The following is a 121,896-nucleotide window of genomic DNA, read 5'->3' as shown; positions in this document are numbered from 1 at the left end:
TGTAATCGCGCTTTGGAAATGAAAGTAAATTTTCTATGTTCACGTTTCTAGCATCTAGTCAAGGTTCCACCCTAGGAGAAATGATCTATAGACAGTCTATAGACTTATTATAGACTATATTGCCTTCCTATAAACATTTACCTTTGTCTATTCATAGTCTATAGATTGTCTTTAGACAAAAGTCTACTAAAAGTGCATGTCCATAAATCTGTAGATAGCCTGTAGACTGTCTATAGGATTTGTATTGCGTATAGACTGTTCTCTAGAATTCGTGTATAGAGAGTCTGTAGGCTTTATAGACAAAAGTCTATGAACAGTCTATAGACTGTCTAAAGAAGTTTTTGTAAGGGCAAGGTGAGGAAGCCATGCGGACGCCATCGTGGGCAGCACTCGCAAAGCCATACTGCTCGGCCCACTGCCACAGCGACGAATGAGAAGGAGCCGTTGGTGCTCGTCGCTTAAACAGAAATAAAATGCAGGTCTTTATTGAAACAGCAGAGACGACTGCACTACATATGCAACACCCCCTGCACGATACACATTCCGGGATGCGCAGAGGCTCTACGTACACAAACGACTGTACAGAGCAAGTCTATAGAAAGAAAGCATGCAGCAATTACGCCTACGTACATAGAACTCTTGAGGACACGGTGCCAGTCGCAGCCGGCGCAGAGACCATTCGAAACAGACGACGCTCGAGAGGCGACGCGACACCAACACACACACAGATAAGAGGCGCGTTCGGCGTCGAGTCGTCCCATGAATATACATCGGCACGAGAGAATTTGGTCGATTTCCTGCATAAGTGAATTCATTTTCTTGCACACAACGCAAAAAAAAACAGCTAGACGTTTCTTGAGAGTAATACGGGGACGGGGTTGTAAAGCACGAGCATAGTAACGTCTGAGCAGATCTACAACACCCCTTTGCCTTTCCGAGATGAAAAAAACAACACAAAAACGCATCTGTAAACCACTGTGGCTCATTTGATCTTAAATAGCGATGACGCTAAGCATGTGTTATGCTGACGTGCATCCGTCCAGCGATTCCTTGACCTGGAAATGTCTTCCGGGATGATAACTGAAGATGGAATTGTAGATAACAAATAAATAATTGATACGAAAGCAACGTATAGATAAAAAAAGACCTCTATGTTATACCCAAAGTCGAACAATAAAAGAGATGAACATTATGGCGGACTCTTTCGTTTGTGTTGAAATAGGAGAAAGGGGGCAAGGACGCAGACGTAGGAAGAAGACAAATACGGGTGCTGTGTCCCTGTTCAGTCTTTCTTCAAGTCTGCGTCTTGGCGCTGGTTTTATTTTGGGCAATGAAAGCGTGTATAATGTTCAACAAAGACGACACGACGAGGCGAAAGCTGTGAGGACAGATTAAAATAGCTGCCCGAAAATGAAAGGCGATTTGATAAGTTGATATCTTTCTTTAAATTACTGAAATATGGTCATGAATATGATGGACGCAGAAGCACCAATGGGGTACGTGTAGCGAAACTTTCTTGTGAGAATGAGGTTTTAGTGGTGAATAAAAATCATTTCAGGGCTCATTTATTGCTAATTACTACGGGAGCATTGCCTAAAACAAACGAACAGCACATTTCATATTTGGTATCAATGTAAGAGAAAGCAGCAACCACTGAATTCAGTTCACAACAACCGGATAAAACACAAGAAGACTTGTGAAATAAGTGACACAGGTAACGACGCTGTGACGAAGGATTTACACCCGCAAACATAAAGCCAAAATAAGCACGGACCAATATGTCCTCCACATTTCCCAGAAGGTTCAATCTTTGAGACGCTTCAACAAATGGCGCCTCAGTATTCTTCAGCCCTTTGGCACATCACAACAGTTCATATAGAAACGAGGACACAGAGTTATTCGCTCTATGCATTTGTAGTCAACGTGGTATTGTCAAAGAACATTTCTCGCCTTAACAACTTGTATATATGCTAGCGCGTTCCACACGACTGCGCATGTCAACAACGTGCTTTCAACACAAGCAGAATATTTTCATCTCGTCGCACCAACAGCCAGTAATTAGTAGCAGCCGTTATATATATTTTTTTGTCGTCTGTCAACTGACTCAGCAGGCAATATCTAGAGAAGCCCTTATTCATCAGAGCCTGTGTTCTCGTTTAGAAGCGCCCAACATATAAAAGAAAATTTCCGTCGCTCAAATATACTCCGTTTGTCATCTGAATATTGCTAGGCATCCCAAATGGCACGCAAAAAGCGTGATGTGTTCCCTGCGAGCCCACAAAAGCACAACTGACAGCGGCGTCTTGTACAGACATCGAAGATCTCCACACAGTCTCTTGTCCTGTGTCAACACCGACTGCGAAGAACGGGGACAAGTTATTTTTATTTTTCGTTTTTTTCTTACACTTTTCTAGTTCGAGTTGATTTACGGCTTATTTTTAATCTAGCACACGTGCTCAGAGCTTACGTCGTGCGAGAGCAAAACACGCAAGTGCTCGAGCAACAACCACGATCTTTTGCGCTCATCTAGAAGTACTGACCCACAGTTCACGTTCTGCCTTTCTCTGCACTAGAACGTTTTCTCTTTCGCCCAACGCAAGCTTGAAAACAATGCGGCAACGTTGTTATCACAATTCAACTGTAGAGTGGGGAGCTGCTTCGGCGCGTCCCGACCGAAGGTACAGGAGCCAGTTGTACACATTCGGATATAAACAGTATTTCTCCACAAAAGGCGGGATTTCGATACTCGTATAGAAGAGACGGCTACAACAATGACGAGCCTCTCCGCTTTGCGGCAGCAGAGAGGAACAAGAAAAAATATCTGCAAGCTATAACTCTAGGAACGCAACGAAGGAACGTACATTGCCTAAACGCACAGCTTGCAAACTCGCGCTACTTCGACTGTTCTCGGGAGGCGAGAAGAGACAAAAGAGGAGAAGAAGGGTTGGCGGTTGGGAGGAGAACGGCGCGAGCGCCTCAGCGCCCGGGCCCAAAGGGATCGTTGGCCAGCTTGAGTCCTAACCGAGCCTTGGCGGCCTTGGCACCGGACGCTCCTCGCGTCATGCCAAAGTCCAGCATGCCCCGGGACCTCTTCGGCATCACGTCGAAGTTGCTGAGAGAGAGGGAAGGAAGGAGAATTTCATTAACAAAGGAAGTCACAGAGGCCGGCCTACACCCAGAAAGAATAAAAAAAAATAATTCTGCCAAAGCTCCGAATGGCACGAAAAATTGTCGTTGAAGTGGTGCTTCCAAACAGCACCATAACAACAACAACAATAATAATAATAATAACAATAATAATAATAATTGGTTTTGGGAGAAAGGAAATGGCGCAGTATCTGTCTCAGATATCGTTGGACACCTGAACTACGCCGTAAGGGAAGGGATAAAGGAGGGAGTGAAAGAAGAAAGGAAGAAAGAGGTGCCATAGGGGAGGGCTCCGGAATAATTTCGACCACCGGAGGATCTTTAACGTGCACTGACATCGCACAGCACACGGGCGCCTTGGCATTTTGCCTCCACAAAAACGCAGCCGCCGTGGTCGGGTTCGAACCCGGGAACTCCGGATCAGTAGTCGAGCGCCCTAACCACTGAGCCACCGCGGCGGGGGCACCATAACAACAAAATCACTTATGTTCTTAGTGGAACTGTACAGAAACCTCCTACAGGAAAACGTATACTGTCCTTGCTATTATCTTCCGCACAGTAACAGAAAAAAAACGTATTACTAATAGCGATTTTGTTGACAATTTGTCGGCATGCTCGCATTCAGCCCCCCTGAGCAGGTACCATCAAACAGCACACTTAGCTTCCCCGAGTCGAAGCTGGCGCGCTTTTAGTGGGTCAGCTTCATTTTTCTTGTGAAGGACTAGCTGGGTAGGGACAACTCGAGAGCTGCTTCAGACAGCTAACTTCTTGAAAGCACCAGCTGATGGGCGAGTTGGTTTTGCATGACGGTTAAGAAACAGCGCAATGAAACAGGGCCAAAGAAGAGAGCGGAGGAAATAGAGAAAGGGGCACAGCAATAGAGTTGTGTTGTGTCCCATTCATTTGTTGTGTCCTTTCTACTCTTCCCTACGCTCTTTTCTTGGTCTTGTGTCATTGCGCTGTTTCGTAGCCACCAAGCTAACTTTTCCTAAGTGATGCTGCCCATGACCCATCATACAGGGGCAATCACGGGTGTTGGCGAACTGCTCTTCCCACAGCATGCGAGTATTGCTTAACTCCAGCGTAAGGGCCCGCTAAATAATAATAATAATTGGTTTTGGGGGGAAAGGAAATGGCGCAGTATCTGTCTCATATATCGTTGGACACCTGAACCGCGCCGTAAGGAAAGGGTAAATGGGGGAGTGAAAGAAGAAATGGTTTAATATTGGACGACGAAAGCGTGTCACTTCCAAAAAAAAAACACATCCAAGACGTTCTGAAGAGATGCCTGCGAGGAATGCCGAAATATGCAAAGCGTTCTGACAGGGGCGTCACGTGAAGTGCTTTGGTTTCCGTTGGTTTATCAGACAAAGACGTCACCCTACTTAAGAAACCTTCCTTACAACTGTGCAAAAGTCATCTCCCCTTTCCATGATTACGGGGCAGTTCTTACCTGGACCGGCTCCTTAGCAAGCTGAGAAGGTAATCTTCGTCGGGGGTCAGTGATGAGTCGTAAACCGAGTTCTGGCGGTCCCGATCTCGGTCCCTGCAGAAGGCATAGGAAGGTGGGCGCGCGCGGAACATTAGACACTCGTTATGAATGGCGGCGGACGAGTCGCGCACGCTTAAAGCTCATTTGTATGTGACACAGAATGCCCTCTCGTATTTCCAGATTTAATATAAGACGGGACAGACTGCACCAAGACATAACACGCTACGTAGTGTGCGTGTTACCGTATACGCTTGAAACGCCGTTCGGAAATAATTCTTGCGCTCCCACGCGGGCTACCGAGCTAACATTTATATTACGCAATCATCTTCAGGTCACACTGTGTGTCCTTTCCTCCTCTGGTCGTTCGTTTTTAATCTGGGATTATATATGACCGATTCTTTGTTTATGGCTTGAACAAAGATCATATGTGCAACCTTCACCGCATAGCTGTAAGAAATATATATTGCTGTCACTTTGAATAAATGCTTCGCAGTTATGTAATATCTAAACTATACGTTTAAACAAAATATGTCAGGTGGTATTAACGAACTTGAAGTGCTTAGGCACGTTCTCAAGGCTATCATTTCTGTAAGCGTCAGGGTTAAATCACAAAAAATATGGCTTTGCTCACTTACAACAACACCAAATATAATAGCACCTTTTAAAGCACCCGACAGGGTAAGTTTTCTGCTGGCTTTGCCGAAAAATAAAACTTGAAATACAGGAATGAGTTCGTAATTTTCCAACCACATCCTTGAAGTGATTTGATGTGTACCCCTTTAAGAGTGCGCAAAAACAGCTATTTCGGCTACAAGTTGTTTTCGGCAACTAAATTATTGCTTAGAAGTTAGTAAGCCTCAGATAATTACGTAGCACGCAGAACGCGTTCTTAGTCAAAGCGAACGCGGTGTAATATCGATGTGGTGTTCAGAAATTGCATGCAGTCCCACGCCCTGCCCGAAAGATGCGATGTATGTGAGTAAGTACAATGCGAATATATCGCAGAACTAGTTTCGCCATGCGTTGTACACAAAGGGCCCTTCATTTCCAGTTATATTTTTTATGAAATTCGGCGCATAAAAATTGGGCGATATATTTTGAGCTCAAATTCTAGTCCAAATCGCGTTATTCGACAAAACGTTTCATAATTCGGGTTTTCTCCGGTCATTATCTGCAGCAAAAGGCAGTTTGCTATTATCGCTCATTTTTTAGCGGGACTTAAAATGCTGCACTGTTTTTTCTAAATTTTTATTGAAAATATGCAAATGACAAGTTGAGCCAAAGAACGGCTTCATAAATCAGGTATTTCTTCTATTTGCAACTTATTTCTCATTTGTAACAATTATTTCGTCGCGTACGTTTTCACCTCTATGGCAGCACATCCGTGGCCGAGCAAGACCTGTCTGCATTTGTACGCAATGCGGAAGCATTCATTCCACATCGCAGCGAGTCTTCAGCGCGAAAGAACCTCGGAGCCGGACGCAGTGAGGGTAACACTAACACAATGATGCCACTAAGTCACCGCGTCGCATCCGAAAGGTGCGAGGTTCGATCCCCAGTGCCGCCGGGTACCCACCGGAGATACAATGGATACAAGCTTTCCCCTGCCTGGTGCTCAGCCTCTTTAGGGTGAAATGCTTCCGAAATGGGTCGTTGACCTCTCCTTGAGTAAAACAAAAACCTTGCGCGATGGCGCTCTTCGGCCACAGATGCCCTTGCGCCACAAAAATTCATCATCATCAAGACGCCTGGTTTGAATCTGGCTTCTACAATGTGCCCTTTTAAACGGGCGGCATTGTCTTAAACAGCGCCATAAATAACAAGCTTCAAAAGAGCTTTAAAATGATCAGTTACGTGAAAACACCCCTTGAGATTAAGCACAAAATATGTGCTAATTTTAATACGATGTTTTCAATTTTGTGCACTGCAGAACTACGTCCCCTATGAAGCTTATAATCTTGCATAAGCCAGGTTTCAGTTGCTTTTCAAAAAGTCGCGTAAAATCGAGCGCATCTCTAGAATGAAGAGCCCTATGTATACTTTATGGACTGAAAACTGCACTTTCAGAGCATTATTAGCTTGGCATCGTAGTAACGTAAAGCAGCAGTGTTAGTGTAGTGTTAAGAACTCTTAGTTAATCGGTCAGCACGAATACAGGACGTCTGCGATTGAATGCAACATTCTTACCTCACTACCCTCCACACGCCCACACTACACCCAATGACAACACATGCCAGCGAACCACTTCCCAAATACGCGAGCAGCCGTGCAAACTTTTAATGAGTACGTTATAGCTACTCATACATGAAAGTGTTGCGCTTTTGTTTGAATGCTCGTGTTTCTTATGGATTAGTGTGTGCAGCATCATAATTCTTCGCAAAGTCGTATTTATTTCCTTTGTACGGTTACATGCTACAATTATCATAGTACATCATGTTCACCGCTGTTCAGTTAGAAAGGCATGACAGCAACAGCAGCCAGGGTTAGCGGGAAAAAGACTCCGTTTTGCACAAAGGTTTTGCTGCCTCAGATATTGAGCGAGTTTTCACAGCAAAGCAGCCACAAAATACTGGTGTGCTCGACGTACCAGGACTCGGTCTCGAAGGTGCCGGTCGGAGCAGATGCGGACGCCTCGGCGAGCAGCACCACGCCCACCACAACAAGGATGCAGGCACTCACGGGTCGCACCATGGCACGCCGCAGCAGAGGCCGCTGTGAGGGAGGAAAAAAAGGAGATGGCGCTGCTTCACTGGCTCCAACTGAACGAGCTTCGAGGGCGCAGCTTGAGACCCCAACACAATGCCTTTAGAAAAACACTGAGCTGCCTTCAAGGTTGCGAGGACGTGAGTCAGGTGGGAAAACCACCACTCGCATGCGCTGGGCCACCGCTCGCCATCCTGTTTCGTGCTGCGTAAAAGCTTTTCCCACACTGCATGGAAGGCTGTACGCCGCGTGCGTTGTTTCCTTTGTAAACACGAGACAGGCATTTGTTACGTATGGCCGAGAAACTGGTGGCATCACGTCTGATGTTTCCTCTCACACACAGAGCCTTCGTGTCGTTTATCTGCAGGTAAATAGAGCAGTGATTACAACCCGATAAGAAATTTAACACGGTGCTTTCCCTGCAGTGAAATGTTAAAAATACACTGCAGGTGGAGAGGAGGAATATTTCGTGAAACGTTCATAAACGACTGGGCCTGAAAATAGAATGCCGCCCATTCTATGTGAGAGGCTTCATAAACGAGGTTCTTCGAAAGGAGCCATTACGTCTCTAACCGTCTTCTTGAAAGTTAATTATTCCGTATGCATGATTTCAGATCCTTTGGTTGTTCGTAATATGCTCGTTGACTTTCATTTCTACGACAAGGCATTTCCTTAGCCTTTCACGCAATTTATTGTTACATATAGAGATTTCATAACTGTCGAAGAATGAAGTAATGCATTGAAGTCCATTGGTCCAATGGACTTTGAGTGAAGGAATTAATGCACCAGCTGTATCTGTATGCTAAGCCCGGAAAATGAGAAACTGCTTCAGTGATGTCAAAGTATCATGCAATACACGAATAATGCAGGACGGAAGGGTACAGTTATCAAGCAGACAGGATCCTGACACCTGTCGGTACTTACACCTGATCCTCTGTCGAAACTGCATATGGACTGTTTAGATAGCCACTCAGTGAGTGTTTCATAACTGACCTTTCCCGTAATCTTCCCCGCTCGCAGTTGCCCCCTACGCCAGCGGTCACAATTCAATGCTCGCATCAAACTGGTGCAATGTCTGTGCGGCTCCTAAATTCCCCGAAACTGCCCCGTCCAGTTTCTGCGGAGAAAGCCGACGTCCCCCGTCTTCAAAGCCTAAAGCCTCCAAACTCGCGCTCTGATCGGCGGATGAGGCGACGACGGGCCAATTAGAACGCCGATCCCGCACTGGAGAGGAGAGGCCGGCCAGTCTTCGCGTCGGCCCTCGTGGAAACGGAAAACGCCTTAAGTCGGCTTTCATAACCCTACACGACGTCTTCTGCCCAGCGAAGCGCACGTGCGGCACAGCACTGCAGGCAGGCCTTTTCCTAAGCCTTCCTGCCCTCCTTCCGCTTCCGGCGGTAATCCGCTCTCGTTCCGGCCAAGCAACGAAGGCTCCGACGCGCGTCATGGCGCACGCCAGGCACGGTGGTTCCTTTCCCTCCCTCTCCCTCACGCATAGCCAGCTAGCCGGGAACGAGGGAGAGAGGGACACACGCACGACAGCGAAGGCGGCGGCGAAGGCGCACCTGTCGTGGTCTGCGCGAATATCGACTGACCACCGGCGCTGCCGACACGCAGCTCCGAGGAAAACCGGCGCCGATACCCGGGGCCCATTTCCCCTTAATTTTCCGCCTGGCTTCACCGGAACACACCTATTAAACCGCGCACCTTCGTCGCTTACCCCATTTCCACTGCCTGCAGGCTCCTCGCCCTTTCCCTCTACCTCTCTCGCCGCACGAAACGAAAAAGCCAACGTTGCTGAAGTGAATTGGTCTCTCACTTCTTTCTGCCCCAACCATTACCAAAACCGTATAACCTGACGTGTACCCGCTTCGCTGAAACCCGATCCTCGGTTTAACGGTACCTAAGAGGAACCCCGAGTCACTGGGAGAGGGAAAACGGTAAAAATAGAAAGAAAAAATAGAAAGCATTGGAAGAGAGAGTCGAAAGCTGAGAGAACGAAGAGTGATTGTGAACTTTTCTATCGTCTCGAACGACGTCCACGTCCCAAGCCGGCCAGCAAGCGCCATTAGCCTTCAGTCGCCAAAGCTTACGCAACGGTGACCGCGATCGGTGATGACGTAAGGAAAACATTTTGCGCACAGTGCAGACGCTGCCCGCTCTCTGACGTTCCGCTCAGATGCACGGGGAAGCGGAGTGTCTTGAGACGGCTGCGCTGTCCTCCACCACCGCAATAGTTTCTTCGCAATCGTTCGAAAAGATATAAACCATGAAGCAGGGTAATACCTAAACTCATTTCGGCTGTCATCGCTTCCGAGTTTGTAGATACAGCGCTTAAGCTGCTCTTAATACACCGGTGTAATGAAAAGTGACGGCTAAGAAATTAGTTTCTAATCTCGTACCTTCTTGGAAACCTTCGCGACAGACCAGAGCGAAGATCCAGTTTAGGCAGGCTCTTTTTTTTATTTTCTAGTTTGGAATATGCTTTTCTTAGATTTGGAGATAGGGCTTGCGCCCGTGTAGGCGTTCGCGTGTGGTTACTTTGTATATTTTTCACGGCGCTGTGTTTTCTTTAGTGAAGGGAGCAAGTGCGTATACTTGTGCATGTGCGCACGTCAGAAAAAATGCTATCTCCACTCGTAGCAAGTTTCATGGTTCGGAAATCTCACAACATTGCCTTTGTGGGCTGGCTCAGCAAAGCGTTAAAAAGTTAAAAATGAGCCTAAATTTTCACTGCGTTTTCTTTCTCACAGAAAAGTGCTTAGCACTGCTTCTTATAGTATATCACAACGGCCCTATCTATTGAAGGCGAACGCTAAACTTGAAAAGCATTTATTTTTTGCAACGTCGTCTTCGCATCTCAATTTTACAAAGCTATACACAAAGAGGCCACAGTGTGTCATCAAATAGCATATGTAAGAACGTAATGATGCTTCCACTCTTTTGTGGCGCAACAGCACCATCCGAAAAAAAAAAACTCAGCGTTAACAATGGCAGTTATCTACAATCCCAGTTTCTCCGGCCTGAAATATTTCGACTATGTGATTGTAGTAGCTGTAGGCGGTGGTACGGCGCGCCCAACAATGAGAATGGTAGTGGTGCTGAACGAATTCACAGACAGATGCGAATCTTTTATATAGCTCCGCATACGCCTCATCCCTAGCAAAAAAAAAAAAAGAAGACGAGCGTCAGAAACAAACATCCATAAGTACAGCGGAAATGACGTAAAACTCGCGACGCTTCACGCCGGCGTCAAAAAAAAATAATAAATACGCGCCGCTTTCTACGACAGTAGCCAAAGAGACCGTACACTGCCTAGTTGGAAATCTTAGCTTAAATCATAGTCTAGCATTACTTTCCGCAGCAACCGCGTAAAATACATCGCGTACGTGCCACCAACTTGGCAGAGATGCTGTTTGACATGCGGTCATGGCACCTACAGATTTCCGTGCGTCTTGGTCTCTTTTACATTATTTTACCTCACTCAACCCAAGTTCCCGAGACCACAAATCAAAGAGCTGGGCAGACTGCAAATGTGCTAAATTCGTACGCTTATTTAACGGAGGTATAATGCAACTATGCTTTAAAGTTTAAGCACGCATGCCGTATCAGAATATTCGATGGCTTAAGGGCTGGAGAGAAGAAATGTCGACGAACAGCTTCGTTTTTTTGCGTATTTTCCTTTGTCGCGTTAATCATGGGTCATTATTCACCGACGAGGTTTGCGGACAGGCGCAAGCTCATCTTGTCAGCCTATTGAAGCCATCGTTTATCATCTGCCCCTAAATAAAATGGCGCTTTATCATCTGCCCCAAAATAAAATCGCGCACTGCGCTTCACTTGACATCTAAACGGCGACAGGCTTTTCTCTCTACCAGGATTTTCAGGGAAGCCCGCTACTAATTTCGAAAATGGGGCGCTTCAGGTGCTTTTTGCGGCACAGTAATACCACTGTTGGCGAACGTCAGAAAACAGGCCAATCGTATTTTCGAGTAAATTGATTACTTAAATTGTAACTGTTCACTCATTAGCTACTCTCGAAAGGCGCCCGATTTCAATTAGTGATTTGTAGCCGCTATTAGTAATATCCACACCAGCTTTCGAATTGCGAAAACGCGATTGCTGTTGGCGCTGGGACTCAACAAATTTGGGCCATTTCTCGCGCCATGCAAAAACCACGCGCCAGCGGCAATAATACAGTCGGCAAGTAAAATGTTACGAACAATTGTGAACAGCAAATCAATGTGAGGTAACGAAGGCAAATTCCTTAGGTCACAAGGCATTACAGAGTTATGTATTATTCATGAACGGCATTTTATCATTTGCCTGGAAAACTGATCGTTCGCAAAGGCTGGCAATCTCGCATTTTGCGTTGAGGTAGCCTGGAGTTTGTTTTAACAAGCCACCGATCTATTGAAGCTGCCGCATTTACAAGAGTTGTCCGGAAAAAATCAGGTGGCTCGTAGCTTTGATGAATTACGAAGGTCATGGACATGGACGTCTATCCGACGTCTCGTACAAGCTATTTGCCGCACGACTTAGAGATTTGGTCAACCACATCCGTAGTAGTTTCCGTGGTTTAACGTCTAGAAGCTAGAGACCTGAGGGTTTCGGTGAATGATCACCATTTTTGTATCCTTCCTACTAAAATTCAGGCCGCATTCCATTGTGTAAGAAAGGTTGGAACCGCAATGGGGGCAGCGTATACCCGCAGCTTGTCCCATGCGTGGTCTATAGAGGTCCAAGTCAATGAGTTAAATGTTCTGTTGGCGAATCTAGCAGTCTCATATGCTATCTGCAGCTCGGGATCTGAACGTAAGTTGTGGCGCATCCTCTCATTCATGTGCGCTTTTCCACATGAGGAGTGGAAGCCTGTCTTCGACTTGCCCATTGTCGCAATGTATAGTCGCTTGTGTCTTTGTTGCGAAATGTCTGGTACGAGTGCGTACCCAAGTCGACGGCGCTGAAGAGTGATTCCCTCCTTTTCCTTCAGGCAAGGCAGAACTGGAGCGGAGAAGTGTGGGTTCAGAGCGCGTGCATACGGTCGTTCTCGCTCCCGCCGCTGTTCAAGTGAAATCGATCGGTTTGTCTCCTCCAACTTGATGCTGCGTCGTGCCGTGCTGCTGCCTTGTCTGTTGAGCGGTTTGCAATGCTGTCCTCTCGTTTGCTGCCTTGAGCTCCGATGTGGGCTGGTACACATTCTCTCCGAACGCAAGTGTTCTTGTTTGCAACTTTTCGAGCGACGCTGTCTACCCGCCTCCTTATATTACGGGTTCTTGCAGCTATTTCAGATGAACCACAGCCTCGTAGGGTCCTTATGTACGCATATGCGTAGATGGCCGTCAGGCTAGGTTTCACTCAACGTTCCAGGTGCGTCAAACATTGCGTGAGGTTCTACAATTGACTTAGTGTCGTTTAGTTCCTCGGTGCGCCTGCGTGAGCCATTTCTTTCTCCGGCTGAGTTACAGCAAGCTGCGCTGTTGACACCAGCTGCCAGGCCGGATTCATACGGGAACTATCACAAGTGGCGTTTTTTCAAGAATGTAGCGCGACCGTGCAACCGGTGGTTTAATGTACACTTAGTCGGAACCTTTCAAGTAGAAACATGAACCTGTGTAGTTGCTTGCTACATCTGAACGTAACAAGGGCGCAAAATTGTGCTCTCTCTGCACGTCGTGTTCTTTGATTCCAACCTGATAGCATATGTAGAGCGTCAGTGAAGATACAGGCAGCGTGCTCGCGTTTTATTTCACGTTAGAATTTCGGGGCTGCTCATGTTTCATCCTCCAGCTCTCTGCACCGGGTAGTATTGTTAGCATGTTGCATGTCCACAGTGGGTCTACGACCAGCTACTCTCTCCTGCCCACTTGGCTGCGTGGCGTCAATGCTGTGACGAAGTCGACTGCCTTTCTTGGTTTGCTGCTGTCGGCGGCATCCATTGCGCGAACGTTAACGTGTCGCCTCTTCAGGAATGTTCGCAGAGATCTTACTCCTGCATTGTTAACATTATTCAGTGACCCTGTACGCTATATTTCGGTGCTCTGTAAGCACACAGCATTTCCCGGTGTGTAACGATCTTTATGTAACCATCCATATCTTAAGAGTGGACGCAGCGGGTAGGCTTCGCATGCACGCTTGAGTGGGAGCTCACGTTCGCCTCATCAAACTCGGACCAGCTTTTAAACTCAAGCTTTCATCCAATGGACGATGAGCTACAACTCCGTCTTGTTACTTGTCTACCTTCACGTGAAGCCACTTTGCTGAGGCGCCTGTGTGTCGGCGTTGCTTTCACAAGCCACAACTACTCTTGACTGATTTGGTCCACAGCCCAACCTTTTACACCCGCAGCTGTGATGACACTGCAGAACATGTTCGCTGTCAACATCTTGTGCTTAGCGTTGTAAAATATATCCGGTGCACTGTAATAGACTGCTCTGATCCTCACACGCTCACTGAAAGCCCAAACCTCAGGCACTGGCTACGTCAATCGTCAGCCCCCAAGGTGTTCTAGGCACTGCCTAACCTCCTGATGCCGATGTGCTTGCGTGACAGGTTGTGACTGTGCCTCAAGACCGTCTTTCAATGACGTCCTTCATCCTTAATTCACCTCCTTCTCTCCTCTTTATATCCCTCTCTCTTCCCCCACAACAGGGCAGACAACCCGAACATTCTTCTTGCTAACCTCCCAACATCTGCCATTTATCTCGCCCCCTCCATCGTTAAAGCCAGAAACAAAAAGAAAGACATACTAGACTTCTATTAAACAAAGATGACATACCGTGCCCGCTTCTATCTTCCACGGGTGCCGCCCTTTTTCAGGCGTCCATTGATCACGTGACTGCAAACCGGACATGCTCGAGGGTACTCGAACCGCCGCCCACATATCTATTCTGGATAACAGCCGCCCGATGTTAGTTATCCTTAGACCAATGGATGAACGCCAAAGTTTGCGGTCACAGTGTGTGATGCACAATATGATTGCCAAAACCGCTTATCTTGGGGAAAGTCACTCACATAGCTGTCATGAAGTAGCAAAATGAACGTTTTAAGAGTATCACGGACGCAAGCGTGGGTGCATAAGAAGCCCCGTTCGCACCGCAACGCATCGCGCCCACAGTGACAAACTCTTTGGAAACAGATAAAAATGAAAAAGCCTATCATTTACCACTTCGTAAAAAAGTTCACATGAAGAAAAAAAAACGACAAATGCGAGTCAAGATACGGATAGAACTAGCTCCTTTCTTATTTTTTTTTTGTCTTGACGACCGAAAAAAAATATGCAAGCAAACAGGCGTTAGATGTGATGCAGAAGAGGAAAATAGTGGGAAAAGGGTGAGGTCTTTACTTGGGTAAAATAGTGCTGGCTTAAAGTGAGCCTCACGTCTACTACGAAGAGCGCAATCTGCGCCAGAGACAGCCTTCTAGGTACTGCGCCCGAAGAAATTGGGTCCCCCGGTCGCGTGATGAAAGTTCGCCTTTAGGGAACCGCGAGCGACGTGCTGTCACAAGAAGGGATGTCTCCATCCGGAAATTGCCGTTTGATCCGGCACTTTAGACTCCAGCGCCCCCTTCGGAAGAAGAGAAGCACTTGGCTGCGACGATGACGACAAGCCCTGCTTTAACTACGCAGCTGATAGGTGCGAAACCCGAGTTTTGCTACAAGCACACAAATTGTGGCCACCAACTGAGCAAACATGCCACGTTCAATGGTTCTTCAACACCGACGCGGCTGACCCAGGAATAATAGTGAAAGCTTGAAAGATAATTTGGATTTCGTGAGAAATAAACAAAGTTTAAAGGGTACTGTACTTGTGAACGAAATTAAACTTTTATTGTGTTTCATTGTTGACCTAAATTATTAAAAATTTTGAAATCTTGACATGGGCCTCTAAGGAGGAGGAGGAGGTTCTTACCAGCAGCTTTGAGAAATATGATTGTTGACAACATCATATTCCTATGCAACTGACAGAGGGACTAAAGATTTCCAGACAGGAGTTCAAGTTTTCGATCAGTACTTTCGACTTGAGAGCCCAGCGCGAGGAGCTTCTAGTGAGGCCGCTCGGGAAATCATCGGTTTGTTTTTCCGCCTCCTTTCCTTTCTCTGGCGTTTCTGCAAGTCCCGGCGAACCCTATTCTGCAAATTAAAACTCAGCTTTGCTTTCGGCAATCGCCGCTTTAAAGCACGTGTTCGGGATGAAGACCTAGTGTCTGCAACAAGCGTCAAGTTCTGTTACTGCGGTAGTAATTGCATGAGCTGTTTAGTTTCGGCATTTCTGACACGGGCGCCAGTTGCCACCGCGACCAGCAATCTGCATCCGTGGACTTATCGTACAACGTAATTGGAAAGCTAACCTAACTTTAACTAATCTTACCAGCCAGTGCAACCAGGCACTGCACTTTACGTAGACGCCATCATTAGGGACGGACACGCTAGAACGTCGACAGCGGTGAGCGAGACTCTTGACACACTGCTGGCGACCACAGAACTCCCGGGCGACATCCCGACGGGGGCAGAGGCAAGAGCAGTCGCACGAGCAATACTCTCCATCGCCACCTTGCCTTTATCCAAAGAGGTGCACATCCTCACGGACACGTAAGCGCCGCGCCGGCCTAATAGCCAAAACGAGCTACCGACCTCCACGACGTCACTTCTATAAAAGAATACAAGTTTAAAAAAAAACACCAGTTGCTAACACTGGGCTACGGTCTGCGGCACCCTGTATTACTCCGCTAGCCAATCACTGCAGTAAACAAAATAGGCTTTTTAATGTTTTACTTTAGTAAACGATCCAGACATAAAAAATCTAGAGGTTCTAATTTTTTCTTGTGATTAGTTTTCTGTTTAGGTAACGAGAAAAGTTTTAACAATGGACTACTTTTCTGTCACGGAGGAATTCTGTGCGGTGGTCTTGATTGTGGGCGGAGCTTGACTGCAGGCTTAAAGTTGTATCCGACTATAGGCGACTACCTCTTCTAAAAGCAGCACTGCTTGAAACTCCATTGCGCAGGCTCACGAACGCACTCGAGGCGAATCATACCGGGACGCCATAAACACCGTAGACCAGTCACGGAAAGAGACTTTCTTTTCTGGGCAGCTCGCCATCTCTACGCATCACCTCATCGCACACTGACGGGAGAGTGCTGTATGGTACACGCTTGAAACCAGTTCATAGCCCACCCTACTCTTTTCCTCATCAATCCACGCGTCACTTACACCCCTACAGTGTCCGCACTCTGAAGCCCTACCCACCCTTTAACACATGGTATGACATGCCACACCATTCCTAACCTCCAGTCCATCTCAGGCCCGACCAAAGTATCCTGGGAAGAGCGACTTATCGACGCCACCGCCAAGGGCCTGTGATACCTGTTCCAGCCAGCAGAAACAGCTCAGCCGCCTATGAGGCCCTAGGCTACGGGCACCACCCGGCAATGCATAGTAAATTCCTATTCTAAGAATAAACGTTCTTACCACCGCCACCAAGCGAAGAGAATCGGCAAATGGCGGCACAAACTCGTGCCATGTTGCATATGAGTCAATATGTGTGTGCTCATTACGTCATTATACCATTATATAATGACACATCATCATATACTAACGATACATCAATTAGCCTTGACTATATATGAATTAAATGATTATAGGAAGTCATTATGTCATTAGCAAATAGCGCGGCACGTGTGCAGACTTATGTGACGCCTTTTGAGGAAAGTCATTCGTCCTTGTGTTTAGAACTTTTGTCTGTGATCAGTAGACATACGTCACATCGCGCTCAAGGTTGACCGACGCGAAAAAAAAAAGCACAAACAACCATCAGGATTGTAAAAGCTGAAAAAACCTGTTTTTCATAGTAGTAGTAGCAGTAGTGGTGGTGGTGGTGATGGTGGTGGCAGTAGTAGTAGTAGTAGTAGTAGTAGTAGTAGTAGTAGTAGTAGTAGTAGTAGTAGTAGTAGTAGAAGTAGTAGTAGTAACTGTTTATTGAACAATAATAAAAATTGAAGTTAAAAGATTTTTGCTAACCCCGGCATCTGCCATCACTGTGGCGGCGGCACCTGAGCTGGGGAAGCGCAAATAAAGGATAGCAGGCAGTTTGAAGAAGTGAAATGAAAGAGGTGAGGGGACAGCAAGAAAGGACATAGGGAGACTCATAAAAGCATACCTGAACATGATAAAGCGCGTTTGGCATTCCAGCCATCCTTTTGAATTTGTGCGGCACTGTTTGATATCTTATCACAAAGGTAGCTTTTCGTTATTAGAATGAGTGGAATTGAACTTGTCAGGAATTAAGACCAAGCATCTTTGGGCACCTGATTACCTCGTTTATTTGGTTACGCGTTCGTTAGAATTGGCGACGATCAATGCATAGAGCAGAACTGAGGCGGCCTTGATAGGACAAGCAGTCAGATAAGCTAAAGTGACAGCTGCTCAAGAAAACCTAGCAACAAGGCGCATTTAACATCCCACCCAGCAGTTGCGAGAACAATTAAGTTTTAATTTTTTTTCTTGGCAGTTTTGCTGCAGCACTACATAGTCGTACCGAGTTCATAAGCATGCTCTCAAATTTTACAGCAATATCTTGACGCACGACTGTTAAAACAGAGATGTGTAATCCTTAATGCTCAGTCCCATCTCTCATCAAGCCTTGCTATTTACTTCGCATCCTACGTGTGTCACGAGCCATTTACGGACGGTTTAAGCTTTAAGCACACCTATGAATGCTTTAGTTAAGTGAATAAAAAAGGCATAATCCAAGTAACCTTAAGTACCTGAAATACTTCTTCAATTACATTTCTCAGCACACTGCCTCTCCTCCACCTAAGATACAGACGAGTAACTTTGAACAAAAGTACCAGCCTCATTTGACGTGTGTCTAATTCCGCAAAAATTTTGTCTCATTAATATGCTCAAAAATCTCTAGCGATCAATGCAGTAAAAATAATTTCGCGCAGATCGAAACAAAAAGATAAATCATTCCAACGTCCCCGCGTTTCCTTATTTTTGTCTCTGCCGAGTTCACGAAAAAAACTCATGTAAATAACAAATATAATTCCCGTTCTTTTATAGTTCAAGAATACTTTTGTTTCCCAGTCGTTCCAAGTTTCAATTTAGGGTAAAATATCTGTTTTAAGCAATCAACGCGTAAATCTCATCCTTTGGTTAACGTAGCCCTGGAAAGGTAAAAAAAAAAGATGGCTCATGACGACAGAAGGAGGCTAAAAATGTCGGATAGTCTTCAGACGAACGACATCTAGCAAAATTCGTGTGCAAAGGCGTTTGTGCATAAGTCCTAAATTCCTCAGTCGGGAAGCCGTAAATGGCGCCCGACTATGTGAACCTATATATAACATAAAGCCCTGATGAAATCAACTGTACAGTTCTTCGATGACATAACTGCAGTCTAAAGCCATTAGGATGCGGTTCCGCTTACCTTCCCTTGCACGTCTTGGAGCCACGAAATAGCCAACAGCAAGTCAGCCCCCCCCCCACCCCCCACCCACCCCCCTTTGAAAAAACAAACCAGCTGTTGCGGTTGTGATTACCGTCAACCCTCGCCTCAGCTATATCAAACGAGAACCATGCTCAGCCTGTGATGAAAAGACGTTCGGTGACACAAGGGGAAACCGTGGGTTTTCGATTCCTCTATTATGGCTCCTCCATCCGCGCAGTTTAATCTTTCTTTTTTTGTCTACCTAAGTATCTTAATACTGCTGCTCTCAGCTCGCTGTTCTCCTACATCTCTTCCTTCATTAATTCCCCGCAGAGTAAACAACACAGCCGATCCTCAGAAGTAGTTAAGGCGAAGCAAAAGTGGTGGCTCCTTTACTCGTCCCGAAACGCGCTCAGTGGTTAAACGAAAGCACGCCCGAGCGGCGACTCGAATCCATCGTGTCACTTGATGAATGCGCGCTCAGCCCCGTATCTGTCCCCAACATTAATTACACCCCCGCGCCAGCAGACGTGCGAATCCCAAGGCAGGTGTGGGCCGGGCTCAGATTCATGGCACACCTGCCCCGTTGAGCGCCCCCCGTAAGTACCACGACGGACGATGATGACAGCCGTCTTCCGTGACAAGCACAGGCGGCCGCATTTCAAAACTCTCGCCAAGTCTTCGCCGCCTCGGTAGGCAAGGCCAAGAAGCTGCGAGTAACCGGATTCCTCCGCGTCGTAAGCTCCCACGACGAAGCTCTCGCACTTAGGCGCGTCGACACTTTCGAGGAGGTGGTATGACGAGGAACGGAATGGAGGCGGCCCACTAATTGCGGTTCCGGTGAGAACCCCCCCCTCCCCCCCGCTTCTCCTTGCCTAGGCGCTACGCTAGGAGGCACGCCACCACATTCTTCGCGCTCTCGGCACGTGCTCGCGGTTTAGTTTGCGGCCAGTGTGGTCCGTGAGATTTGTGTTTCATGGTGAAGAGCGGCACCGCGATGAACAGAGGCGGGGGAGGGGGGGGGGGGGGGGGGGGTATGCCATGCCGGTATACTATAGTCTTGAAGAGGATCCTTCCTCCCACACTAGGCTCTTTATAAAGCCTACCTGGAACAGCGACATCCATGTCCGCATTGTTGTAAAAAAGGAATCTGCTCTCCTTTACTAACTCGTCATCTTGAGGCACTCACGAGAACCTGGGCAGAAAACTTATCTCACAGCGAAAGAGTGTTCGGAACTTGGCCAAACATAGGTAGTAAGTTATACTGTCGATAATGACCGGGCGACTCGTGTTTCGACTAAAAGCACATCCCAAACCGTGTGTCAGCGTTTCACTGCCTTCGTCCTACCGCGCACTCAGAGCAAGCCTGTCTTAACCGTGTCAGGCTGCCAGCCACGAAAAGCCCTTTTCCGAACGAGCTGTTGTATCGAAGGACAATGTGAACCTTGCAAATTCTAAATTCTTTTACACACTGAAATGATGCGTTCATTATTTATTTAGCTCACCTTTTGCGTAAGGAGTGTTCTGTCTAGCTCTTCCCGTCCCAAGCCAGCTTATTACTCGATCCTTGCCTTCGAATGTCTTAGCTTCGTCCTGAACTCAGTACAAAGCTTTCTTCGCGTCTCTTGCCATAAAAACGCATTCCCAGGACAGGCTTACGTTTCCGTTCAGTAATGCATGTGAAGCCATTGAGAAGCAATTCTAAACCATGTCACGCGTATGGCTTGCAACTGCGTTCTGGTGATTCTCCTTCCCCTTTAATTTTTTTATCCCCCCCCCCTCCTCCGTGTATGGTAGCAAACCGATTATTCTTCCGCTTAACCTCCCTGCCTTTCCTCTTCTCCTGGTATGTCCTTTTTTTTACAGCATCCATCTCATTTTACAGTAGCAAAAAAAAAAAAAAAACTTTCACAAAAGTGATGAGCACAAACCAATGCTGGACGTGTTGCATTCTGGTTTCTTACAAGAAAATCTACTAGGTAGCCTAGTTGCCCACTCTAGTGTGTATTAACGCACATTAAAACTTTGTTGGACAGAGACGTGCCTTGCAGCAGAGTAAACCTTTCTTGTTTACTCAGCAGATTGTATTAACTGGAATGCAAATGAGTTTCTAAATGCCCGCACCCTTAGCACTTAGGCATAACAGCGTCGCCAATGGTGAAAGTTACAGCCGAGAGGGTGGTATTCGACAAATACAAGCTAAAAATGAAGCTTAAAGCCTCGGCAGTGCTGGTGTTTTTTTTTTTCTTAACGGAGTTTATGCCGTTTTAAAATTTCTGGAGAACGGTGAACACCGGGTCGCAGGTTTTATTTACAACTGCAAACAAATGCGTAGACTCCAAAGGAGTTTTGTACGTGCGCCAGCATATTACGAACTAATTAAATTTTTTCGCTAAAAACAAACTTATCCTCGCTGCAAAGAAACATGCGAGAACGTAGCCACCGCCGTTCAGAAATAGCGAACCCAACACCGCTCTAGCTGGGCTTTGTTGCTCTTAGAGATTCAGGCCATAAATTTGAAAATTTGAAGTTGGGAAGAGTGTTTGGGAGCCTTGTTTGAACTGTCGCTATAGGCACACAATTTGCAAGTACCCCGCGGGAGAGCGTACCAGTTTTATTAAGCGAGCGGAGGTCGTGCTTGTGTACAGAGATTGAGGTAAAATCTTTTCTACCGAACACACGGTAGAGAAATAAATTGTTCGGCGAGGAAATGGATTCTCAATAAATTGTACTCTGTTGCCGGCAGCTTCGATCCAGTGTCTCAGCGCCCAAGTGTCTCGTTTTCTGTCCAGTTTGTTCCGGCTTTTTCTTTTTCTACTTCTTGTTTCTGTTTATTCTCGAGTGCGCAAGAAAAACGGAAGAATAACAGCGACCGGGGCGGAAAGAGAGCTACACTCCCTCGCAGCCAGACCCTAAATATGAAACCGGTCTACCACCGAGCACACGACCAGCTAGCGGAAAGGAAAAGTAATAACTTTAAATATGGAGAAAAAAAAACACTAACATTGAACCGCAACACGCGCCTGAGTTAAACGACTGTCCGGAGAGAGAACAAGCGGCCCAAAAGGGGTCCACATCCGCAAACAGGATTCCCAGAGATTGCCTCTCCGTACGCCTCCCGCCCTTTGTTTTTCTTTCTTTGTCTGCACTTCTTTCGCGGTAAGCCTACTGCTGCCGTTGCCACCCGCTTTCGAATGGAGCGAAAAAAAAAGCGCGTTTACGCATGCATGGAGAGAGCTTTTCGTCTGCGGAGCGCAAGAAGTGAACACCGTGCGGTGCGCCGCCCAGCGACGGGTCAGCCTGTAGCCTAACACTCTTTCTCGTAGAGGCGTGTGCTCTTGCAGTTTCAGATGAGTTGCACACGCTGCGAGCGTAAGGGAGACAAAAAATAACACTAAACAGGGGAGTTTTTTCGACACTCCTGGGTGAAGATTCGTTATTCCTGGGGCGCCCTACGGTGTGGCTATTCTGGCCAGCTTGAGAGGCGACACGCGAGGTAACGAGGCGGTGCTCAGGGGCATTCACAATTGTTCTCGCTCCAAAAGCGAGTGCAGCGCCACCCTGCTCATTTTGTGAGTGTACCAAGGGGAACAGCTGCGAGTACAATACCGCTGAGAACTCGCCAGCCTGACTCGCTGCGTCACGCTAGGCAATCATCCGGCCGCGTCAACGTTCCTTACGCAACTTTGCGAACAAGGCAATTCTTTCCGGAAACGGCAGAGCAGGGCGCTTTCGTGTTCTCTCTTGTAGTGTCCCCTTGTTACATTTTGCAATAAGGCGTACCTGTTAAGGTAACATTTTAAGGACAACTCGTTACAATTGGCCAAAGCGTATGTTGAAGGTCGTTTTGGATATGCGGGCAAGGTCAGTCACTGCCGCTAGCCACGACCCGGAAGCACAATGTGCTAGCAGTGTAAAAGAAATAAAATATTTCGACGGATTTAAACAATTTGTACATCTTCATAGTTTTGTGTCTGATATGTTTCGTCTCTAAAAAGTGTTTTTCGCCCCTTCCCACTATTTTTAATAGGTGTTTAGGATTCAAAACTTTCGTTGGGCATTTCTTACCCAGGAGGTCAGTTGAAAAGGTTTGTGCACTCCAGACATAGACTGCCACTCCATCCAACATCCCGCATACAACCTCGTGAGCGACTGAAGTGCTCAGCCCGCAGCATCACTACCGAAATTGTCTTTTACGCCGGTTTTATACTGCAGCAGAATGACAGTAAGGTGAGAAGTATACCTTCCATGATGCTCTCCTACTAGACGTGCTTTTTTTTCGTTACGAGGCTACACACGCGGTATGTGCTTCGCAGACTTACGCAAAGTGCTACGGCAAACCACTGCGCTCATTCAAACGAGCGAGGAAAACGCAAGCACGTGATTGAGCCTGAAATGAACTTTTGCCTGCGAAGGATACCTCTGGAATGTAGCGGCCAGGTGGTGGCGCGAGCACCTTATCAGCGAGGTGGGCTGTCCGGCGTACTACAGCTTACGCTAGCTGAATGAGACGCTGGATCACCTGCATGGCATACGCGTGAGCGCTGGGGACGCTGATGTCCTGCGTAGAAAAAATGGGTGACTGTCTACTATCCCAGCGCGCGTTATTCCGGAGCTTTCACTACCCTTACGTGCGCAATAAGGGTGTCAGTCTGGCAGTCTGGTCTTTTTTTATTACTGTGAATTCGTGCGTGGTAACTGGAGGCTTTTTCGGCATATGGCACTTCATCGGTTTTGTTTTTTTTGTTCTTTTTTTTTGGGGGGGGGGGGGGGGGCGGTGGTTCATGGCGGCTCTTTTGGCTCTGATATAGTGCGAAGTAGCTGGTTAGTGGATGATGGCTTGAGTAGCCGCTATTCTCTGTCACTGCTGTCGTAAATTCGCCGGAGAAGAAACCTCAGTTGAGTACTCCGACCTTAGTGCGTTTCCAAGACACGACACGCCGGACCAAGATGGTCCGTCTGCGTCCCTGAGATTAGGCTTAGCTGAATATCAGAAACGTGGTGTCGTTCTAAAGCACGCCGCTAGTTCCGCCACAGGGCGGCGACGTCTGACGAGTGGCGGAGAGGTGCTCTTTCTTATTGATTTTGCAATTCTCCTGAAGCAATTGGTTGCAGTTTCGCCTGCACTGAACTGCGAAATTCGAAGAAATATGGTGCTTGTAACGCATGGCTCGCTTCAAGTTTCGAATATAAAGAGGTGACTTGGAAATATTAATTATAAAGTCGGTCATTCAGTTCTTGTTACCCACTAACCAAGCAGCAGCTTTGTTAGCGCCAAGCAAAGTTCTTTCCCCATCCGCACGATCAGTCTGCAAGAGCGTTATCTTAATTGCTTTTATACCTCCTAACCTCCCGGCAAAATACCGCTACAGTTTAAAAAAAATGGCTGGCGCTTTAGCATCACTAAGCACGAGATATTGTGCGAAAGCATAGTTTTTTGCGGTGCACACCACCGCCTGAAAGCGCGGTTGAGGTGTCCACTGACCCAGGAAGCCAGTTATGCGTGCCTTCGACTTTTTCATCGTCAGTCTCAATTTACCCAATGTACGCCGGCGGCCTATGCTCCAGTGCCGCGTTTCTGCAGGAGTGTTGTCAACGCCAACGCTTTCAGCTCTTGCGCCTTGTTTCTGCCACAACGTTGTCCCCATCAACGCACGCAGCGCACATCTCTCCGTCACTACCGCCACATAGCTCAAAGTGCGATAGTTTGATAGTAGTATTAGTTGATGAAGAAGACGATGTGCAAATACACAGGTTGAGAGTGTAAATCCAGGCTGTGTCAGGTAACAATGACGCGGTTGCAGTGCAGGATTCCAAGTTTGAATTTATATGTGACGCATGTGGGAAAGTTGAATCTTTAGACCATTTTCTCCTCTACTGTCCAAAGTTCGCACTTCAGAGAAATATTTACCTGGAGGTCCCTCTCTCGAGATTAGGGCTCCCTTTATCTTTGCCAGTATTATTATCGTTTGGTGCGGACGCCAAGGGATTTGCATTGGGTTCTATTTGTGGGTTTCTCCACGATTACATAATTGCAACTGGTAGGTTGATGTGCTAATTCTTTTAAACTTCTACGAAATCTTCTTTTTTCACCAAAATGCTGTCTGTTATTTAACTGTCAATATTGTTCTGTTGTTTTTATTCATTGATTTTTCAAAACTCACCATTGGTGCTACAATTTTGTCGTCATCTTCCATGGAAACTTCTTTGTTTATTCAACTACACCTTGGCCAATCCCCCCGCGTGGGTATGTGCCATATAATGGGGTGAAGAAGAAGAAGAAGAAGAAGAAGAAGAAGAAGAAGAAGAAGAAGAAGAAGAAGAAGAAGAAGAAGAAGAAGAAGAAGAAGAAGAAGAAGAAGAAGAAGAAGAAGAAGAAGAAGAAGAAGAAGAAGAAGAAGAAGAAGAAGAAGAAGAAGAAGAAGAAGAAGAAGAAGAAGAAGAAGAAGAAGAAGAAGAAGAAGAAGAAGAAGAAGAAGAAGAAGAAGAAGAAGAAGAAGAAGAAGAAGAAGAAGAAGAAGAAGAAGAAGAAGAAGAAGAAGAAGAAGAAGAAGAAGAAGAAGAAGAAGAAGAAGAAGAAGAAGAAGAAGAAGAAGAAGAAGAAGAAGAAGAAGAAGAAGAAGAAGGTTGAGAGTGCATTGCAGTTTAACACTAGGCGTGTACGGCTAGTGCTCTCGAGCAGTGGCCAGCGAAGCTGATCTGTTCGCGCCGTCGCGGGTTCGAATCCCAGTCGCGGATATTTGTTTTAGTCTTTTTTTATTTCTTCATATCACTTGGCACAAATCCACAAACATCCCAAGATCTTGCTCGGGGATTACCCATCGCAACAGAGCTTTCGCACCAAAAAGGCACCGAGGGCTCGAAGACCCGGTGTTCAGAAAGTGCGCACAAGGAGGCAATGCGCTTGCACTGCCTCGAAGTTGTTGTTTTTTTTCGCGCTGTGTCTATCTGTGCCCACGAGCTGTGTTTACGCTGAGCAACCTCTTTGCATCCCCCTTTCTCCCCAAAACAGGCGCAGTGGAAGCAGCGCTTCCAAGCGATCTATTCATTGAGAGCAAACCAGAAATTTTCGCCGGCTCCTTGTTGAATATGAATCGGCTGAGACATGGCAGTGGCGTTTTTTAGACCGCTCAATGGGAATCGCAGATAGATGAACTTGATTCCTCGCTATTCGCGGAGGCAGTTTGGGGCGTCGACCCATCTCCGCCTTCCGTTTGGTCATCAAAAGCTCATTACCGCTGTGTGTCAGGCGTCGAAACCTCCCGCACTCAAAGGAACCTTACTCTTGATACGCGAGAGTCATTATCTTTCATGTCGCCTTGAACGCTAAGTCCGTGAGAGGAAAGAGAGCTTTTCTAGCGCGTGGACCGCATTAAAAGGGAAGAGGACGATTAGGCGATGTCTTTGGATTCGACGCCATCAGCGATTTAGTTTTGGATTTCCGCGCCGACAAAGGCAAATCCATGCGCTCGATTAACCCATTCGTGCCTACACTGCTAGTAATAGTAAAAAACGCGGAACTTAGTTCAACATGCATTAGATAACACTTCCTCTGGCCGCTGAGCAAGGGGCTTCATATCTCGTATCTTTCTAAAGTGGAGCCCATTTTCGGACGCGAATTTTGTTTCCAGCCGTATCGCTGAAGCCAACGGTCGTTGTCATTCGGCACGTGTGACCATACTCGTCACGAAGAGAAGATAGCGCATCCTTCATTTTTAATCAGTTTCGTGGCTCATCGATCGCCTTTATTGGCTTTTCTCTGAACTCTGAATTACGTCGCGCCATGGTCTCTCGCTGTGATTGTGCGCTAATATTTAATTAGGCAATGTCGTTAGAAATGCGGCTGGCGAGTTTCAACAATTACCAAGAATTAGGAGAAGTCCTTTCCAACCTCCCCACCTTTTTTTTTCATTAAATTACTTTATCTCTCTCTCCTTTTTCTTTGGTTCACTGAAGTTCTTCTCGTTCATTACGCTTTTACGAGACACAAAAGAAAAATTGCATTTTGCTCTGGTCGTTAAGGGTGACTTCAAACGCTCGTAAACGACATTGAAATCTAGTGGTTGGCTTCCATCAGGTGCAGCTGTTACGGTTATGGGTTTAATACTTCGTACTTTATTAGCGGCTAGAATTAGTATTTAGTTAAAGACAGTTTTCACTCATGCCTCTCCCACAGAAATAGGTATGCTACGTCTTAACCAACTCATGCGACTTAATTTAAATTATTGAAAATTTTCCAAAATTACGCTCACAGCTCGCCTGTTTCAGATTGAGATTTGGAGCAGCCTAGTTGAAACAGCAGTATCCAGACTACGCCTGCGCACGACGTACACAAGATGTTTATTGTGCAATTAAGCAAGCGACTATTGTAACAACGTGTTCCCAGAAGGAGCAAGTGACAGACAACCAACAACTTCTGTCACCGTTGCTAAAACGCCATGCTCGACGGCAAGAAACATTAGATATGTGCTCTGTAGATGGCCATACTCTGCAATGTAAATCCTTGATAGCTTGATAACTTGGATACGCCATTTATTGCAGGAGCATACTGCGCCAAGTAATGAAGTCATCTTTAGTCATTATCAAGTGTGAGTGCAGCGCGAAAAGAGTGAGTAAAGCTGCTTGTGTCTTGAAGAGTTGAACAAAGAGAACTGAATTTAAAGGTATCATAGTTTGCATAGTTTGTGGTTTAAGAGGGGTAACGTAGGTGAGACTAGGGAAGTATTCAGCGCCTAAGTTCTGGTGTACTAATGTCTCTTCTATCTCTCTAGGTGAGGCATGAAACTAGAGGCTAATTGGCTGCTTTCTCGCCCTCCAATCTGCTTCTGTCTTGGCTGCTTCTGTCTTGGCAGCTCAGGGGACGCTTTATTCATTCATCTGCGTCCTCTCTGCATGCGTTAGGGCAAAAATCAATTTCCGAAGTATTACAGGAACGGTTTCCCCCTCCGCTCGTGACCAAAAGTGTTAAGGCAGCGGACATGCCTTCGAACCTGTCCAGTGTCAACAAATTTGGCGCGTTAATATTTCAAGATAACTTTTGACGGTAATTTTTGAAGAGCTTCGTGAGAAGCGCGCAAGAGTCAACTCTAAGATAGTTCTAGCCAAAAGCTTCGCCCGCACGATACAGCACAACACGTGCCACGTGTGCGGAGAGCACGCCTACTATACAGGTGTTGCCATAAGTGCTCAGCCCTAGAGACATGTTTTCGAAAGCTATAACGCATGACGCGACGTGTAGCACGTCTTTCGCCTAGGCAAGCCCGTGCCATCAGGGGAGATTTCAAAGGACAGCTACGGCAGTCCTTTTAACGCTTCTCTTTTTTTTTGTAACGAAGCCAAACGCTGAAAAAGTCCGTCCCGCTCACCGCAAGCTCCAGGCGCAGTCTTCTACCTGCCCAGCGGTAAATACCTGGTGCTAGAATGGTTGGTTCTGGTCTAATTGTTTGCAAAAATTATTTAAACAAGCATGGACAGTTTATTTTGTCGTTGTTAACCTCGGAAGGAAACTGGGTCATGCCAGATGTGAGGCATCGGTCAGAAATCGGACACTCCACAGCATAATGCTAAATCAACTGTGCTTTTTTTTAAAATAATGATGCATTAAGATATAAATCCAATATTGTGGAAAATACTTAAGCCACGCCTAACCGATCCTGTCTTGTTCGCAGAAAATTTAAATCCGTTATGTTTGCAATAAGACCTCGTCGCATATTTTTGGCACAAAACGTCGCAATAATTACGAATAACGAATTAAGTCCAGTAAGCGAATACAAGAAGATAGCGCGTTTGAGGTTAGACAAAAGAGCTGTATCCACGACTGGCGAACTCGCGAGGAAAGTCGTCCTAGTGTTTTTTCTAAAGAGCGGCTTGGTATGCAACGGTGCATTACAATAAGACTCAAAAACAAAGCAAGTACGTCCTTGCATGCCGGTGCAGCCTGCGAGTTTCGCCCCTCTACACGTGCCGACAAGGACGCTCAGCCAGGACGAAAAGCATAACTTTGAGAACTCAGTTCACGCACTCAGACGTCATGTACCACGCGTCTCGGTACCACCGCCAAAATGAAAAAAAAAGAAGGCTAAATTGCGGAGCATTATGCCGAGGGAGGCCGACTTGTCTCGCAGTAATGAGGTTCTAACTACTTAAAAAGAAATTCTCGCCACCTAGCCACGAACTTTACTAAACTATAACATTACTAAGGCGTGTCGTATTTTTTCCGCTTTCCGGCCCGCACGCGCCTTCCGAAGTGCCCAACCAAGAAAGATAACGAACAATCAAAAGCAAGATATTAAGGCAAACAAAGATTTAGGAAGGAACACGGCGGAGTGAACTTTATATAATCGCCGTATTAAGCTGGCCACAAAAGCACGAAAACCGAGGTAGAGAGAGAGGGAAAACAAAGAAAGGAAAGTCCGCGGCTAGCGGATTTAAGTACAACACTCGACACACAAAGGGCGTTCGTGCCCCCTTCCATTACGGCTACTGCAGAGGCGACGTTGAAAAACGGGGTTTCGAATTTCACCGCGAGAGGGCGCGTCCGTCCTTTTCCGCCCAGTGGAGTCCGGGACCGCCGTTGGTCCCAGCTTCGCACAACGGTCAGGGTGGTACCCAGCGCTCGTACCCCTCGTCGTCGCGTCTGGCTGGCCTTAATAACGGTGCGAGAACGTCGACGACGACGTCTCTGCTAGCTTTCCGCTACGCCTCGGATTTGCATCAAAGAAGACTCTTGTGATGTAAATCAGGCGTTCGTCTGCCGGCTGCCCGAGTGGCGAGTTAAAAGTATGATAAAGGCTCTCTCGTGCGCGCTCCGCTCACTTTCCTAATGGCCGGGATACGAGCAAACAAGTCAAATGAGCGGCATAAGGAGCCTGTACGCCGAAGGGACGAATAAGAAAAGCGTGTGTGGGAACAACGATAAGCAGGCGGAGTTTCTCCGCCGGCAGCAGTGTCATATTACCCTGTCATTGTTCTTTGTTTCTGTGTGTGCTGAGATAAAAAAGAAAGGAGTGGAATGTGAACGGAAGCTCCGTCTTATGCGAATCTTGTCTGGAGTCGCTGTTTGGATAGCACTAGACCTAAATTGACTAGCTACGCTGGGAAGAAACTGGGGAAAGTAAGGCCACAGAAGAAATGATACCTACAATACTGCGTATTCGGAAGAGCAGGTCATGACGAAAAAAATTCGCAGTCACTTGGCTAGCTTGTTATGCTTCGCCATCATGAGCACATCACTGTTTAAAAAAAAAGAATAAACGTCGGGCAGTTTAGTAGAATAATAACATGTTATTACACTGGATTGATATGAATTATTCAGAAAGTGGTCTCGTAATAACACTAAATCGTTGCCTCTGGCCAATATTGGAGTGAAAAGGTATAAGAACAATGGCAAAGGCGATGTAACAGTGATAATAAATACTCCAAAAATATTAAAATTAAAACAAGGTTAGAGCAAAAGTAATCATTATAAGAAAAGCTAATAGCAAATAGATTAAATTAGTACATTTTGGTTGAAAGATTATCGTATGTCTCACTAAGTGTAAAGGACGTGTGTTAAAGTGGCTGTATAGCAACGTGAAAATCATGAACAAAGAACCTAAGCTTATTTTGGTGTTGGTATAAATATCAACACCAAATTACTCATTCGCCTGACTGCGCGGTAGCTGACAGAGGCAATTGAATAACGATCTCGCCGCACGGCTCCAGAGCTAATTAGAGAAATACTAAAATGATTTATGATCACGGCAACTTGCCAGCCTGAACTCCCTGAATTTCACAATAAAGGATGAAACCTCTTGTGATTCACAAGCCACGTCCTATTCATGGACTAAAACAAGCGCACCATATACTCTTACTATAGCCGTGAAATCCGAGGCCAATTCGGACTACCCATTAAGCTACCCTGAAAGATAACCACGGGCAGTGATGTGTGGTTGGGTAGCACGAAACACCTCTAACAATATTGTAGCGCATATGAAGAGCCTATGTCGAACACGCAGACAACAAAGACAGCGACGCGGAGGCGGCTCGTGCTGGAACTTGGAACCATGTGCCATTAAGCCTGACGACATCATCATCATCAACAACAACAACTCGGAAGCGGACCCAGCTGGCACCAGTCTCCCGTTCTGCCTTCAATAAACCTCCTGCATGCCACATTATCAAGTGCGGTTCACTGAGGTGGCCCTGCCTTAGAATTATATTTCCGTTGCAACCACCCACTCGCCACCAATGATACCTCGACTTTTGAAAACTACTGCTAAAGTGGGATGCCCCGTGCTACCGTTGCGAAAGTACCAAGCTCTCCACAAAGTTGGAGAACACAATATCATTAACTCGCTGCTCCACAATCAACCGGCGGGCACCTGGAGAGCATCACCGCCTAACCGTCCCCGCACAAGGAGCCAAATCTCCGCCGCGCAATACTCTCTTTCTCGGTAGACGAGTGGGACCGCCGCGTCGCACCAAATGGAACACCTTCCGCTGCACCTTTCTCACTTGTTGGCGCCGCCGGTATGTTAGCGCAGAGGGCGCTCGCGTCACTCAACTCACTGTCCAGGGCGGTCTTCGGGGCGCGTTCGTTGGTCCGTGAAATCGGTCGAGCGCCACTTCTCCACTATCTCCTCTCTCCAAGCCACGCACGCGGACCTATAGACATTGCCTTTCTGCGAGGCTTCACCGCTTGACTGACCCCAAAGGTAAGTGGCCACACCACCCACTTCGCCCAACCTACGGTATGTGCCCATACGCTGCTTGTTTTCCTGCAGGAAAGGACTGCCAGGACACTCCAGAGGACCCGACTCCCAAGGTGGATTTCAGGAGAAACGTTATTACACTCACTCCAGCTTGTGCTACCAGGTTAGTATAGCGCCAGAGTAAGCGCTGGCGTTTCCTGAAAAGCCGCCTGTCCGCGGAACAAAGGTATGTCACTCGAGTCGAGCAATTTCGACGAGGAAGCAAAGGCAAGCGGCTCGCAACAGCTCGAAACAAAGTTTGGGGTATCTCACTATTGTCCAAGAACGTCGTCGTTCTTATGGCATCTCCAACAATTCGTTTCGCCCTCTAAAAATGGATGGCCTTGACACGTGCGCGCCGTAAGCTCGTGCGAAGCTCGTGAATAAGACTTTCCGTGAGTAGACTCTGAGGTCTCGCAGAACATATGCTGCAAAGTAGGGCTCTTTTCTTCTTCTTCTTCTTCTTCTTCTTCTTCTTCTTCTTCTTCTTCTTCTTCTTCTTCTTCTTCTTCTTCTTCTTCTTCTTCTTCTTCTTCTTCTTATTCTTCTTTCTCTTTTTCTTTTTCTTTTTCTTTTTCTTCTTCTTCTTCTTCTTCACCCCAGGTATATGGCAGCTAACCGCCTTATTTTGTCTTTCATTTCTTCTTGTCTCCGAAAGGAACGTAATTCAGCATCTCAACGTCTGCACTGCTTCCTCTAAAACTGCGTTCTCCGTAACGTGTTCCACGGCTCTCAATAAACGAGGGAATTAAGGAAGTAGTTACCCCAATATGATGTGGGGCGTAGCCTGAAGAACTACACTATTTAGGCCCGATCACTGACGGCACTGGAGAAACATGGCACAAGAGAAGAATAGTATACGCCTGCAATATAGCACAGCTCAAAAACTTCCACGCTTTTTACACAGCGGGTAATATTGGAAGGAAAATGTAGTATATGCAATACTTTGCATTTTCACTTGTAAGCCCGAGGAGCTGCAACTCGTTTTTCAAATTGGTAATCAACGCTCACTAACTTTCGTTCGTACCTGGTGGTAATATGTTTTGTATCGGTCCTCCCTGTTATTACTGTTGACACTGTCGAATCTCCGCCCAGTATTGAGCGTCAATATTCCTTCCCGAAGAATGCCCATTTGCGATTATAGCTCCCTTCATTGGCGCAAAGCTCATTCATCTATTGCTAGCGACTTACTGCAATTCTTTATTTGCAGGACATGCTTCTTCTCTTTTTACTGCGTACTGTGTACGCTTTTATTGAACATCTGATTAATCAATGTAATTTAATAACATGCCTATCCTATTTTTTATATACAGGGTGCTACAAAGAATATTTTAAGTAATTTTCAGAAATTGGATTTTTGAGGCAAAATTATGGCTTTTGTGGCATGATATTACCAGGGCTGGCGGACTCCAGAAAACCGGTGAATCATCTTAACTAGCAGCATGGATTACAAATTTTCAATAATTAACTCTAACTATTAGAGTTATTTGTAGCCGGACGTTAGTAACCGCAATATCAGTTTTTGGAATTTCGAAAACGCGATTACCCTCTCCGCTGTGGCTCGATAAAATTTGCCTGCGTCGTGCGAAAATACATGCGCTTTCGAAAGTATGCAGGCAAAGTGACCCAGCAGTGCACATAACCAGTCGAAAAAGCCAGATTTTTTCGAGCCACAGTGCCAAGAATAATCGCGTTGTCTAAATTCTAAAAATTTCTATAGCGATTACTAACGACTGTCTAAAAATTTCTAATTGAAACTAGACGCCTAACTCTAATATTTAAAGAGTTAATTATTGAAACTTACTTAACCATCTTACCAGTTAAGATTACTCTCCGGTTTTCTGGCATCCGCCAACCCTTTTTTTCTTTCAAAAGTCCTATTTTAGAACATTACTTAAATTCTTCTTGTAACACCCGATATAATAGCTAGAGGTCTCATTCCGTATTTGTTATATAATAATAAGTAATTTCTTCATACATTATTCCGGGTCACTGCACTCTCGTCAGGTTGCTTGCAGACCTATATACGACATAAAAAATTCTCTTCGCTAAAGAGCTTGCGCAGACGTTGTCCTAGATACATCTGGGTAGCATTTTCCATGTAGTTTTCTCATTTGTCGCCCATTGTCGCCACGTATAGAGGGCAAAAAAAAAAAGACGTTCAGCAGCATGGAAGCTTATAGGCCTGGCGTCTGCCACACACAACTTATCGCCGCCTAACGTCTACGCTCATCGCACTGTACTTACTCAGACAAAAGTCAGCGGCCAAGCGACAATAGCCGCTAATTGGCCGCGCTTTGATAAACGGATCAGGGCGTGACCCCAATTCACCCATCAGCGGCTGGCACGTACATTTACAGCGACGAGCCTTGCCTTCTCGCGATCAGGTTGCCGTTTACTTGTTTCCAAAAAACAAAATATCCTGCCGTCCCCGGAGCTGCCTGCAGTATACTCCCTCGAGACTAACAACTGGCAATGAGCAGTCCAATTATAAATTGCGTCTCGGCTAACCCAAACAAACAGCGTCGGTTTTGTGGACGTCGGTGCTAACGCCATTCAGGGTCGTCGCAGTGTAAGGTACGCGCCACAGCAGCTTCGGCTCAAAACGCGGCTAAATATTCCAACAAGGAGGAGCCGTTTCGTATACCTTTAAAGTCGGAAAGTTATAATTGCGTTATACGCCTTAGTAATCGCCAATGCGCGACGCACGACTAAAGTTTGAAAGAGCTCGGGGTACAGCGTTTTAGAGCATAAAAATTTGAAGGGATCCGTTAAGATTGCAGCAGTCATCCGCGCATCGCGTAGTGAAAAATCTTAAGCCTTTCCTCGCACGTGCCGAAGCAGAAGGCCCCTTGGGGTACGGGCTAGTCTTCGTTGCGCTATATCACGGCGTTCGCGAGGGAGGACTCTCGACGTTACAAGCTGTCTGGACGTCGGTGTTGCAAGCGGGTATTATACTCGCGACCACGTCTGCTCTGCCCGCTGTCGTCTCTTTCACCTTCATATATATTTGCCGTGGGTGCACAGGGTGCGGGCGACGTCTAGTTCCTTGCGCAACGACGCGCACAGTGGCTTCTCTGCTCGTATAACGACGGGAAACAAGTTGGCAGCCGCGCTATATAGTAGCAGCAGTTACAACAGCGTTCATGCAAGGCACTTCGCTTGAGGCACTTATGCTTTTGGCTTGAAGACGCTCCACGACCTACGGACGTTTGCAACTTCTAATGAGCTCAGCGGCTACAACTCTGCGGTCAAACAGAGGAAACCTAAATATCAGAGAAATAGGCGCTTTCGTTTTCATTTCTTTTTCTTTTTTTGCTTTTGGAGAAAAGAAGTGTTGCAAGAACGGGGCCCTTGAGGACGCGCAAATTAGGCGTGTGTTTTTCGATGAAAGACCGCATAGCGAGGTGCACTTTGCACGCCACTGAATACGAACTTCCATGCTTGTTAACGCGATGACGTTAAGAAGCTCGTATCGCAGAAAATCCGGCGTCGCTGTCGGCATCGTGAGCGTCGTGGGCGTCGTTGACCGTGAGCAAAAAACCAACAAAAAATCCCCAGAGAAGCAACCTGTAGGAGGCAAGTGGACCACCTAGGTCACGTGACATTGCGGCGTCATCGCAACCTGCCAACCGGATTGTGAGTAAACTTCCAACCGTGGCAGGTGGTAGTTAAATTAAGTATTGGTCGCTCCGGAAAAGCAACCTCGTTCGCATAAGACTCACGGGTGGCAGCACCTGCCATCCCGGAGTAGTGGCGCATCGCTTAACCACTGCACCACTGCGCCAGCAGTGGTGAGATGACTCCCAGGGATCCATGCATTTAAACTAGAGAATGACCAATTTTGCATATGTTGGAATTAACCCACTACGCTGTCGCGTCATACCCTTAAGTAGGAGCTTAAACGTCTCCTCCAGTTTTTGTTGTGCTTGCTGTAAACGCATAGTTCATTTTTAATAGCTGTGCGTTGCGACTGCTCCTTCGCGTAGTCAACGAGGCCAGACTGCGAAGGGAGGGGTTATTTAAAGCACAGTGACTACCTAACTCTTTTTGTGCACCCGAACTGCGCCGTAAGGGAGGCGACGAAAAATGTACGAAAGGAAGGAGAGCGGAAGAAATGCGGTTAGCACGCACACACTCAGTGTAGGTCGGGCGTGGGTGACTCAAGCCTGTTTGCGCTCGGGACCAGTGGATCGCATCGTGTGGGGAGTGCGCAGGGCACATTTAAGACGTGAGCCATTGTCATAAGCCCACAAAGTGCGAACACTGTCCGTACCGTGAGCCGAATACACCCATGTAACTTCCTCTTAAGCTGGCAAACTAACAGAAAGGCAATGGAAAAATTCAGAGGAAAACAGTAATGTCTGCAAGAGTGTTGCCCAGGTTTCTTATGAAGGGGCACTCTGGAGAACGCTATCCAACTGCTGTACTCAGCAAACATTTATTCACGGCTATTTTTTCGTATGTTGACGTTTTTCTAGTAGCAAAAGACACATTATTAAAATTTTAAAATTTCCCTCCACTCGATTCAAGTTCGATACGTGTGCACCGAAAGGAACTGGTGCCCATGGTTTTGAAGCCAATGGCTCTGCATCGTTGCCCCCGAGATCACCGCTTAAAAATTCCTGTCAAAAACGGCCACCAGTGGCGACACCTGCATTTTGTTCTACGGATTTCTTTAGCTTATACCAGGTTCGTTTTCAGTGAAAGTGGTCTCTTTGCGATTAGAACGCTGTACCCTCTCGACACAGGCGAACTTCTGTGTGACCTCAGTGACCTTTGAAAGGCGCACTGCGCGCCGCAAGGAGAGCAGGTACGAGCGCACCCGACGTACGACTAGCGTTTTGCATGATCAACTAATCATGCCATGACGTGAGTGGTGACGTGAGCGCTGACGTATAGCCGTTCATTAAGCAAGTTAGATCATCGTCCGACTGATTTTTCTGCGCATCAAAAAAATGAACCATTATCATTACCTTATAACAGTACCTTGTAATATCCCACAATTTCCTCACAATGAAAATTCATTTCTAATGATCCTACACTTGAGGTGAAATAAGTTTTCAGTCATGACTTCCTTCGTTACTATCGGTGGCCCGGGAATAATGATTTCTATAGCGACGCTCATAAAGTTTTAAAGAATCCTTAAATACTTTTATGCAGTAGAAAAAACGTGGGAAAATCTGCTTCATTTTCTCTATATTTCCGCTCTGAACACTACTTTTTAAACGAGTTTCAGAATGCGCGAAGTAATTTGGGCGCACTGGTTGATGATATTCCGCATACAAGTTCGAAAAGCTTTCTGAGTAAATTCACCTTGCGTCTTGGCGGATGTAAAGCATATTGCAGTTTTCAAATACATATGAGTACAAAGTATAAAACCAAAGAACCTACGTTAGTACGTTTCTTTAAAGAGCATTGCTGCCGCGCAGCAACTAATACAACGTCTCGACGCCAACGTAATCAGAAAGAAGACGCAAATGCCATCGGGCCGATTGCGTAAAGGACTTTTTTATCCGCCTCACTGTATGGTGAAGATCGCGGCGTCTTAGATCTCCGATCTAAAACTGCCAATTTTCTTTTCCAACTTCTGTTTCCACACTTTTGCTACGAGATGGAAGCAAGTGAAGTGTTTCCATCCCGAGCTGCAAAGTAGATATATTCGCTTTACTGAGTTGAAGAGAGTGCGTACACTAGCGCCCTCTCATCTTCACCTTGCATCGAAATAAACGCGTAAGTGACGAAGCTTTCACCATGCAGAAAGGTTGCCACGCACTGGAAAGTATTTTTCACAACAATTCATAGATAAAAGTATGCGCGGGGTCATTGGTAGGTTGAAAGCAACACATACGTGACCCCACAGTTCAGCGAACCTCCCACGGGTCGCTCAAACTGTCACTTTAAGACAGCCCATCACAGAAACGCCGGTGATAAATGTGTAGCGCGTTTATAAGAAGCAACCAGATTCAAAAGCATGGACAGGGCAAAGTAGGGCAAAAATATTCTTTTAAAACTTTCAAACCACCAAAAAAGCAGACACCCTTTTTTTTGCTTTTAAACAAGACAAAAGACTGCGGAAGCACGCGCCATGTGACGTTGCAGGCTAGGCGTTAAATACGTAGAGAGGTGCGTCATAGCGACACTGCCTAATAAACGCTTGACACACGATGAACTCTTAGGGGAATAAAAGCATCGTAATTCAAAGCGCCGGAAAATTAATAACAGCTCGGCATTGACGCAAGCCTGGAAAGGTTATTACCAACATCAAGGGTGTGTCGTGATGTCCACCTTTACGTTTAAAGCCCCGGAAGAGGGAAAAAAATGGAGAGGAAGGAAAGAGATTAATTCAATAAGAACTTCATAAACCGAGCCACGCGTGCGACAAGCGCTCTAAAGTGAATTGATAAATGTAATTTTGGCCTCAGCGCCCGAGGCAGCAGCACCGTGGAAGATGAACGCCTGTACAGAAACCTGGCGGCGTGTGACAAGAAAGGAGCCAATAACGTCGGCCGCCATGCGAAAGTTTGTCTTTCGAGTGACGCTGCCCCGGCGGTCCGGCGTGCCTTGGGCGGAAGCAAACAAAATAAACCGCGCGTTTTCCAGCTCCAAGTTGTATAGACACCGGAGATGCTTTGCTGTAAGCTTTGAGAGCTAGATTATGGCAGCCGTGGGTTTAGACCATGACGTCAGTTTGTTTACCTTTCTTATTCGATCGCGCTTCATCCCTGCTATACACGAGAAATGCGAACAAAACAAGCCGTAAATAGAAAGAGAAAGGATAAAAACCCGGCGTCTGCAATTAGGGGTCCCGTCTATGCTGCCTAACAATGCACAGCCAGAAACTGTTTTCAATAGAGGGCATACTGAGGCAAGCCGGAGCCCAGAGAGAAACAATCGGCTTTGTAGTCCTATTTATATATTTATTTTTTCATGTTTCAGTGCTTCATATCTCCAGCCAGCACAGGCGAACAGCCCACAGACAAACTCAAGAAACGGACCGAAGCTGTCGGCTTAAACCGGGACTGGTGACGGTGCTTGCATCTTCCTCCTTTGCTGTGTCGTTTTTATCTCTCCGTCTACGCGAGCAGCGCTTTTTCTTTTTTCTTTTCAGCTTTTGCTGTTGCGCTCGGCGATAAGACGGCGCTGGGCTAAAGTGCACATGTTGAAAGAAGATAAATGCATGTCATATCCCGGCTTTTCCACCCGGCTAGTTCTCATCTGCTATCTTTGACGTCGCTTAGGCGATTATTCAATTTGACCTATGCATAGACTAACGTCTGCCCACAACGTGTTTTACGACTTCCTTTCCCGAATAAAAGACGCTTACGCTGACATTTCGCGCGCCGGATGTTGTTTTGATGCTTTTCGGCCCCGGGTAAAGTGATTTTATACGCCTTGCGAAACTCGGACGTCCGTTGCTACGGGAGTTTACGGGGACTGCACGTCATGCTTCCGCAAACACTGTGCCGTACAAACACACTACTGCTAGTTTTTTTTCCTTCTGATAATATTTTACAAGAATGCGGGAAAACTTTGGACCAAGTGGTGAAGTCAGCTTTTACCTCTGTGAGGCGCTGAGGTTACTTTTGCACTTTACCTGGCCACCGCAGGAATGCTGCGCCTGATGAAGCCATGTAAGTGAAGGATTACGAGTTTCTTAATTTTCCCCAGTATTTTTTCGCGTGAAGGTGTTTCTTCTACTGAAAATGTACCGTAAAATAGTAACCTGTTGCAAAATGCAATAATTTGTTCGTTTCTCACTCCTAAATTGAAGCGTATGAACGTGAAAAGACATTCAGAAATGTCAGCAGTATTGCACCCACGTGCTTTTCACGTGTTATTTATTTATTTATTTATTTATTTATTTATTTATTTATTTATTTATTTATTTATTTATTTATTTATTTATTTACAGAATAGTGCAGACTGAATTTGCCCAAGCAGGAGAGGGTACATACATTTGTTAGTAAGCCCTATGCCTTAGGATCAGCAAGTAACAGCAGAAACTGCAAGGAATAAATATTTTCGCACCAACTCTATTACGACACAGGCTTCCTAGCCTTAGAGCATTTCTGAGTCTACCGTGTAGGTTGATACCATTCCAGCTCATATAGCATACATGGACTCAAGAGGCGTACCTGTCGTCACATATTCATTTGAATTCTGTGGAGGCGTCATCATTTCTCGAAGTAGTGAAACAATGTTACCTAGTAGCGCATATTACCATTGCCGTGCGATCTGACCTACTTTTAGCCCTCACTGTCCTCTGAAACATACCCTCGTATCACAAACTGCAGCGCGAAATTTATTGCATCATGTGTTCAGTTCCTTCTAGATCACGCTTTACTGCCATCCCCTTCTTTTTTATTCCGTCTCCCCCTTCTTTTGCGCGTGTGAATACTGCATATATATGCTGTTGTGAAAGCAATACATTTCCTTTCTTCTTTCATTCCCTCCTTTATCCCTTCCCTTACGGCGCGGTTCAGGTGTCGAACGATATATGAGACATATAGTGCGCCCTTTCCTTTCCCCCAAAACCAAAACCAATTATTATTATCAGTTGGTAGATTGCCTTCTATCTGTCATCTGCTTTTTCCTGTGTACGTCTTGTCGTGTGCGCAACGCCGTCCCAAGAGAGCTTTACTGTATATTGCAATCTGCACAAGTTTGTTGGATGTTGTGAGATGTGTCCGTACTTTACGTGCACCTTACCACCGATAGTCTGTACGTGGCTGCTGACAGCCGGCACGAAAATGTGTATCCATTCGAGATGGTGCGGTCACAACGAAAGCCCTAGTGACGTCATAACGGAAGTGTCTCCACTGCATTGGCGCTTTAACGCGAGAGCGTTAAGGGTTTCTTTCAACGGAGAAACGGCCGTAGCTGGCGTGTCAAGGAAATCAGGAATCGTAGATAGGGCTGTGACGTCACAACCATGTGATCTCACCGGGTAATTCAGACACTCTACAATGATCACACAGTACAGCAGTGATGACGTCACTACAAAATTACTCATTGACCTACAGGGTCGTGACGTCATTCTACCGTCTTAATGTAGTGCAGCTAAACAAAGGAAAGCAATTGCGCTAAAAAGGAAAATGTCAAAGCCATGACTCGAAACGCTGCCCGTTCGGTCGTGAGCCGGACGCGCTGTCTCTCGCCAACAGAGGAACGTTCGTTCGACTTGGTTACAAGGGAGGCCTTGTGTGCCTTGTCCTCATAAAAAGAAACTGAAAAAATGTGAAAAATAGAATAAAATAAATAACACTGTCGGTATCTGTGAAGGGATATGGAAAGAGGACCCCAGACCGATGAAAGTACCCATTAAAGCTAAATAATTTTTCGAGAATCCGAGGCTATTGAAATATTCGAATCTGGGAAGTTTCTAGGTAAAGCACGCAAAGTTTTTTTTGCACTAGGTCTTAAAATAGTGACGCAATCGTCGATTAAAACCACGACGATGTTCAGGCTTCTCCTAAATGCGTTGACGAATGCGGAGAAACTCGAAGTGACGTCACTGTCACTGAAATTTCAGATGTCCGCTGTCTTCGCCGGAATGCTGCTGTGCGTCGTGCGATGCCGCCAAACAATGCTTCGTGAGCTTCACCTTCGAAGGCGTCGGTTTTCTTCCATGAAACAAATGTTTGTTCGCTGGAAACGTAGCGCCGTCGTACGTGACGTCATTATCAGGGCATCTGCCCGTCGCTGAGCATTGCGGAGAAGCCTGAACGTGAAGCCGCTTTATTCGGTGATAGCGCCGCCATCTCAAATGCTGCTCAAAACGATTTCGCAGGCTTTACCAACATGTTTCACACATTCGGACCTTTTAAACTCATCGAATTTTAAAACCGCTTTAGACCCCCTTTAAAGCAGAGCTTAAGCGTCTTCCGAATTTTTGTTTCACAGTTGCAGTAGCCAAATACTCGTAGCGAACGCGAGGAAGACATTAAAATCAATCGTGATCTGCTATAAATTTAAGCACTGTTAGAACGTGGTTGAATGTGGCTATATTTTACAGCAATTCACACGGCCGGTAAGAGACAGCCGTATTGAGGGACGGGTTGGCCAGGCCTAGTGCGTCCGGAAATTTGCTAGGAAGCGAGAAAACAGAAGCTTTTGAATATCTTAACTGGTCGGGGTATGTTCATCAGAAATATAAATCATTTTTCTCATAAAGACTAGTAATATCCAAACGCATTGAAATATTGGTGCCGGTAAGCTAGGATCCATGAGGCTGTCATACGAGGCTGCCGCATCGTAGAAATACCCAAGATCAACTACTAGGCCACAGTACTGACCCCATTCATTTTAATTTCAAATAAGACACGGCGCATAGCCGAAGAGCGCCCAAATTAGAAAAAAAAGGTGCGGATCATCAGACCGAAGCGCGACAAAGGCTACATTTCATTCTCTGCGAACATGCGCGAAAGGACAATCTTTCATTTCGTAAGCGGCTGAGTGCGAAACAAAAGGGTGCGTATGAGATCGAAACGAGGGGAAAAAATTTACCCCGGCAAGATATTTACATAAGAAGGGCCTCGGTGCCGAGCTCCTTTATTTTTCGGGCCAAGTCCATCGCTTGATAACCATGACCTCGCTTTGTGTCGCGCACAGAAGGGCCCGAAGTATCGGACATGTTCTTCTTTGAACCAATTTTATATCCCTAGCTACAGATGCCGCATTCATGCTCCCCTAGTTATTATTCTAGCAGCTAATCAAATTTATCGCTCAGTCTACAAGTCCTTCACTAGGAGCGTCGCTTTAGTCTTCCTTCAGCAGATTGGAAAATTAACCGATATCCAAGGCGCTTCGCTTGCTGCCACACACTTTCAAGGGGGGGGAAGAGTCAGGAGGGTGGCGAGTTAATCCATTTAATGCCAACAAAAGAGAGCACCAACCTCTTTTCCACAGGCTTGGCCCACTAAGCGATCAATAAAGGCGTCGTTTTAAACTCAATGAAAACGGGCTCAAATTTTTTTTCAAGTAAGGAACTATGCTCAGGGCACTTCAATAATGCAGGCTTTATCAGCGCATGTTAAACAGGCGACACGAGACTCGTGGTTTCTTCTAAATAAAGCGGTCCGACGACGAAGTTTAGCTCGGCAAGCCTATAGCGTTGAGGTTTGCTGTTGGTTGGGTGCCGTACGCTTTATAGTAAGAAACGTATTTCGGAGCAAATGGCCTGATTTGTTCCAACGTCAGCCTGCTTTGCCAGAAGTGTGCCATCACGCACAGCGTTCAGCAGTTTTATGACGTGGTAAGTTATGACACGGCGACTTGATAACTTTGTGACATGGCAAGTTATGACGCGAAGTTTATGGCGTTGCAGCAAAGCGCCGCTCATTTCATAGTCTAGAATGATCGAACTTGTTTAGACGGCTTGTCACCTCTTCCGTTCAAAACCCATCTTGATTTCATCACAAACCTCTATCGAAGACTGCTCAACATACTGCGAGACAGCTACATGATTTCGGGGGCACCGCGCCCAAGAATTACGCCACCGCAGTTCGGTCAACCTGAACCACTCTATGATTCAATGAAGAACAGCTTTGCACATATTTGAGTGGTAGGATTATGTGCTTCACTCTCATTGGATATTTTTCAGCGAATCATTAAGCAGGCAACACTGTCTAGCAGACATCTTAAGAGCAAGCGACTTCATGATTCTATCATGTACGTGCAGAGGAGACGGCTGCTTTGACATTCCAAGAACCTCTACAGCTCCGGCAAACGTAAAGCGTAAAGTGCATCCGCTTAGCGGGCGGAGGCCCTGTTTCAAGGCCGCAAAGAGCGCATTACAGGCACGTGTTAACATACAGGATCCATCACACGGTACACCGCTAGGTCTCAAGCCCTCATGTTAGGCCGATATTCCCTGTTTTGCAGACCGCGTGACTCCTGTTTTGCAGACAAAAGCAACAACTTATGCAGTCCGTCCTGTGGGTCTTAGTTTTACTCAGCTTTTCTAAAGAATAGTTTAATGTCGTTTTTTTTGCGCACCCACGTGGCGCGACTTCTCATTACGAGTAGGTGCTAACATATCTCCATAACTAACTGATTTTGAACAGGCTTTGGGGCATCAGTATAAACACTTCGTGACATAGCGGTCAGCTAGTAGCTCTTCTGCACGTGGATAACGCGAAAAGGATGACGATGGACACTTCGCGAAGACATTTCACTGGCACAGGGTATTCTTTACGTTGAGTGGCCGAAAGAATTCAGCACAAAGGGGCGGGCGTGGTGGTGAGCTCTCCCATAGTATCCGTCAAGAGACACCGATGTCTGCGATTAGGCGTCAGTGGCACAATTCATCGCTTGGAAGAGCGTTGTCGACACTTCCGCTGAATTTACTGCGTGATTTTGACTTCCCTGAATTTAGTAGAGGTTGTCAACTCTACGCTTAGGGCCAGTGAACAGATCGCATGAACGCTTTCTAAAGCTAATTATTTTAATACGGCGTCTTTTTTAAGCATTCCTGGCAACAGTGGAGCCTCAATTACTCGCTTAAATTTCACCTCATTTCACGATGGCAACGTTTACGTACTTTTATCGTACCGCCAATAACACGGATAGAACGTATACTAGGAGCTCAGAATTAGAGTTCAGGTGCCACAAATCTACGTCACATTTGGTATATACTTAATTACTTAATTATTTATTTTTATTTATTCATTTCTTTCAAGTTCGGTCGTGGTCAATGCAGAGGGCATTACAGAAGGATTGAGCGGTTAAAATGGTGCATAGGAATAATTAATATGACTAGAATATCATGATATTATTCGATCGTATTCATCAAATAAAGGACTGTCAAACCATTTCCCCTGTCTTAATATGTTAATGCTGAGCACTCCTTTTACGATAAATTTCTTACAGGGTAGAGGGGAGCTGGCTAGTATATGTCAAGAGTTTCGACACAGCAGGTGTTTAATGTGATGTGCGCATTGCCTCATTGATTGAGAACGGCTGCGTTTGTCAGCAAGAGAGGCAAATGAACTTAAGCCTGGATATCTTCCGTCTTGCGCCACGTCTCTTATAATGTGCGACGTGATGAATGACGGGCCAGAAAATCGGCGGCCATTCATGCCACGTGCGGTCATTCCCGAAGTAATTATCTACTCAGTTAAAATCATTAGCACTACAATGGAGAATTACGTCTAATTATACAAGTTTGTCACTTCATGTCACTTTTAGCCGTCTCCAACTGCTCCTTTTTTCATCAGTCATCCCCTCTCCCCATGCGCTTCTCCTTCCTAATTTTATCAAAAATATTTTAAACTCACGCTGCTTCTCTAATGGATGATGCTTTTTTCTGTCTCTCAAGATAAATTTCTTCTTAAATTGTACCTGTACTTCTGTATATGTTCTTTACAATGCCGTCTTAAGAGTTTTGAACCTCACAATCTTAAGCAAGCTTCCGTGCAGCTTGCTTAATGAACTAAGTGAAAAGATTTCAAGGTCATCGGCGTTCCTCTTTTAACAAAAAACAATGTCGTGAGTAGATTACCATGCGCTGAGTTAAAACGTAGCGTCTTGCCTCAAACAATGAGCTCCGGCTTATATTTCGAGCACTTCATAAAGTCTAGTCAGTTATTGAAAGCCACCGTGGAGCAGATTGTTGGTACCACGACACCACCAATTTAATATTGAGCACAAGCTGTTGTCTGCTGTAACTACGAGGCCCTTCGTAACTCTCGCAGGTGCAGCTCACGATCTTAGAAAGCTTGAGTTGAGACGGGAAGTCGGACAGCTGTTACTCACCGGCTTCTATCAAGTGATGCATCTTCATTGTCTACTTTTTTTGGGGGGGAGGGGGGAGGGGGGGGGGGGCGCTGATTACTAAAGCGGTGAGAACAGCGGGAAGAAGTTTGGCGCGACGGAGCAGAACAAAAGAAGGCCGAAATTTTCTTACTCTTGTTTTCGTCGGTTATTTATGTTGTTTTTTCACACTAGCTATAGTTTGGGCATTGTGGCACCATGGCAACTAATATACGCTCTCGCTGAGCCATGATAAACATTGGAGCCATTGTATGGCGCCTTCTTTTTTACCCAAACTAATGCGTCTCGGGTAACCGGTGGTTGAACGGAGGAAAGGGACTTCTAAACGAACGCTCTCCCACAACAGCCGGTAGGAAGCGCGGTTGCGCGCAACTCACTAACAGTTCGCGCACAGCCGAGCCCTCGTAAGCGCCGGCGAAAAAACCCGCGACATATTGGGGCGGCCGTTGCTCGGCCGTCTCAAAAGCGGCGCGCAGATTTAACGGGCTCCTTTTACGGAGAAGCCGAAGGGCCCTCACGTATACGGAGCCTCACGCGGGGCGCTTTAATAAGGCTCGCTCGCTGCATCGCATTAACGCAGAGCGCGGTGCTGGCATCCTAAGGAGCAGCATGCCGGCCCCCCCTTTTCGCTAACGGACGCAAAGCACACGAGGTAAGCTTGTTGCGGTACTCCCCCCCACCCACCCACCCACCAGCCTGTCTTCCCGCGGCTTAACCTTTCGGGCCTCGATTTAGTCTCCTCGTTTCTGTCTGTTTTGAAGCGGGCTTCGTTCCGTCAATCTGCTGCTCCCCGATTGCCCCTGAGCGGTGCAAGAAACAAACCCTCACCGCGCTATTGAGAAATAGACGAGGGAAAAGCAGCAAATGTTTGAAACAAGCCAACTCTTGGAGAAGGTGTATGATAGTGACCTCTAAGAGGGACAAGGAGAGAACGTTCCACGTGGCTTCAGGGTCTGCAAGGGTGCTGACTAGGATCCAAATTACTTTTGGCAATCACTGGAGTGCTAAGCCTCGCGCAATACGCATCCCGATTAGGGAGACGATTGCAACGCAAGACGAGGACGTGGAAAGAAAGGGTGCTGCGCCCTATAGCGCGAAGCTGATCACGGGTGTTTATCGTTGCGGTTGGTGGGTTTCGTTCACGCACGTCTTATTGTCTACAAGCCTTTCCTGCTCGCTTCGGAACCTCCTTTCTCTCTACAAACATCCTGTCTTTTTTTTTTTGCAGCATGAGTTCGCATCTCTCCCTCGCTTATTTCCTTCCCTTTTTTATTTTAATTCCCGGTTCCTCAACACAGTCTTCCTGCTAGTGCAAGATTGATTGCATGCGTCGAACCGCACCGACTACGCTGTTGTTGTGTTGTTGTTCAGCTCCACTGGGGAAACACGAGGCGCCTAGTCCTTTTTCTTTTCTTCTTTTTTTGTTTCCTCCCCCTCTTACACTGTTTGTTAACGCCCTGTATCCTGTTCTCGTGGTCCAGAAACCACACTCGTACCGTTCGAAGCAATATCGGCTAAACGGACAACCTCGACACTTATTGCGAGTTGGAGCGCCGGGTCCTCGAATCCGAAAGGACGAGCTTCTTTTTTTGTCTTTCCTTTTTTTTCCTTCTCTCGCTTAACCCGCGTTCTCCTAGGAAGCAGAGAATTGGCGGCGATGGCCAAAGATCGGATCAAGCCACCTGTCAAGTACTTGAAGAGCCAGATCAGAACAGGGCAGTGCGCCATCGGATAGATTCCGCGTTTACGGTGGCTTGTTCAATGCGTTTTTACACGTGAAAAGCAAGAGACACATTTCTAGGTCTAGGACAGGCTTGTTGCCCGAATTGAAGCCACTGCGTTCCCAGACCAATCCAAATATTTCCACCCTCTTCAGTCCTCTTTTGTCAATGACATGTTTTCCGGAGAACAAGAGTGTCTTGCGAAGCAACGTTGGGACTGACCCTGCCAGAGCTTTACGCGGATACCAACTAGGATAACACCGTGTCAAGCAGAATATTCGCCAATATAGGCAACCCACCTCCGTCACTCCCGCCTTTTTTATTTTGAATATTTTTGTTTAACTTCGTGCGCTTCATAATATTTTCGTAGAACGACAACGAATACAGCAAAACACCAAATTCAATGAAGGGTTTGCACTTATTTGTTTTTACGAAATACGTGGTTTTAAGCCCTTCGGAGCGACAACAGCAAACACGTAAGCATACGCCTATTATGAGTTTGTATTTTACCCCCCATGTAATACCCTCAAACTAAGGGCGTATTCAAAAATCTATTTAAACCGCAAAGAAAAAAAATGCAATGCCTCTCTCTAGAATCCGCTTTTACTATATTTTGCTGAAAAGTTGTTTCGAAAGAAAAATAAACAAACTTCGATTCCAATTTGCGGGCAGACGTCGCTGAAACCAGAACAGCAGACACAGCTATTACGTCCTCAACAGGTTGGCACCTGGAGCAGCTCTATAAAATTACAGAGGCAATTCAAGTTTTCGCCTTCTTAAAAAGTATACGGAAACACATACCTCAATTCTCACTCACTGATTCCTTCACCTTAAATGCTGCCTAAGATTACTACTTCTCAATGAAGATATCGAGTGTCATACGCAACTCCTTTCTCCAGCACTGTTTTCTGCTAATTGAATCCTCACTTTTTTTATAAGGTATAATTTCTCAATTTGACCGAACGTTGGACCAAATGTATCCTTTCAACACTACGCGCCGAAAGACGTCATTGCAGTCAATATATCCGAGATAAGAGTATCTAAAGCGCGTGTAAACGTCGCATATTGACACAGTGGATTTCTTACACTATAGAAAACAAGGAAGGATACTTGCAGACACTGTCATTACACTGGGGCACTCGAGTGCGACTGGCCGCACTAAGTAAACACATGCACAAATAAAAATAGACTGGATAACTGACCCTGCTAACTTCCTAACGCTGAAGTTTATGACGACGCTGTTAACGCAGTGCCGGGAAAGGGATTTAATGGAGGGTAACCACCTTCCCCGTTACACCTGACTGGCCGGCTGACCGCCGACCAACCAACCAACCGTGTTAATAACGGCTTCTTGAGCGAGCGTCTTTACGCTCACGTCACCGCGTCAGCCAGGGCGAAGAGTATATGCAAGGAAGCGGTTAGCGAGAGCACCGCGTGGTGCAGGAACGACATAAATTTCCTGCTTCTGCGCGAAGATTAAGCGCCCTGAGCTCAGGTAGGTCAAGACTTAAACCTCGGCTGCGTTAGCGCTCAGTCGTGCCAGAAAATGGGGGTGTTGCGTCAGCGCCTCTTGACGAGGGAAAAACAGCTCATGATCGCGCGTCCCTCGTTCGACTTGTCTCCACATATTCAATATGCACATGCCGACGTTCTTTGTAGGGCCTTTATGAAAGATGTTGCCGGAAGAAAGTAGTGAACGGCTTGAAGATGGTGGAGCGATGCCTGCAGTATCGATCGGGTTGATGACTGCGCTAAATTTTATCAACTACCTTAGGCTGTGTTGCGCACAGAAGAATTCCTAGTCGTTTCATCGACACCAGGCACGTATTGCATACTCTTCTTTTACCTTCCAGCCGACCTTATTCGTGAAATCGAGGTAAAAAATAAAATTTTATCTTAGTGGCGGCAAAGCTTATTTCAAAGATATACTCAGCATTCTCTTGGAAATGGCCCGCTGGGGAAGTGTTTAACGCGATGGGGCGAAGTCTCCCGTTCTACATAAAATACGGCGTTGTCGGCGTTTATGAGCTAAAAATCGGCGACGGTAAGGTGGCCCAGTTGGCCACCCCGTTCACCCAGTGAGGCTACGCTATGGTCAACCAGGGACGCAAGATGCGGCTCCGCAGAACCCGCCATGTTCGAAAAATGGGCCGGTCACGTGACCTAGTCTCGTCATTTTAGGTCACGTGACATCGTGGCGCCATCGCAACCAGCCCACCGGATTGTAAGCAAACTGACTACTGTAGCAGGTTGCAGTTAAAGTAATTATTTGTCGCACAAGCTCACAGCAATGCCATAACGACCAGTTCCTACCAAATACGCTGTCTTTTTTTTTATTTAGCCGGGATGTTCTCGCCTTTTCTTTAGGCCCTGCTTTTCAATATTTTTAGTTAATGAACTTTCCGCGAAAGCGCCTGCAGCGAACACCCAATTCAATTTAAACAAAGAAGAGAAGAAAATAACGTGGAAAGTTTCGGCCCCTTCTCCGGGAAAATACACCCAGCGATCCCTTCAATGTCGTCTCCATTGCTGTAATCAGTAAAGCTCTAATGTCACCACGCACTCACGTCATTCATGTTATAGCCGTTTTTTTATTTCCTTTTCCGCCTACGTCAGGTTTCACTGCAGGGAAGAGCCTTCCGCAAAGATTATGCGTGCCTTTATCATTTATTTTTCAATTTTCGACTTTTTTCTTCTCTTTTTCCTTCTTCTTTCTTTACTTAATATTGTTCTCCTTCGTTTTCTTCAAGAAAAAAAAAACTTATCTTGAGGAAAGAGGGCGGGGGTAGGCAGGCAAGTAGGTTACGAGTGTGAATCATTTTACGCCGCTTGTGTGACGGTGGCAGAAATCTTCCTTCCCCCGTAGTCGGAACAAAGGCAATTAACGTTATCTTCCTTGTCAGGCAAGATTACCACCTCGATTGTTCTGACCATATTTTCCCCAATATTTCTCCTGCAGAACCAGAAAACTAAACGGAGAGAAAGAAAGGGAGGCACTGCCCGTCGGTAAGTCTGCCTCCACTGCATTCGCCCTGTTCCTCAGGCTCTTGTACAAGAAACAAGAAGTATCGCGTCATCGTTAACCTCTAACACGAGAGGAGAGAAATCTTTTTTGTTCACTCTCCTTTTTCTTGTGTCCAGGTGCGAGATGGAGAGGCAGGGTGGTTTATGAAGCATAATAGGGCAAGAAATGCCCGCAGGGTACGCCAGAAGGATCAGGAAAAGTCTTCATAAATGTGGTAACACCGACACATAGATGAAAACAGTGCTCAAGCATTTGTGTCTACATTTTTTATCTCATCAACAAAATAAAATAATAAGCTCCTTGTCTCTGCAGCACGCCTGCAGCGACCGCAGAATTACTCGCGTGTCCGGGCACGAGAAAGTAATGACAATAACGTTCCTCTTCGGAAAGACGTGATTAGTTGGAAACAAAAATCGCTTGCTTTCGCTCTTGTAACCTTCCATGGTTTTAACTGCTGCCTGTTTTCGTCGCTGTGGTTTCTCTTACGTTTATTTAATATTCTACCCGCGCTAGGACATCCGTGGAGCACTGTCGACGTGAGGGCTTGAAAGATGAAGTGCAAATGAGATTGTGCCGACGCTTTGGTTGCAAAAGGACTGGAAGGAGCAGGCAGGAGAAGAGAGTGGGCGGACTGTGGGGTACGGGGGAGGGGTGCATACGCGTTTATTACCAAACCCTCGCGCGCCGCCCACAACCACCGCCAGTAATGAAGGAACAAGTCACGTGTTGCTTTAGATGCATACCCTCTCTTTCGCTCGCTTTCTCTCCCTCGTGTTTCATCGATTACATTATTATTTTTATCAAAGCTAAGAGAAATACGACAACGAGAAGCCGAACGGGACGGACATGACAGTCTGCGCGACAAGGTGACCTCGTTCTGCAGTGGTCACGAGGACAGGAAAGGACGCGCAGACGCGTGACCTGCCCGGCGACCGGAGCGCTGCGTTACCGAACGCCCACGCTCTCAATGCTCGTCAGCAGGGCATTGTTCATCGCCAGGGAGGCGCAGCCGAAGGGCCGGATGTCCATCTCCTTCGGGCCGCCCGCGGCGGCCCATGCGCGCACTTTCTATCACTGGGAACTGCGACCATCCAGCAGCACCGGGACCGCCTCGTGAACAGCAGCAGCAGCACTCCCTACACATGACGTCACTCATTTCTTTGCGCGGTAAAAGGGGCGCGCGTGCGCACTGGCTTACGAAAGGCGCAGCAGATGCAAGATGCAGCAGATGCAAAATGCGCTTGACAGAATAGGAACTGCTCGCTAAGTGGCTTGGCTCGGCTGGCTCGGGGAACGTGACTTGTGCGCCGGGGCTTTTCTGCGAGGTGCTCAAACGCGAGCACCACGTCCCTGCTGTCAGCCCTGCGAACACGACAGTGCGGCGGCGGAAGACAGTGCTCTTCTGCGTGGCGATAACGTGAGGGAAAGCTATTGTTCCGGAAGGTCATTTAGGTCATTCCAAGGCGCCTCGGGCGAACAATAGATGCGCGGACGGGACAATAAGGACGCGGCAAATGACTCTACTCGCGGTGTGGATCGGGTGCTTGCGCGAGCTAATCTTTATTAACGGCCTCCCTGTCACTGTTCATTTCTTTCCTGTTGTACCACGTCGGTTCTACCCGAACAACAGTTGCCTAACAGAGAAGAACTGATGCGCCATGGCTACTGGTATTCATTATATTGTTCGGCTTTTCAATAAAGTTGTCTCTCTCTCTTTCTTGTAGTGACGCTCCCTAGAATGACTTAAAAATGCAGCTGCAGTCTGTGTAGATTTTCTTTTTGGTCTCTGAAGGAGAACAAAATGCCTCGATATCCATGCTCTGATTCGCTCGTGCTCGTGCTGACACATTCTATTCGCTTACCCTATAAGGCCCCATTGACCTCACTCTCCTGCTCATGTTCTATGCGCGTGCTATCCTTGCAATACTGCTGCAAATTTCCTACGTGCAAAGGCATCCCAACTCTTTGCCACCATCTCTGGATTGTCCCAAACCAAAAGGGGGAACCTTATACCCAACCCTAGCCAAGCATCATGGGAGGCGGCGCCGCTGACCAGCACATTACAGGGGGATCAGCGAAGTCTTGTCATCCGAGCAATGAATGTTCTTTGCGACCGCCAATGGTATCCTAGACTAAGGATTAACAGAGTATAGAAGCATTATCCTCTTTAAGAAATGTAAGTTTCTCTCTCTCTCTCTCTCTCTAATCCCCGTTTTAGCCTTGCTGTTTCAGAGCCTCCCAGTTCCCGCACAGGCGTGCTCGAAAGCGACCAATCCCCGGTTATGCTGGAACAAATAAAGAAGCAAATCTCCGAAGCTTCGAAATCCATCAGCTGCTATGCAGAAGCCTGCCACCGTTCTGATGATCACTGGTGCTGAGAGATTTGAGCTTACACCACATATGCGGGAGGTGCAAAGTTAGACACCAGTGCCGCCCGCTGCCCTCCGTTTTTTCAATGGGTACAAGTTTTCCCACTGCGTATTGTTCGGCATCACTGGGATAAAACGTTTGAGAAGATGAGTCTTTGAACCCATCTCTAAAAGACAAAGCACGTTAGTCACAGCGCTAACTGACCAAGCTGTCATTACGTCATTAAAATCAATCCATCATCATTAGCTTACCTTTCGTACGCATCCCACCTAGGTCATAAAAGTGGTACCGACATCAACCCGCCTGATGCTACGGAGGAGCAGCAACAAGCTAGGGGGGCGACTGTGGTGAATATATCCTAAAAGAGACCACATGGAATTGACGGTTCGACTGCTGGCCATTCTATTACCTCTCTAACATAGCTAATGCCAGATTGATCACATGGTATGACTATGATCGGACCTTGCCGCAGCCTTTCGAATTAACTACAATGACTACAAGAAATAAAATATGTGATAAAGTAGTCCCTATTACTAGTCTACTTATAGCAGAGCCGTGACAGCTTGTACACGTTGCTCATTAATTCTATTTTCTCTTCTACTTGTACATCCTTGCGGATGAACAAGGGTAATCTGCACTATATGTCAAACTACACGCAACAAGTACAGCACGAGTTCTAGCAAAACTGACCCAGAAAGCTTCGCACATATGTACGAAGCAACGCGCACAAGATTTCCAGACTACAATGTTAGTTACACCAGGCAACAGGTGACACCGTAGCAGCCATTGGAGAAAGCTTCAGCAGTGTGCAGTGAGGTGCACCTACGGAGATGAGTCCTTATCTCTAAGTCACATTTGCAAAAGAGTACAATACCAGTTAAGGCCACGAGTTTTTCTAGCTGGTGAAGATTTATGTGCGCAAGAAAACCAGCGCAAAAACAAGAAAACGAGGGACAAAGGAAGGAGCAGTAGAATACATTTAAAAATTTAGACGCAATTCTGTAAGTAATTGTGAATTGAAAATGTATGCTTTAGTCGAAAGGATTCTATTTGTCCGCAGTGTAGCGCTGCTATTTCTGGCTTGCAGAAGGTGTATTTTTCTTTTTTTTTTGTTCAAACAACGCTATGAAAGATCAAAACAGCATGTGTCGAAACAACTCACTTGCAAAAGACGAAAGGGAATTTTTCTCGTCACCAGTGAAATTCTTGCGGCATTTTGAAACATAAATTTGTCGCTGCGACAGAAATCCTTGTATTTACAGCAGGCGCCTTCTGCACTATTGCGCAGTGTACCGTCGCGACACCAGCAGACGTGCACCTCTACAGAAAATCTTCTGACTACGACAAGAGCTCTGGCCATTGCGACAGGCTAACAAAAAGATTGATTTATTTACTGACACTTTCTGCCGTCACTTTAGATTCGAAATGCGTGAGAAAGCATGAATTTGTCAAAAGGAAGGTCAACAAGTCGGCGTGAGACACTCCTGTAGACTTCTACTAAACGCTGGGGTTGGGAAATTGAGAAAACTAGGGTCGTATAGAACGCCAATGAAGATAAAAGTGGTGAGTGGGAGACTCGATATACAGTCTGGCAACTGGCGGGCCGCTTAAAAGTAGGCGCCAAATGTTGCGTGCACTTTGCATTTACATCAAAGCTTATTTGAGTCAAGTTCAGAGTGTGTGATCTACTTGTTCCGAAAGCTGCCACAAATCAGTCTTGTGAGTCTTTTACAAGGAACGTGCACAGACCACTGCGTAAAAGCGACGCCTAGTTGCAGATTTTTTTGAGCAGGACTAGTACGCATCTGGTTTCGAGAAGCCGAGAAGGCGATGAATGCTAGTAAGGAGTGGTTTTGAGTTGTCTTAGAGCTTGCGCGGGCTAATGTTTTTTCAGAAGTCCACAGCGCCTAGGAATGCTCTCAAAAGTACACTAACAAAAAGGTTACTCTATCAACGGCACGTACTCGAAACTAGGATGCTTTCTGAGACACGACGAACCAAAATAAACGCGAACATGTGTCCTGGAGTATTTAAATTTGAATCTGTGCATTTTAAACCACGCATCTAAGATCGGCACAGCATACGCCCGATCTGTGGCGTTTTGCGGAGCTCGAGGCGTACGTCGCAGGAGAAGGAAGCGCGATTAAGGTGGATTCAGATGACGGACCGAATCGAAGATATCGAGAACGAACATCGCATCACGTGACTTGACGTCACGGATTCAAGCCGACCAACTCGCGTCCGCGGACGACGCGAATGGAAAAAGGAAGCCGCTTTTTCGCTTTGGGGTTGTGCTGTTTTCATCCGTCTTGTGAACGTTTTCAGCACGTGGGCGGTCTTCTGACTTCACGTGACGTCACGGCTTCGACCGCGACCTCTTCCGTCGTGTGAATTCACTCTTAGAGAGCTCTGAGTGAAGAAGAATACGATCATTATGGTGCTGTACACAATGAATAAACAAAACTAATACTGGTTCCCTGCTTAGTCTTTACCTCTTGCAATCCCTCTCCTTCCATGCTGAATTCTATTTGCATCTACAAGTAGACTGAAATTTTACTTTTATCCACCAGGAATTAATTACATGTAATAATTTAACTATGTCACTCTGTTTTGAGAACATTGCCAACACAGATGCGTAGCCCGGAAAACAGAGACCTCATCCACTGCCTTCCAATTAAAACTGTCCTGCGCTAGTTTGCGATCAACCTATCCTGAAGATTACTCAATCTTATCGGCTCGCCTGGCTCTCTGCAGCTCCCTTCTACGTTTTACTTATCTTGGAATCTACACCGCCAAACTTGTCTGTTATCAGTTACCTGTTCTCCGCATCACAGCGTCTTCTTTGTTTCATATTGGATAGCAAAACTAGTGTTTGTTTCCTAACACATCTTGCGCTATTCTATTTTCTTAACGCTACTGTTTTAAGTTTGCTTTCCATAGCTCACTTCATTATTGTAAATTTAATTTCAAGCATTTGCGTCAGCCTTCAATTTTCAGTATTAAAGCTCAAAATACAATTATTATAGAATTAAATTTATACATTGCAGTTTGAATTATCGATAACTACCACTGCAGTTGACGATGGTGGCAATTATTTCTGATGATCTGGCTGCAAAGCTTAATTCCTAAAATTTTATACCCAGCACTAACACAAAGTTAAAAGTACGAGGAGGTTCTGGTAAGTCTAGAGCTTCGCCCTCATCCAAATCCTCAATGACAACTTTAGGAATTTTTATAAACACCCTACCATCTTGCAACATTCTTGCTTGAACAAATTTTATCCCACTAACACAGAATTTTCCTTTTTTTGTGGTGCAATGAAGAAGCCTGCGGTCTCTGCTGACTTCGCACCGAAATGCTCTTGTGCGATGAATTTTCTGTCAACGCAAAGAAAGGCTGCAAAGACCATTTTTGATACTCTGTCGGCAACAGTGCAGCGGATAGTGCCGCTTGATGCGCTCCAATGGAGTGCTGGATAGCTCAATACATTCAGGCCATTTCAGCACCGACGATGAAAAACGACCTAGGAGGCCCGTGGATGCGATCTGCTAGGAAAATGTGAACACGGTTCACGCAAAAGTTTCGGAGGCGGAAAAACATTTATTGAGAGCTTGAAAGCTGGTTCTTCTCAGTCCGTGAGCTCAATGGCCTGAAGCGCAGCTCGTCCCGACTCTAAACGTTTCACAAGAGCGCGTGGGTTAGGTACTAACGCCGGTCCCCATCAATTGCCCAAATTCTTCAATGCTGACCTGAAGCCGAACCCGGGGCGTCTTTTCAGGCCATTCTTCACAATTTTGGAGCAGAAGCAGCAAGTTATTTTGCGTAAGCTCGTCACAGTGGATGAGGTAAGGTTATTTCTACATTATTTCAAGATCAAAGAGCAGTCGAAGGAGTGGAGCGACTTAGGTTCATCTCGACCATAGACATCCCGAATGGAAAGGACACCCACCAGGCGATGGTACCCGTATGACAGGAATGAAGACGTGTTTGTGTATTACGTAGACGTGGGTGTCATGGCACAGCAGCCTATTATGTTTAACTGTTGTACAAAGGCAGGAGCTGGTCAAAAATCTGTTCACGGGAGTGCTATTTTTGCATGACAACGCACTGCCACACAAGGCTCCGCAACCGTTCAGGAACTGGCCAGTATCAAATTTCAGACAGTGCGAAATCCATCTTGCTCACGTGATTTCACACCCAACACCTATCATCTGTTGCAGGATCTCAAGAAGCACTTCAAGGGAACACATTTTTGTGCCCGTGAATATGTCATAGCTGCTGCAAACGGGTGGTTGGATGCACAACCACGGGTATTTCTCCTGAAGGGCAAACAGACGTTGCCTGATCGATGTGAAAATTGCATTTACCTTCAAGAAGAACATCTTACATAAATGGCAAGTTCTATTCCTGCACCGATAAATTCTCTCCACAAAGCTCAACACTTATCAGCATCTCATCGCACAACATTCTAGTTTTTTCTTCTTATCAGTGGACAACGGGGGAAAAAAGAGTTTAATTGCAAACAATATGGCAGTAATATGAGCAATGCAGCCAGCAAGAAGAATTTGGCGAGATTCGAGTTCACAGATAAGCCCTCAGAAAGCCTCTGCAATATATCATTACAAAGGTAACCCTCACTTTAAATGTCAGTAAAGGAGAATAAGATGCTTCTTCGCGCTATGTGCAGCCCTTAAGTGTGCCCTGCATAATATTTAGCCTCTAACTGAGATGAAAGAAAGAAAGAAAGAAAGAAAGAAAGAAAGAAAGAAAGAAAGAAAGAAAGAAAGAAAGAAAGAAAGAAAGAAAGAAAGAAAAGAAAGAAAGAAAGGAAGGAAGGAAGGAAGGAAGGAAGGAAGGAAGGAAGGAAGGAAGGAAGGAAGGAAGGAAGGAAGGAAGGAAGGAAGGAAGGAAGGAAGGAAGGAAGGAAGGAAGGAAGGAAGGGAGGGAGGAAGGAAGGAAGGAAGGGAGGGAGGAAGGAAGGAAGGAAGGAAGGAAGGAAGGAAGGAAGGAAGGAAGGAAGGAAGGAAGGAAGGAAGGAAGGAAGGAAGGAAGGAAGGGAGGGAGGGAGGAAGGAAGGAAGGAAGGAAGGAAGGAAGGAAGGAAGGAAGGAAGGAAGGAAGGAAGGAAGGAAGGAAGGAAGGGAGGGAGGGAGGGAGGGAGGGAGGAAGAAAGAAAGAAAGAAAGAAAGAAAGAAAGAAAGAAAGAAAGAAAGAAAGAAAGAAAGAAAGAAAGAAAGAAAGAAAGGCATCTGCCATCAGAAAACACAGAATCGACGCGCCAAATTCACCCTGAGGCATGAAGCTTCTTGATTTTCGAAGTTACGCTCTTAAGCTCGTTTAGCGGACATAAATAAAGGGCAGGAATTCTTAGCCCGGACGGAAGCGTTGCGGGCACTTCTTTCAAGGGCGAACAAACACAAGGCAAGAACTGTTGTTATTTTCTTTCTAACAGCCATTCCACTCAGTTTCCTCTCCAAAGGCTTTGCTGCTTTCATCAGCTATCTTCTCGAGCCTGTAGCGCAGTCAGGCGCTAAGTGTTAGAATGCAAGAGCGGCAGCTTGGGCACGAAAGGAAATATCAACATCATAAACAGGAGAAAGAGAATGATAAGTGTAAATTCGTTTCATACTGATCCGCGAACAATCATATTAAATGGGTGCCTATCAATAAAAGGGAAAGAAGGAACAGGAAAGCGGGTGGCTGTGATAGAAAAATTATGTTAGGAAATCCAAGTGTCCGCTTGGACTCATGAGCTGCGTAGCCACGACTGAGAGCATGGCGAGAGGGAGAAATCCTTCCAGTCCCTTCGATCTGCCCGATTCAGTCGCGTCAAGCATCTCTATTTTGTTTTACCTGCTTGAAGATATGACGAGCTGGTACTGCGCAGACTAAGCAATATGACACCTAGAGTAAAAAATAGAAGTAACGTTTAATAAGGTACCTTCTGATGTGATACTGCATTCAAGGCACAAAAAACGAATTAAAACTTTACCATGTCCAACATTCTCCGAGAAAAAATTTTCAAAATTGGAAAATTGTAAGACACTTATGAAAACATTGAAGGTAATGGTCTATTCTTCTCATATGTCGCGAAATATTTCTTTTAAAGTGTTTACATAAATCGCATCGAACAGTTAACACTGCCTTAAAAATAAACCCAATGGGGAACGCTTTGGACGATAAAAAAACCGCTAATAGAAAAAAATACAAGACTGCCGTCGGGTGCTCTGCTGATATATTGATTGTTATAGTGAAATCTTACATTATATGAAAACATTGCATTCAAAAAAGGTTCCCGCTCAAAAATGCTTTTCTTCTCAATTTTTGGGCATGCTAAACCTTCCGTGGTTAGCCCCGCGCAATGGACCAACCGCAGCTATGGCTCTGTGTCGCGCTCTGAGCCAGAACAACACATTTGTTACCAAATGCGCGCGTTTCGTGTAATTGGCCATCCCGCTTTCGTTGTAACCGGAAGGAGCCAGCTCGCCTTCTCCTTGCAGAGCCGACCATCTCTGCATTTCCGGTTGATTTAAAATACAGAAAAGTAGGTAGTCGTACCAATGTGAAAGGGCAGAAGAGCAGAGGCGCCCCGAGCTAACGACAAAGATGGATCGATCGCTGCGCATTTTATTCATTTATATTTTTTTTCTGCAGACATTTGAAAGGGAGCAAGAAACGACAGGCGGTTCGGACTCCAGTGCACTGCAATGGAAAAAGCGGACACGCTCGTCTCGAGAAATGCACAACGTAACAAGAAAGCCCGCCGGCATTCTTACAGCGCGGTGGTGTCCAAAAGGGCTCGGCCCGCTCTCAATAACAAGCAACCTGCAGAGCCGTAATCAAGGCAGTACGAATGTAACCACAGCGCATGCATAAGCGGGCCTCTGCCCTGGCCCACACAAAGGGCTCGCAAGCGAGATGCTGTACAGAAAGTCTGAACCACCCCTCACAAGTAAAAGGCTTTCTTGAAGACCATTTGCGAGCAAACCAGTGCGCCCGCGCTCGGTTCACGGTCGCCATCATTTTCAGAGATAATTAGGTCGACTATAATGCTTTCTCGGACGTTTTAAAAGCGTGCCTAAGCTCAGCGATCCGAAACAAGTTGGCCTAAGGACAAGGTCACACGTGTGGTGGCGCTTGGTCCTCAATAAAGCTAACGCAAATTAGAGTATGACGTATGAGGACTTACCCTCACGTGAGAACGTTGGTGTGTTTCTAATCACTCTTATTGTTTCAAAAATGCGTTCACGCGTTACAACACACCCGCCGTGGTGGCTCAGTGGTTAGGACGCTCGGCTACTGATCCGGAGTTTCCGGGTTCGAACCCGACCGCGGCGTCTACGTTTTTATGGAGGAAAAACGCAAAGGTGCCCGTGTGCTGTGCGATGTCAGTGCACGTTAAAGATCCCCAGGTGGTCGAAATTATTCCGGAGCCCTCCACTACGGCACCTCTTTCTTCCTTTCGTCTTTCACTCTCTCCTTTATCCCTTCCCTTACGGCGCGGTTCAGGTGTCCAACGATATATGAGACAGATACTGCGCCATTTCCTTTCCCCAAAATCAATTATTATTATTATAAATTATTACCAATTACAACTGTTTTCCAAAGTTTCAGGGCTTCTGCCGTATCACTATATTTGTGAATGAGCCGCACATAGTGTTTGGCTCCTGTCAAGCTCCAAGCTTTCTGTAGGCGTAACACGTCCAAATGCTTTTGTTTTGCAATGCAAAGTAGTTATACTGAGCACAACCGCGATGGGCTTCGCACACCAGTGAAATGGCGTTCAGATGCAACGCAGGGTGAGCGCTCCTTACACGCCCGTGGCCGCTTCGTCTTCGCTGCAGCTTAGAGCGGAGGCAGCGCGGAGCGTGCAGCTACAAAAGCGGTGCAGCCGCAGTCAGCAGCCAAGATGCGGCGTACACGTGACTGTGAGAAAAAGCGTCAGCAAGGGCAAAATCATGCCGTACGTGAAGCGCAAGGCTTCGGGGTGAAGCCAGATGTTGCCGGCTAGATGAACGCAGCCTATGTTCGGGAGTATCGCAAGCGTAAGAGGTAAGCACCCTGACTAGCCGCCTTCTCTGTCCTGCCCGGACCGTCGACGGAGCCGCCGTCTGCTAAACATGCGCTAATGGATTGACAGCGTGCTCAATAATTCGAACGGCATCGGAAACGCGGTCTCAGAGATAGCTTTTTGATGACCTGTTCGTGTTAAGTAGGAGCTTAGTCGTTTTAGATTTAAACACTCTAGAGCTCCAGTTAAAGAGAAGCCCCCCGCGCCGTTCGGCGACTGTTGCACACGCACGCTAAGTGGCTCAGTAACTTTTGGAGACAACTGTAGTTCAGTCGCAGTTTTCTCTTAGGAAATCTGGAGCGACCCTTTTAAAGGCGTGGCGTTTTCTGTACTCAGTCAGTCGTTGGCTGAGAATGCGCCAATTACTTCTGCCAACAGTTATCACATCAATAAAATTCATTGGGCCTCTCTTCGTGAACGACCTGTCAGACATCGGTTGAGCTGGGTTGCTTATGACGAGATATCTTGGTGCTCACACATTCACACTTAGAAATACTTTACTGGGTAGCACGCAAGCTTCGTCGATAAAATTCGCCAACTAAGACGTGTCTTTCCACAGAAAAGCACCTCAGTTCTTCAGTTTCTACATGCTACATAGCACAGCAAGTTCACTATGAAAAAGAATAAAATAATGGAAACGCCAGCACCTCTTTGCCCAGCCATGCCGCTCATATTGTTGAGAGTAGTGTTCCAAATACAGGTCGTGATCTCCTTAAAATGCACAATAATGCAAGAAGCTTGAATTTGAGGGTAAGATCCGACTACTCTTTCTTTGCTTCTTTTTCCCGAAAATGTACAAGGCAGCTGATTGGCTACAGTGACGCAAAGCGAGTTTGCGCTTCGCACACGCTGAGATAAGCAGTGACTAGATCGTTATAGCAGCTGTGCGAAAGATGGCGCGGTTGCCGTTTTATACAGCGTGTGTTTCTCTCCAGGTCATTAATTACCGTATAGATTAGGTAAGCATCTTTTCATGGTCCGTGGATGTGAAGTGGATGCGTTCGGGACATAATTGCAAGGAACGGCGCTTCGCATTTCGATGCGCCAATGAGGTTATTCTTGGTGCAAAGGAGCCACTTCAGTTAGGTTGTTTTTTTCAACAAACTGCGCTTGTGGTTTAATTTAGTCAGCATTCGACACAACTTGTTAAGAGAGAATATTACAAATGCGCGCACGTTTTTAACTGCCCAAAGACTTTCTCTTTAATTTCCCAATGTTTATGAAGCGGGAACGTTGTTATTCTGTCTCGACCCGAAGACCAGTTTTCTTTCGGCTTTTTTATTAAGCAAAGGTCGTTTTACAAAAAACGACATCTTTACATTGTTCATGGCACGGAGGAGCGCACATCGAAATTTTAATAAGGAAGCTAGCCTAATCACCGCTAGGCGATGCCTGTTATAGACGTCATGACGACACAAACGATTCGTCACCAAGTGACCGGTTCCAGAAATACGCACATAATGTCACGAAAAACACCTGTATAATAACATTTGTTATTGCTTTTACACATCTAATGGAGTGTCCTCGCCTCAGAGTAGCCATATAACTGACTTACACGGGCGCTTTGTGACACCGAGATAAACTGTTGTACTATTGGCGCGTCGAAAACAGATCTTCAAATACTCGCAATGAAGACCATTTAGCAGCAGCTGGCAAAAACGAGCCTGTATAGAGGTGCGGGCATACTAATAATCAAGATGCCTTGAATGCATAAACTCTAAACTGGGGAAGCTGAGCGGCTTGAAGAACTTATCGTGCACCCAGTTCAAATTGTCCCTAGGAAAGAGCTAACTATAGATGCGCCGATGGGCGCTGCTCTGCAGCATTCCCTCATTTCAGCGAAGAAATTTCGCAAGCTTTTTTCTGACACTTTCCGGAACAAAAAAGCGAGAACCTTAAACTGGGAAAGGAATGCCTTAATAAGTAGCTCACTGCACATTCACCTTAAAAGAAACCAAGCTTAGGCAAGAAAATAATTCTGCAGTTAACAGGCAATTCTTAGTCACTTGAAGTTTAAGTATCAGCCAACAAGAAACACTGACAGAAAGCTTGGCTGCTTGTGACATCCTGAAAAACAATACGGACTATCCTTGTTTTTTTACAACTAAAGACTTTAACTGTCACTGTCTCTGACACTTTTTCTCCGCATGCTGGGTCTCAACATTCTCGCCAGTTATGTCTGCTTGTCGCTGGGATTTCTTTATGAAAATCTGTTCTCCAAAAACTCACCTTGACGAACTGTGTGCCCTGTGCCGGGAGTCGAAGTAGCGAAGTGGGGCGATGGGAAACCACGGGTCTCCCGGGGAACGCAAGCGGAAGCGACGACGGCGAGAGTTTCGACGGCGGGCCGGAGGAGGCGAAGTCGGTTTCGGGTTGTGCGCCGCGAGTGCGCTCCCAACTTTTTCCCGAAGTGCGGCAGCCGGGCCGGCGCTTTTGAACCCACCTTCCCCGCCGGCTCGCGCCGGAGCCAATGGGAGGCCCCGGAGCACCTCTGACGTCACGCGGGACGTCACGACGGGAGCACGTGAGCCACGGCGGAACGCTGATGCCTCCCGAGAGGGGATGGTAGGGAAGGAGGGAGGGAAGGGATGCCTCGGCGCGGGTCGCGCGCCTTGATTTGGCGGTTGCGGAGGCGGCGAGAGTGACGAGCGACGCACAAGTCGCCGTGTTTATGACGACAAGAAAAAAGCGGACGCATGACAGTGAAGAAACAATGCAGAAAAAAAAATAGCATTGACGCATGCCTGTCTGAGCTTCGTGAAATCATCGCACGGGGCTGAAAACCAAAACCAAGGATACCCCAGAGTGCATACTAAAGTCCGATATCTGTTGGAAGTATTTGCCTCGCCTCTAATGATTTTTTTTTTCACAATTTATCTTTCGCTTTATATCTTCGCCCCCTCTGCGGTCACACGGGCCTCCCACTTTTCATTTCTTGAAGCGGCACTTGTCAAATCCTCCATGTCTAAAGTAGCACTCTTTCTCTGCTTCTTTCTGTCTTTCCTTGGCCGTATTATTCGCTTCCTTCAAATAACGTCACTGCTTTAACGCCGCACATACTACCTCTACAACGTATAAGGCCTGCCTTCCTGTCATAGCGCTGGCTCGTACATGATAACGTACAAATTTTAATAACGCGTTGCAAGCCCAAAGCCTCTTTTTTTTTTTTTAGAGCGAGCTTCGGCGTTTATCGAAACACTGCGTCGTTGTAAAAACACTGGCTACCCCGAAGCTCCGTATAGCGCCCGTTATGTGCCGGAGTACCTTTTACTCTGAGCACATCGGGCGCCGTCGCGTACAGTCATGCAGCGCTGTGTCCTCCGCATACAGGTGTTCGGGTAAAATAAACTGCGCAGAGACCATACTACGCTCGATTGCTGTGGTGGTTGAGGCGACGGAGTCGAACTAGTGTTGTTCTTACTGTAGCACCAGATGGGAAACAACGCTTACTTGAACTACCTAGAAGGCACACTTCTCTATGTACTCCCTTTTATTAAATGGGAGTGCTCTAAAGAGCAGTTTGCTTCCTTTTTATACCCTTATAGGAGTATTCGAGTTTAGAGTGTGTCGGCTGCGTTTTTAAAGTGAAAGAAAATTATCGGGCTTCCACCATTGAGCAAAATGACGATGTTGGCGTTGAGCACACAGTCCATATCCACTAGAAGGTGGTTGCGTGCATTATATTAGAAAGACGCAACTTATTACGTGGAGAACCTTGCAATAGGTTTTTTTTTTATTTAGATTTACTTCTGGCTGTCGGATAGGCTGAAATTTGCTTGAGTGGTGATTTTATGCGGTAGAAGTTACTAAAAGAGTTCTCAAGGTCACCACGAGCTTTGTGTTTTAAAATTATTCATTTTGATCTTCCTCGAAAGGCTCAGAATTTATGCTAAGTGCTAAAAGCGGAGTAAACACAGATCGAGTGCACGAACCCTGAAAGGCTGAGCCACCCAGCTCCTTTTTGATTTGACAATTTTTTCTGCGCCACGAGCTATGAGCCTCTGTTCCGGTATAAAACAGCAACAAACTTCCTTATGAAGGGTGTATACTGTTCCAAAGTAAATTTATAGAACCATTAAAGAAAGCTAGCCAACAGAAGTTCTTTCTTGTGTGTGTGCCTAATGGCGCGCTTATCTCAGAAAGACACGCAAGAAACGAAGTCGAACGCGAAACGGAAAATGAGAGCAGTAAACGTAACGCGTTTCATTAATGACAGAAGACATGGAAAGTGGGAACTGCGCAGAGGATCGGAGAAAAATAAATTCTACAAGTTTCTACAATTCTGCAGAAACTTGAATTAGAAGCCCAAGTATTGGAGCAGCACTCTTTGCGTGTGTGTTTCAATGACATGCGTAGACGGCCCTCCAGAACAAAGTGGTTTTCCTCAATAACCGCGAGGTTTATCGTAGTGCCTCGAACCACACATCGAGCAAATCTTAAACGCGCCTGTTTCGTCACTCACATTTTTTTTGTAATTCTATAACCGCAACGAGACGGAACTCTCCTCTTCATCCCTGTTTATGTCCTTCATCCCCTTTCTCCCAGTGCAGGGCGTCAAACCGGTGCTTTCTCATTACTTAACCTCCCATACTTTCCCTCTCATTCTCTGTCTCTCTCCTTGGATGTGTTCCGAAAAAAAAAAGCCAATGATATTTGATCTTGCCCAGTCGGAAGTCGTTGGTTTGGAGATCGCGTTAGGTCAAACTTGTCGTCATAATTTACTTTAGGATAAAGTTTTAATCATTAGAAGAAATGGGGAGCTACCAGTAGAAACAGAACTTTACTTTTATCGGCTAAATTTGCACAGTTGAATTTAAAAAACTTAATATCCGGGAAAGAGATTAAAGAATCCGGCTAGACGAAGCCCTTGAGGCACAAGAAGAAAAATGAACAGGGACCATTTGCACGCACGTGGAATAACACCTCAGTTGGAAGAACATCTCGAGAAAATAAAGCAGATTAAGGCACTGCGGTAAGCCGCACGAGTAAAATTACGAAAAACTGTAACGACGGCCACGCTGGGAGTAAATGCAGTGTCCCACATGGATATCGAAGGCTATGAACTGACAGAAGTCGCCGACCGCGCCCTCACTCGCCGGGGAACCCCTTCAGACCCTTCCGAAACGAATCCTGAACCCAATCCGGCCCTCACTTCTCGAAACATTACTCAATTCTACCAATTTGGCCACGAAATCTATTCTAAGCCGTGTAGGGGCCTTACAAAGGCGGAAGAACTCACACTCCTCCTTTACACCAAAACACTGCTGTGCCGGGCAGTTTAAGAGCACTTCTGATCCTGCATGTACAGGAAAATCCCTACACTGTGCGGAGAAGTCTTCGAATATCTTCCACATGATGTGGGCATGCCAATAAAACCCGAACCTTGCCTCAAAACACAACCACACCCGGGAGGACTGGAAGGCTAACTTGCTCGGCTGCTCCGACCTGGCGAGCCAGAAGGTCCAGGTCCACCGAGCCCGAGTCGCAGCGGTCGCCAATAGGCTCATGTAATGAGGAGCCCACGTGGACAACATTTCGCCGCGTATTAGTAAATAGTGTGTGTGTAACACATGCAGCGACCTCTTTTAGGAAAGCGCAGCGGCACTGGTTGATGGCAACACTTCATCGCGATTTCCCGTTTCACATTTATGCGGTCCGCGGTGTTAGCGACCGTTTATGTTTGCGGCACACAGATGGCTGCAGTTCTTTTTTTTTTTTGCGACGCCAAGGTCGGCAGACGACGGGGCCTGCACTCGACCATCAATTCTGGAAGCAGGCAATGAAAAATTTCTCTTGAGCTACCTGAACTAGCTCTGCACACTCGGGGCACCGCCACCGAACTTTACAGAAATGAAGCAACGAATGCAGCCAAATCGAACAGACAGTAAGGGGGACTGCGGATGTCGAGATCGCCAAAAAATTAAAAAAAAAATCGATTATTTGAAAACAGTTTTTTTGCGTTAAATATACATCATACTATATCTCCGCAATATATGCAGATTCAAAATGATTCCAAAGTACAGAAGAAATGAATATTTTTATAGTCGTGTGGTCGGAAAACAAGGTGCGAGCTTCGAAATGAAGTTCCACTTCAGGCGATCACAACTTTGAAACCGCTCTCCAACCGATAACTGTTTTGCTGTTGTTTGAAAGCTCCTTTCGCGCCCTTTTTTTTCACTCCTCTCCAGATGGCATGAGAGCAGCGCAGCCAATTCTGCGGCCGTTTTTCCGCTACCTAATTTTCCGCGGCTCAATGGGTGCCCACAGACTTCGAGTTTCTTTACCTCCCTTCGCGATTTTAAATATACACTTTCTGCCTTACGAGCTTTTTCTCTGGCTTGCCTTAGGCTATAAAATTGAGCTCTGTATCAATGTATTAGGTAGGGCTAGAGCTGTGCGGTGATGCTTTATTAACTGGTCTTGACACTATGCATTAAATTTATTTCGTTGGTTTCCTAAAGTACCAGCCAAGCCATTTTGTACGTTCTATTCATAGACTTTCTTGCCCATGTGTTTTCACTGAGGCAAGAGTAAAAACAGCATCAGCTCACTAAGTGCGTCTTGCGTGATGCAGTTCTATAGATATTTCTAACAATTTATAATTTTTTTTGCCTACCTGCTTGAAACAAAGAGCCCAGTTAAAAAAACCCCAATACTCCTTACAACTCATTTTCTAAAACTGAGCTACTCAACACCTGATCGTATATTTGGACTGTACGTAAAGAAGCGCACTTCCTGGGTAATTATAATAAACTTTCTGCCAGAAATGATGAAATAGTTTTGAGGCCAGCTTCCAACTTTTAGTCGTGCGTTGCCTGATTATGTAGTTGCTGTGCTGGGGCCTATGTTTGGTTTTTTGAATGAGGTTGTTTCCCGTGAGCGTTTTTTGTCAATTCGTTTTTCAGAAGGTTACTTGTCTTCCCTAAAAACGAAAACACTATAAAGAGATGTGCATGACAGAATTTTGCCTCTCCTTTTGTATGGAGTCTTGCACAGTGGAGGCCAGGGCCCGGATGTCCTGAACCGAGACTAGAAAATGCAGGTTCTGCCGGCCAAGAAGTCATTTTCCTTTAAGCTTTAAGTTCTGAGTGACAGCGTTCCAAAGTCAGTCAAAATATTTCTAGAGAAACACAGTTTCTACATGTGGTGGGGAACCGATTTCTTTATGTGTACGCAACCTGAAGCTATAGATCGCGTTTTGTTACATTGCTGGGAGGGTTTGTACTCTGGAATTTTTTCCAGGGAACCATAAAAAAAGACTTCTCGTAGGATTCGTACGGTATTCTACACTAAACGATTAAAAAGTAAAACGGGCTTCGGTTTTTTTTTTCTTATTGCGCCGACCAGCCTCCACTGTTTATGACAGCCTCGCATGGCCGGTTTTCACTGGGATTCGATCTTGAGGCCCGCGCAGCTGTATATCCTGGATAGTGTCTCCCGATATGTTCAAAAACACAAAGCACTAGTGTGTGCGTCCCAGTGGCTGTCTAGGATCGAACCCTTCACAGATCTTATAAACTATCTTGAAACTTCAATGTCGGCCCCACCAGAGCTGTCACTTTTCATTTTTTTTTCTATCATGATTTCCCACATGTGCTTATCGAGGTCCGAAATAACGAAATAAAAAGTCCGGGTGTCAGTCATGCGATAATACGCCCGATCAGCTGGCTTTGCGTGGCAACACCAGCGGTCGCAGTAACAGAGTGTGAGGTCGTCGTAGCACTGACAGCCCACGAACTTTGCGCTTTTCGAAACGCAGCTGATGTGGGCAGAATGCGATAGCACAAGGAGTTCCTTGAGGCGTTTTTCCGGTGTTGTGTGTCGGTCACATTCGAAATAACATACTAAATAACGAAATAAAAAGTCCCGGGTGTCAGTCATGCGATAATACGCCCGATCAGCTGCTTTGCGCGGCAACACCAGCGGTCGCAGTAACAGAGTGTGAGGTCATCTTAGCACTGACAGCCCACGAACTTTGCGCTTTTCGAAACGCAGCTGATGTGGGCAGAATGCGATAGCACAAGGAGCTCCTTGAGGCGTATTGCCGGTGTTGTGTGTCGGTCACATTCGGCCAGGTGGCGGTTTCTGGGGCAAATATTGTGGGCCCTCAAGTTTTCGTACAAATGCGGGATTAACTGAGGTCGAATATTCGTGAGATACAGCATAGAATTGCTGGTCGCTACTTGCGCCAGGCAGTGGCCCGGAGGCAAACAGTAAACCAAAGTATGCATGGGTGTCTGTCAAAGATTGTGGGCTCCTAATTTATCGGACAAGTCCTGAACTAATCCCTTTCCAATCTGCGTGAAGTCTAGCACACAACTGCCAGTCGGAACTTGAATCAGCCATTGAATGGGAGTTGAACAGTCAACAACACATGCAAGGGTTTCTATGGGAGCGGGTCACACTATGGGTGTCTATGGCATGTGGGTGTTCATGAGGAGAGGCTATCATATCGCTTTGTCACATGTAATCAGCGATTAGTGTGCCCATTTGGTGGTAATTTTGCACCACTCCTTCGTGCTGGCTCCCCTTTGTGACGTGAACGCCTGGAACAGTCAGTTCATGGCTGTTACTGAAGGAACCAGCAGGAGTGTAGGAGCGCAGACGTTGTTACAAGAAGGAGTTGGCAGCCCAGAAAATATTTTTGAAGAAAGGAAATGACGCAGTAACTGCCTCACATCTGGTGGACACTTACACCGCGCCGTGAGGGAAGGTTTGAGAAGGGACTGAAAGAAAGAAAGAAAGAAAGAAAGAGAAAGAAAGAAAGAAAGAAAGAAAGAAAGAAAGAAAGAAAGAAAGAAAGAAAGAAAGAAAGAAAGAAAGAAAGAAAGAAAGAAAGAAAGAAAGAAAGAAAGAAAGAAAGAAAGAAAGAAAGAAAGAAAGAAAGAAAGAAAGAAAGAAAGAAAGAAAGAGGAAAAAAGAATTTAGAGTGAAATTAAAATTTAGAAAGAATGAATTTTGGCTACCTTGGAATCTTTAGCTCCACTGACACCCCACACAACACGGGCGCCTTCTTGTGTTTTGCATCTTTATCGAAACACTGCCGCCGCAGCACGGATTGAACCCACATCCTCAGGCTCGGCAGTCGAGGCACGCTTATGGAGAAGAATTTACGAAAGGGAACGTGGGATGGGTTTTTGCAACTCGAGTTGGGTCAAAGGTGGCTTTGGCTGGGTCAGCGACCTCTGTCGCACTAAACAATCCTGCTCTCCTCGTTATGTTGTTATTAGCGTTGCGAAGATGTGGAGAATAGTGGTATGAACAGAAGAAATACGCGGCGACTGTAGCGCAAAGTCTGAAAACTAAATTTGGATTTGAGAAAATGAAATGGCATAGTAACTGTCTAACTTCTTCGTGGACAGCTCAACCGAGCCGCCAGGGAGGAGAGTGTGGTGGAAGTGAAAGAAGAAACACAAAAAGAGGTGCTGTAGTGGAGGGTTCCGGAGTAATTCGGACTACCTGTGGATATTTAGCATGAGCTTGCATAGATCAGCACACGCACAACACCTGTTTAAAATTATGTCGAGCTCGAGCGTTGAGATATGAGGGAGAAGGTTTCGAGGAGACTAAAAAAGCGCATACATTGCGGCATTAGTCTCTTCCAGCCGAGATAAATGCTCTCTCTGTGATTTCTACCTTAGACACATAAATATGCAGTAAACGCACTTTGATAAACGCGATGCCGACACACGGTAGCCCGGCTTTCCCCCGTACATTCAGTCGCAAGTTGGGCGAGGAATCCTCAGTTTGCTTATAAAAAAAAAACTGCTTCGCTCAAAACGCATCTACGTAGTACGCGGTAATACTGGCGCATATTAGAATGGCGTATGTTTTCGAGAAAGCGACCAAAAGGTACCTTAAGTCGAATGACGAGCACAAGCAGGGACACTTCAAAAGCACCATGATAGCACTGACAGCGCAATAGTTCGACTGGACGCGTTACTCAAATGACAAGCGCATGGACATGCGCTTTAGCGAGGCAACGCAGCGAAAAAATTCGGAGCACGCTTAAGCTCCGCCTCAACGGTATGACGCGATAGCATTAATGGATACCTTCGACGGCCTGGGATCTTCTTTGCATATCACTTCGCAGACACCGGAAGTCGGACAAGACACACAAGACCTCCCTTTAACCAAGTCGAACGAACAAGCATCAGTGGCCTACGTGTAGAGTGTCTGATTCGTCATCCAAGGGGAACGGGTTCGATTCCTTCTATCCAAATTCTCTGTTAGGTGCAATTTATTTTCGCTCGTGTACTGAGCCGGAGTACTCGGGTTCGAACCCGACCACGGCAACCGCGCCTCGATGGAGACGAAGCCCAAAAGGCGCCCGTGTGCTGTGCGATGTCAGTGCACGTCAAAGATCCCCAGGTGGTCGAAATTATGGCGAAGCCCTCCACTACGGCACCTCTTTCTTCCTGCGTAGTTTCACACAATCTTTTATTCCTTCCCTTACGGCGCGGTTCGGGTGTCCACCGAGATGTACGAGACCTTTACTGCGTCATTTTTTTTCTTCAAGAAACCAATTTTCAATTTTTTTCTTCAATTTATTTGACATTCTTACGTGCCTCACTGACGTTTAAGTCATGCTGCGAACTTATATCCGCAATTTCTGCGGTATTTTAATCACGCTTCAAATCGAGCGCTCCAAGTGTGAAGGCACTTTTTCTACTAATCCCCATTCGCTCGCACGCCGTCGACGCTGAGAGGCTCCCTGCTACACGGGGGCCTTAACGCTGTCGCGTTAATACAGCCCTGTGCTCATGTCGAATGAAAGCAGCGCACAAGAATCCTCCGTCAAGGCGTGTTCACTCAATGCAAGACGAACTTCAGTTAAGCGTAAGCATGCAGAGGCAAAATGTGCTCTCACCGAATTTCATATCCGACACATACACGCAACGTAAACACACTTCGATAAATGTGGCGGCAAAGAACGTTATCCCGGCTGCTGCCATACATTCGTTCTCAAGTACGAATCATTATAGTGTTTGTTTCTTTTTCAGCAATTTGCTGGCTCGACCGGTGTTTCTGTAGTGGAATGCGCAGCGCGTCTTGTTCACAGCCCATACTACCTGCCCTGCCTTGCCCTGGTTTGTCTGTCAAGAGCATAGCGCTCCTTTATGCGGTACCTTCCGTATGGAAATATAGGGCAGGTAAGATGTACGGGCTCTGCTGCTTTAAGCAGCCCGTCGTCGCTTGAAATCGTTGGGTGCTCAACGTTCATTTTCGCGGCCGTTTTCGTGAGGCCGCTCCGCTGTCTCCCCTTTTTCGTCTGTAATTCTATGCGTCTCCGTGCTGCTGGAAGACGGTGGAAAGTTCACAGTATTTTGTTGTTATCCTTGTCTGAGAGAACTAGCAACGATTACTAGTAGTTTGGGCGCGCGCCGCTGTGCTATTGCACTTGCATGCCAAAGAAGCGTCGTGTAGGACTTCTTGTAGGAAGTCGTGTAGGAAGCAGCCGCAAAGACCGGAAAAATGGCCAGCCATTTTCTTTTTCTCATATATAACGCATTGCTGAAACAGTAAATCCGTGCAACCGCACGGAACGTTTCAAGCCAAAAACGACCAAAAGACACGGCATTACATGCTACCAGCACAATTTCGTGAGACGGTGGTCAAAACGACGTTTCCATGTAAGAGGAGGCAAGTTTATAAGTAAGTAGATTTTGGAATTTCGAAAGTATAACATATTTAGCAGCGCATGCGTATTTTCCCGAATTAATCGTTATTTTTTAAAGTAGTATATTTCAATGGGAAAATAAAATATCTACAGCTTGTATAGGGCTTCTTTCTACGCTTTCCTGATTAATTCGTCAAACTTGTGTTCACATGCATGGTATAAGTGAAGCGTATGTGTGGCCTGAAAAACCCTATGTTCGCAGGATTATTTAATGCTTCCTGTAACACCAATGTACAGCCTTTAATCTAAGTACTTTTAAGTACACGAGAGCATGCTTTTTATTGCACGGTTTTATCATTGCCTTCAGATTAAAAGTTTTACTTCTTGAGCTTCTTAATACAGCGCAGAAATCAGTGCCGCCACTTTGGATACTTAACAGCACTTAAACCAAATTTTCCGCGCTAATGTGGTCGGCATCTTCTACGCATGCATTCAAAAATGTGCGTTAGTACGTATATTTGCAATATATGTAGCATAGTTGACAGGAAAATTCATTCTACTGATTCTGCTGATAAAAGTAAAAACTTTACATATTTACTATGCGTAAATAGCTTTTGTGCATATTACCTCTCCAACCTACCCACTCTGCCTGTCCCCTCACCTCTTTCATTTCATTTCTCCATTCTGCCTGCTATCCTTTATTTCCGCTGCCCCAGCTCAGGTGCTTTAGCATCGATGGCAGATGCCGGGGTTAGCAGAAATATTTTCCTTCCATTTTATTATTATTTTAATAAACCACTTACTACTGACAAAAGTGAGCGACTAATGGGGGACAATCAGTCTTGGTGTTTCGTCTTTCGCAAGCGGAATGTGGCGCCTCGACCAAATTAGAAACAGTAGACCCCCCCCCCCCCTCAGACCCTCCTAATCCGGGGCACCGATCGCTTCTGCATTTCTCGGCCTCAAAAAAATGGATTTGAGGAACGAAAATTCTTAGTAATTCCCACGCTTCTCCTTGGGTAACAACCGTAACCACTGCGCCGTGAGGGGAGATAAAAAGAAGGGAAAGCAGAGGGAAGCGCTGAGCACGTGAATTCATCAAAGCATTCTCAGCGTTTGCCGAATGCACCAAAATAGCTGATGTCATGCCTTGTGCAACACAGGCCGCTTTTGCTTGGAGGTGTTGGCTAGGGCCACCATGGTCCCATGACTACCTGCGCACTGGACTCATTCCCATATTGGACAGCTGGTGGGACACGGTAGTTTTTGGCTGCGACTAAGAACTGAAACGCTCAAGAGGCACGTATAGCTGGAATACGTGGGCTCCCGACGTAGACGGATAACAAGCCACAGTGGCGTGACTCGTTGGCGTGACTTGACTGCAACTTCTGTCGCTTGCGACAAGCAAAAGAAGCTGCTCGATTTTTTTTTCCTCCCGAGCCTTTGTGGCTCCAGCCCCAGGGCTAGCTTGGGCCTGAACCTCGATACCGAGATGACTGATTGCTACCTCTAAAAAACGATTTTCTTGAGCCTCCCTTCAACCACTTTTTTTGCCCTCCCCGTGAGCTGACATCGAATGCACGCAAACTTTCTGACAGGTGGGAACCTCCAGGCGCGAAGCGCATAAATGCATTTATGGGATATAATGTGTATTCTTGTGCGTGAGACGCCACTAGTAGTGATCGAGCCCCAGCCACTCAGGTCGATCGCGAAGCGTGAGAGAAATCCTTTCAAGAACGCTCACTCCAAGCGCTCGCCAACAGGTGGCTCTGCATTGGCGATTTCCCCACTTGTTTGTCTTCATAAGGAAAATGCAGGCGTGCCTCTTTGCAAAACTAGACACCATGCTCCATTGGACGGCGGTCTGGACTGCTGCTATTCCGACAAGTTATGCGCGTACCGCACTTCGCTGAACTGGGGGTGGTAGTGAAGAATATTCAATGACTATTAACTGGTTGCAGAGAGGTGATTCGGTTGAGGCCCTATTGGTCCCTTCCCCTCACAATACTAGGTATAAGATGAAAGCAAAATTGCACGCAGGCGTATAACTGGGCTGCGAAATACCGCCTGACTCCAGCGATTATTAGGTGGACGCAAGACTGCAACTGTCACGTGTTTTTTTTTCTATGGCTTTACGTGCGTGCAACCAAAAGGCGGGTATTTTATCTTTTTCTGGAAGGTTGTTCTTAATATAGACTTGAAAATGAAAAATGAGCACCCTGCGCACAGTGACAGGAGGAATTCCGCCTTTTTCTCAAGATGTGGCGCCCTCTGGGGAGTGGGGAGTGGTTGAAAACAAAATCATGTTGCAGACACAAGCGCGATCCGATTCCACGAAGGCACATTTGTACTCCGACGTTCTCGGCGCGCGGGCCAGCGCCGGTGATAATCGGTGACATCAACTTGGCATTGGCTTGGCGCGATTAACAGCTCGTAAATGATTCATCGTCTTCCATGGATGTGCGTTACCTTTCAGGTTGCATTTAGAGACGATTTCGAGCCAAAATCGTCGTTTAAAACAAGCCGCCTCCCAGTCCCATTTTGGAGTCTTGCAGGAGATTTCCCGTTTGGGCGTATGCAGTCGGAGCGCCGGTGTGCAGTGACGCCCTCGCCACAGGTGGTCAGTCGGAGAGGTCGTCGGAGCGCAGCAGGGCTCCCGCTGAATTTAAACTAAACTGAGCCGTAAGCTTAGCTTAGGCAGCCTTTTTTTACCGCTATAGCGTTAAAAGGGCACGTCTCTAGCAAGTGGGCCCCTGCAGAGCAACCTAGGAGGCAGGTGGACCACCTAGGTCACAGGAACTTGCGGCGTCATCAAAACCTGCCCACCAGATAGTGAGCAAACTGCCAACCATTGCAGGTGGTAGTTAAATTATTGATTGGTTGGTTGCTCAGGAAGAGCGACCTGGGTCGCACAAGGCCCAGCGGGGGCAGCACCTGCCATCACACGGCAATGGCGCATCGCTTAACCGCTGCACCACAGCGCCATGACTGGTGTGAGGACTCCTAGCGATCTATGAATGTAGGGATGTGGTTTCGAGAACATTTGGAGGATTACGAGCAAATGTTCGCACTGCAGTTGTGGCGAGATTTTCCAAACTGAAACTGTGGCTGACATCGTCCAAGTCTCCTTTGATGGCTAGGGCGAGGAAAGCTTGTACTGAAGATGGGGAAATGTGATCGAGTAGAGGTGTTTGGAAGTTTTACGACCACCAGTCATATCCGAAGACGAATAAGGGCACGAAACGCGTGGCTCGGGATGCATTGGGCGGACACGGGTAGGTGCGCACACCGTCTGAAGGCAACAAAGGTGGAGAGGGAGGTGTGTAGGTGATCTCACAGAAACCGAAGCCGCGGTGTAGCAGGAGACGTACCAGTAACAGCTCTCGCCATAAAAACGTTAAACCCTAATGGACTTTTTCTCAGTCCTCCAAGTTAAAAACCTCAAACACCTTAGCAGAAACCAAAGCGACTACAGCCTGCGCAATGTCTTCTTAACAAGTCTCTTTATTGCTTTGCTTATGCTTTTGTTAGTTTCAAAGAGTAATACTAAGCGAAGCCTCCCCTCCAGTGCAGCCTACTCTGCTAGATTTCTGTTCAAAGGACCGAGTACTTCGCGTAAGAAAAGACTTAATGCTCGTAAAGTCGGCGTGATGGATTTTGCGTTGTGTGTGCTAAATTCTAAGCTATATAAGAAATCTGGCAGCTTTGCTGTTGGTAGGCGACTTTGTTCATTTAACTTTTTTCTTTCACTCGGTGGACAAGACAGTGCCGAAAAAGCCAGCAGTAGGCGACACTTCCTTTCTTCTTCTTCTTCTCCTCAATTTCCTTTCCCTCTTTATGCTTTTTCTTTCTTTTTTTAAGCAGAGAGTGTTCGTGCCACATTTTCGCATCCGTTGCGGCCTTGTGTGGTTTCCATTATTCCTTTTCTGCTCGTCCGCTTCTATGTGAGTCACTTGAATTTCAGTGTGCATGCATGAATACTGGATAGCAGCCTTGGGGAACTCTCAGATGCACCTGCGTCTCCGCTTTCATTTCCTAGAAACCTAAACTGAACGCTCTTCTAAGAGGCAGGGAGCTTCTCCACAGGAACCCGATATGGTCGCGGTCACAGCAACAATTCGGCCTTGAAAACGTACGACCGACTTTTTTCTGCCTTTCTTTCGGTGCACACGATTTCAGATTTGCTAGTTTTGTTTTCATCATGCAGCGTTGAGAATTGTCCCGCTCCATTTCTTGAATGTGGCTAAAAAACAAAGCGTGGCCGCTTCGGTGTACTCCAGGAATGAAAGCGAAAGAGATCACTTGATCACTTTAGGACACACCTACTCTGAGAAAGTGTTCTACCGTAGCTTCTGTTCGCTGGAGACTGAATAAAATGCATAACAACAGCTCAGTACTCTTTCTCTCCTGATTAGTTCCCTGCCATTCGTTTAGGAAAATCAGGGATCCAGGCACCCAGAAAAATACCTTACACTTTGCACGGCACTCACGAAAGCCATCACTTTCATATTGACACTGACTACACTGTGTACTCTCAGCAAGAAAAGTTTATCGACCAAGAAAGCAGAGAGAGAGAGAGTAATTTAATGAAAGGAAAAGTGGAGAGGACGGGCGGCGGCAAGGTGACCCTGGCCTGCTACTCGACACTGGGGAAGGGGGAAAGGGAAAGGAGAGTGAGGGTGTGGATGGAGGGTGAAGTGCGAGCTGATTCGGGAAGTGCGATTAACAATGGGGTGAACGCTTAGCAGGTTGAGCTCATAAAGCGAAGGCGTACTGTCCGAGGTCAAAAGCCTCTGCCGCCAACACCCCCCCCCCCCCCCCCCCCCCCGAATTTCCTAAGCGTGCCACGCTGCATGCGGGTTCCACATTACGATGCATTCGCGTTGTCGAGGTCGGCTGAACTTGGAGGTTGGGGGGGGGGGGGGGGGAGGGGGGGGGGGGTCAGAGACTGTGTTCCGCTGTGTTCCGTGTTTCAATATATCTCTCTAGGTCCCTGCATCCCAAAGTTCACGCTGGCCCACATACAGACTTTTGACTCCCTACTTTGCATCGACTGTGTTCCAATCAGGTAAAACCTAGGCACTTATAACCTCCACCCCCCCCCCCCTTCCCCCTGGTACTGAGAGTGATAGCGCTGGCTGGTTCATGACATGACTGAAAAAATTTATGACGCAGTGCATAGAGAGTTTTATGATGGGTGTTTCAGACTTGCCCCTCTCTGCTTCGCTCGACAGGGGCCAGCTTCAACAGGACTCCAGCTAGCTGTCTTGCCTTCGGAAAGCTCGGCCTCTGAGCCACTCGTTCTCGCACGCAGTCTCTAAGTACTGACATGTAATAAGAGATGCAGGCCTCTGCGCCTTCTTCCAAACTGTACCCACAGCTCGCATTAATTATTAGGTTACGCACGCACAGGCAGCTTTCAAAGCGCACCGACCATCCCATATGCAAGCCATCGCCACACTATACACGAGCTGGGAGCGGGAACGAGCTCATAACTGCGACATGACAAAGATTGTAGGTTAAATTAACAGTTAAAGGAATCTTTAAATCATTATAAAACGCGTCGAAAAAATTTACTGGCCAATTTTATTAGCAAATTTTATCACAGACGTGTTTTCGTTAAAATTGCGAGCGCATGCACTACGACATTTTATATACCGGGTGTTTCAGCGAACACTTTCAAAAATCTTCAAAACTAAGCTTTTTGGGGTAAAAATATGGCTTCTGCGTCATAGAATTACCAGTGTTGACGGACACCAGAAAACCAATGAATCACCTTAAGTAGTAAGCTGGTTACTTAATTTTTAAGAATTAACATTTTAACTAGGAGAGTTAGGCGCCTAGTTGCAATTAGCGGTTTGTAGCGGGACGTTAGAAAAACCAATATCACTTTTTAGAATTTCGAAAACGCAATTACCCTTGGCGCTGTGGCTCGACAAAATTTGGCTTTTTCGGCTAGTTACGTGCACTGGAGGGGTTGCTTTGCCTGCATGCTTTCGAAAGCGCGCATATTTTCTCACGATGCAGCCAGATTTTGTCGAACCAGAGCGGCGAGGCTAACCGCGTTTTCTAAATTTTAAAAACTGATATGACTATTACTAACGACCGGCTACAAATCTCTATTTGCAACTAGGCGCCTAACTCTACTAGTTAAAAAGTTCATTATTAAAAATTAGTTCAGCGGCTTATTATCTAAGACGATTCGCCAGTTTTTTATTTTTTTTGATGTCCACCAACACTGGTAATACTATGCCGCAAAAGCTACATTTTTACCCCAAAAACCTATATTTGAAAATTGTTGAAAGTGTTCGCAGAAACACCTCGTATATTGATAAACACGGAAGGCTTCAACCTGTTTTCACTAACGACGTCAGCTTGTTTCAAAGTTGTACGCTCTTAACAAATGAAATGTGCGCTTTCAGCGTCGCGTCTTGCGTTGTCAGCTTATTGACGGCCAGGTGTGAGCTGAGAAAAACCTCCTGCGAACAAATTTAAAACACCACTTGAAGACCCAAGCAACGACTTCTATGAAAGCATGTTTTCTTATTCATGACGGCTTACTATAAATTAATGTTTTATACGTATGGCTACACATTCCAGGTGCCTTTTGAGTTTCTCCTTCTCTAATTAACTACAGTCTTTTCTATTCCAGATTAGAAAAAAAAGTATTCACAATAAGGTGAAGCACAACTTTCAGTGATTCAAAAATCTTGGAGTATGGACCTATTGAGTATCACTCTGTGGAGCATGTTTTAATCTATATTTGCGGCTTGAAAGTTTTTTAGTCCTTAAATAAACTGCCGTAGTGTGTACCGTCTTCTTGAATCTTCTGCCAGCATGGGGCACGGAATATATTAATAATACAATAATTGTTTTGGGGGGGAAAGGAAATGGCGCAGTATCTGTTGGACACCTGAACTGCGCCGTAAGAGAAGGGATAAAGGAGGGAGTGAAAGAAAGGAAGAAAGAGGTGCCGTAGTGGAGGGCTCCGGAATCCCCACCTGGGGACCTTTAACGTGCACTGACATCGCACAGCTCACTGGCGCCTTTTGCGTTTCGCCTCCATAAAAATGCAGCCGCCGCGGTCGGGCTCGAACCCGGGAACTCCGGATCAGTAGTCGGAATATATTAGAAGATATGCGTTTACCTACGCTGAAAATTTTGCTTTCTCTGTATCTGCTTTCACACACAAGTCTTCAGGCGTTTGTAACTTTATCTGGCTCCTTGACTTCTCTTAACACTGAAAGCTGCTTACGCCACTTAAATGCTCAATTTTATCGAGCATTGCATCCCAAGACCCTAAATTGTCACTATGAAAGTCTTTTACGATGGCATGCGATTAAGTAGAACTGGTACAGGGTGGGAGGCCTCACTACTCGACATATATCACTCAAAGCACAAATCACAAACAAACGAGGAAAAGGAACACATAGAGGTACTGTCTTGATCAAAAGTCTTCAGACTAAAGGCTTTTCGATTAAGCCAAATTATGGAGCCATCATGGTACCATTAAAGGCCAACGGGACTTCTAATGAATGCTTGGAGAAAGTTTTTTCGCGCACCAGAGATGCCTGCTGCTTGACGTGTAATCTGAATGCAGCACTACACGGAGCATTCAAGGGGCATTCATTCCACTACAAGTGAACCCTGCGGCCTGAAGACATTCCATGGGTTCACGAGGGGGCACGTTCCTTTCACATGCCTGTGTGACGCTTCGCAGTTGTAGAAAACGCCAACTACCGTAACATCGCCTTTTTTTTTCTAACACATACTGGATGGCGTCAGTGAGGGACAAATTACCACCAGTATATACATTAGCGCAGGCAAACGGCTTCAAAGGAACACTATTCCAAATCATTTGAGATGAAAATAAAAATCACAGCGGTCCTTGGGTGGAATCGGGGTCCACCGCTACACTTCACTCCGCAGGAAACTTAAGGAAAATGTTTCAATGCGAAAGCATTAAATGGCTCATCAGTCAGAAAATCCGGCGTTCCATCCGCGGGAAACAGATCGAAAACGCACATGACCTCCTGACGTCATTGGCAGTGCATACATTATGAGGAAAAAAAGAAAACTAAAATTTGTTCCGAAGTGAGGTTTGAACCGGTCCCTTATTAGAGCACTACGCCATCTCCTCAACACACCTCGCGCTCAACTGCTAGTCCCTCGCTCTGGGTTTGGGTATCGCCGTCTTCATAAATTTCTATTCGGGCGACGCGAACATATCAGCTTCGCTGGCCACTGCATTAGAGTAGTACGCCATCGCCTCAGCCGAACACCCCACGTGCATGCTGTCACATTCACGGCACCTAAGCAGTCTTAAGTGACCTCCGCAATTTTTGCCGCAACTTCTACTACCGCCTACTTACATCAGGGTTTCCGGCTCTTGTAATTTCAAGTTCACATTTAGCACTGTTTGCTGAAGAGTTTCTTTGAATTTCGTTGAACGTGGTCGTAACAGGAATGTGCGACGCTTGTCACAGAAGAAATGAACCCTGAACTACAGTTTTCTTAGAAATAAGGAGAGCGCGTGGGGAAACCAAGCACGTTCGGAACCACATTTGGGGACGCCGCAATTACGTAATGGCTCGCTACTAAAAAAAAAACCAGCATTTGTGGCATTCGCATGTAATGATGTGTGCACGCCGGCTTGTACAGCAGTTGGAGCGCCGCGTATAATTAGTGCTCACTTAGAATGCACCTCTATATCTGTTTCTGACAACTGGGGCCGTTGCCACAGTGTTGTCAAGACTGCGGCCGCTGCAGCCCGGCGAACAAAGAAACCGGAAAGCTCATTAGTGGCGGAGGCAGTGCTGTTCGCAGGCCTGCAGACGCGGAAGCTTACCGAGATCTTGGCGAAGATAACAATGCGTGCGGCACGGACAGGTTCCGTTGGATGATGAAAATAAACCAGGATATTTCGCTAGCCTTATCACGGCAAAAATACGTTCATACGAAGCCTTCCTTATTCAAAGGCAGATAGAGCAAGTTATTGGGAATCCCTCATCAAACAGACGTTCTAACCGTTAGCCTCTAATCTCTACTCTACAGGCCAACGAGGATAACCTCTCTGCTTGACCCTAAACACCTTCCACATGAACGATAGTCTACGGTTTTACTTGCGACGATAGCTCATGCTTGAAAACTACAGATTCCGAAATGGTTTATGGGAGCTTAACGTCCCAAAGCGACTCAGGCTATGAGGGACACCGTAGTGAAGGGCTCCGGAAATTCCGACTACCCATGGGGTTCCTTAACGTGCACTGACATCGCACAGTACATGGGCATCTAGAATTTTGCCTCCATCGAAATTCTACCGCCGCGGCCGGGATCGAACCCGCGTCTTTCGGACCAGCAGCCGAGCGCCATAAGTACTCAGCCACCGCGGCGGCGTTCAGATTTCGAAATGTAAACCACCTTGATTTATGATTTATAGGGGTTTAACTTCCCAAAGCGACTCAGGCGATGAGGGACGCCGTAGTGAAGGTATCGGGAAATTTTGATCACCTGGGGTTCTTTAACGTGCACTGACATCGCACCGTACACGGGACTCTAGAGTTTCACCTGAACTGAAATTCGACCGCCGCGGCCGGGATAGAACCCTCGTCTTTCGGGAGAGCAGCCAACCGCTATAACCACTCATCCACCGTGTTGGCGTAAACAGTCTTGAGGCTGATCTCCTAATTAAGTGCAGTAATCAAAGTAAGGTTTAGCTAACGCTCGCGTGCATTCTTTGTGTCCCGTTTCCATGCTGTTTTCCCGAACGCGGTCCCGTTCCCGTCAGCCCAACTTCGAACATTTGTCCCTTCTAGCTCCTTATAGGAGCTGGACTGTATGGGCAGAGATAAGAGAGATGCTGGTGGACGAGACTGTGCGTGTGGTAGTGTGAAGTCCATCGGAAAATAACAAAGCAACATTGCTAGTGTCACCGGAAAGACACGTAAACAAGGTACGAAGTAATAAAAAAGGAATTTCCTTTCGTCGCATTCCTTACAACGCCCTGCCAGCGTCCATGCACGGCGGCAAGTTTTGTGCGTAGCCCCTACGCGGACTAGATTCCTGTTTGCCTGACGCAGCGCTCATTATCTGTACAGCGATGGATGTCTGTCTGCACGACGCTCGTGTAGGAACGTAGTGGTATCTTGCGGAGATAAGACAACACTAGGACAACAATGGTTGTTGCTGCTTTGCTGCACTAAATGCGGCGTGCCGAGTTTTCAAGCCATTGAGTGATAGCAGAATGACGCTGTTCACCCAGCAAGCAGCGTGGTGGTGAGTTTCTGCTTCGTTTCTAGTTTCTAGGATTCTGAACTCCGGCAGAAATGGGAGAGAAAAGAAGATGCTTAAATGCGCGTGTAGTGATAAAAACGACACCATTCATTTTAAGTGACGCAACTTCTATCTATATCTACATAGGCGTATCGCCCGGCCACGCCGTCGTTCTTTAAGCAATTCTGTTTTTTTTTTTCTCTAGAGCTCAGTAACAGCGCTATAATTGCTTAAGACGTCGAATACCACAATAATTTTTTTTTTCTAGAGTGATCAGGTTCGTTGCCTCGCATGCGAAAGGTGCGGGGTTCAATACCCAGTCCCGCCGGGTATCCACCGGTGATACATTGGGTACGAGCTTTCCTCTTGGCTGCTGATCGGCTTCTTTAGTGCGAAATGCTTGGGAAATAGGTCTTTAATTGACCCTACCTTGACAAGACGAAAACATTTTGGTCATAGAGCTCTTTGGTGCCAGATGCCCTCGCGCCATAAAAGTTCATAGTCATCATAAATAATTAAACAGATGCCCTCGCGCCATAAAAGTTCATAGTCGTCATAAATAATTAAACAGCACCTTAATATACGATGTTAGCTACCGCTTCACGGAACTACTCAAAATTATTAGTGCGGACTATAGACAATATCTGCGGGAAGGTTATTTCGATCGCGTGAGGTACGCGACAAAAATTACTGGTAGAAGTATTTAGTATTGCATGAATCGATGCCGGCTTTGTGACGATCGTAATTGCGATAAGGTACATAAAATATTTGATGAATGAGGCGATCCCATAGTGCAGTATGATGGTGCAATTTCTGAAACCAAACAATACGAGACACTTTTCTACGCAGTGATAGTAATAGGAGGAGAACATTTGATTCCGTGTAGTTATGCTTGCTCTGCCGCTGTATATTTTTTATTTCACACACTTGGTAAGAATTAAACGTGCGTTGTTGTTTCGGACCATCTCAAGAGCAGTAATTAGGTTGCTATGAGTAGGGTCCCACACCGGTGTAGCATTTTTCATTTCGAGCGAATTAGGGTTTTTGTAGCAGTTGTCTCAAAGAAATAATTTTTCGTCGCAAGTAACCTAACATGCGATTAGCTTTGCTAATTATGTGCGAAGCTTGCGAAGCGATAAGTACGGCTCCATCATCTTCGCCCTGGCTGGAAAGCTGCTCGCTTGATCCTTCCGTCAAGCCCTCTCCATCCAGCATGACGCCAAAGAACTCGTAATTGCCGTCATCATCCGCCTGCAATTAGCGGCCTTCCTCGGGCCATGCCCAGCTCACTTGCTGCCAACTCTTTTTCCGAGCCCTAATGATAGCGAAAGATCGGCCCGCAGATGTCTTGCGGGTATCACGAAAGTAAACCTCAAGCAGCTTATGGCTTGTATCTATTTCTTCCGCTCGGTTCCTGATCGAATGAGGGGTACGCCAAGAGTAACAGCAATGGTGGCGTCGCGGTGAGGTGTGGCCAACTCTTTCCGCGAAAGGATATGCGTTCCAGGGTGGAAGCGTAGGTGGCCCCAACGGGGAACCAAATGGGACACTTACGGAGGACGGCACCGAGCAATTGGTTTATTTGCACACTCGAGACGGGATCAGAGCTGAGGCCCTAGCCCCGCTTCCGGAGTTGACGTGTCGCCATTTGCACAAGGAGCACGGCAAAGGCTTTCACCGGTGCGAGACACAGATGACGAAGTCGACGCGCCCCTGTTTGCGAGCGTGGAGGGAACCTCTCGTTCGCCTTCCAGAAGAGCTGAGCGGATTGAAGCTCTCACTCGCAGTTTTGTTAAGTCAAACTGGTTACGTTGGAAAAAACAATGCACTGAGTCCTCGAAAAGTGGCTATGATTGCTGCATAATTTAATTCCCATCGATTGCGCTCGCAATTTGTGATTCATTACCGTGCCTCTTCTCTGCTATTCTTCGTCTTCTTACGGAAGCTCCCATAGACGTCCATGTATAATATCCAGGCTATCTTATTCTTCATCCTCTTCCTTTTCTTCCAGGATAACCTCGATAACATGAAAAACCTTCGTCTTCTTACCTATACGGCTACGTGTGTATGTACGGTATGCGTGGTTAGGTGCACACTTACAAAACGCCTATAGGTGATCTCTGGCAGTGTGGATGAAAAATTGTTGCCGCGACTTGCAGCAACACTCTGCTTACGGAGGGTGAAAATGTGCCGTGTAAATTGCAAACTGCCTTTCTGCTTTAAAAAAAGAGTGCATGTCGCGCGCTTGTTCATGACGTCTTCCTCCGATTTTTTTATGTGTGTGTGTTGTTTTCCCCACTACCTAACATGGTTCCTGGAATAAGCGGCTGAAATTTAGGTTAGCTTAATGGGTTCGTATGTGCTAAATCAATACAGCGGGCTGTATATAGGGCACGCCGTAGTTAAGGGTTCCCAGTTGGTTTCGACCTTCTCTTCCGAGCATATGTCATTACGCAAGTAAGGGCGTAATTAACAATTAGCGCCCACCTAAGCGCAGGCGTCATTGACGGAGGGGAGTAATTACTGGCTTATTTCCAATGTACTCCACCTTGGAGGTTTTCCCTCAACGCTTTGGATGTCTCTACACAGGCGTCCTTATATTTCTCCTCCATCGATTTGTGGTCACAGAGGCCGGAAGTGAAGAAAGCAACCACGGCCCAGCAGGAGAAAGTCATGAGCAGTGAGGCAACGCGGTGAGTCCGACTGGAGTAAAAGGAGCGTTGCATAAAAAGGAAGAATAAAATCAAGATTAAAACACGAGTAGAGAGCTCCAACGCTTCCAAGTAATTGTCTTTAGAGCTATATTTTAATCAACAAACTGAATAAAGATATTCGCGGGAGTACAAAATGCCGACGGTTCTAAAGAAGGCGCCCGTCACTTCGAAGCCCGCAAATATTCTGAGAGCATTCAATGCAGCTGGAGTGTTTAATATTCTTTTAAAAAATGAGGCTCAAATGAGGTCGAGATAATTTTCTGTGTAGAACTTTGAACTCATAACATTCTCACAAAGATGACGTTGTCCAACGAACAAAGCAAAGCAAAGAATTGTTTCAGAGTGCCCTCTTTGCTCGCTTCTACGCGGAGGTAGCACGCAGTCAACGTATAAGCTGACGTTGGAATGCTGGTCTAAGCGTATTTGTAGACTACTCGTAGCCGGAGTTGCACTTGTTAGACGCCGCTAATGAGACAAGGGACGCCCAGCCTCCGTCTGGCGGCGCAGCGCTGCAGCTGAAACAGCGCTGTCCCAAGTTCTTGGGGCGTCTGTACGCCGATCGCAATTGGGTGGTTCAAGGCTAGCAAGAGAGTGCTGCCACTACAGGCGCTGCAGTGCGCCGATATGAAGTTGAACCCGCAAAGAACCCGGACCGAAAACAGAGGATCGCAGCTACCAGTGCTCGCAGCGTCAAGAGCGCGCGTTGTGCGGTCAAACAAGATTTCGTGTCTCCTTGATTTCTGCTTTTTCACCAATTTTGCTTTGGCACGCTGCAATCTGAGCGTTTATTAAGTAGCGATGTCACCGTATATCTGCATGACATCCTTTCAACTCACTCGAGGACGTATTCAATATTTTGTATCAACTAAATCTACCTCCTCTTACAGAAATATATTTAGACAGTCTATAGACTGTCCATAGACTTCTTTCTACAAAGTTTATAGACTTTATATAGACAAGTTCCATAGACTAGTCTACAAGCAATGCAAACCCCTGTAGACAGCTTATAGACAATCTTTAGATTTATGGCCATACACTTGTGGTAGACATTTGTCTATACATAGTCTATAGACTATAAATAAAGAGAGTCTATAAGAAGTCTACACACAGTTTATAGACTACTTTTATAACGATCCAGCACCGAGCTCTGAGAACCGTCCACATGTGCCGTGTGCGCCCCTGGTAAGCCATAATAATTTCATTTTTTTCTAATTATTAAACATTAGCACCACAGACACTTCATTGCAGTTCCTTCTTTTGTCACTGCCTGAGAGACATTTAAGCTAATTAATGTTCATTAGTTTTTGGTGGCGACCGAGCCGTTGTCAACATCGCCGCTAATACAGCCTTACTGTGTTATGCTGTCTTCCAAAGGCTCACATGTCTCCTCTAAGGCTTTCTTTACCGTGTGCGGCGTGCAAGCTGCATGAATGAATTTACCTTGATATTTAATGCCGAAGCAACTTCCTGGCGCAGACGTTTCTCTTTCGAAGCTTTAATAATGACGTCAGTAAAGACACACACAGGAGAAGGCGCACTAGAAACGATACACGTGGGCTACACGTGCACGTTACTGTCGATTTTATTCCAAATAGTTTTTCTGTTGTCTGACAAATTTAAACCGAGAACAATGGCAGCCATATTATAATAAGGTCAAGAAATTCTGTTTCATTCGTTATCTGCATGTCTCCTTCCCTTCCGGGATTGTCTGTTTTATTCCCTTAAAGTCCTGCTAGCCCCATACCAAGGCGGCAGCGGAATGGATTGTACGCAATTGGTTTTCAAACCCATGTGTGCTGACCTGAAGTTCTAACTCCAACTCTGCCAAACAGGACGTGAAGGAAATTTGGTGTGTCATCTGTGGCTTAGTGTCGCATTCCCGAGCGAATACTCCTTTGTTATCGGTATGGCTGACGGCCGTGCATTCGCTATAGCAGCAGGTTCGACGAGACCATAGCACACATTACCTGTGCATGCCTTGCATACAGTGCTGGAAGGCAGAATCTATGCCGTACGCTGTGACGTCATTATCCACGGCCGTTGTCGGGGATGAAGATTCTCGGACAGGGGGCGCAACGGACTTTGGCGTTTAAGGCATTCCAGGCACTGCTCTGTCTCTTTAGGGCATCGGGTCTGCAGATAGATTTTGACATTGCCGCACCCTAATTGCTCTAAGAGGAGAATTTTTTCTTACCTCCCTTTTCTCCTTCACCTTTAATCACCTGTTCTCTTATCACCAGTGCAGGGTTGCAAACTGGTTTTTGCTCCCCCTAAACCTTCCCGGCCTCGTTCCCCTGCCCCCTTTCTCTCCAATACATGTAACAAAATAAAAAACAATAAAAAGAAACGAAAAGCAGTATACAGATAAAAGACAACGACGATATTACACCAGATAAAACTCCCTCTTCGCAAAGCAAGCCGAAAGTTCATTATGTTGTCTTTGGCAGCACTGCCACTGAGACAACACGTTCAGTTCTTGTGTTCGCGGGGGAAAAAAAGCATACTTAAAGGCATTAGTTGTGGTCTGAAACGAAACAAAGTGCGCTACCTATGGAAGCAACCGGATTATACGCTACGTATTTGCAAGTAAGATTGGCTAAAACGACCAACAATGAAAGCGTGCATGACAAAAAATTTTATTGCTTTCAAAATTTTGGCGTATCCCATCCATAGAAATTAGTTCTGTAATGAAGTTTTTCATCATAGCAGTTATGAATCAACTTTGCAGCCTTATTTGACATGAACTCTATTTTAGTATAGTCAGTACCAGTTTGTGAGTCGCAGATAATATCTTCGTATTCTGTCATCGCCAGTGTTAATATTTTTATGCATTAAAATTTACGCTTAACTACGCAGTTTCTAGTTTCAAAGATGTCACTCCAGCAAAAACAGCTTGGACATAGTGCTTTTGAAAAAGCTCTTATTGTGAATGTACCGTTGGAGATTATGGCTAATATAAGCAGGCCAAGGTATGTCCTCCGCTATTTGATCACTTCATTTTCATGTGCAGAATGGTGAATATTATTGCCTGTGTTTCGTTCATCATACACATATGCTCTTTTCAACCACCTCTGCCTGTGGAATTGCGTAGCCTGCCACTCCGTGGGTGCCGGGGCTGTGTACCGGTTCGTTTTTACAAGGCAGCATTCCGACTTGACCGGCTGCTTGTTATCGCGCCGAAGCAAGGCCACGGGGTCTCTGGGACTAATGCGGCCGATGGTGGTTACATTGAAACCCTCTGCCTTGAGCCCCCCGGGGATCAAAAAAGTGGTGGGCGCGCCGTGCCCGGAAAATTAATCGCCGAGCATCTCCACGCTCCATCCGCCCAGATCCCTCGGCGGGTGCACTGTGGTCGCGTTGTTTTGACGTTCCGTCTATTGGATGGCCGGATTAGGAGCCAGAGGATTTGCGAACGCAGCTCTGCTGCTTGGACTCCGAGGAGATAAACCCACAAACTTCATTTGCTTTCCCTCCTCCGCCTTCACTTCTTTTTTTTCTAATACACTATTGCAGATTAGGCCAGCTCTGCCTTGACATCTGTTTCACCAAAGGAAGTTTCTCTTTTGTTCCCTCTTATGGGCTAATTAACCGTTTTGCCTCCACAGTTAGGCATATAAGTGATCTTCAAGACCGATAAGATATCTCATCATAAATCGAAGGATACATGAGTGAATTTCATCGAGTCCAATCAGTTTGGAGAGCGGTGTCTGTCATTTAAAAATGGCAACCTTTCGGTGCCCGTCCGAAGAAGCAAACCACTGTTTTGCATTCGACGGGCAACAGCAAAAAATTAATCGTGAGAAAGTGTGGCAGCGTTAAGGAGTAGCCGCCTGATGCTATGTTCCCCGCTAGACCATGTACACTGGCGACGGCCGTCGCCTCCCGCTGCCGCAGGTACAGCCGCGCGAAGCGAAGAGACCTGGCGATAGATCAGCGCGTTTTCATCTGGTCACTTCGTGTTATTAGGGTAGTATAACTGCGCTAGTAGCCCGTTTAAAAGACAAAACAGCAAAAAAAGTACGATAAAAATTATGATGAAGATTCCTCTATGGGAAACATCACAGTGCCGTCAAATTACATTTAGAGGTGCTGAAACATGTAAGAAGAGAGACATGCACCACAACACAGTTTCAGGTTCCATTACCTCTACGAGGTTTTCACTCAACTGTTTCGAGGCACGTCTCATGACGAAGTGAAGGTCAGCAACTTCTTCCCTGAAACCGCGCTAGAAAAACAAACTTTACTCGCAAAATAGCTAGATCGGAAGTTACATACCCGCGAAGGTTTCCGCTACGGCCTAGTCTAGCAAGCTGCTCCCGAGTGATTACTGAAATTTGCTGCGAACTCAGAACCTCCAGACGTAAAAATTCTCGCATACAAGTCCCTGGTCCGAACAAAAACAGAATATGCATCCCCCATCTGGAGCCCTAACCAACTCTATCTGATAACTTCACAAGGGTCACTACAGAATCGAGCCGCTAGATTCATCATTCATGTTATTCATACAACGTTAGCATAATATTGATAAAAGCAAAGTCCGGTCTAACAAATCTCGCTTGCCATCGTCGATTCACCAGTATGTGCTTGTTTCATAAGATTTCTTTCTTAAACCTCACTTCGTATTTCACCCAACATCAGCCTCCCGCATGCATTTCCCTCCGCATTAGTCGTCTCTTGCAATTTTCCCGCCCACATATTCATACTACAACGGTGCTGCATCATACTTTTGTTCGCTCAGCCATAGACTGGAACGGTTTTCCAGACGACGTGGCTGCAACCACCTTCCCATTCACATTTTAAACTACAATTGCCATATACAATGATAATATTTTTTTGTCCATAAGATGGGACTACCTGTACCCAGCCCATGTGATTGTGATGTCACTTGATGAGATTTAATGTGAACTGATGTGATGTGACTTGATAAGATGTAATGTGAAGTAAGCGGATGTGATGTGATGCGATGCGATGCGATGTGATGCGATGCGATGTGATGTGATATGATGTGATGTGATGCGATGCGATGTGATGTAATGTGATGCGATGCGATGTGATGTGATGTTATGCTATGTGATGTGATGTGATGTGATGCGATGTGAAGGGATGTGAAGTGATGTGTTGTGATATGATGTGATGTCATGTAATGCGACGTGACGGGACGTGATGATCTAGGTCACGTGATGATCTAGATGTGGGATGTGACGTGACGTGATGAGCTAGATGTGACGTGGTGATCTATATGTGACGTGACGTGATGATTTAGATGTGACGGGGTGTGATGTGATGTGATGTGATGTGATGTGATAATGAAGCGATGTGCGAGAGTGGTTCCGTGGTTTCCAGGCCATCTCTCCAAACCATCGCACGATGCGTCACCAAGAATCATCGCCACATGCAGTTCGGCTTTACTCGCTGTTGGTTTCCGATTAAATTAGCGCTGTGCACTTCTGGACGAACTCTAAGGTAGTTATTTTTATTATAATGCCCGTAATAGAAGCGAAATCAGTATTAGGTCTCATAAGACGTCACTATGAAAGCGCGATTTGAGACTTCTTGAAAATTCACTAAATCTATTCCTTGCCTGTATAATTAGCAAGCCGAAACAACGACAATGCAGGATAATTACAGGGCAGCAGCAATAACGAAGCACCATAAAGAGAGAGCTCCCTAGAATCCAATAAAAAATAAAGTCGACTAGCCCCAAAAGCATATTTGCTACCGCTTGTCGCTAGCACGGTGCCAAGGGTAACATTTCCTTAAAGATGAAGTAGAAATTAAATACTTACAATAGTAATCACCACGGCAGGCTAGTGTTTCTACCACCTGTTAGAGTTGTGCCTCTATTCTGGCGACGGTTTTCCTGACGCTTAACATTTCGCTATGTTTACATTGGCTTCAGTAAAGCTTAGATGAGCTTTGTTTCAATGAACTACCGGCAATCGTGTGCATTGGCAATGATATCATAAGTGATCTGCACAGCTCGATAATGCATAGCTGCCTAAACAATCCCTGACAAACCTAACAGCCGTCGGGAGCCCCTTTCTAAACTTTTTCTTCGCCAATTTCCTGGTGCCTACGCAAATAATGAAGTAAAAAGGTTTTGGTAGAAATACACATGACCCTGTAAATATACTACTTTTCAGTCTCTTCTACGTGAGAATTTTTTAACTTGAACAGACATAACTCAACAAAAGTTACAGAGAGAGACAGCACTTTTAAAAACATCCTTCAATTTCATATACATAATTTGCTGACAAGCAATTCTTATTAATAATGAGTTTTTCGACAGTGATTCTATAAGCTTATTCTGAGAATTATGTACACAAGACCCTCCACAGATATTCTCAGGACTTCCATATTTAAGGACAATAATACATAGGAATCCTCACCAGGACATTTAAATTCAATCAAGACTAAAGATCGTGTTAAGGTTTTAACAGTTGCTGGTACTCTGCATCTGGCCATTTATGAATTCCTTGCACAAATTTTAGGAACAACGCATTAGTATGATTATGCATATTAAAACAAGTTGTCTTAATTTTTTTTATTTCATTCGTATTCTCAAAATTTAAATATAAAATTTCTACTGCGTGCCTTTGCGGTATCATTATACGCTACTAAATCTACCGTACGCCATTTCCTTCTCTCGTTTCTCTGCTTACCGCCGTTAAGAAAGGTCACACGTCTTCTATTCAAAACAGCACGCATTTATGTAACGATGCGCGGTAGGGAGAGCGGAGTTGTAATTTTTTTATTTTAACTGAAAACACTCTTGCTTCTTCGCAAGGACAAGATCACGCTGCAAGTCTTGCAACTATATTAAACCATATTATGAAAAAAAAAAAGATTCAATATAGCCTGCCTCCTTGCAGTTTGGTGCAAAATACTCACCATTTGAGTGAATGCAATAATGTCCTTTCAAACACCACTTCCTTGTCATTATTTATGCATGACTCGTGCAGTAACTCGACGTATTATTTCGTGGAAATCGCGTATACCACGAGCTTGAATTTGGAATGAATGAATTTTGAGCATAAATTTGGAACTTCTACTGTTCGTGAGTAAATTGTAACTTAGGAGTAAGCGGGTGTCCCCAGAGCCTCATCTGTTAAGATTCTTGCGTTCTTCGTGGCATATAAAAGCATGACGTGTTTGCAGGCTGCCCTTATCTTCAGTTTCGGACAAGTTCTCACACAGAGTCTTTGTTCTCGCAGTTTTCACCTAAGTTTCTCTATCACGATTCGTCGGTTATTAGGAAAGGTAATATCAATTGAAGAGCACTGTACATTCACGCGACAATTTTATATTTAGAGCGCGTTTTTAATCGGGTTTCATCTGACTAAATTCCATTTTGAGGGAGTGCAGCGCCCACTGAAAACAGCACAATGAAGTCAGTTATCATTCATTCATTCATTCATTCATTCATTCATTCATTCATTCATTCATTCATTCATTCATTCATTCATTCATTCATTCATTCAGTCATTCATTTCAACAGATCGTTCGGGTCCCCAGGCGAAAAAGCTGCTGAGAAACAGCTTGGAAGCGCCTGGGTCTCGTGCAAGGCAGCAGCCTTGAGTACCAGAGTGAATAGACAGTTTACTAAAAAAAATAGTCCGAATTTAGCACAGGTGTCAGGCAATTTACATTTCACGCGTAAAAATAGTCACAAATTGTTTTTTTTTCTTCTTTATCATAACTGTCAGAATCAACAGCAAAATAAACAAAATATTACAAATAGCACATACAGAAATTATTGACAGAGAATAATCTTTTTCTTTATTGCGACAGTGTGCTTGCTGTGATAAAGTATTATATACAAACATAGATACACACTGCACTCCCAAAGAAAGTAATTAAACCGAAAATTATGAAGGCCGTCATCTGATGAGCACAAATAGTTCGTGTATTTGTTCTCGAGTCGCAGTGGTCAAGTCAATACCTCGCAGTGTAAGTTAGTTTAGTAAAAGAGGTAGTTTATTTTTTAGGGAGTGCTAAAAGCAGGCAATGCGTCCGTAAGACATTAACCGGTTAAGGCCGCTACGATACAAGAGTTACCAGTATACACTATTAGGTTTGATATGGATTTAAGAAAATGTTTAAACATATTATTGGAGAATAGAAATGAATAAGTAAGACGGAATTCATAAATATTTTTAACTCTTCTTATCCTGTATTGGGAAAACATTTCTTCAGAAAAATACAGGTAAGTTAAATTAGCGATGTAAAGCAACGCTTTTTTTTTTGTAGAACAAAAATACTGTTAATGTTTCCCAGCGTGGTGGTGCCCCACACCAAAGCCCAATAGTTGATATGCGATGAGAGGAAAACGTGGCAGACTTGTAATTTTGCTTTTTCAGGAAGAAAAGTGTGACATCGTGACAGCGCTCCAGTGGCCAGTGAAAAGGAGTTGGAAATTGATTCAATGTGATGCGTCCACATCATATGAGTCGAGAATGTTCCACCAAGAATTTTGTGTTTGTTAACTGTTTCGATAGGTGTGTCGCCACGTGATACGCTTTGGGGTACATGGGCCTGTTTGTTTCTCCCCGTAAACAATATTGTTTTGGATTTATTCGTATTTATTCTTGGGCCATTGCGTAGGGACAAATTCAAAAGTTCAGATAGCACCTTCTCCGTCCCCTTGTGTGACCACCTCATTCGCTTCACTGCCAGAGACAAACAGGCTTGTGTCATCTGCGTAAAAAAATGAATGAAGCATCAATGTTTTGTGAAGACGGTCATTGACGTATAAGTTGAATAGAACGGGTCCCAATACACTACCTTGAGGCACACCAGGAAAGACTATTCTGGAAGAAGATAAATACTTCCTATTGAAAAACTGCGGCCAATAATGAAACTATGACTCATGAGTGAAACAGCTACGCCGTGAACATCATATGCGTGAAGTTTACTGAGTTGTTAATTACAGTTGAAGTAGCCGAATGCCTTGCTGTAATCAATAAATATGACGAGGGTAAGTTTGTTGTCACCAAACTTTTTCACTGTCAACTCTTTCTGCGTAAGTAATGCAGTTTCTGTTGACTTTCCTTGACAAAAGCTATGCTGGCATTCTGTGAGTAAGTTGTTTTGAAATGAGATTATTAATACGTGTAAATATTATTTTTGTTATCCCTTCGAAAAACAGGGAGCATATAAATCGCCCTATAATTATTTGCGTGTTTTTTGTCGCCACCCTAAGAGAGAGACATTTGCCATCTTCATTTTACTAGAGAGAAAACCGGTTCTCAAGCTAGACTAAATATGGCCAACGTACGGTTCAATAATGTTGATTACGGCTTTCGCGAGTCCTGTCTGAAGACCGTCAATATCAGTAGAGTTGTTGTTTTTTAAATGTGTAAATGTCCGGAAATTTTCAATTTGTTCAGTCGGATCTAAAGGTATTGTTTCCGGGTGTTGGTAATTGAGCGCTACGGCAGCTTGAGTATTGGTTACTAGTACCATATTCACGAAGTGTGTATTGAAGTGTTTGGCCAAAGAAGTGTCTGAGAGAAGAGAACCCTGATATTTAGTGTCAGCTGCACTGGGTTACTTTTTACGTCCCGCCTTTCCACTGCTTCGTTAAGAACTTTCCACACTTTACCTGAGCGCTTCTTGGATGTATCGGAAAACAGCTTCTTGTAATAGGATTTCTGCGCCCTCTTTAAGTCGGTATCTAATTTGTTTCTAAACCTCTTAAAACCTGCTAGCTCTGCTGGCTTCCTTGATCATATGAACGCTTGGAAAAGGACTTTTTTTTTTCGCTGTCATGCTTAAATGTTCCGGACACAACCAGAGCTTTCTTGTCTTTTTTTTTTTCAACCCCAGGCGCTTCAAAGACAACGACGTATTATCGATGGCCATGAAGAAAAGACAAAAATTCAGTGTATGCATCAGAGGCGCATTTCTCTGTGCAAACGGAAGACCAGTCAGAATTCACAATACGTTCGCGAAAATTATCCATGTTTTCAGTAGACTAGGCACCTATATACCTGATTAAAATGACAAGTTTTTCGCGGGGAACACAATTGGAGTAAGCGTCAAATATTGGAATAGTGCCGCTGTTGTCATAAGTTATTGTCCCTGCCAAACTAAAATTAGTTTTCATATCTAAAATAAAAATATCTAGTAGTGATTGAGTAGTTCGAGATATGCTAGTGGGAGTCGTGATAGCGTTATCAAAACCGGAAGCTTGAATTTTATTCTTAAGTTCACGAGTATGAAGAACTCGTCAAGTAGGTCGATGTTTAAATCACCACCAAAGGTCATGCGACACACGTGAAAAATGCTAACAGTCCATCTTCTTGTACTGGCGCACACTGTTGTCCGACTCATCAAATAGTATGTTAACACACAACGACTTTCCTTTTATCTTGACAAGTTTACGGCGCTGTGATCCCAAAGTGGCGTTCGTCATACCGGTTGTGCCTACTCCTCAGCTATTCACTCACAATTACTGCCTCATAAAAAAAGGCCACTATCATTCCTGTTAATTTTCTCTTCGCGTCGGAACAGCCATCGGACACGGATTCAACCGCCGCAGCGCTCTGGCAGGCCAGTTCTGCCGTGGCCCGCTCTGCCAGCTCCTGCAAAGCGCAGTCGTTCCCCATACAAGTTTAATGCCACCGCTGCCGGTGCGCGAGTCGTGGCCCCAATAAAGAGGCGTGCGCTATCTCGGCGACCGTGGCGGCCACTGCTTTCCCTCACTCCTCTGCTCCGGTTCCTTTGTTTTGACTCTTCTCTCGCTTCATTACCGATGCCATGGGGCGTGGTTTTCGCGGATAGAAAGAAAGGCCGACAGGACCGTTGCTCGAGCACATGCTAAAATTCCGAACGGATGCGTCTTCATCCGGTTGTGTTTAATTAAAACATGCCGCTCGCATTGCGCAATTGACAACACGTGCCACTCCTACTTTTTTTTTCTTTTTTTTTTTTGGCTCACCTTAAACTAGACCGCCAAAGTTCGTCGCCGTGCGTCACGCGCAAATTGGACGCACCGGATGAAGACAGAAAAACAGGTATTTCTGTCAACTTTGTGTGTTTGACATATTTCGAGTTTTGAACCGTACTGGGACGCAATAAGCCCATTCTAATAATAACAGAAATAAATAATATTTTTCCCAAACGTGCGCTGACATCCTTCGCACACACAACACAAATTCAAATACACTCCTAAGCGGATGTCCATATCAAACACTGAAACGACGTATTCGGCTCCTAAATATTCGTTTACGGGTATATCGAATAGAGAGCTAAGATATTCACACCCATATCTCGATAAATTTTTATCATGACCGCGAAGGAAAGATTTTTCCCGTCCTCAAACATGTAGGCAGCTCCTAAGTTCAGGAGGTTGCTTGGATTTCATAACCTAATCTTTCTATCACAGCGACCCGTTATCTCCTTTCTTTTTTTTTATCAATACGAACCCATTCATCATGATTATTCTCGGATCAGTATTAAACAGATTTTCACTTATTTTTCTCTTTCCCTTTTTTATGCTGCTGATATTTTCGTGCGCATCCATATGCTGCAGGCTGGAGAATAACGCTCAGAAGGTAGCTGATGAAAGCAGCAAAGCCTTTGGAGAGGAAACTGAGTGGAATGGCCGTAAAGAAGACGAACAATAGTTCTCTCCTTGTGTTTGTTCGCCCTTGAAAGAAGCCCTCGCAACACTTCACCCCCCCCCCCCCCCCCCCCCGGGGACTGAGAATTGGTTTCGTTTATCTCCGCTAAACGAAGTGAAGAGTGGAACTTCGAAAATCAAGAAGCTTCATGCCTCAGGGCGAATTTGGTGTCGCTTCTGCGTTTTTCGATAGCCGACGCCTTTCTTTCTTTCTTTCTTCCTCTCTCTCTCTCTCTCTTTTACTTCTTTCTCCTCTCACTATATTACTTCACTGCCGTTTTCTCCATAGCCCGCGTGAATCCCGAACCCCGCGTAAGAAAGTTGCCTGAGGCTGCTAATTGCATTTAGCTCCCCTCTTGTCTCCTGCGACTGATGATGCATTCCCGGCACGTTAGGCCTAATTTTGTTGCTAAAGGCTAGGCTGTCTTCTTCTTCTTCTTCTTCTTCTTCCTCTTCTTCTTCGACTACTACTACTGCTACTACTACTACTACTACTACTACTACTACTACTACTACTACTACTTCTTCTTCTTCTTCTTCTTCTTCTTCTTCTTCTTCTATCTCCTGATCAACCGCATTCCCCATCATTCAACCTCAGTTAAAAATACCTTTATTCAACCTCCTGTCACAAAAAAAAATGCGCTCTAAGCGTTTGAAAAGTGCAATTCTGCACTCCGCTCCTATCACAGAGTGGTTAAGGGCTGCTAGTTTTTGGATTTTGCTTGTTTTTTCTCCTCATAACCGGCTTAATTTCAACCCTCAGTAGTCGACGTTCCACGTTTGTGATTTTCAAAATAACTAAGGTAACTCCGTGTACTATAAGTAACCGCGATCCAAACCCGAAGTTCGTCCAAGTGCTGTATTGGGACGCTGACCTCAAGCTCTGCGAAGTTTGCGCAACGTAAAGCGCACTTACGTCAATAATAAACTTCATACTTTCCCTGAAAGTTCGTTCTACCTGTGAGATCTACATCAAAGCGAAACGTAAGTGAACCAACGACCTTTTGCTTTCATGTCGAGGCTGAGAAAAGTGACATAACGAGCCCAGAGCAAATGGACTACTCCTTGCCTCGCAGAGCACTGCCAAGTAATGAGGGCGAATTTTAACATCTAAATGCTGCCTGTCGGCACCCGTCTCGTGAGAAAGAAAACCGAAAGAAATTAAAAATTCCGTCTATATCTCGCAGGAGAGACCACGAAGGGATGAGGCACCTTCCCTGCATATTTGATGCGCGACGATCCGAGAGTGCCAACACTCCGAAGAGAGTAAAAGTCCCCCCCCCCCCCCCCAGTAATATTTTCTGGTCTACGAAATGTCGTTCCGCGAGCAAAAACGGTGCCCGCGTTGTTCCTCTTTTTGTTGGTGGAGCTCAAGCCTGTGCGGCCTGACCCGTGGCGCAATGCGTTTGCTGGGGAAAATGGGGACGTTGAAAAATAAAGGCACGCAGGACAAGAAGAAGGAAGGAAGGAAGGACACGTCCTTATGCATAACCCCGTACGCGGGAGTAGGTGGAGCAAGGGGAAACATATTCAAAGCCAGTCTTATGAAGCGCCCGCGTCGCGACGAGTTGCGCTACAGCTGCCGTGGCGGAAGATGTCACGCCGACTAGACGCGAGAGAAACGACAAGAAAGCAGATAGACATCTCGCCCCCTTCGCGAATGCTCAGCAGCATCGGTCCACAAAATAAACAAGGCAGAACAACAACAACAAAACAAGCGCACAATACGGTGCTATCACAAAAAAAAAAAGTAAAGTTGAGGAGTTGTGAGCGGCCGCTGGTGAAACGGAGAGCGCGCTCGCCGCAGAGGCTCTATGCTATACCTGGTCATATTGCTTTCCACGCAGGCCTTCCTTCACTCTTTCTCTCGCTCTCTCTCTGTCTTCTTTATTTTTTTTTGTTCTTCTCTCCATCATTTCTCTCAGACACAATGCGCACCGCCGACGACCGCCCACAAAGGGGCAATCCCTGGAAATGAAAGGTGCTGAGAACAGCGGGCACCGCCGCATTGTCCGACAATGCGCACGAGACACGGTCACATCTCTCTCGCCTACTCTTCCCGCCGTTGCAGAAGGAAAGGAGCGTCGGGAGCAAAACGCGGAATGCGCGGTGCTTTTTTTAGTGTGTTTCGCTTACAGCGATGTGAATTTTCATTCCTTTTTTTTTCTCCAACCAACTGAGATATATGTATACGCCGCCTCCACGTGCGATATACGCATGTTCCCTTTCCATTTTCACCTTCCTGTCGAAACAGCACGTGAGAAGGGACGAGGAAATTTTCACACGAGAAAAAAAATCGAACAAAATCTGAACGTAAACGTGTGCATAGATGACGGCGATGGCTGCCGCCGTGAAGGGAGATTTTTGTGCGTGTGTCTTCCTGTGGTTTGACAGAGGATGTGACATTGAAGGCACGACGGAAATTGCCACGGCTGCGGCGGCAGGAAGTGATGGAATTAAAAGATCGTAATCTCGGTATTCTTGTTTTTTCTGCGTGTCTGAGAAAGGGAGGCCGCGCTGAAGACGTTACCCGCTGCTTTTTCCCTGAACGCCTGTCACAGTCTGAACTCCTATTAAAACTGAGGGAAGAAGGCAGGCGTTACAATGGTGCCAACAGGGTGTCGTTTCACAGCACGTGGTTTTTCCAAATAACCTTTCTTCTACCCCCTTGGGGTCGCTACTGACATCCGGCATGTCATCCACGTGTTCACTGGGAAAACATTGGGAACCAAAGATGTTCATTCCTCCACCTATGTCTGTCTGCTACAGCTTGGTTTGTTGAGCAGGAAACATAGGCGACAAAAGGAGACAGAATCAAAACACAGTGTTTCGGGCACTTTATTATGGCTTGAGACTACTTTCAAGTCGATTACAAAATTATGCGCCATCTTTTTTTACAGCTGCTGCTGAGATTTTCTCGGGTAAACGTAAACGCCCGCGCTAATCTGCTCGCAAATGAGAACACGTTCTCTAGAATGTGCCTCGTGGGGTCACGTGACCACGTTTGGCCTGACCAATACGTGCGCCCTGCAATAGCCACTCCCATAAGGTAGAGACGATCTCTGATGCGACAATAATTGTTGCTTCTTTATCGCTTTACTTCTGATTAAAAATTCCTGGCGACTTCTTCGCTAGTTTTCAGGTTTAAAAGAAGCGCAAACATTTTAAACAGAAACGACTGATAAGCGTTGCAGATTTTTTAACCAAGTTATCAGCGCATCTTAACTATATGCTTCACACGTGAAAACTTGAGTTTTTCATGCGCCTATGAACCGTACGTAACTATCGTTGTGTAAGATAAAGAAGTAAAGTCTGAGAGTGCGGTTATACTATAATCATTTTTTGTGAACATTCGTAAAAAAACATGTTGTTTATTCCTATAGTGCTGTTCTGATTTATGTTTATTTGAACTGTGTGAAACTTATTCAGTCGCAGCGCTAACTGCACTACTGAGTAAGCGGTAGAACGCTTTACAGTGTCTCATTCGTGCCAAATAATTTAACTATCATTGAAAAGTTGGACCGACATATTATACGTACTGAGGGTGCCATTGCTCTACCTCTGGGAAACTGCACACAGTGCACAGACGAAGAATACAAGACATGAGCGCACATTTTTCAACCACAAATTAAGGCTGCCGCAGCGGTAATGCAAAATTTCGTCCCTTAGAACCATGGACACACAGGTCGCCCGAGTGCATTCTTTCATGAATGCAGTAATGCTCTCGGAGTCTCGGACAATGAACGAGTTATTATTCCTCTGCAGATAACGTCCGACGCCTCTCTGCCACGTTTCCCTATCATCGATTATCGTCCGGAGCACTTTGCCTTCCTCGTGTGTTTTCACAGAGAACACTGGCGCAACCCTAAGCAGTTTACATTCCGTGACTTGTTTCCAAAGTTGTACCATGTCGAGACTTGCACAAAGATTTGCTGCCTGCGTGCTTGATTGATTCAAATGTGTTTCGTTTAAATTTACCAACATAAAATTATTTTTCACGGCGATTAGCGAAATCTCTTTGAAGTTTCCGTCCTTCAAAACAACAAACTTATGCGTCCGTGGATATAAAGAACACTTAATCATTGCAGCTGCGGCAGCCATAACTTCAGTTGGAAAATCTGCGTTCTAATCTTGTATTCTTCGCATTTGTCCTGTGCGCAGTTTTCCAGAAGCATCGCGTTAAAAACTTCGGTATGTATGCCCAACTAGTCCCAATTGCCGCATTGTGTGTATTGCAAGTGTGCCGTTGCTTTTGATTGATCTCGCCACATTTTCAATGTCAACACCTCTAACAAGTCACGGAATGCAAGGTCTTGGAAATATCCGAATATTTAGGCATCCTAGTTGCTTTGCGTGATAAATATATCGCACAGTGTTCAGACTGCGCAGGAGGCGGAACCTTGCCCACCTTCTAACTCACAGTAATGCATCCGTTTTTTGAAACTCCGTAGTTTTTAAATGATTATTATCGAGATTGTTTCGCTCTGCTTTTTGGAAATCGTACGCTCTTTTTCAATTCAGTGATAAGCTTCTGTAATTTCTTCCTTTATCGCTTTAGGTGCTTTTCAGGAGATAGCAACGTTGATCTTCAAGTATTTTTTATAACAGACATTTTTACTGAGCAAATGTGTTGATTTTCCACTGGCCTAAATTGACAGTGCATGCAAACAATAGCGTGCAAGAACATACCTATAACTGCAATTGCAATAAGAATAGTGACAAAAAAAATCTAAATGTGGCACCCAGTCCGGGGTATCTTTAAAAGCGCATTCTCGACCACAATATAATTACGATAACAGCTCCATCGAGGCAATCATGTTGATTAACTGTTAGCACCACATCTTCGTGCCAAAAACCGTCGGCAATGTAAATCACCATTACATTCGATCTCTCAAGGCAATAAATAAAGGAAGAAAAATGTGCCAAGCCTGAAAATTCTGTTTGAGCGTTCGTGGATAATAAAGCATTCCCAAAATATACTACGCAGTAAGCACTCATGAACGCTATTGCGTTTCGCTCTGAAAATAATACTGTCAGCTTCCGTAACATTTACTCAATCTTCATAGATATTAGTCATATAAAATTCAATTGGCCTGCTGCTGTTTCTCGTTTCGTTAGTGCAGAAAGGAATTTTTTCTCACGACGTAACATGGTTCTATTTTATTCTTGTATCTACTTAATAATATTACCACAGGAGGCAACTACAAAAGGGCCGCGCACTACGTTTATTCGTTTTTAGTTTTCTCCACCTTCGAGTGATAGAAACAGAAGGCATCATCCTGTCACGTTTTTTTCCTAAACCAGCGCCAGAGTTCAGTGTCCCGGCAAACAATGTGACGGTTACGAGTTCGTTCCTGGGCGCTGACCCTATAGAGACGCACCATTCCTGAGTGCTTCAAGTATCAAGTATTCTTCAAATATTCTGAGCGCTTTAAAATCACTCTCTTGCTGTCCGAATGCAGCCTACGCGAGAGTTAAAAAAGATGCCTAAGCTTGAACGTCTAAGCGGCCTCGGATCTTCGATTTCAACGAGCAGTTCTGTTTTTCCCACGCATCAACAACCTCCCTTTCCTTCTTCCGATGCACTTCCTTTCTAAGCGTGAAACCCTTTTATCTCCCATTGTTGGCAAACACTAGAGAACCTCGTCCTGAAACAGAGGCGATGTACTGCATTTATTACTATTATCAGGGAAAAAAGGTTTTAGTTGGATTATTCTTCCAGCGAAGCAGAAAAAAATTGGCGGTGGTTTAGCTCTCGTTAAACTTGGAGGGACGCAATAGCTACAGCTGGTCGATTGCAACTTTGTCACGTGACGAACCACGTGACAAACCACGTGACCAGCCATGGAGCCGCACCCCCGACAGCTGCTCCACACCACTTGACCAACCACGTGACAGCGTCACCGCAACGGCGCCGCCACGCTGAAGGTTCGAAATGCTACCGTAATGTAGCTATCGCTACAAAAAATCTACAAACATATCAGCACGCAAGTACTAAGAGCAAAAAAAGTGGGAACGGGCACATCTAATGGCGTTCTTCGTTTGTTTTAGTGCTCCATCTCCTTCGTCGTTTTTTGTACGAAATAAAAGTGCGAAACTACGAAAAGTGCTACGCATATCAATGTAGGGGCTTTTGTGCACTAATTTCGCTTCTGAACTGAGGGGCATTCATGAATAGAAAAGCTTCGAAAAAGATACTGTGTGTCCTCACATTAGTACACTAGGGCAGAAAGGGTTAAGCCCTTGTCCGGCACATGGCGTAGGATTCACCCATAACGTTCCAGCTTTTCTAGCCACGAGCGGGGTTTACGTAGGGAGGTCTTAGACGCATTGTTCAATCGTCCCGAAGAGGTTGCGATCTGCTGACCATTGCACAACCATTAGGCTAAACAAATCGTACTACACAAGAGCGGAAATTGGTGAACGGTACGTCAGTTCGACAATCAGTGGTCCCTTGTTGCGCTTTTCCCACCTCATCGGAAAAGCACGTGTTTCGCTATGCACTGGCCACGACCGTGAAGCGAACAGGAGGTGCGTATGTTGGTGGCCGGCCTACCGCTACCTTTGAAACATTAAATGGTCCAATCACGCCGACTGCTCATACTGCTCAAAGGATACAGCAGTCTCGTGGAAGTGTTACTCTGTCAGAGGAATAAACTGAGACCTCTTACAGAAAATCGCAAGAGGAGCTGCGTACATATAACCGGACGTTTTAGTCGCAAAGATAAAGCGCATGTTCACTAAGTCCTGTACGAGGAGTGCTTCGCTGAATAGCCGGTTCAGCAATCGTTGCAAAATGGGCCTCACTTTTAAATAAGAGCTTTGGCGTTCTCGATTACACACTGGTGGGCGCCAGCTAGCTTCGATTTGCGTTGCTTTTTTAGGTTTAGGTTCAACAAACTATCTTATTCACAGACAGTGGCGACGTCTTAGACAGTCCTTCTCACTAAATCATCTTTTTGATAACGTAAAGAAGGATTGCGGGGCGGCACCCTTCGAGAAAAGAGTCGCATAGAGTTGGTTCAGAGAAAATACAAGACTAAAGGAGCAGAGGGCTATAAAGATCAGGCGTTTCAAGCGCCTGCAAACGACGCCAAACACATTGATCTGCGCCGTGCGGCTAGAGCTCCACACCGCAGACTTAAAAAGACATGAAAATGCTATGGTACGAGTAGTACGATGCCAGAGAGTTCCCTTGGCGCCGTTCACGGATTCCATTCATTGTGTGTAAGCAAAGACTGAGCTTATAGGTATAGCGCTATCTTTAGAGGAGCCTGATGTTCTGACGACCTGAATTCTGCGGCCGGAATCTTTGGCATTGCGTTCACGTTCCTTCGCCAGAGAGGAGTCCCGCGGCAGGAATCGAGAATCTAGAAGATGCCAGCCTTTTGAGGCGGAAATTCTTTCGGGTTCGGTTGTCACCGACTGTTTTCGCGCGTCTTTTTACTGCTTGAGAAAGAGGACGCGGTGTCTTTGTTGTTTCTGAATAGCTCGTATATACAGCTGGGAAGATGGCGTCGCGGAGTCTATTATTCGCCAGCCCGCCCTCTGTTCATCGCTGCGCACGTGGGAACAGCTGAAAACTACAGGCAATGCATTTCTTATAATAGAGAGAAAGGCTTAGCAAACAAACACAGAGGTTGGGAAAATCGATCGAAATAAAAAAAGAAAAAATCAACGGCATCTCGCGGCAGTTGCGTCCTTTCAGTGCGTACTTCGATCTTTCGGGACCAGCGCAAAGTCAATGCGGTCATTGTCGCCAGATTCAGCCCATAAGCTACCACGTTCCCATCTGCCTTGCTAAGCTACCTTAGCTCTAGGCGCACCTTTTACGTACTTTAACACGCCAGAAGCATTGTTTGTCACGTGTTCTTTTTTTGTTTAATCTTTTTTAGATAATGCTTCACTCGGTGCCCCACAGCACTGTTTTGTTTTCTACTCTGCGGGGGATAGGGGGTGGCCTCATGGCCTTAAGGGTTAGGGTCTAGGGGCTCTCACACATGTGGCGAGGGCTCCTTATCATAGGGGTAGCAGCTGCTAAACCGTTGTCGTCACTTCAGATGACGCGGTTGTTGCGACGCGCGTCCTTGCTTTAAATCTTTCCTCTCATATCTCTCTGAACTCTCGTACTGTCTGCCCGTGGCAGCGATTGTGGCTAAGCTTTGAGCCAGTGGGCAGGCCCGTGCACTATTATTTTCATTCTTCCTGCAGTCGCAACAACAGCAACACAACTCTGCGCCCTATTTCTAGCGCCTGTCCGGCCTGAATTGCGTTAACCGCAGTGAAAAAGCAAGCGGTCTTTCTATGATGCCGCCACATTCAGGTGAAGCTTCCTGAGTTGAGCGTCTCCTCGCAGATGAAATTTGTTAAGTGCAGAATAGTAAGAAACGCCCAGTCGTAAAGCGTATGCTTCGTTTTTTCTCTGTCACGAAAAGGCCCAGTACATTAAAAAGGTGCATCATCTTACGCTTCTTTCTTCGCATGTTGGAATGATTGGCTGCATTCATGGCGTTTTCTTACTTTACTTAATCCTCGACGACATCAAGTTTTAACAAACAGAAATCTAGCTGGACACTCGGTGACCGCAAACGGGGAATGGAAAGTCTCTCTCAATAAAGCCGCTACTTTATGATTGTGTTTGTGGACAGGGCGGCGTTTCGGTTAGGTAGGTGTCAAGTCAACCAAGTCGAATCAAATCTGTAGGTGGGATGCCCCTTCGCTCCCTCTTTGTGAATTTAGGCTTTCATAAACTTAATAATTTCACGAATGCATTCGAACAACATATCTGGCACCGCACATCTTGTGCAACCACATGGGTGACGGTGCCTTCTGCACATAAACTTGCAACTGGCCTTGATGTCGCCTTTTGACAAGAATTGTTTTGTTTTTTTAGTGTAATTCACAGTTCAATTTTTTTTCTCAGAAGCGAATGTATGAACGTTTTACAACCGCAGTCGGTGCCGGTAATCACTGAAACGCTTGAAACCGGTTACAGCCGGATTCAAACATTTTATTCTTTCTATAAACTGTGCCTGGAAGACATGCCTATTTCCTGAACCAAATAGGAGAAGGGCTGCTTTAATTAGAGCGCCAGCGCAAGAAAATTCCCTTTTCCACGACTTAATTATTTGAAATCCAAAAAGTTCATTGTTTGCTTATGTTCAAACCCTGTCTTTCATGCCGTTCCGTGGCAGCCTCTACAACACTATTGTTAGAGGCGTCGTGAAAATGTTGATGGCTGGCTTTATCTGGTTCAATGTGTCCGCCAGAAACAAGAAATATTTTTATGGAAAAAATTCCACAGGCACACCTAATTAAATAATGTTTTGACAGTGCGATATGATTAGAAGCTGCTGACGCGTTCACATCGACCTTTTCTTGTATTATTTTATGGTTGTGCTTGCAGACCCCCGCACGTTGTATGTCTGCACACTACCAGACATCTCTTCAAGTCCTGTAGCTGGTGGTTAGATGTTTCTCCGAAGGTGTCTAGTGGTGGCGACACATGCGCAATAGAGATATATCGGAACGCACAGCTGTCAGTTCCGGTTTGCTGACGTCACTTCCGATCCTACGAATTGCGTGAGCGACGACGCATTTTTTTCCCAATGAATCTATTAATCGTATCGCATTAACAGTTCAAAGAGAAGTTCAAAGCTCAACGAGAACATCATTTAGCACAGTGCCGTACACAGACACATTTTCATTGTGTTTTCAGAACTAAAGGCTGCATAACTTCATGCTGAGTCAAAAAAACAAACAAAAGGCACTACAGAGTGTGAGCTATTTTTGGCAGTGGCTCGTCCTTTTTCTTTTTCTCGTTCTCGTCCTTGCGTGGTCTCAACTTTTATAGAAGGACGGGGCAATAAAAAAAATGGGAGGAGACACTTAAGCTCCGCCTTAAGGGTATGACGGGATAGCTTAATGTCTTAATGCTCATATATGTGGAATGGATCATTCTCGATTTTACATTCACACATTCCTGGAAGTCCTCATACAACTCCTGGCGCAATGGTGCAGGGGCTGAACGATGCGCCAGTGCCCTGCAATGGCAGGTACTACTGCCACCGGTGGGGATTGTGCGACCCAGGTTTCCCTTCCTGAGCAGCCTCTTGTGGTCAATCATTAATTTAACCGCCACCTGCCACGGCGGTCAGTTTTCTCACAATCCGTTCTAGAGGTTTTGATGACGCCACAATGTCACGTGATCTAGGTGGCCCATCTAGGTTGCCGGAGCAGTTGGTTTCTCCGGCCGCTCTGGCTGCAAGGTTTCAAACGGCCGAGGCCGGACAGTTTTTTTCCTACATGCGGGTACTAACGCTCTCGCGTTAAAAAAAACTACCAATTTGGTCAAAATGTTCGCTTTCTTAATTTATTTATTCGCAACTCTCAGGTCTCTATCTGTCCCGTGACAAAAAAATATAGCGGAATACGCAGTACGAAACAAAATGTGTGTGTGTGCGTGTGCGTGTGCGTGTGCGTGCGCGTGTGCGTGCGCGCGCGTGCGCGTGCGTGTGTGTGTGTGTGTGTGTGTGTGTGTGTGTGTGTGTGTGTGTGTGTGTGTGTGTGTGTGTGTGTGTGTGTGTGTGTGTGTGTGTGTGTGTGTGTGTGTGTGTGTGTGTGTGTGTGTGTGTGTGTGTGTGTGTGTGTGTGTGTGTGTGTGTGCGCGCGCGCGCGCGCCGTAGTCCAAAAAATCGTGGGCGAACCGCGCTAGTGATGATCCCGGCGTATCGCGAATTCCACAGCTTTCCTAGGTCGAAGGCCCACAATCTTAGTATCACCATGAAGACGAGAGATAAGACCGGAGCTTTGGTTGCTTGCAGTCTCGCATTTCTTTCGAGCCATATCAAAAGCATATGAGGAGATAAAAGAGGCAAACGGGGGAATAAATTTTAAGCTTTATTTTCTCCGCTTTCACTTTTTCTGCGATCACCGTCACTCATCACTTCGGCCTTTCGTACCAAATGAGAGTACACTGATTCCGTGCTTTTCGAATGAATCCTGAGACATTGATGAGACCATTAAATCTCTCGATTGTTTGAAAGGTAATTCTTGAAAGGTAATTTTCCAAGAAACTTTTCTTGTGTAAATAATCACGCTGGAGTTTCACTTCAATTTCCGTGGTTACTGTGCGTCCAAAGAAAGAACTAATAGCTTTAGTGAACAAAACAGGACTCACGCGAACATGATCGCATAATCAGCATGTGTACTTCTTCTTTAATTATTTAACGGCCTGGGAATGGCTTTACGAGGTTGTTAGTTTTAACTACCTAACAACCATGCTAGCTAGCTTTAAAAAAATAAAATCTTGACATCAACAAAAAAGTTACTTATGTCAGGTACATTTGCCTACATTTCATGCATAAATAACGAAACCAGTCTCAATTTCCTAGCGCCCCCCTTAAATATGGACTAGCCTTACTTTTCGTCTACAGCTGTACTCTTATTGCAGTAGCCCGTTTTAATATGCGCGCACACATAGCATGTTTCTCTCAAACACAATATTCGAGAGGTTTCTTGAACTCTTCCTCTTCGTCAGTCTTAAAAGCAGAGGGGTACACGTCACAAAAGAGGTTCACCCACGTCTTTGCTGTTGTTTCAAGTTTCAAACTTTTGTTTACAGTGTAAATCTACGGCAAATAGCATTCATTCCCTCCCATCGTATCCCTGTTTCATTCCGGACGACTCGAAGAACGGTTGGAGCGCACGATGCTCTCTACGTGGCTGGACGTATAGCAGTACATCCTCACTGCGGCATTATGTTACGCTCCTTCTAGTGTCACCTTCGCTGCGCTAAGGGCGGCGCAGCGTGGGGTAGAAAGTTACTGACATCATCTGGCGAGACGCTAAAAGGCCCATTCATGGTATTCTGCGTTGCGCCAGCCCATGCCTTACGTCTTAGCGTTTGCATCACGCTATCCGCGTATTTTCCCCACTAAAAGCTATACACGCTGTTTCCTACGATAGCGTGCATTCTTTTTTCTGTTATTCCTTCGATTGTGGGGTCTTCCACGCAGACACATCCACCAAATGAGTAGCGCAAGCAACGTGACAAGGCAGCCACTACAACGTTTGCTCTCCTGTAATGCAAGCTTCAAGAGCTCATAAGAACCGAGCAGTGCAAAGTGCCGCAATATAATCATAAGTTTTCCTCAGGTCGTCATGCGGCATCCGTTCTGCTGGGAACAAAACGTGACCCAAGAGCGAGCGGTGTACCTTAGATTGCCATTTTACAGGTGTACATAGTTAAGGGCAAGAAATGAATATATTTTAACAGGCTATCGTTGATTTAGCATATGAACTACAAATTTGTTTTTATGACTCACTGAGCTAGTTAATAATGACGAAGATTTGTTTTTATAGACTGTTGATCTGTTGATATGATTTTCTTTTTCTTGAAGAAATCTGCCTTGTCTTTCAGTGAAGAGAATGTTTATAACACTTGAAATTATAAAGTTAACCAAATGTCCTCAGAAACAACGACCGACAAAATGATGAATGGTTACCAGGCTACATATTTAGGTGCATGTCGTTATGAAGAATTTGCTGGTTCACCGAGCTAGCAACCGATGCTGAACAGCTTGAAATAGTTTGTCACTTACACATGCTGACCCACCACGATGGCAGTCGTGATCACTCTGGCCTGACCTTTGTAAATGGTAGTTCCGCTAAGAAGCTCAAAACGTTTTTGATGGCAATATAATTTAGGTCATCAAGCTATTAAAAACAAACCCCGCTACAGACTTCCGGTTGCGGTTTCTTCCGAACAAGGAATTAGGACTCCGAAAATGCATAGTGTAGTAAGAAAAACTGCAAGCAGATTGAGTGATTTACAATAAAAGTTAAAAAGCATACCCAAGGAAGTCAACGCGCGTGCATATCAGGCAAAAAGCAGTGAAAAAAAAAACGATATCAGGTGTTTCAAGGAAGGTGATCACTAATTTTTAAAAATAGTTTCTCAGGCAAAAGAAAGAAGGTTTTCGCGGCATAGTGCTTGCGGACATCAAGAAATAGGCGAATGTTATTAACTAGTAAGCTGATTAACAAACTTCTAATAGTCAACTGAATAGTTAACTTCTAAGCTATTACCGACAGGCATCTGAATAATAATGATAATTGGTTTTTGGAGAAAGGAAATGACGCAGTATCTGTCTCATATATCGTTGGACACCTTAACCACGCCGTAAGGGAAGGGATAAAGGAGGGAGTGAAAGAAGAAAGAAGAGATACGTGGCGTAGTGGGGGGCTCCGGAATAATTTCGACCACCTGGGGATCTTTAACGTGCACTGAAATCGCACAGCACACGGGCGCCTTAGCGTTTTGCCTCCATAAAAACGCAGCCGCCACGGTCGGGTTCGAACCCGGGAACTCCGGATGAGTAGCCGAGCGCTCTAACCACTGAGCCACCGCGGCGGGTACAGGCATCTGATTACAAATACAGATTTGTAGGCGGCTGCTAGTAATAGCCATATCAGTTTTTACAATTTCGAAAACACGATTACCCTCGGTTCTGTGGCACTACAAAAATTTTGCTTTTTCGACTAGTTACGTAGTGGAGGGGTTGCTTTGTCTGAATGTTTTTCGAAAGGACATGTATGCTAGCACGATGTAGCCAAATTTTGTCGAGCCATAACGATGACGGTAATCGCCTCTTCGACATTCTAAAGACTGGTATGGCTATTACCAACAGCCGGCTACAAATTTTTAATTGCAATCTGGGACCTATCGGTAATAGTTAAAAGATTAACGATTACAACTTAGTCAATCACTCTTTACAAGGTAACTTAATTCGCCTGTTTTTTGAAGTCCACCAACGCTGGTAATACTATTTCGCAGAAAGGTTCTGATTACCTCAAAAACCCTATTTTTTTTTTAAATTAGTGATCACCTTCCTTGAAACACCTGAATATATTTATATTTTTCGAATGTAACATTTTCAACGTACTAAAACCAGCGCGTCAGGTTCATCGAAAGACAATCTCCAAAGTTTTAGAATATTTACATAGTATTAGGGCACAATTTGTTCCTAGAGAGCATTTATTGAGGACCAGCTGTCTGCACTGCTTGATGGTCGCAGCGACAATATGGGTTCTTATTACAAAATGATGCACCAATTTCAAGAATCCTTTTTCTCAATAACCTAATGCCGTCAGTATTCGACACTGTTTGATACGTTCGAGCAATGGAGTCCAGGAAGCTGTCAATTAACGCTCAATGAAAAATGTGAAACAAACGCGCGAACGAGAATCAAACTGTGAACGCGGCTGAACAGTTTTCGCATGTCTCTGGTCAAGTGGTAACACTGCGATCAGGAAAGTGGTGGACACTTTGGACACAAATCGACTTAAGCCATTAAACCAGCAATAAAAGAGACTGTACCTGGCCTTTTCTTCTCCTGTATCAAGCTGGAACAGCAGCGGATCGACCTCGGTGTTTCCGCTTAGCCTGACCGTCCATCTTTTTTTACCATTATTATCCACAGTATGCGAAAGAAGGCGGCACAGTGTGCCTTTCGCTCTTTTTTTTTCCTTTTTACGAAGTAAATATGCTTGTGAGGCAAAGTACTTAAGCTACCCCTTCACCAATGAGCCCGTTAATATTGCATCTTGTATGCGCAAAGAGCACCATGTACTACGTTGAAGATTAGCGCAGTATCAAGGGTAATTAAAGGTTAAGGGCTGTGGACCGTATCTTTCTCGTCTGATATTTAATGTTTCTCACACCTTCCATGAAGCAAGGAAACGTCTTCGCAAAGGTTATATTCCACGCCCACGCTTCCATGTCACCCTGGCGGTTTCTCATGGAATCGCACCATACAGCATGGTCGTGCTCTCAACGCGGTGCGGTCGAACCTCCCTCACACATCCGCGCTCACACTGCCCCCAAGCCGACCCACATGGTGCCACAGCCTCCACTGTAAGTCCACCCACGCTAGTAACGCGGATCTGATCGGATGGCACGCACAGGGGCAGAAACGAAACAGAAATATAAAAAAAGAAAAAAAAAGAGCGGCTGAACATCACCCAAGCAGCATCAGGAGTCGATACCGTTATACGATGCCAGCACAGGCGTTCATGGATCTCGCACAAAACTTTTTTTTAGCGATGTATAAATACCGAGAGCGAGACAGAGAAAACACAAACACGCGGTGGGCAGCCCGGCTGCTGCGTTTCAGTGGCGCCATCTAAGCGAGAACTGCGTCACCCGATCCGCTGCCTCCGGTCGGTGCTCCGCACAGCACTGAAGCGCCATCGGTGGTGGAGGCGGGAGGGCAACCGTGTCCCGCGTGAGCCATCGAAAACACACGTCTGCGGTCGACGGTACACAGCGACAGGGGGCGCCCAAAGCGCAAAGCGCGCAACCGACCACTTCTCCGGTTTCCGCTACATTAAATTAGTTAGCGCACGAGAGCAGTGGAGGCTGTTGGAGGAATGAAAGAAATAAAGGCTGGACAAAACTGCGAGTGAACGACGATAGTTTGTATGCGAGTGAGGGCCTCGGCAATGTGCGATGCTGGCGCAGACTGGTGCGGAGTTATGGCTCTCGCGGTCGGATGAAGGTTTTTATCGCGGTGCTTAAAATTAGACGCGAGTGGAAGGGAATGTTTACGCTGTGAGGTCTTCGCCATTCATTCCCCAGACGGCGACCGACAAGAAGAAAAAAATGGATTCGCCCTGGCCACAGCTTGATTACACTTTGACGTCTTCTTTCAAAGTTTTTTTTTTTTAACTCACAACTTAGTGAGGAGAACAACAACCAAGCTACGAGGTAACCTGATGAGTCGCCGTTATGTCATGCATGCATTAATAACAACCTCAGCAGCACTGCGACGCTGAGATTTAATATTTATCGAGTCAACGGGAATACTGTCCATGCTCTACTGGTGGAAGCAAGCCGGAGGGAATGGGAAGGGGGGGGGGGGGGGCGAGATAGGTTACTTAACAATCCGGCTTAATTACGAACCGTGCCAATTTAGCTCTTGGTGCTTTGTGCCATCGAGAAAAACCTCGAAGCATCCGTAAATGTTTTAAAAGGATAAATAAGAAAAGTCTGCCTGAACTGCAATGAGTTCTTAGTGATATAGAGGCGGGATTCGATGGTTTTAAAGGCAACAATGGGAGCCTAGCAGCCGCATATATTTGGACATGAAAGAGAATACACATACTCATGACGTTTCACTGAATAATCTACAACGTGTCTTCCTGCAAGACAATCCAGTCGGCCAATTCATGATCGATATAATGTGCGCATTGTTATTTAGCTTGTTGCTTCCAGTCAACCACAGATATCAACAGACCTCCTCAAATAAGTCTGGTCATCATATGCAACGGCACGCCTTCCTTCATATAACGCGGAAACAACCGCTCAGTCACGACCATGTACCATATTTCAGAGATATAGGATGGAATTCTTTGAAGGGCTTTTTACGTACATCTCATATCTTCAACCTAGCCCGTGCAATGGCATGGACCTCATGAGTTTTTAAAGCCCCAAAATTTTCAAATAAATCTCAGCTTATGGAGCTTCAAATACATTGTCAAATCGAGGCTGAAATTATGCTGCAATGTAACGATGAGCGACGTTATTTCTATCACTTATCTGAGTTTGGTGGTATGAAGTGGTTATGCAGATGGGTGTCGTTAAATGATGAAGCTTGGAATTGTTGCGAAGCTTCCGAAGTCTTAGACTGCGCATACAAAAGCTTGTAAATGCGCGTTATTGCATATATCAGTTTGTAGAGCGACTGCTCCAGGCAGGCGGTGTTCCCTGGCTCCCTGCCCTGACCAGGACGAATTTTTCATCAACGCAGTTTCTGAGAAAGTTGTTTAGTTGTTGTTGTTTTTTTTGGTAGCCGTATGGCTACGCTTGGTTAATTGCTAATGGATAATTGCTGCCCTCTTACAAATGTATTCCAGCTTCGAAAATTCCTCTAAAAATATTGGACCAACACATAAGATTTCATGGCACCTCACGTTAGAAGAGGGATGACTAAAGCAGACGATAGACGCGGTAATCTGTAGCTAGTCTCAAGATCAAACAGCGGAAATTAATTTCAGCAGCAATACCTGGAGTTCGGCGGGTGGGATTGAAATTATTTTTCTTTGTTTACAGTGAGTTCACATGAGCTAGCCTAAGCGGCATGTGTAAACTCATGTAGGAGGCACTCGCATGCCAGTTAAAATTTTAGGTCGCCTCAGATCCTGTTTGCTGTTTTCTGCATTTTTATTTCACGCGTGAAAGATCAACGTAAATAGGCTACTTCTGGGTTTTTTTTCCCCGGGCCCAAGACGTACCCATTCAAGTTCAGTTCACTGCAAAAAAAAAAAAAAAAACTTTCTCAATTATTCGAAATACTTTACATGAAGGTAACTTCAGGAAAGCGCCCAGTTTTGTACCTGCTTCGTGTCTACCCGAAAGCGTTAAATATAAAAACGCACTATGGCGCTTCCTTAAATTCGCTTTCGTCATTTTTTTTACTCGTATGTTCCAAAAATGGTGACGTTCCGAGTGCGATGAATAATAATTAAGCCGTGCGTTCCTCTCTAGAGTACTGCTTTATTTACTGCCAAGCCAACACGCTTCACGATGAAGGGGAGTGACAGGGACAGCTAAAGCATGAAAGCATATTCTCAAGCCGCCGCCATGCTCGGTAGCTCAGCAATGAAAGCAATTCCTCGCGCGAATAGCTCCGAGAGTGTGCTCTCCGAAATGGCCTAGAAAAATCCCGTGCATAGCGCAGACTAAGCTCCGGCAGAACTCCCTTCAGACGATCTGTGAAAATATTTATAATTATGTCTCCTCGGATCACATGTAACATAATAACCAGATTCATTTTTGATTACAAACGTCTTGTGCCACTACTTGTTTATTAGGGAGAACAATGTGCACTTGTACTGCACTTCTCAGTTAGCGAGAAAATGCCATGCGTGAGTGAGTGAGTGAGTGAGTGAGTGAGTGAGTGAGTGAGTGAGTGAGTGAGTGAGTGAGTGAGTGAGTGAGTGAGTGAGTGAGTGTGTGTGTGGGTGAGTGAGTGAGTGAGTGAGTGAGTGAGTGAGTGAGTGAGTGAGTGAGTGAGTGAGTGAGTGAGTGAGTGAGTGAGTGAGTGAGTGTGTGTGTGAGTGAGTGAGTGAGTGAGTGAGTGAGTGATGTGAGTGAGTGAGTGAGTGAGAGTGAGTGAGTGAGTGAGTGAGTGAGTGAGTGAGTGAGTGAATGAGTGAGTGAGTGAGTGAGTGAGTGAGTGAGTGAGTGAGTGAGTGAGTGAGTGAGTGAGTGAGTGAGTGAGTGAGTGAGTGAGTGAGTGAGTGAGTGAGTGAGTGAGTGAGTGAGTGACGCACCGCAGTTTGTTGAAATGCAGATAGCACCCCCACGGTCCCAGTGGGGTGCTACCTGCATTTCATTTTTGATGCGATAGCATTAAAGCTGTCGTCACACCAAAACTCCGCCGATATCCGGTGCCACGGTATTCGCTGATTAGTCGAGAGAGGTCATGTGACTTTGTGACGTCATTGCAACCCGCCCTGATCGGCCATACTTATGAAGTCGATGAACGACGCGTGACTTCGTGACGTCACTACAACACCCTGATCGGCCACCCTGATTCGTCGATAGAAATCACATGACACTGTGGCGTCCTCACAACCTGCCCACCGGGCTGTGAGCAGACTAGTTTCTAGATAGCAACTTAGACAGCGAATAGAAATTAAATTCAGAAAAAAAATCTGTTATATGCAGAATTCGGCATCGTCACAACATTGCGGATACCAGCTACTGCCACTGCATCTAGCAGCAAGAATATGGCGGTTGATGGACCGACAATTGCAAAGAAACTGGCGCGGACACCCAAAAAGTTGCAGCAGAAGCTACGACAAGTATGAAATCTATACTATCGCATCCCACTCTGAAAAAGGGAGTAATTACTCCTTTGCATCCAGCCAAGTGCCAGCGCTTCAACGGATCAGTTTCTCTACTAGCTGAGCTAACCGGAACGGCTACCATATGGTATGGCGAGAGCGAACTGATCAATAACTCGAAGTGGGAGCAGTGTTGCTCAAATGTTTAGGGGAATCCTCCAATGTGGAGTAGATTTGCAGTAGAGCAGTAATGGCCCTACCATATGGTAGCCGTGTGTGAGGATGGGGTACCACTCCACTTAATTATGTAAACGGACCTCTGCTGCATTTCGCGTTCCAGAATGGCAGGATACTGTTGCTATCCTAGTGCACGACCCACACAGATTTATTTTCGGGAGTGTACGCATCGGTTTATTTAATTCCAGAAACTTTCTCCTGAAGCTCCCGAGTGGCTCGAAAGGGTGGAGCCTCTAGTGGAGTTAAGAGAATTTTGACATGACGAAGCCATTTTACCAGGCAGATATTGTTACTGTTTGGTTTTTGTGACCTGTAAGCTTTTGTTTTTGTATATTGTGGTCCTCGCCAAAGTCAGGCAATAAATAAAAAAAAACCATATGGTATCCATCCGGTTAGCCAGCTTGGTAGAACGACTGCTCAGCTGAAGCGGCGGAACCCGTGTTCGCACCTCAGAAAAGGACGAAATTTTCTTTAACTACGATGTTTCTGTGGACACTGCGCAGCTTTTCTTTGTAGCCGTAAGGCTGCGCTTGGGTGGATGCAGATGAGTAATTACTTCCTTGTTTCAAATCTACACCACCTTGACAGATTCTTCTAAACATCTGGCGTTCCACTCTTCCGGTGACTTAAGTATTCCCACAGTTATATTTTTACTTTTTCTAGCTATAAATGTTCTGTTTTCAGTGAAAGTCGCTTCTTTTAAGTTCAAAAACTAGTAATATATCGCCACAGGCCACTTAAATTTGGCACCAGTTTCCTTCTTAAGGTGAATCCAGATATACGTACTGGGAACATCGCAAAAGTGTAAAAACCTTTTTGAATTCTCTTTAAAAACCTACGCGACCCTAAATTTACTCAAGGCAAAATATCTGTCTCCGCACCACTTATAGGATCTGTGTTATTCACATTTTTTGCGCGTGTGCTTCATTTCATCTTTTTCACCCTCACCTAGAGTGTCCTGCCAGATAAATTACCAGGCTAACATCCTAAGCGATCATAAAGAGTCCCCGCTTGTCCTGCCCCCATGCGCTGCCATGTTTTCGGCATGTGGGCTTCGATGGACGTTACATTACTGTTTTACATCTGCCTTTCGCCTAATCTCCACCCATTAATGATTGCAGTTACCGCTGTGTCTCGTTGTTGCTCCTGCGTCCGTGTACTCTGTGTTTGAGTTTTGCGCACGACCTTCAAGCTTCAATTGTCGAAATCACCAACGAGTCGAAATACCACCGCGGTGAACGATTCCAACGTTTTTTTACTTGGGCGGATGCAACATGAAATCATTTATTTTCCTATGCTAATGGCTAATTGGCGTGTGTAAGAGAACAGCCAGCCTCATGCTGCCCTCTGTTCGGAGCTTAAGAAGGCTGGATCTAAGCGATCGATAGTCTAACTGACTTTGCTAAACCTAGAGGCCGCGACTTGACCGAGGCGCAGAAGTGTTATCAAAAGAATGAATGAATAAGATCTGTGTTACAAGGTTTCATTCATTGATTCATTCTTTTCACATCACTCCTACGCCTAGGTCGAGTCGCGTCCCCTAGCTTCAGTAAAATCAGTTAGACTATTGATCTCAGGTCGATCTTTCTTAAGCTCCGAACAGATGGCAGCATGAGGCTGGCTGTTCTCACACACGCCAAATACCTATATCGAAAGAACAAAAAATCAATGACGACAAACGTTTTACGTGCTCAAAATGTATCTATCTGTTTTTTTTAACCATCTCAATATATGCCTTTCATTTTGGTGACTATGCTCCAGTTATAACAGAACTTTTCACGCTAACCTATTGATAATTCCATTCTTGTCTTTTAGAAGGTGCAGGAAGATAGATAAACGCGTGGATATTAAGTTTCCAATCCTTGTCCTAATCGTCTTTTTGCAGAGCTAATTTCGCACTACTTTTGCCCGCTTAGTAGGCTTCCTACAAGGAAGGCATCTCCAGGCTGCACTGGCACAGTGTTGAAAACATTGTAATCTAATAACGCCTTTAATAAACGCGCGCCGTTTACGTAAGGCTGTTCTGATAATATACTGAGTAAAAACTTCGTGGTTTCTGCGAGTGTGCATGTAATAAAATACTGACGTCAAGTGAAACAAATTTCCTTCATTTCTGCCATACATTCTGCCCCGAAGAGATAATTTGATAAACGTCTTTCGTCCAAAACTCGATAACTGTACGCGGACGAAGAAAAAGTCGAAGGTCATTTCTAGAGCTAGGGAAAATTTATATGGATAGGATAAGAAGGAACAGTCGACCGTACATAAAGAAGGCTCCCCAGGTAGGCACGCTGCCAGAGCTTATTATATTTTTTATGGTAAAAGAAAAAGAAGCGGACTATATATCAGCAGGAACGCTACCACTGGCGCTGCTTAAATGTGCACTTGAATACATTATACCATAACTCGTTCTCTTGTTTTTTGTACGTGCTTTTTGCATGTTTCGGGTTTAAATACGGCTTGCAGATATCTCCAAAAGCAGAACAACCTGTCAGTTAAACATCGAACAAAGCACAGTAAAGCTCCTCTCAACTACACCAATTATCCTTGATCAACGCTTTTTCAAAGATCGTATTAACAGGCATGCTTTAACATATGTGCATTTCTTAACCGAATATTCGGATTCTTTCACATGGAGTCATTTCCTAACTCACAGATAACAATATTCAGTTCAGCAGTTTACGTTTTTTCACAACCTGGCTACATTCTCACGTCGAAACTTGCAATAAATTTCATTACAGAAAGTTCAGAACAAAAACTATGTTATATATATATATATATATATATATATATATATATATATATATATATATATATATATATATATATATATATATATATATATATATATATATATATATATATATATATATATATATATATATATATATAGATTTAAGAGAAGTGGGCACTTCTACAAAGACACTTTTATTTATCAACGTTTCGACCGCGGTGCGGTCTTCTTCAGGACTGTAGTGGTCTCGCGTCAGATGGACGTCAGATGGACAAACTTAAAACGTCCATCTGACGCGAGACCACTACAGTCCTGAAGAAGACCGCACCGCGGTCGAAACGTTGATAAATAAAAGTGTCTTTGTAGAAGTGCCCACTTCTCTTAAATCTTTATTCTGCGGAGCCAACGCAACCTACGTTCGTAACATATATATATATATATATATATATATATATATATATATATATATATATATATATATATATATATATATATATATATATATATATATATATATATATATATATATATATATATATATATATCAGATGCCGAAGGAGCGGACAGACAAGGCACTTAATCCAATACAACGGACCCTGTCGATCGAGAGTAAAACTTTCAGCACTGGAGCATGACGTGCGGGCGGGACGAAAAGTTCCCGTTCTTCTGAGAGGGCACATAATCTACAATAAATTTCGTGAACTTTCTCAGCGCGTTAACGCACTATGTGAAGGCAAACACAACAATCTAAATTCGCCTTCAACAAGCGGTTCACTTGGCTATCGACGGATGGACAAGTGTTGCTCCAGGTTTAATTGCAGCAGCTCATGGACACTGAACTGAGTGGAAAGATGTCACTGAATGCTCTCGTAGGAACGGGCGTGTAATATCGGTGGACTAAACTCACTCCTGTTTAGTCTATATCCGGATGACGTTTGCATAGCGAGCAGGATGAATAGTTTTGCAGGAAGGATTTGATGACAGTACGTTTGATTTGCACTCATTCGCTAAGGGACAATTGTTATCACTTAAAAAAAAGGGAAACTGCTGTCCGTCCGTCCATCCGTCCGTCAGGCGGCCTAGTCCTTTGAGCATCAGCCTCGCAGGCGGCAGGTGTGGGGTTCGATCCCCAGTGCCGCCGGCTACCCTCCAATGGTACAATGCATACTTTTCCCCTGGCCTGGTGTCCGGCTTCTTTAAGGTCAAATGCTTGAAAAATGAGTCGTTGACCCCAACTTGTGCAATGAAAACTACCTTGTGTCATGAAGGCGTCCTTGCATCATAAAAAATTCATCTTCATATCTCTGTGTATATCTTTAAATTTAATTCAGTTCTCTTTCTTTTGTAACTCCACTTACAAAAAGGATCACAGCAACTAGTCCGACCAGTCTTGGTTCAGTTCCTTTTAAACAAAACTGAGGCTACCAAAGAAAAAAAAATGCAGTTTTGTCGACTGCTTGGGGGACCTCGCCACCCTTGAATGTCAGTAGAGGCACAATGCAGAATAAATACATTGAATTATCATAGAAAGTAATACTATCGACATCAGAACAAGAACAGATATTCTGCACGTAACGAACGTCGTAAAAAACTATACAGGCGAAAGTACGAAAAGCAGAGGTACATTTTGTGACTAACGTAAACAACTCAAATGCATTAAAATAAAACAAGTTATGCATTATAAGAGCTAGTTCAAAACACTAATAATAGAATCACAGGGCATAACATTTCATTGTGCATATAATGACGTATTTAGACAGTCAAGTAAGGTATATCTTAGCATTGCGAAACAATAATTTAGGCGACAGAGGTGCAATAGAAGAATGTGTATAATTCTTGGTGCATGCGGTGTTTCATGAGGTATAACTGTTACAATCTTAGAGAGAAATTTGTCATTTCTAGCTATTGTTTTTTTTAAGCATGCAAACTTATAGTCAAACAGACGGTCAACATGTACAACCCAGTGCTGTAAGTATTTAGGATCAGCCTGAGAAACATACGACACGTTTGCAACCAGGTTAAGCACAGTTTATTTGAAAGGTCCGTAGTCAGAGAACGCTGAGCGTGGTGGTGTGACCTCAGACGAGAAAACGATAACTTTGACGTCAGTTAAAAATGCACAGTAAGGAGTTAACTTAGTTTTTACCGGCGAGATGTGCTTAACACCTGAAATAGTTCCAACAAACTCGGAAAGAGTGTCACGTATTTTGGTTACATGGGCGTTCCACGTCATTGTCAATGGGAACACAGTAACTAAAAATTTTGGAGTGTCGACGTAATCAATGCAAGTGTCACTTATACAGGGTGTTTCACCTAAGACTTAGCACAAGTTTAGAAATAGAATTTTTGAGTGCTTTTTTCAGCATAGCAGTGTAAGCGGTGCAGTCCATCAGAACACAGTTAAGACGTGCTGGTCGGTTAACTAATACTGAGTAGTTAACTTTTTATTTATTACTATTAGGCTCCTTAATTATTGAGAGGCGTGTAGCCCACCGTAAGTAATAACCATATCAGCTTTTATAATTTCGAAAACATCATTATTCTCGGCGCTGTGGCCCAACAAATTTTAGCTATTTCGACTAGTTACATCCACTGGAGAGGTTGCTTTGCCTGCAAGCTTCTCGAATGCGCATGTATTTTTGGCGCGATGTAGGCAAAATTAGTTGGGTCACAGCGGCCAGGGTCACCGCGTTTTCGAAATTCTAAGAGCTCATATGGATATTATTTGCGGTTGGTTAGACGTCTCTCAATAATTAGCGAGCCAACGGTGATAGTTCAAAAGCTAGCTATTCAAGATTAGGTTAACCAGCCTGCTATTTACCATGTCTCAGCTGTATTCTGATGCACTACACCGCTGACAATGCTATTTTTGGAAATTTTGTAAAGTTTAGGTGAAATACCGTGTATAAACAGGCGGCAAAAATAATACTAGCCATGCTTTCGGGTGGAAGACTAAAGCCTTGGTTATTCTTTATCTTTAAGAAATTCAATGAAGACCATTCGGTTGCTATTGGCATTACAAGGCTAGCGGTGTAAGTTAATAATTTTACATACAAAGCAAGAGGAAATGCTGATATCGTCTACATGTGTAATGAAATTTTCCTGGGTGCTAACACTCAAAATGTCATTGGTATCTCGGATATGTTGAACAGGAGTAATCCGAGAACACTGTCCAGGGGCACACCATTTCAAACACGCAGGAGGTCTGGACAACAGTGGTTTATAACATATTGACGTAACGAATATGATTTGTGAAGTCTCAGCCAATGTCCTCGTATACTTTCGTGCTTCAGCCCCGCGTACGGATTTTCATAAATTAAGTGTGTTGAACGCTTTGCAAAAATCTACGAAAATACCGAGGGATAGAAGTTTAAATT

General features: G+C 45.5%; 2 protein-coding genes across 2 annotated transcripts in view; one reads left to right on the top strand and one right to left on the bottom strand.

Annotated features, from left to right (window-relative positions):
* Positions 1–455: 455 nt before the first annotated feature.
* LOC144129152 (uncharacterized) lies at positions 456–62,870 on the bottom strand. The gene is made up of 4 exons (XM_077663096.1): positions 62,694–62,870; positions 7,227–7,351; positions 4,601–4,693; positions 456–3,112 (listed from the first exon to the last, which is right to left on the bottom strand). The coding sequence occupies exons 2-4, from the start codon at positions 7,328–7,330 to the stop codon at positions 2,977–2,979; spliced, it is 333 nt and encodes a 110-aa protein (XP_077519222.1). The 5' UTR covers positions 7,331–7,351; positions 62,694–62,870; the 3' UTR covers positions 456–2,976.
* Positions 62,871–82,310: 19,440 nt separating this feature from the next.
* LOC144129146 (uncharacterized) overlaps positions 82,311–121,896 on the top strand; it is a 148,899-nt gene continuing 109,313 nt past the window's right edge. The window contains exon 1 of the mRNA XM_077663086.1: positions 82,311–82,359. The gene's annotated coding sequence lies outside the window, so the exon portion shown is untranslated. The remainder of the gene's footprint in view (positions 82,360–121,896) is intronic.

The sequence above is a fragment of the Amblyomma americanum genome, chromosome 4 (genome assembly GCF_052857255.1).
Source record: "Amblyomma americanum isolate KBUSLIRL-KWMA chromosome 4, ASM5285725v1, whole genome shotgun sequence".
Lineage (NCBI taxonomy): Eukaryota > Metazoa > Arthropoda > Arachnida > Ixodida > Ixodidae > Amblyomma > Amblyomma americanum.
Note: the sequence above shows the minus strand (reverse complement) of the source record. Positions and strands in the feature narration are given on the sequence as shown.

Excerpts from the sequence above, each read along its gene's own strand:
- LOC144129152 (XM_077663096.1), bottom strand. The coding sequence starts at position 7,330 with ATGGTGCGACCCGTGAGTGCCTGCATCCTTGTTGTGGTGGGCGTGGTG. Across the intron at positions 4,694-7,226 it reads ACCTTCGAGACCGAGTCCTG|GGACCGAGATCGGGACCGCC; the intron begins GTACGTCGAGCA and ends TGCCTTCTGCAG. Across the intron at positions 3,113-4,600 it reads TTGCTAAGGAGCCGGTCCAG|CAACTTCGACGTGATGCCGA; the intron begins GTAAGAACTGCC and ends CCTCTCTCTCAG.